Source organism: Brachyhypopomus gauderio, unplaced genomic scaffold (assembly GCF_052324685.1).
Source record: "Brachyhypopomus gauderio isolate BG-103 unplaced genomic scaffold, BGAUD_0.2 sc72, whole genome shotgun sequence".
Lineage (NCBI taxonomy): Eukaryota > Metazoa > Chordata > Actinopteri > Gymnotiformes > Hypopomidae > Brachyhypopomus > Brachyhypopomus gauderio.
In genome coordinates, this window is record NW_027506893.1 from 864,891 (window position 1) to 1,009,069 (window position 144,179).

Below are 144,179 nucleotides of genomic sequence, written 5' to 3' on the forward strand. Positions count from 1 at the left end.
AAGAAGAAAGATCCTCTGGTCTGACGATACAGTTGAACTATTTAGCCACAATTCCCAGATCTGGAAGTATCCTGCTAAGAAAACACAGGAGTGGCCTTGGGAAAACTATAAAAACTGACAAAAAACAGTCTTGGACTGGCCCAGCCAGAGCTCAGCCCTGAACCCAACAGAGCACCTGTAGAGAGGCACTTTCCATCCCAAACGTGAACATTTCCCAAAGGTGATACTTATGAAGGGTCTAAATACTTATGCAAACAGAATATTAACATTTTTTTAACAAAAACCTGTTGTTTTTTCCACTAAGATATTGTTTGTAGATTTATGAAAAAATACGCGTTGAATCCATTTTAATATGAATCTAAAATACAAAAGGTCTGATAACCTGTATGTCCTGCATCTCTAGTAGTGATTTGATGAACTTTTATACTGCAATCTTGGTCTGCATATTTTTTTACATATATTTACATACATATTTATATATATTTTATAATTTTTAATTGTTCCGCCAGACACCAGAAATAAAAGTTTCTCCCGTTAACGTTTCAGTTAAACTAGTTCAGAAATTGTAACGTGTCTCTTATTTCAGGAACATGAAATCAGGTCAGCTGCTTCAAACCATACAGCTCGCTGAGACTGTGACCACGGCAACCTGTCTGAAGGGATATTCCTATAGGGTAGGGATGAAATAAATAAATACATCAAATACACTGTACCAACCCTGCAACTCTTTACTCTAGTATGCTAGTAATGTCCTAACGTGTGTGGTGTTTTTAAACGTGTGTGGTGTATTTAAATGTGTGTGGTGTATTTAAATGTGTGTGGTGTATTTGTTGTATGCCACCCCTAGGGGGCGCTGTGTGTGCTGTTTCAGAGTGCCAGTGTGTGCCGTAAGGGGATTGGATCTGCTTCCTTCACTCTTATAGCCACAAATCCAATCACGGGCAAGGCCCTCCCACTGTACTCCATCGGCAGCCCAGCTCCTCCCACAGCGAGGTGAGAGACACGCCCCCTGCAGTCACTCACATGACAGCTTCTTGGGTGACTGCAGTAATGTGACAGAGCCATATTACTCATTTTAAGCACCGGGCCGTGTGATAGGATACTTGGCTGGCCAGTAATATATGGGGTTGTATTGTGATTGGGGGAGTCAGAAGGAATAAATTAATATTTTAAAAGAATAATAAGTAGATACAACCAAGCAAAATGTAAACAATGGGGAAAATGTATCTCTCTCTCTCTCTCTCTCTCTCTCTCTCTCTCCATCTCAAGGTTAGTAGATGGTGACGTTTGTCAGTCAAACCTTGTGGGAGTTTTCCAGTCAGGCCATTTGGCCATCTGGGATCTCAGAAGAGGCGTGGCCAGTGTCTTTGAAGGTGGAGTAACAGAGCTGTGTCGACTGGCACGGTGGGCGGGGCCTGACACTCTCCTCACGGGAGATCTACGTGGAGACATTAGTCTCTATCAGTATAAACCAACAGAAGCCACAGCCAGGTGTCATTAATGAATCTTAACATTCTCAGTTCAGTATATTTATTATTTAATTAACTTGTTAGTATTAATGTTTAAGTAAAATATACAGTTAAAACCCAAACCACAGTATGTTATTGTTGGTTACTGTGAAGAGGCTAACTCATAAATTTAAACACTCTTCAACAAAAATAAATTTATGCAAGAGTTCATATGTCCTTCAAAAAAAGGAAACTGTTAAGATTTTTGTGTTCTGTATTTGATGCAGTTTGACTGCAATAAGTTCGGTTTTATTTGCAAATTAAAATATACATTTTAATAGTCACAAACGTGAAGATGTGTTCTTGAGGGGTGAGCTCGGGTTAAAGTGTACATGCGTAAGCGTTGTGGAGTGAAACATGGGGGTGTGCATCCTTGCTTGAACACAACACTCACTTTATTTTTTTCTGAGCAACTTCACTGCAATGGGCAACAAATTATTATTATTTTAATAATAGTATTTGAAGTACATTTAATCAATAAGACATCAGGGATGTTGAAGGTACTTTCATAAAATGTATTCAGGTGTGGAAATGTGGTGTTTAGGGGTTTTAGGCGCATATGTTGACCTGTATGGCAGGGTGTTCTTGCCAAACTGAAGTACTGTGAGGGGAAACGTGAAATGTGGCACACGTGACATTACCTGTCAACAGCAAATGCACAGAATAGGTATCAGAATGACGAGGCCGACCCCTGTTGTATTGTCATCATGTCGGTCTCGGTGGAATGTGAACTGATTGCCTTTTTCCGCTGTTGTGATTTCTCTTCGGGATGTCCAGGTTTTCTCTGTAGACGTGCCCATACCTAAATGCCGTTTGAATCATTCCTGTGGATTACCAGAAATAGTTTTTGTGGCTCAGTCTGGATTAGGATCGTCCTGTGTTATTAACTACACAGTTAATGATTCATAAAGACACCTTAGTCCTGGGTTTGGTTAATCTGTGAGGAAAGAAAGCAGAAAAACTGATTAACATGAGCTGTCATCGCCCGGCAAAGTCAACCGCAAAGATCCCAGAGTTACAACGCTGTGCACTCAAATGCTTAGATCACAGCTATGCTAAATTAATAAGATGAGGACTGTATATGAACACAGCGCCATCTAGTGGAGCAGACCCGCGCTGGGCATGTTCAGAATCCTGCGGTTTGAGCTGCTCGTCTCATTTGCACATTTTCCCAGTGCTTCCATTACAGTTTTGTTTCACTGAATTTATTTAATTTCCATAATCTATTTACAGAGATGTTGATGTGAATGTTTGATGTGCAAAATGCATCTTATGTCTGTATCCTTAAGACTTTAAAATGTACTTTAAAATATTTGAAAATGCGTTTTTCATAAAATTATTGAAGGATCTTTGAGTGTCAAAAGATCAGTAATAGTGTCCTGAAACTGCTGTCAGCAAAACGTGGGATTCAGCTGTCCCAGTGAAGTATGAAGTATGTTTTGAAGTATGAAGTATGGTTTGTGTAAACATTAACCCTCCCTGGACTCTTCACTGTGAGCCACTGAACACACTGGCACAGACCCAGCGTGAAGAGAGCATGTTTGAGTGTGCTGCAGGTTCTAAGTAATGCGGATTATCTGAAAATATGTAAATCGGTTATAAAATGTCGGGCTTGTTTAGTCTCTGTGAGTTTAGTCTTAAATGTGTGAAATGGAGCTGTGGTAGACTGGTAGGTGTGGTGAAGGTTCGTGGAAGTTCCCTGTTTCCTCTTATGGATGCAAGCGGGAAGTCTGTGCAGTGTTTCCTTTTGAGGTGCCGTAAAATGATCCCCCTCTGTGTTTGTGTGACATTGGACATCCACGCGCTCTGCTCTCGCTGTGAAGATGAGAGGCTTAGGAGAGACGCCCCAAGCATTTCACGTGTGTGTGTGTGTGTGTGTGTGTGTGAGAGAGAGAGAGAGATAGAGAGAGAGTGTGTGTGTGTGTATGTGAGAGAGAGAGAATGTGTGTGTGTGAGAGAGAGAGAAAGAGAGTGTGAGAGAGAGAGAGTGTGGGTGTGTGTTTGGGTGTGTGTGTGTGTGTGTGTGTGTGTGTGAGAGAGAGAAAGAGAGTGTGTGTGTGTGAGAGAGTGTGTGTGTGAGAGAGAGAGAGTGTGTGTGTGTGTGTCTATGAGAGAGAGAGAGAGAGAGAGAGTGTGTGTGTGTGAGAGAGTGAGTGTGTGTGTGTGTGTGTGAGAGAGAAAGTGTGTGTGTATGTGTGTGTGTGAGAGAGAGAGAGTGTGTGAGAGAGTGTGTGTGTGTGAGAGAGAGAGAGAGAGAGAGTGTGTGTGTGGGTGGGTGGGTGTTGGTGGGTACATGTGGGGGCTGTTTAACATGCATTATTTAAATTCTAGGTATGTCATTTTAGACTATAGTGTTGGTTGTACTAAACTTATTTGTACAGGGACTCAAATGTGTGGAATGGCCTGTAGTTTGTGTGCAGGCACATCCGGTGATTATAGATCGAATACGGTGCATTTTCTAAAAATACGTATCCAAGGCAACTTACAGTATGCTGTTATGGTGGGAGAATATCAGAATTCAGGTATCCGTGACAACTGGAAGTAAATCTATACAAACAAGTGGTCTGTGGTGCAAAATGTTTCTTCCAAAATATCTGACCACTCTAAATCTTCGCCACGTCTTTTCCACACACGTGGCTTCCTCTAGATTACTCTAGTAACACAGTTTAGGTCGGTTAAGAAGGGAAATTGATGGAAAACATATCAGTGACTAATTTTAATTACAGAAAACCCAGTTCACTTTCCAACATGACCTGTCTGTCATGTGTGGTATGAATTTAAGTTAATGTGACTTTTAAACATTGCATTGAGCGCAAAATAAACTTAGATGCTCTCTAGGATATAATGTCAAAATATTAGGATACCTTAGTTTAGCAGTTCCAATTGATCTTTTGTATTCATCACCAGGGCCGGAGTGGGACACTTTTTCAGCCCGGGAGTTTCATGCCCAAATCCGGCCCAAAATTATTTCCCCCCCCCAATCGGCCCAAACTAGAGACTGACATGAGCCGGCCCATCGGGAATCCTCCCGAATCTCCCGATTAGCCACTCCGGCTCTGTTCATCACTGCTAGTACTTTTTGGTCTAATTCAGATTCATAGTTATATTAATGAGAGGTTAAAGTTGAATGCACGGTTGTTAAATACATTATTTATAAATGTTGTATAAATACATAAGTTATTTTAGTAAACAGTGCCTTAACTTTTAACTCAGGATTTAAAATCAGGGATTAGTGGTGTCAAAATCTCTTCAGGTGTTCTGGCTGTGAATGATGAGACCTGTGTGTGTTGCAAAGCATTTCATGAATATTTGATGTTTCACGAGCAATGCGAATCTTTGACTTACCTATTGTTTGCACATAAACATACCGCATTTTAACCGTTAATCTCGCCTCTCTCTCGTTCGCCGTTAACCGTATCCGGCCTCAAGCTCCGGCTGCGAGCCCCTGAAGTGATGCGCTAATTGCAGGCAGATGGTTGCGCACTTTCCCCCCCGCGCAGCGCAACTCCGGCCTGGCGCGCGCACACGCACCACGCACACGTGCGTTTCATTTAGCGGACTTGCGCTACGCGTCCGCGGCGTTTCCGCTGGTGAGAGGCAGAGGCGCAGACACAGCTGTACGTGTACATATCTTACTGCCGATAGAGAGCCTGGACTTGGCGTGTCACAAACGATTAATCGGAGCTGTTGTTGGAGGCGACAGCAGCTTTCAGGGAGGTAAACATTTATTTATGGAAGTGACTCAGTGGACGCGTTTCTCACTGGAATGTTCCGTGTCACAAAATGCGTCTTTTCGCCTATTGTTTCCTGTTTATTTTCATAACAGGTAAGTAAAATGAGTTTATAGATTGTAATATATATATATATATATATATATGCATAAAACCCTGTTAAAATATATTAAGATTATACTGTGACAAGCACAGTTCGTCCAGTTAAACCCATGAGAAATACGAGTAGATTATTCTTCACTCTTTTTCACTGCGTCTATACTTATATTCAACTCTAGATAATATAGGGTGCTGAAACGTACTTAAAGCACGACAGATCTGTCGTTAAATGTTGTGTTTTTGTATAGGTAATGGGCTCTCAGAAGTGAACAGAGAGTGTGGCAGAAAAATAGACGTTGTTCGAGAGAGGAGCGGCTCTATTCGCTACTCCTTCCCCACCACTGTACCGACAAACAACGCTACACACAAGATAGTGGACAACGGTGTTGAAAACCCGCTGGACGTTACTTGCGCTTGGACCGTCGACGCACGAGTGAACCAGACCGTGTGGATAGACGTCGTACACGTAGACGAGCACGCGCAGCTCAGGATCACGTTTGGAGACCACACGGCTGTGAGGAGGCGCGCGAGCGGCGCGCGAGGGCTGTATTCGGGCACCGGGAGGACCACGGTGGAGTGGAGCTTGAGAAACGTCCAAGCACCGAGCAAATTAAACCTGAGTAAGTCTGATGCACAAATAATTAATACAGTCTTTTAATGTCTCCAAATTTAGATGTAGATCTAGTAATATATCGGCCCAGCAATATGGATATAGAATATAAAAAAAAAAATTATATATATATATATATATATATATATATATATATATATATATATATAGCAGTTCATGTGAATATCGCCTTAATGTATGGAGCTTGTGTGCCTGTCTGTGAGCATTTGAATCAGAGCATTTCCTTCAGCTGGAATTTGTTTGCAGTGAACATTCAAGGAATTTCTGGTTCCGTTAATGCGTGTGTGTGTGTGTGTGTGTGTGTGTGTGTGTGTGTGCGTGTCTCAGGATGGAACACGTCAGAAGACAGTAACGATCTAGCTCAGATCTCTTACACACACTCTGACAGCGACCCCGTGTCTCCCTCTCCGGACCCTCCGAACGGGGTGACCCGAACCTCAGACATACTCGGGTTCGCGAGTGTGTCGCCTCGTACACACACGCGCTGGGGTGCGGGTGTACAACAGGGCGGAGTGTCTGGGCCTAACGATAAGAGCCGTCCCCCCTTTCCACAGGAAAACACACACAATGAGCAGGAAAGGTCTGGAGCCCTGATCCCTAACCTTACAAACACTGTCACACTGGCGCTTGCTGGCACACAAACTCATTCCTTGGACTCTTATTCGTATACAAACGCACAAACTAGCCCTGCTTCGGTGCTCTCTAGGGCTGAACAAGTCTCCCGACACACATTGGCCCGACGTCAAGATGTCGCCACAGTGAGAGGCGCGTATTTAAATACAGACGGTGACAATGCAGCGCACCAAATGACACACACAAGCGAGCTCGCACGAACGTCTGGCATGCGTATAGCTACAAAAATACACTCTCAAATGCACAATAGTTCAGGAAACGCTCCATTGAGTTCCACAGGTCCAGTGGCTAGCTCTCACACAGACAGCTCAGTTCACTCGGGCACAGACCAAGAGGCCTCGGACGCTGTCTCCAGTGTTCAGGGTGTTCACACTGTCACCTACAGAAGCGGCATCAAAATGACAGTGTCCACAGACGGTCGTGTCTTCAACGTAGCAGCCAATGGTGGCAAGAATCAGCCTCAGACAATTTTTACAGTCACACCTGGCAACAAAGCTTCAGGAGTTGAGACAGGCAGAACGAATCGCTACCCTAGATCAACTCACACGAACAAAAACACTTCTGATCAAATATATCCATCGGTGTTTCACGATTCAGGCACTATTAGTGGCGCTTCTGTTGCGATTTCACATAACCAGGCCAACAGATCTATGTTTAGTGATCAAGACAGCACTGCTCAGTCACAAACTGAAAGTCCAGTCACTGCAAATAGCAAAGCCACAGAAAGATTACATTCAGTAGAACCTCACACACACAATTTATACGACACACACTCACCAAACACACACGCGCCACATAGCATCCATGCCACCCGAAAAGTGGACTCTCAGGACACCGCTAACACACACATCTCACACACCATCCAGAGTGAGCGCAGTACGACTGCTCTACAAACTAGTTCAACATTGCATCCCAAAACTACAAACCAATTAGGCCTGACAAAGACACTCAACCTTACCACTCACCATCGCTCTAACCCCTCTAGTGCCCCCAGGCCCCTCGTGGTTGCTACACCATCAGATTCGCCCGCAATTCTTGTTACGTCGCTGGAGGAGGAACCCGAGGACCATAAACCGTTCAGCTTCACTTCTTCCCCACGATCACCAAACTCACAAAGCCAAGGTGGAGCGACAGAGGGTACGAATTCAGCCATGTTTCCATCTACCACCACCATTTCCTCAGTCCACACCAGCCGCCGAATTGATCCCACTCCGATTCCCGAACTTTCATCCCAAGGCGCAGTTGCGACGGGAGTCTGGCGTGACGGCGCTAACGAAGAGCTCGGCGAGTCATACACACGCAAACGCCAGCAGGACCTGCCACGCACAATCGGCCCTCGCCGCTCGTCTACAGTAGCGCGCGGCGCTGAGATCAACACCACCGCGCCTCAGACCAGCCGTTTCTCTCCGACAGAGCACAGCGGTAGTGGTAACCATAGTAACTCCTTCCAGAGCGACGTTTCACTGGGTCCCACGACTCCCCGTAGCTTCTCTCTGCCTGACAGTAGTGGGACAACATCAATGGCGGTAACCCACAGTGTTGCGCGGACTCCTAGCAATGACCCCATGATGCCGACAGTTGCTAGCAATGTAGTTACTGTTAGCTCTGTGGGCAGCACAGCTGGAGAGGCTGTGAACACCTACAGACCTTTGAACGGGGACACAAACCAGAAACAGGTAACACGCTGCCCTGTAACAACTACGCCCAAACCCACCCCAACACGGGACCCTGTAACAACTACCCTCAAACCCACCCCAACACGGCACCCAATAACTACCCCCAAACACACCCCAACACAGGACCCTGTAACAACTACCCCCAAACCCACCCCAACACAGGACCCTGTAACAACTACCCCCAAACCCACCACTACATGGGACCCTGTAACGACTACCCCCAAACCCACCCCAACACAGCACCCTGTATCAACTACCCCCAAACCCACCCCAACACAGCACCCTGTATCAACTACCCCCAAACCCACCCCAGCACAGCACCCTGTATCGACTACCCCCAAACCCACCCCAACACGGCACTCTTTTCCGAGCAGACATACTCCAGCCGTCCAAACACACGGTCCAATAGAGCAGCCAGGCACACACACCACAACACAGCAGGTGAATACAGATTCCTCTGAGACTGGCGCACACACACCTTCCACAGCTGCCACGCCCAGGCTCCGCCCCTTCACTGTCAATCATGACAAAGACTGGTCACATAAAGGGCGGGTCTTCATTGTGGAGGACCAACCGGCAATCATCAAAGGTGAGGTTTTCATTCTAAGGTCTATATCTGGGAGATTCTTCAAAGTGTAATAATATAAAGTAGCTGAATACGTTTTCTCTGTATATTCTGTGTTTTTTAGTGGAAACATTCCAAGTGCTTTTACAGGTGATCCTGGAACGAAACTCTTCCTCCTTCATAGGGCTGACAGAGGTGATGAAAACTGTCATTTTTGCACCATGTCTGAACCTTAGACATAATATGCATAGACTAAGCCTGGAGTTCAGATTTATGCAGTTGCAATAAGCTTGAATAGTAAAGCTAAGAAACACTTTCAATTTGCCATGGATGCTCCATAAGCAGTAATAGCTCCATAAATTAATACACACACATCCATGAAATGGCTCATGCATTATCACTGCTTCTTTCATCAATAAGCTCAGCTGCCACTTGTCAGTATGAACAGCAGAGCATTAATCTTTTCATGGACTTCCACGCCTTTATACTTCTTGGAGGGATGTTCTCTGATATGGTGAAGTCTAACATAGACTTTAGTGGAATCTGCACATAGTGTGCAATGCTGCATACTAACATTTTGTTGTTTACCCTCCTGGGTGCAGGTTGAACCATTTCTACACAGAGTAGCAGGGTACCAGAACCAGCATCTCACCTGGCACAGGTAACTCTATTATATACAGGTGTGGTCAAAATTATTAGCACCCCTTATAAAACTGGAAAAACAAAAAGTCATCTCCGTGTTTCCGATGGTCAACTTCAGTCAGTCAAGGTCTTGCTTGGACAGAGCTCTCTGTGGATTGGCCAATGACCATTAATCCCACCATGATGAAGAACCATCACAGCAGTCTGTCTTCAGACGCTAAGAAGACCAAAAGATGCCAGTTTAGCAACATCTGGGCTTCACAGAGATCTGGGCTTGTTGATAAATCTGATGATTTTCTTCACCAGTGTTTTTCAATCTTGTACTTGTCTTTCATATCATGCCCAGGTTTGTTTCTAACAGTCTCCTTGTACTTTGAGATAACGTTGTTTTGGATGCTTTGAAAGGCATTGAAATGGTAAAATGTTTTGCTACATTTATTGAAGGATTCCTTTGGGAACTAATAATTTTGACCACCTCAACATTCAATGTTTTACAGCAGTTTTGAAGATTGTTTTAAAAATACAAAATGTACTAAATAGGGGCCTTTATATTGATAAATATTTTACAGATTTCAGAGTTTAATGAATGACATTCACATTAGACAGAAATTCAGGAAAATGTCACATCACTTTGAGGGCTAGTTTTGCCTTTAAGAGACGAGACAAAGTAGCTGTTCTCTTGTCTGTTGGACTCATTAAAACTGCACTTAACTTATTAGATAAATACTTTTTAATTCCACTAGTTCCTTGACTGCTGATCTGATTACCAGACAAATATTAGTGGTTATGCAGTTTTGAAGTTTGCTTCATTGACTGGTGTGTTGATGTTCAGCGGTGCAGTGATTCAGACAGTGGTCACGTTCCAGACCGGGGAGGCACGCTTCTGGCTGGGGAGGGCGGAGTCTCTTCTGTCCCAGGCAGGACTCAGTCCGCTCCCCAGGGAGGGGCTATTCGTAGGTGGTGTAAGGGTGAAAAACATCACTGTGGGAGGTGAGTTATCAGTATAGAGTACACCACAGCTTATTGACAGCTTATTGATGTGTATTGTTATGTCCTATTGTCAAATACATCTTATTTGTTATCTTTTATTCAGCAAATATGACATGAATATTGACAAACTTTCAAGTGTAGGATCAGGCTTATTTCTCTCTCTCTCTCTCTCCATCACACACACACACACACACACACACTTTTTTTCTCTCAGGCCTGCACTCTGACGTTTGCTCCTGGCTCTTCGAGTGCCCACTGGGTTTCCAGTGTGTGTCCTCCGTGGACAACGCCAGCTGCAGCTCGGTTTGCCGCTCCGAATACTGCAGGCACCACGGGATCTGCGTCCATCGGCCCGGCGAGCAGCCCGTCTGCCAGTGAGCCCCGCCCATCACGCTCGCATCACGCTCGCATTGGCTCACATCGGCTCACACCCCAGTGCTTAGCAGATCTGATGTGTGTGTTTCTTCAGGTGTCCCGTCGGGGAGGATTTCTGGTTCATGGGCCAGCGCTGTGACCTCCGCATGACCCGGCAGCGGTTGGTGGGCATGTGTGTTGGAGTTCTGGCTGTGGTGGCGGGCCTGATGGCGCTCTGCTCTTACCTGGCTGTACGTCGCTTTAAGAGCGTGGTGATTCAAGCCAAAGTGGACCAAACGCGAAGCAGGTACCACACACATGCACACACTTTCTATGTTTGTCTCTCACGCTGAGAAAATTAACTTTAGTTTGTTTAAACACACCTACACATTCCTGCAAAAGGTATTTTCCTGATTTTGTTATTGGAAAGCCTTGGCAGGAAATCGTGAGCCAGTTAAAACAAACCTTGCGTTTTGAGGACAGAGCAGAGGGAGGGGCTGATGAAATAACACACACACCCAAGGTCAAGGTCATCAGCGTAATTCTCAACCTTTTTTTAGAAATAAATCTGATGACTGTGATCGTCACACAGGAAGGTGATTGCTGCAGTGACAGAGAGACGTCTGTTTGGTCTGGTGGTGTGAGCAAATTTGCAACCCGACACACCTGAGTTGTGGTTCCTGACAGATCTGGGCTGAGACTGGGTTTGGGTGCTGCCAGATCTGGGCTGAGACTGGGTTTGGGTGCTGCCAGATCTGGGCTGAGACTGGGTTTGGATGCTGCCCTCAGCCTTACACCTACAAATGGTGTCAGAAATGGGATGACATCACGAGGCCGTCAGAATCAGAATCAATATTTTTATTGATCCCCAAGGGATCATTTTAAAATGATTTTTAAATGACACATGAAGTGAGGAGTGGTAGAGTTTGATGTCCACATGTAGGAATGACCTCCTCCCTTTGGGGTGGAATGAGTCTTTGGCTAACCCTGCATCTGTGTCTTGTACAGCGGGTGGGAGACACTGTCCATAATGGACTTCAGCTTAGACTGCGTCCTCCTCTGAGACACTGTGGTCAGGACAGTGCCCATGATCAAAGGCCTAATTTCTGCTTAGTTTCATATAATCTGTGGTCTATATCTTTCTTGGTATTGTCAAAAGAACACACACCATTTAGCTAGAATCGACATTGAACCAAGCAGAGGTAAACAGCACAGAGGTCTGGCCACATTTCAGTTTGGTTGCACTCTGTGCATATGTGTGCACGTGTGTGTGTGCGTGTGCACGTGTGTGTTTGCTCGGGCGCGTTTGCGTGAAAGTTATCGCAGGTTTAACCACTTTGATGAGTTGTCGGCTCGTTTCTGGGGAAGGTCGTGGCCCGGGTCGGAGGACTCGCTAGATAACCCCACCTTCACCCGCTCTGACGAATTACTGCACATGAGGGCCCTGGATCGCACATGCTGTTACCATGACGACACACTCTCCATCGTCTCCACCTACCAGGGCAGCACAACACACCTCAGTACCGTATATCCTCACAGGTATCTATGACCTCCAGTTAAATAGCTGCTATACCATGTTCAGTTTGTGTGCTATGCTCTATGTAATATATAACCATGTATATCATATCCATACTTCAACACTTTCCAGTTGTTAAACCTGATAGTGTTTGTGTACATGTGTGAATGGGGGTGTGTTTTGTTTAGTTCTCAGTATCACTGGAACCTGAGCAACTACAGCTTAGCGGATTGTGTGATAGACTCGGGAAAGGCCAGTGATCTGTCTGTATGCAGCTGGCCAATCGAGCCAATTCAGTGGACACCGTTCCCCCTATTACAGCAGCTGAACAGAAACACTAATTCAGTAAGTCACGTTTGCCCACATATAGACAGACAATACACATACACACACACACAAAATTCCTGCCCTGTTTTAAATGTAAATTACGTAAGTCTCACAGACTCCCACAAAAAACACACTTCCATCCAAATCCCTTCCTTGTTGTAAGTGTTCAAGGTTTTCTTTGGCTCTCAGGTGAAGGTTTCACGTCCTCGTTCGTATTGTGAGGGCATGGAGCTGGTGGACCTGGAGAAGAGCTGGACCGCATGAAGAGGAAACAAACAAACAAACAAACAAACAACCAACCAGCTAACCATCTCACCCGTAAACCAACCAATCAACCAACTATATGACTCACCAACCAACCATCCTATCCACAAACCAACCAACAAATCCACCAACCTACCCACAAACCAACTACCCCACCAACACCAAGATGGCCAAGACCAATCAAGGACTCCATGGCAGGTTTCGATGAGTCTTACACCATGACAAGTATTTCAAGTAGCATTTTTTCTTGAATATTTTATTAAATTAGTAATGGGGTTTGTGTTTTTTGAAATACTTTCATTAAATATAACTTGTGCAAATGCATGTATAACTTCACAGGGCAGGATTCCTTCAAGGTGTCTCCATGTGTCTCATTGAAAATATTTAGCTGATTACAACTCCAGTCAAAATACTTACCTGTGGGTAACCAAGCTAAGAGGTTATAACACTGTAAGAAAACAAACCTGTTTTCAGGCTATTGTAGTAAATACCATATTTGGTACTAAGGTCTCTTATAGGCCAGACAGTTTATGTTCAGTTAATTAATAATGAAAAAACAAACTGGACCTTTATGTACAGAACAGTGTAGAATTTTGATCAATTAAAATGTGTGTGGCTTTGTCCATTTTTAATAAAGCTATGCAACACGGCTCTGAGAATCCCAGTCCCCTTGAGGGCTTGAGAAACACAACAATGGCCTATAGCTATACATTACCACTGGACCAGAGGGACGAGGACATATATTACAGCTATACTTGTCTACTGGACCAGAGGGACGAGGACATATATTACAGCTATACATGTCTACTGGACCAGAGGGACAAGGACATATATTACAGCTATACGTGTCTACTGGACCAGAGGGACAAGGACATATATTACAGCTATACGTGTCTACTGGACCAGAGGGACGAGGACATATATTACAGCTATACGTGTCTACTGGACCAGAGAGACAAGGACATATATTACAGCTATACGTGTCTACTGGACCAGAGAGACGAGGACATATATTATAGCTATACGTGCCTACTGGACCAGAGGGACGAGGACATATATTATAGCTATACGTGTCTACTGGACCAGAGAGACGAGGACATATATTACAGCTATACGTGTCTACTGGACCAGAGGGACAAGGACATATATTACAGCTATACGTGTCTACTGGACCAGAGGGACGAGGACATATATTACAGCTATACGTGTCTACTGGACCAGAGAGACAAGGACATATATTATAGCTATACGTGTCTACTGGACCAGAGAGACGAGGACATATATTATAGCTATACGTGTCTACTGGACCAGAGGGACGAGGACATATATTATAGCTATACGTGTCTACTGGACCAGAGGGACGAGGACATATATTACAGCTATACGTGTCTACTGGACCAGAGGGACGAGGACATATATTACAGCTATACGTGTCTACTGGACCAGAGAGACGAGGACATATATTACAGCTATACGTGTCTACTGGACCAGAGGGACGAGGACATATATTATAGCTATACGTGTCTACTGGACCAGAGGGCCGAGGACATATATTACAGCTATAGACTACTGGACCAGAGGGACGAGGACATATATTATAACTATACATGTCTACTGGACCAGAGGGACGAGGACATATATTATAGCTATACATGTCTACTGGACCAGAGGGACGAGGACATATATTACAGCTATACATGCCTACTGGACCAGAGGGACGAGGACATATATTATAGCACCACTCAAACTGGACATTTTCAGGAATTAATCTTCCATTTGATTTGTATTTACAACTTGTATTTACTTGTCAAACATCCACAGAGTATATACTCTCTCTCACACTTCATTTTTTATTTTTCTTTTCAAATAAAACAGAAGGAGAGGAGTAAAAATGTTATGTGCTTACAGGTAATGAACAGGTTTCACGTTATTCATATTATACGGGTCTTCATAATCGCTCCCATTAGGACACAGCACACACCCCAGATTGGCTGTGATAAGAACTGGAGTTCATATCTTCCAATAACATGCAGAATAGATGTAGCCCATTTGATGTTTCAGTAATGTCCATTACAAAATACCCATAAAAACATACGACAGCAGTTCAAAAGGAGAACAATAATAACGATGATGTTTCCATAATGTAGCGGGTGGGTAGATATATTTGGCTTCAAATTTGAAACTAGGAGATCTGCAAATGTAGAAACCAATAAGCAGGGGTTTCTTAGCTTTTTTGAACTTGGCTTGGTTTTTAACTAACTGAGTTTTGGCTGCTATAATTATTCTTGTTTTTTCTCCTTGGGTGGGTATAATTACAACACAACATACATCACATTGACATGGGTAGCCCTTACTAAAAATCACTGGTAAATTCACTGATAAAACAAACAGACCCAACATTACGAACATTTGTCTTGTATTTGGGGTAATGGAATATAATTTGAAGTAGATCTGAGGACGGGATTATTTCAGGAGACTTTGGCTTTTTTTTAAAAACCTTTTGCGCCCCCCTTTGTCCATTTTGTGCATTGCACCAGAAAAAAGCCTCATGTACCTGGAGACCTTCAGTTCTCTACTTTAGCAGCGCTTAACCACCAAGTTGTCTTCTGAGATACACTACAGACAACAATATTATAAAAAAATAAATGTCAGATTTGTAGAGAAGGTTCCAAAACAAAAAGACCACTCTACAGCGCCCCTAGAGGACGTTCAGTGTTACCCAGGAAAGTTCTCTATAAATCTGTTACACAAACATGAAATATTTTTCCAGAAATAATTGACGTCAATAATTGACGAAAGGAAGCAATCCTTTCACCCTTTCATGTCCCAGCAGGTGCGTTACTGGTATGACAGCCCTTTCTTACTGGTGTGGTGTCCTGTACTCATATTCCATATAATGAGCCCAGCTTGGCTAGAATGATCGGGACCATGTGGAGATCTGTCCATTTTTCCATAGTCTTTGGTCTTGTCCAGGGCCGGAGTGGGACACATTTTCAGCCCGGGAGTTTCATGTCCAAATCCGGCCCAAAATTATTTTTCCCTCCCAATCGGCCCAAACTAGAGACCAGGGCCGGAGTGGGACACTTTTTCAGCCCGGGAGTTTCATGCCCAAATCCGGCCCAAAATTATTTTTCCCTCCCAATCGGCCCAAACTAGAGACTGACATGAGCCGGCCCATCGGGAATCCTCCCGAATCTCCCGATTAGCCACTCCTGTCTAAACAGTTTGTGTCGGGTCGTATATCCGTGTTGCATAGAAAACATTTGTCAAATAATTCTCAGCGTGGAGGATCAACAGTTGCTTCAATATCTGTGTCATTAAGTATATGCTACATGAATTCGTTTACCCTGTAAACCCTTGTTCTTTTAAACAGGTGTGGTTCTTCTAGTGATGCCGCTCAGAGGTGATAACCCGTGTCTCTTCACCGGGCTGGCCACCGAGGTGTGCCGACTAACCACTGGACCGCTGTCCACATTTAAAGCCGTTTTCACGTGTGCGTCCAAGAAGCCGAAAGCTTTTGCGTCTGCGGAGATTCGGTTCGGGAGGAACCCGTTATCTGACCCGACTGCGTCTTGCCGCACCCTCGTGTGTGCGTCACTAGTGTTGACCGCGTTGCGAAAGTGCGCAGAGGCGGCGCGAGCCCCGCTGGAGTCGCGCGCGAAGAGCGGCGGCGCGTAATCTCGTCCCAGTGGACACGTCGCAAGGTCGTTGCCGTGGAGACTCGGGGACGGGGACCGCGCGCGAGGGCGCGGCGAGCTCGAGCTCGGCGCACGGCCGCAGCGCTGCAGCGAACGGTGCACGTGCACCCGCAGCGCGCGGTGCGTCTCGATGAAGAGGTGCACGGTGAGGACACCCACCGTCTCCGCCAGGACGAAGGACAGCGCGCCGCAGTAGAAGCTCCACCCATACCAGTGACTCCGCTTGGACTCGCCCTGGTTCGGGTCGCCGGCACTGGCGGAGATATACACGATGATGCCGATAATGTTGCTGAGACCTATAAGATCGATGCGCACACACACACACACACACACACACACACACACACACACACACACACACACACACACACACAGAGAGAGAGAGAGAGAGAGAGAGAGAGAGAGAGAGAGAGAGAGTGAGAGAGAGAGTTAGAGTATGTTAATGGGTAAAATAAATCCATTCGTGATTCTAGGTAAAGTAATAAGCTTCTCACATGCATTATGACAAAATTGTAAGTCCATAATATAACCGATACTCACGTATACTGACAAGATCGTAAAAGCAATCGTCTCATGTGAACTCTGGACTGGTCGTCGGGTGCTTTTCTCAGACTTACCAGCGGAGACGAAAAAAATCCCAGCGCTCAGAATGACATTGTGGCGGTGCTTATAGAACTCGCTTGCGGCCACACACACTCCGCCAACGAAGAGCAGGCCAACGCTCATGATGGGGAACAGACTGTACGCACGCACTGCGCCTGTAATGCACGCAGTTTTTGCGCAAAATCATAGCTTGGATTCAACAGAGCTAACATAACGTTTCCTGCCCTAATCTGCCTTGATTTATAATTTATGTCATAGGCAGAGAGTCCTGAAAACGGTTCTAAACATATAAGAAGCAGAAAATTCAGAGCTTGCCATTTGACATTAAAGATGGCAGGAAACTTGAGCACGTGCAGAATTACAGAGATGCATGGTGTAGGTGCATATAGCATAACCCAACTCAAATGATGAAGTACAGTATCTTCCACAGCACATTTTCAGTTGTACGTATATATATCTACACTGCACTACTTAGCCATCTTCTTATGGAGTTTCATTTCTCCTTTTCTTCTTGTAGTCATGCAGCTACACAGAATGATCTGGGTGTCATTGCTTCTCTTCAGCGTGATTGTCGAGTATATAAGTGCTGGTCATAAAGTGCTGTTTAGTGTGTGGCACCAGGTGTCTTTAATATTGAACCTTTTCACAATATTATAATTTTCTGAGATACAGAATTTAGGTTGTCAGTTATAATAATCAAAAGAAATACACATTTAAAATCAGTCTGTGTGTATCGAATGAGTATAATATACAAGTTTCACGTTTTGAATGAAATTACTGAAATAAATCAACTTTTTCATGATATTCCAATTTTATGATCAGCACCTGTAGTTTTGAGGACTGAGAGAGAACTCTAGCACCCCCTAGCGCCCGCTCTGCTTTACTGTAGCAAACCATCTTGGGGAGGAATTACAAAAATAACACCCCAAGCAACAATAGCAAGCATCAATTTAAGAACCCACTTTTAAGTGATTAAGACAACTTTTTAAATAATCAGATTATTTAAACAGCAACCAAATACACTCAATTTTCACTTTTATGTTAAAATGCTGTTTAAAAAGCAGATGTATGATTTGTTTTCGGTAGGGACCACACATTTGACTACATTTTCACCATATGGAGTACTTAGGCCTTAATAATCTAATCAAGCTCATAGTTATTGACTGTGTAGCTCCATCTTGGTTTCAGACGTGTGTGTGTGGACTCACGGAGGAGATATTCTGCTGCGTCTCGCTCATACTCCGCATCTTCTGGGAAGTGGTCGATGTTTTTACAAACACCAGTAAGCATGCCTTTGATACACACACACACACACACACACACACACACACACACACACACACACACACACACACACACACACACACACACACACACACAGAGAGAGAGAGAGAGAGTCTGTTAATGGGTCAAATAAATCCATTCGTGATTCTACCTAAAGTAATAAGCTTCTCACATGCATTATGACAAAATATAATCTTTCACATATCAGTTAAATAACACAGAACCAATTAGTCTAGATTAATCTTAGATTAGGCCACGGAACGATATCTAGGTAATTTTACAACGTTTGTATGTTTGGAGTATTTGTCTTTCTATCTTGTTGTTTTATATAAGAAGTTTGTTCTCGTTGCGTTGCGTCCGGGCTTGTAGAGCGCGCATGCGCAGCGCCCGTGTGTCTTTACCGAAAGGATTGGACAGATAACTTTGTTCAGTGGTGTTTCTCATCTCCATCTTAAAGTTGTGTGTGTCAATGCATCAAAAGTGAGTTCAATACTGTTGGTACTAATGTAGGAGATGCTGCAACGAGTGTGATATATGTACTAGGTCGACGCGAGCCGTTAATATTTCGACCTGTGTCATAATGTTCGTTTGGCTAGCTATCTAATTAGCGTACATGTGCGGGAGAAATTCAGTAGCTTTTGTTAGCTCGTTACAAGCGATTGAGTAATTTACATGTGTTCTGTTATATCATTCAGTTTATCTACACATGATCGGCGATCTGTTAGATGTAACAGTTTCATTCATTGGATTAATCTCTGTCACTGTACTAATTTGGAGGATTCAATGATTCAAGGAGGTTTATTTGTCAATTACACTGTATGTCCATGACATATAATATAATCGAGATGCTGTTTCTCTCTCACCTAACACTTAACACGTAACACACACACACATAATTTTTTTAAAGAATAAGTAAAGTAAGTAGTGTTCATAAATAAAGATGATAATAGTAACAGTAATAGTAGTGCTGAGGTACTACAGTGTTCACTGTGCAAAGTGGCAGTGCAAATATTATTATACGGGATGGGAATAGTGGTAGTGCAATTTAGTCAGTAGCAGCGTGATTGAGGTAGGGTTCTGGTGTGCAAAAATGTTCTTATGTGGATATGTGTAGAGCCAGTCTGTTTATTGCATTAAAGTTCAGAGTATGAGATAGATGGTGGATAGAGTTCATTTTCCTGACAGCCTGATGGACGAAGCTGTTCAGCAGTCTTGTGGTGCGAGCCCGAGGGCTCTGGTACCTTTTCCCTGAGGGCAAAGGACTGAAGGATGAGTGCAAGGGGTGGAAGGGGTGGGAGGGGTCTCCAGCGATGCTGATGGCTCTACAGGTGAGGCGGGAGTGGTAGATGTCTCTGAGGGAGGGCTGAGGGGTACTGATGATCTTACTGGCAGTATTTACAATGCTTTGTAGTGTTTTCCGGCAGGACGCACTGCAGCCTCCAAACCAAGTAGAGATGCAGCCAGTAAGTACGCTCTCAATTGTACCCCTGTAGAATGAGGACATGATGGGGGGCGGGACTTGTGCACTCCTCAGTTTGCGTAGGAAGTACAGGTGTGTTTGTGGATGTGGATGTGATTGTTTGCTTAGCCTTGTAGTAATTGATTGAATGTACTATTTGAGTAATTCACATGTTTTCCCTGTAATTACAGCCACAAACATACAACCATCTACACATACCCTTTCAGACATCTATACAAATTCATGTCTGCATCATCCATCTCCATGGGCGTGGATGTTGGGGGGGGAGTGGACCTGACTACCCAGGGCCCGAGTAGGGAGAGGGGCCCATTTTGCTCATGTGCCTCATTTACTGGCATTTATAGGGGCCCACTGACATTGAGAGTGTACAGCTGCAACGATCCTGTCCATCTCTCATCCAATCCTTGTGATATTCCATGTTCAATAAACAAAAGTGGATCTCTCTGAGCCCTGCTCTCTGACCGAAGCTTCCAACGTTCACCAGATCGGCACACACTAGAGCCAAAGACTCTTTCAGGTATAGAACTAAGATACTTCATTAGGTATGCACTTTACTGAGATATTTTATTTCATGTACCCAGGGCGTCTTCACATTAGGGGCCGGTGGGGCCCAACTACACCAAATGTGGAGCAGTGAACGACATGATCAATAATTCAACATAACAAATAATATACATACAATTTCTTCAAAAGTAATGTTACGTTGTGTGGTGAGCACGGGGCCCGTCAACGTTCATCTAACTAGTTGAAAACGAGCGTATGATCCACGCAGGTCCTAATGAGCTGTGGGGCAGTCATGGTGGCCTCAAGCTGATAACAGTACAAATAACAGACTTACACAGGTCTACAACACCTTTAGTAAACATTGTTTACGCTAATGGTGTTGCTAACCACGTAGCCATAGCTACTACTTGCAAGGATTCCCAAGAATTGTCTAGGACAATTTAATTAATACTCAATTTAATGCCTTGTCATGTGAGCAATACACGTTTGGGACTACAACAACCAGAGGACAAAAGCTGCTCCTTCAATCTAAACTGGTTCAAAACGGAAACATGGCTAAGTGGCTGATCAAATCAAATCAAAATGCTCTTTAGTGGGGACACCACGTGGACTACAAGAGGATTCAATGAATTTTAAACGTCTTTCGGGACAACCAGAAAAAAACGTGAATGTTAAAAACGTTAGATATCTAAATATCTCAAACTGATGCCACGCACAGACGCGCTACAGAGCTCCAACATCAGCCAACGGAACATGTTCTTGGTAGAATAAAATACGTTTGTGTTTGGATTCGCACTAACAGGTTTGTGTGGAGGTTTACCAACGAGTCGGATACTGCCCAGAGTTTATTGTGCCCCACCTGACGCCACCACATGTCCCCTAAAGTACGGTGACGGTTATTTGCATGTGTACGTTTTCCTCTCTGGTTCTCTCATTTTCACACAACACTGGAGAACTATTCCTATATGTCAATTCAATTCAATTTATTTATAAAGCACATTTAAAACCGCAGCGGACCAAAGTGCTGTACAGCAGATTAGCAGATAAAATACAAGCAAAATACAATACAGATTAAACAAGTTAAAAGAGATTGAATAGTAAAAAGAATAGAAAAATAAAACATTATTAGGTTAGTTAACATTATAGGCCAAAGAAAAAAGGTAGGTTTTAAGGTGGGCTTTGAATTCGCTTATTCCTGTTATACTCCTAATATCCAGGGGTAACAAATTCCACAGTCTGGGAGCAGCAACAGAAAAGGCCCGGTCCCCTTTCTGTCTCAGACGAGACTGTGGAACATTCAATAATGATTTACCAGTAGACCGAAGTGACCTTTGGGGCTGGTAAGGGAGCAACGCGTCGCTTAAATACACCGGTGCCATGCCATGGAGGGCTTTAAAAACAAAGAGCAAAACTTTAAAATGTACCCTATATTTAATGGGAAGCCAATGTAGCGAGGCCAGGACAGGTGTAATATGTTCCCGTTTTTTTGTACCTGTGAGTAATCTGGCAGCAGCATTTTGGACAAGCTGCAAACGGGCCAAAGAAGACTGACAGACTCCCATATATAGAGTTACAATAATCGAGGCGTGAAGTGATGAAAGCATGTATGACTATCTCAAGGTCCTTAAATGATAAAATAGATTTCAGCTTTGCGATGTGTCTTAACTGATAAAAGCTGCTCTTTACTACTGAGTTTATTTGTTTATCAAATTTTAGAGCATGGTCAAAGATAAAACCTAAATTTTTCGCATCATACGATGTGTTGGGAAAAAGATGCTTCAAATCTTCACTAATAGTTTGGGAGCTTGAAATCGGACCAAATATGACCGCCTCGGACTTTCCTTCATTAAGCTGAAGGAAGTTATTAGTAAACCACTGTGTATTGTGTATTGTAATGTCCTGGCCCCGACCCGTGTAGATGTACAGAATCGACACGCTCGTCTGTGTTCATGATGGGGGCATGTTTTAGCTTATCAGAAGAAAGACTGATGGATAAAAAGAAAGTACGAGATGGGGCGGCGAGTTTGCACTCCGTGCTAGTAAAATTATGTAACTCATGGTTTGCTTTGTTTCATTTTAAAATCATCTCTTTGGCTTCATGCATCTGTATTCTGTCTGGTTCAAACTCAAAGACAGCCATTCTGACATTGTTGGGCGAGCATTTCCATATTGACCTTTTCCCTAACAGCCCGAACACTTCATTACACTTTCCATTAAAATAATTGATCCTGGATCGGTAGGCCTGTAGGTCACAGAATGGGGGAGTCGGGGAGAGTTTATTCGGAGGCACTCGTGTATGTGAATATGAACTTTTATGATCTTTAAATGCACAACGCGTACTGTATACCACACGAGTCCAAAGTTGAGTGAAACAAGACGACTGCACTTCTGCGACGTTTCCTACTACTAGGGGGAGAAGTAAAGTTACCTTCCATACAACACTGCCGCCAAAGCCCCGAATGAGTCAGCACCTCCTCGTTCTTTGAGTTTGTGTCGTTGTCGCCGGTACTGGCTCGACAAACCCCAGGCGAGTACAGCCAGTAGTCCGTTCCCACGGCGATGGTCATGAGGCTGAAGGCCACGAAAGCCCCCGCCGTCGTGAGGAGCATCTGCGCTGCACGGCCACCCACCTTCATGGTTCTGGAGGACTTTCAGACACACCACACGCACTGTGGACGGCGTGGAGCGGACAAGCTGCTTTGCTGACTTACACGTACAATTTAGTCGTGTATTCCAGTTCCCGTGGTCTCATTTTTAAGCCGTTACCGCCAAGAAAAGGACAAGCTTGAAACTTTTCGAGGGGAAGGTGAAAAGAATCTTCGATTTCCTCACATCAAAGGACATCACCTCACACTTCACATGAAGACACGATCTGTCCACATAACTGTCCTTTCACACTGTCCACCAAATACGGATTATTCACTTGCCATCCCATTTAACAGTCCATTCATTTTGCAGAATATGACAGTAGACTTATAACATCCATAAAGTTGGTCAGCACTTTGGATAACTTACATTTGTACCTGAAAAAGCAAACATGTAGAAGGTTCATCATACTGCTGTAAAAGGATAAAATGAATCCCAAGACACTTTTTTCGTATGCAGTCTCTCTGGTGCAGTTGCAGGACTATTTGCTTGTGCAGCCTGGACCATTCCATCTGCACAATGACCGCCCTGCTTTACTGGTTCAATATAATGACTTAACTGCCTCTGCGATGTCAATAGTCTTGTTCAGCCTGTGCATAAGTCCCTCAATGTGAAAGAGTGTACACATGTACACTTAAACATTTCCAGCATAGCAGAATAGATACATGTTCACTTTAATAGAACTCTTTGATATATTCGGATTATCAGGATGAGGTTGTAATAATAATACATTAGCTATATATATATATATATATATATATATATATATATATATATAAAACGTTACTCTCTAAAACAACGTTATTATTAAAATAATCATTGCACAGCTCATCGTCAATCGGAAAACTAATATGAAGAACATGGGGGAAAAAAACGTGAATTTTGGAGGACCTGGTCAAACAATAAAGAATTGTGTCAACACACATAGCTTTAGGCATCAATAAGAAGTAAAGACGACCCAATTAGACTGTGTGGAGAATCTAAATTATATTCATTTGAGACCTGAATCCTTGTTTCATGAATTTATTGCAATAGAACTAAGGAAAAGAGTCCAAAAAAAGGGACTCAACATAAATTAAGGAGAAAATTGGACACAGTTAAAAATATACTGTGTACATTACAATACAATGATGAACAAATCAGTAGTAATCAAGTACCTTCTGTTGACTATAAGCTTCCTGTTTGAAGAGGTTGCATAAATAAGCAAGACCTCTAGGAGCAAGAAAGGGGCATTTTGAATACATTAAGAATTGGAAAATGTTGGAAATACACGTGGACAGTAGAAGTTACTGACAAAGATGTAGCCAATATACTGTATATCATATATGGAAAGCTATGCTGTAAATATAGACAAACATATGTATATGTAACTAAAAATAACTGTCCCCAGTGTGTCACGAATAAATTAGTAAAATGAGTATTCCATAATTGGGAAAATACTTTTGGATACAAATTAAATGATTCTACCTTTACAAACCTCCCTGTTTTGGCATCACATCACATGACATACCGTGCACTCAGCCATACGCACGCTCACACAAACGGATGAACACGTGCAGCTTTGGAAACGTCACCTTTAATTTGTCCTACATACGTACAGATGAAGGAACATGCAAAACATCACTGCCATCACCAGAGACTCCTCCTCCATCTCAGGCTGTAGACATGGCTCTCGTCTGAATGTAGTTTAGACTTGGTAGCTAGGTTGTTGACATGCATCTGTCTTGCATAGTAATAGTGTTTGACGGGGGGGGGGGGGGGGGGGTGTTGGTTGGTATAGGAAGCCCTTTGAAGCCTTCATTTATTACTAACACTCCAACATTAAACCCTTGCTGCGTTTAATCACGTTTCAAACTGATGTGTGTGCCCTTGGCACACATGCAGAAAAGAAAGATAAAAAAATGTCTGTCCAGGCAGCTCATGAACCACCATCTCACTATGCTAATCCATGCTAGCAGATGGAGAATGCTTCCTGTCATGATAACCACTAACTTGATTACAAGTTCCTGTAATCCAAACTTTTTCCCCTTAAACATTTTCCTATTGCTGTATTTTATCTATTCATATTATCCTCCTTTCTCTGGTTCATTGCTCAAAGACAGTAGAAAACTCATCACTGATTACAGGACCACAATGATGTTTTTCCATATGGAAGACTAGAATGCATTATATATATATACACATTGTTTTAAATGCTGCATATCTATATACAAAGTTAAACAAAAAACATAGAAATAACTCTTTTGTTTTAACCCTTAAGGACCTAGGCTACAACAGATCCAATCACCATACTGACACATTTGGCAAATAGATAAACAGTTAAAAGAGCAATTGCTCTACCAGGCATGCATAGGGTGGCTGGAACTCCTTCAGGAGTCCTCTAGACACATGGCACATAGTGAGGTCCCCAAAACACTGCATACAACCTAAACACGTGTAATGTTACTAATGTCCCCAAAACACTGCTTACATCCAAAATGTGTGATGTGCAATTTTTTCCAACTAAGGATTTGGTCATTTGATCTGTATTGAATGCAAATTTAAAACACACACGAACAAAGAGGAAAAAACACAAGTTTGGGTGAAGTGTTACATTTGAAACTTGTGTAAATGGCTTGAACCACAGTAGAACACACATCTGTTCTTTTCACTGTAAAGCTTGTCAACTAGACTCCAACTCAAACTTTATTAATAATGATTCTCACCACTGGTATATCAGATGCTTGAACCATGTGTTAGATTTTATGTCATGAAATAAAAAAAAAACCAGTTATTTTATAACGTAAGCACCTCAAATGACCTAAAACCAGCTCTCAGTTTATAGAGCAGTCTACATCTATAACAGACCATTACAGTCCTGTTTTAACAAGAAGTTCTCTGGCCGCATTTACATAATTTAAGAACGTTTTTTTGCTCACATCAGTAATATACAGCAGTGGTGTTTCTTATTAATCATTTGACAGAGTGCATCACATGGAATTGTTCTAGAGGAAAATGTAAGGTAAAAATTTATAGAAAGTGCATGATATTTTTAATTAGAGCCTGTTACAATCACACGCTCTCACCAGCCACAGTAGTAACACCTACTGTAGGTGGCCCATGTGGGTGTAGAGTTAAGAATCAATAGCCCATCGAATGCCATGTACGGCTGATTGCCATGTACGGTTGATTAGAAATAATCGAGCCTTCAATCAGTGGTCGACGTCTCACCACAGGACTGCGGCTGGACGGGTGTTGGGTTAGCAGTGCTCCTGTAGAATGAGACCAGCCTGCAATGACTGGCCAGAGGACTGCGTGCCGAGGTCTACAATGGCAGAAGATACACTGCAGTGTGCAGACACACGCGTTTAAAACTTCACAGGCCTATGCTACATAATGCGGACAAAGATCATAGACACTCACAAGACTAGCATGGGTACCATGTAACTGGTGAATATTAGTTGTGATGTGTAAAATGCTTCAAAACGAAAGCACGTTACAGTATACAAAGACAAAATGTACAAGGAGTAAAAAAAGCAAGAAAATAGATTTTTTACCAAAAAAAAAGAAAAAAGAAAGCAAAACCACAAACGGCTACATGTGAATCTGCACAAGAGCCAACTGTGTTGATTCGGTTAGAATGACTCAGTGGTTAGTGTGATTCAATAGTTCCACCATGGTCTCCTATGGCTGTATGCCATCCAAATTACTTGCTGTTTTCTGGGTCTGCAAATGAGCAAACCAGTATAAGAAGAAACAGTGGAAAGCCAGAAGCTCATACTTTTGTTCCACTATGTGGGTGAAGGAATCGTTCAGAGCAGGTAAAAACACTTAAAATGCTCCATATGCCAACACCAACCGTTAACAATTTTAGATGCTAAGTGACGTACAAAGAGATATAAAGATAAATCAAAGATATTGTCCAAATACTTTTACAGTATTAAATGGTTCTCTTATGAAAACAAATGTATTGTCTGAATCTTAATTACCATACTGCGCAATCAAGTTGCTTAAATTCTGATTATGGTTCATGGTCATGTGATATGTATGGAACAAATCAAAAACAAGTAAGGAGGAAAATCAAACATTTGCATATGTAGAGTTCATGTTCTTACTGCACTAATATTCTTTTATAAACAGCAAAGCACTGCGCTGTGATCAGCAGCAGACGGGTAAGACAAATACTTAAGATCTTTTGTGACACTGCTCTTGCAGAGGCATGCCGGTGCTAGTCACCCTCTCACTTCACTGCTGCGAAGTGAGCAGTGGTGGTAATGAAATGTAAGACTGCACTTGTGTTACTTTGAACTATAATCACAAATGACGTGTACGGGATGATTCCACTTTTACATTTTGCCTTCACGTCTGGCACTGCTGCTTACCATTTTCCCTCCATTTCGTGTAATGGAGGATTCTCATAATGTCCAAGCAAAATTATATTCAGTCATTATAGCAATAGCAAGTTAATAGCTACATGTTAATGTTAAGATTGCCTTTCTCAACTGATATGAATGTCGGTTCAATTTCCAATCAAGTACTATGGGCAAACTGGATGATTAGCAGAACATTAGCTTTTGGCATTTCTAAATGGCGCAAGCCCAGTGGCACACATTGTAAGACCTTAAGAGCTTTGATGTCATTTCTTAAGGTTTTAAGTGATGCTTGAACATTCTTTGAAAAAGAAATACGATCAATCCTGACTTTGGTTCCATGCAACCTGACCTGGTCACACCAAACTGAACCTGTGGCATGGCTAATGTATTAGCATACTAGAACGACTGAGTGGCAAACAAGACAAAGAAATTCTCATGGAGATGACGAGACATTCTCATGGAGACGAACACCGTTGCCACTGCTCTGTCCTCCTGGTCCAATGTTGGAGACTCTGCTGAGACCGGTTGGGCTTAGAGCAAGTGCTGCAACAGGGAAGCTAGAACGTTGTAGAACTCCTCAAACCAGCCTCTCCCTGTCCCAGCTGATGGGGGAACCACCGTGCAGCCGGAGAGGAGACGCCAGCTACGACTGGCGTTAAACCTGAATGATGAACTCTGGATTGGTGTAGGAGAAGCCTTGGAACTCGTTCTGGTCCAGATTCATAATGAAGAGTTTATCCGTTGGGGTGAGATCGACTGCCATTTTGGTAAACTCCTTATCGAAGTTCCCAGCATCACGTCGGTTTTTCTACAAGACAGATTTCGAAGAGCAGAGTGAGAGAAAAGAAAACGGCTATTTGACACGTATTAAAAACGGACTACATTAGGTCTAGTCATAATTTGTTATAGCACTACAAAAAGCATTAGGATTTCTCTTTAACCACAGACGTAGGCTTATATGTATTCACAGCACAGTCCAAATGTCCAAAAGAGTTCACTGGAGTTTTGTTGTAGCTTTGCACTGGGGCAGTTTTTCAACCCCTAGGATACGAGTTTAGTAGTTCTTCTCTGAATTTGATACAAACAACAAGTAACAAAGAAAATGCAAATTGGGGCAATCTCAGGCATTCGTTAAGGAGATGCCAACTGTGTAAGAAATGTCTGGGGCTATTTGTTAATATAAGCAAAGTTTATACGAATTCAACAAATAGTGTGCACACGGTTTTTGAGAAAGTTCTCACAGCTATGAAAAAGTGTTAATGCATAATAATCAGTATCACCTGTTAAAAGTTAATATAAAAATATGAAATATATTAAAAGAAAACTTGTGATATTCAAATGTTGAAATGTTGGGTTCAGACATTTGGACACTCACTGCGTTTACATATATAACTACTGCTTACAAGATGGTACAATTGTCTTAAGGTAATTTTCGCACATATAGCTGTAATATAATTCATAATAATTCCAGACATATTGTCAGCAATGTGCCAACAACATGCAAACACACACTAATAAATGCAAATATTCTTTTGAGAAGAGCTTGCTAGTTGAGAGGTTGAGAGAGAGAGAAGAGAGAGAGAGAGGAGAGAGAGGAGAGAGAGAGAGAGAGGGAGAGAGAGAGAGGAGAGAGAGGAGAGAGAGAGAGAGAGAGAGAGAGAGAGAGAGAGAGAGAGAGAGAGAGAGAGAGAGAGAGAGAGACTATTGATTTGACCTACTTGGGCAAGTACAGGAAAATGAATAAAAACACACACAAATTCTCTCATCATATAGTTCTTCACCATATTTATGGTGTGCCCTGTGCTGAGACATTACTGGTTTAAATGATTCAAACTAAATCTAGCACACAATGGTATATCCAGCCTATTCTATCAGTGAGTGATTATTCCTGAAGTAGATCCACACAACACCCTCAGAGAGTGGAATACACCACTATTTCATGCGCACGTCTCAGGACTAAACAGGGAGAGTCAGTTTTGACGTAGTAGTCGTCAGGTTTTCTGGGTAAGGACGACATCGATGCATGCGCCCACACACATGCACACCAACAGATACCATCACAACTACTTCACCACACTCAGCATGAGGTTTGAGAGGGAAACACAGAGCTAGAAAGATCACAGAAGTAAGCTCTTCCTTTCTGACATGGAAGAGAGCACCACAGAAGATCAATGACACTGTGAACAAACAGAATAGTAACAGGCCGACATGGCAGCACTGAGCATCAGCTGACAGGAGACCGACAGTTAGCAGCTAAGAGACACGGAGGCCATTTAACTGAATGGGGTCAGAAAACAAGAGTGAAGCAGCTAAAATAGGGAAAGTTGGAGGGTTAAGACCGTCAGAGGGGCAGAACACGCCGACAATCGAAAGAGAAGAGTCACAAAAAAGGACAGGCTATAACAGTTAACGGACCACAGTCAGACTCACATCAGACCCACTCCCCTTCACCGGGGCCACACACAAGAGCGTGTAGAGCACACAAGCAGGGCAGATAGCCCTGCTGAATTTAGCAGACAATCGACGAGACAGGTCATGTTCTAGAAAGCATGAAATAGCAGGAGCAGCAGGACGGCAACGGTCACGGATGGCCCATTCTTTCCTACCTTCTCGCCGGGGCCCAGAGGAGTTCCCTCACCATGCATCCCAGCATGGGAGTGAAGGTCCTTGGGGAGGGGAGCCACTTGAGTGCCTGGTCCTGTAGGCCTACAGAGCAGCTGTACCATGGGCTTCTCTACAGGATCAGCACTAAAGGGGGTATCTCTTGCTTGCTTACATATACACACACATGCACACTCGCGCACGCACATACACTCGCGCACGCACACACACTCACGCAGGCTCTCCAATGCCCTTTTCCAGTAGTCAACAATGTTTTTTTGTGAGCAATGCCCTAGGGCCTGTTTTGCCAAGTTAAAGTGTGTGTGAAGTGTGTGTGTGTGTAGGCACAGATGTATTGTAAATGTGTGGTCATTGGACAGCTTATATGGCTTGAAAATGCAGTTGTGCTTTGATTATGGTTTTATAATTTGATGCTGTTGACACCGCCCAAATTCTGCATCAGTTCGTTAAACGTTTGAAAATTCCTAGAATGTGCTGGTCACATTGCCCAAAATTTACATCAAATCATGAAACTTGCAAAACTATTCTGTATTATTATTTAATACGTTTCCAATGCAATTCTGATGACATCAGATGTGTAAATTGTTAAAATCTGTAAAATCTGACACAAAATGAAACATGTGAAAGGAATAATCCATAGAAATATTAAGATGGAAAAATGGTCTAAAAATAACAAATCTTTTCATGAGACATGAAACATATTTAACCATTAATCTTCAGACCTTCATGAGTTTCTAGGACTGGACACATCATGGAGATGCTAGGCTAGTCATCTATTGAGATCAATCCCAAATCACGTGTGTGAACAAACCTAGCTTAATGTATCCATGTCTTTATTTGTGCTCCAGGTGAACTGGCTAAATCAAGACAAACCCTAAATAATAAATACCTGTATGAAAAAAAGTTGCATGACCACAGTATTCATCATGACCAATTTGTTTCCAGTTTATGGTAATTATTTGTGCTTTTGTACGCTTGAACAAAAAGGTAAAACATACAGATTATTAATATATTCTAAATATATACTGAAATGTCTTTGTATAGAAACAGTCCACCATTAAATACACAATTCTCTTCCAAATACCAGAGGGCACTGAAATTTGGTAAAACAAATTCACACACACACACCATAGATTTGGAAGAATGATCACAAAAAGATATATTCTCTTTTTCATAATAATGTCAATGTCAATGATAATACCACTTTGGGAACTGAAATAAGTTGCAAAGTCCAACATAACCAAACAAGCTTTCTCAGGATCACGTGTGTTCATGCATAATGTCTAATGTTCCCACCACATGGCATGACAAAGCAACTCCTTCAAAATGTGCCAAAATCTAAACGTTCACCTCTGATCTCCAACTTGGCACAGATGTGTGTAGCAACAGCATAGCTTGGTATCTACACCCTGCTGAACACACACCCAAAAGGCAAGAGAACAGACTGACCTAGTGAACATTCGGATCAATAACATTACACAGCTCAGCGCATCCAGCATGGCACTTTTAGAAGTGGTCATGAAAGGGCAAGATGTACATCATGTAAGCTACAAAATGCATCAATCGGACAAAGATTTGGCATTTGCTGTTGGAACTGTACCAGCTGCTGTTTTATTTTGCCTATCATTCGTTTTTTTTTTTTATAGAGTTTCTGGATTATGTGATCATAGTACAATAAAAGAATGTAAAAATAGACAAATTATATGTAAACATGGTATTCATAAGATCAAATACAAATGACTAGAAAGTACTTACTAGGTTGTCAAGACATTGCATCAATGTCAACGGTGTTGAGAAATATGAGATAACAGCGCATGAAATACCACTGTTAAATGGTTGGATTTGAAAAGCCAAACCACGGTCATATGCTCTAGAATTCATTCACTTCATAAGCTCAATTCTACTCAAAAGTGGATGATCGGTGTCTACGCATTACAATTTCGTTTGAACTTCCACTGATTAACCAGGATGAATTATATGAAATAAATGGGAGAGTGAATGTAGGTTCAAACTAGGTCCACTGACACTCTGACTTAATTTGACCCTGTTCTTGCTGTTGTGCTTGGTTCATTCATTCATGGTCGTTTCAAACTCTGCAACCTGATTGGTCCCCTTTTGTAAGTGCCATGACGACACTGGCTACTTGTATTCCTGAGCTGAGAAGTCTGCATTAATGTACGAGAAACCCTGGAACTCGTCCTGGTCCAGGTTAACAATCACTTCCTGGTCGGGAGGGGTCAGGACTGGAGGATGACGGGTGAAAAAACGGTCAAAGTTCTCTGCTTCTCGACCACACTGTGGAGAGGACGAGAGAAGAGAGGGATGGGAGGATGGAGATCCAAATAATAAACAAAAAAATTATGACAAAAAGTGATAAACATGGGAAAAGCAACATCGAGAGCCTTATATAGGAAGCGTAGAGAAAACAACTGAAACGGATTAAAACATTGAGATATTGCTGTAAAATACCCCATTGACAATAAGATCCAACACTTTCCAGTCAGGATTAACAAGATTTTGGATTAGCAAGATTAATTGAATATGAATACTAACTTCTAATGTTTTAATCCCATATATTTGTCCAATATAATACTGAAAACAAAAACTTAAATTCAACAAATGTTGAGGAAACATTTGTTTAATTAGGAGGTGGAAGATGTCTAGTTTCATTAGCGAAATCGATGGAGCGAGTGTGTGAGTGACATGCAGTGTTAGTGAAAAACACTCCACTTCACATCGGGCAGCACAGAGAAAAACCCATATCATGTATCCCTACATGATAACTACCATTATATCCACATACTGTAAAAACCATATAACTACTGTTATATCCCTACACGATAACTACCATTATATCCACATACTGTAAAAACCATATAACTACTGTTATATCCCTACACAATAACTACCATTATATCCACATACTGTAAAACCCATATGACTACTGTTATATCCCTACACAATAACTACCATTATATCCATATACTGTAAAACCCATATGACTCATACTGCTATATCCCTACACAATAACTACCATTATATCCACATACTGTAAAACCCATATGACTACTGTTATATCCCTACACAATAACTACCAATATATCCACATACCGTAAAACCCATATGACTACCGTTATATCCATGCACAATAACTACCATCATATCCACGTACTGTAACCACCACTAAAATTAAGTTCTGAAGTTCCTTCAAGATAAAGCAGTAGCAAACAGTTCTCTTAAAAAAAATAAATCAGGTTTTTACATAACATAGGCACTACAGAGCAGCTCTGGAGGTATAGTCTAAAACAACTTACCTTCACACCAGTGGTGTCTGATATGATATACATTCTGTGATGTATGAGATCTGGCAGGAATGCCTTAACAGCCCAGAACAGATAAAGTTTCACACCCGTATTACAGGTGAACACAGAACCACTGTGCTTTGAGGACTCAATTTTGGACCTGATTAGATACTATGCAGCTAAGCTACACATAAGATGAATGTTTAAAAAAAAAATAATAATAATAATATCACTGTATTTTAAAAAACAACAAATCCACTAATACATTTAGCTGTATTACCAGTTTTTGTTTTAAACTATAAAATCTTCATAGCAAAAAAAAAAAAAAAAAAAACTCCACCGAAATAATGATCTATATATAGATGTGGTGATTGTCTTGTCTCAGACACCACTGCAGCAAGTTAATGTGCATTTTCTATCAATTTCCACCAGATTTCAAGTTCAACTTCAAGTTCAGCTTTCTTTTTTTTTTTTTGCTAAGCTGCCTGACTGACACCAGCTTTGTGGTTTTAGCGCTGATAGTTTTTTACTCTTAACAGCTGTACCAGGTGAGATACAGGAACGGACATGCAGTACACCACAGAAACCCCCCCAGCACAGGCAGCGATGCGAAGATCAGAACAGACCAGCTATTGCTACATGTTACGTGGGCCGTGGTGGTAAACGCGTGGCCTTCTACGTGCGGAGCGACCCATGCAGAACAGAGAGCGGATGGCGTCTCTCCCCAAGCCTGCCGTCTACCTTCCCTCATCAGCTGCCCCGCTGACATGAGCTGATCACTCGGCGTTGCTCAGAGCACCAGTGGCCATCGCTACACTCAGATTCATCTGTGCAGCAGGTGTTTCTCGGTTTCGACTACTGTGCAGCTGATAATTGCGCGCGGTAAACGGTACAGTGCTTGCTCCATAACCATTTAAACCACTGCAACTGCGTCAACAAAGTAACCCTTTTCAGATTCTGCCAACAAATTTTTGATTACATTTCTGTAAACCAGAGGTCACTAACAGGCGGACCGCAGTCCGGATCTGGACCCGAACGCAGTCCTGTCCGGACCCAATCTCATTCCTGATTAACTCTGCAAATTTCTATTTCCGTGGTCCGCAACCAACGGATCTCGGTCCGGATACGGACCCAAATGCCATCCCATCTGAACCCAGAATAAATTGTTAAAAATATATTTTTTTATTTTGACGGGAGAATTAATTTTAAACCGGAGCATTTATTTCAGGGCTATTGAAGAAACACTCCGTCACGAGTGTTACGCCCCCCTTGACCACAGGTCAGAGTTATCTGCCAAATTTGGCCCGCAGAAAAATATAGTTGATTAGCCCTGCTGTAAACGTTTCTGCAAACGTACCTCAAAATTATTGTGCACAGAACTGTAGTTTAAACACTGACTTTTTTTTTTTTTTTTTTTAAGAAAAGTACTGGTGTTTTCAGTCGCAGGAATCAAATCAAAAATTTGATTGCTACACTGTAGAGAACCTAGAGCTACCCATCACTGAACAAATCTATCCAGACACAAGAATCAGTGTGCCAATCACTCAAATATCTGTTAGCAACAAAAGTAGCAGAAGGGGCATATCACTTACTGCTTTGGGTTTAAATGGAGGTTGAACCTCTTTGTTCTGCAGTTTCTCCCAGTCCATGTAACGGAAGAACGCGTGCTCCTTAATGTCTCTCTCCCCCTCTGGACCACACCCCAAACGCTTGCCTGGATGTTTGGTCATCAGCTGAAACCCACAAACAACAGATCAAGAGGAAGCACGTGTGCAGGGTGTGTGTGTGTGTGTGTGTGTGTGTGTGTGTGTAAAAATTAATCAGAGGTCTTCGTGAACGTTTGATATGTAGGTGTACATGTGTACATGTGTGTAGTGTGTGCGTGCGTGTGTAGGTAATTGTGTGCGAGTGAGTGAATGGATGTGTGTGTGTGTGTGTACACCTACACCCTTGCATATGGCCACTGCCTCTTTAGACATGGATTTAGGGTAGGACACGTGGTGCTCCATGATAGACTGGAAAAGCTCGTCTTCATCTTCGCCATCGAACGGAGGCTGTGGAGAAGAAGGGCTAATTAAAGTCATTATTATTCATTCATCTGCACTGCTTTAGCAAAAAACTATGAAGGCACGGGCTAATTTGGAACACTGGATAATTTCCATACAGTAATTATACGTCTGCAGTTTTTGTACTGATGCGTGTTGAGTTTGGCATTATTGTACCTGTCCTGCTAACATCTCATACAGAAGAACACCATAGGCCCACCAGTCCACTGACTTGCCGTAGGGTTGATAGGCAATTATCTGCAAAGGAGAACATTGAGATAATCTCTTACATCACACATACTCACACACACATTAAAGTGCCTTATCTAACATTAAACACAACTTAAAATGTGTTCATTTACACAGTGCATACACATTAAAAGCCGTTTAAAAATCTAATAAAATACAACATAAGTTTTTGATTTCATGTACATGTGTGGACCAGATGGAGCTTTGAGCTATGCTGTTCCCTTTAAGAACACCCTCATTAGCACTTCGTGAAACCACACAAGCACTGGGACGGCAAGGAAAACACTCACAAAATGTTTTACGACCATGTTCGTCATCTCTACTGGTTTAAAATGTATTTGTAGAACAATTGTTTTGTATTTTGATAAAATACATTTGTTTGCTTTCACTAAATGGCACTTGTGCTGTATTTATCTCGTGACAAAATACAAGCTTAAAATGTTTTTAAACTCGTTCATTAGGAAGAGAATTAATTTTCTTTCATTTATCAGAACAAGCATATGTGTATATGACTTATTGATGAACAAATGAAGCAAAGACAGCTAAGTGGAAACATTGATTTAAAGTTTCACTAATACACCATACCTCCATTAGCACAGTACACAGACCTACCCTATACCTCCATTAGCACAGTACACAGACCTACCCTATACCTCCATTAGCACAGTACACAGACCTACCCTATACCTCCATTAGCACAGTATTCTGTCCTACACCGTACCTCCATTTACACAGTACACCATCTCTCTCTCTCTCTCTCTCTCTCTCTCTCTCTCTCTCTCTCTCTCTCTCTCTCTCTCTCTCTCTCTCTCTCTCTCTCTCTCTCTCTCTCTCTCTCTCTCTCTCTCTCTCTCTCTCTCTCTCTCTCTCTCTCTCTCTCTCTCTCTCTCTCTCTCTCTCTCTCACCTCAGGGGCAATGTAATCTGGAGTTCCACAGAATGTTTTCGTGTTCGTGCCGTCAAACATGTTCTCTTTGCACATCCCAAAATCGGCGATCTTAATGTGGCCCTCCGAATCCAACATCACATTATCCAACTTCAGGTCTCTACAGAGGAACAGAAGAGAGATGATAGAACCGCAAGTCATGACTACTGTTCCCAACACAATCACCAATTAAAAGTACTTTAAGGAATTATTTACAGCAGTCTTGGTATGAAGGCAATAGTATATCCTACTATTTAAATGTTGAAGGTATTTAAAAATGGTGGCATGCCAGACAGAAAAAAAACACACACACAGAGAGAGAGAGAGAGAGAGAGAGAGAGAGAGAGAGAGAGAGAGAGAGAGAGAGAGAGAGAGAGAGAGAGAGAGAGAGAGAGAGAGAGAGAGAGAGAGAGAGAGAGAGAGAGAGATTTGTACTGATACTGTAATTTGGCAGTATTCTGTATTTGTTCCAAATGAAGCGAGAGCCAGCCAACCTTGATGAACCAATATTTCAGATTTATCACAAAACAGTCACAGCCAAATATTGGAAATACGTGGAACACACATTAGCATCTGAAAATTAAGCCCAATTTACTTGTCTCACAAATGCAGTCAACATCATAAAGCCGCATGTCTGCTTCTGGAAGACTACAACGCCACTGCCCCAACTAAAGTAACAGGTGCTTTTGCCAAATCAACTAGTGGTTAGAAAACTACTAAATTAGTGGTTACAAAATATCTTTTAAAATAAATGGTGTCGTTTCACATGGTCAAAAAACATATATTTGAAAGCTGTGATCCAAACACTTGATTGCCAGCGTGAAGTATCTCATAGGAAATACTTTTAGAAAACAACCATCCCGCATAACAAAGCTCGACAAGATGTACACGTGCTGATGTTCACAACAGATATGTGATCATCAGTGAACACGACACCATAGAGGCATGGCTAAATATTTTAAGCATGGCACAAATTTTGTTTTTTAGTTTGCTGCCTCAGTTTTTTGAAAACCTTTTGTCAGATGTTTATATGACATAATGAAGTACAATTATAAGAATTCCTTTAAAACAACCTTTTTATTGATCAAAACATCCAGTTAAAACAAGGACTTAATATTTACAGTGTTGACTCTTCTTTAAGACTTCTGTTATTCACCTTGACATGCTGGATATCAGCTTCTGAGCAAAACCTTGAGTGATGGCAGCCCACGCTTGCCTAATCAGTGCTTGGAATTGATCAGAGTTTCTGGGTTTTTGTTTGTCCACCTTCTTTTTGAGGATTGACAACAGGTTCTCAGTGGGATTGCGATCTGGGGAGTTTTTTGGCTATGGACCCAAAATCTCAATGTTTTGTTCCCTGAGCCTCTTGGTCATCACTTTTGCCTTGCAACATGGTGCTCCATCATGCTGGAAACACCATTGTTCATGTCCAAACTCCTTTTGGATCGCTGGGAGAACGGTCCTGATGCTTGCTTATACAGTGCAGTTTTTGCATATGCCTGTACACAAATATTTTTTATAAGACTGCAATTTTTTTTGATTTGCACATTGCTTACTGGTGTAACTAAATAAATGTATATAATCACTTAAGAAGTAAACAGTCGGATTTTAAACAGACGATAGCATTGGGGCTCTGACCAGGCAATAATGCAGCCTTTTCTTGAACAGGTGCAAGCAATCCCACACGTATGTTTTACAAGTCAGTCAGTGCTACATTAAAATCTGTTGCAATCATGAACATTTGACTTGAGAAAATGAAGTTTCAGCTCTTCTATATATATGTGTAAGCTGTACAGTGATGATATATTGACGATGTCAGGCGAACAAACACAATAAAAGCTGGGATTCTGCTCAGATAGCAAACATGGGCCTAATCTGGGCCACTTTTGGTACTTACGGCTCAGTTACGGCCCAAGTATCATATGGGCCCGATATGGGCCAAATATCATGAGTCGGGCTAGACATGTGCTGTGGCAAATGTCATATGGGCTGTACAGAACTGTACAGAAGCGTATTGCTACCAAGAATGTAAAAAAATATATTTCTTCAGCATGTTGTCATTACGAGAACTTATGTCGTTAAATCGACATAACTACACCGAGGTAAAGTTGGTTTCACGTTCCCATATTCAGAATTCTTTCTACTTTAAGACGGTATCAGCAAAAGTACCAAAATAAACCAGAACAAACACCTACAACTTTGTTTACTTCAGGAATGTATTTTAAATCGCATTGACAACGTGTTATTTTGAATGTACTAAAGTCACCGCGACAACGCCAAAGGCACCGTCTACAAACAGTGACAGTCACAGAGTCCACAGATAACTGCGCACCATAAGACACCAAAGGAAGCAAGTTGTATTAAAATTCATGATGTACAGCAGCTTATAAATGGGTATTTATACCTTGCACCAATTTGTAGTGGTCAGTTTTTGTCTAAAAATTTCAATAGCTTTTATGATGGAGAGGTCCATCATAAGAGCATGAAACAAGTTGTATTACATTAAGTGCATCCTAAACAATTTAGACCACTACAAATTACAATGCTCTGTGGAGTCTGTGACCGCCACTTGCATCCTCATTAAAGTAATTTGTAGACGGTGCCTTTGACGTTGTCATGGTGACTTTTGTACATTCACAATAACATGTCAACGATTTAAAACACGTGTAGCCTATTCCTGAAGTAAAGTTGTAGGTGCGGATTGGTACAAGACGAGAACTCCATACAGTGCGGTCGTGAACGCTTCTTGACCGATCAAATATCGCGGGAACTACATAGTCGGAGATATAAATAAATAAAGCGAGAGAACTACCGAGGACTACATAAGGGAAGTAAACTTAGCATATTATGATGCAGAAAAACAATCGGCAGTCTAATTATGTTTACTACAAGTCTGACAGAGAATAAAGAAAGCATGCAGACTTGATGAAGTCCATACGAGCCCCGTTACGGTTTTTTGAAAACTGCCACCGTTATTAGCCAACATTAAGCTAACGTAGTTGTGTACAACTGGTCATGGAATCAAGCCACTTTATATCTGCTGTAATAAAATCTATAGTCTAAAATTTCAGACGATTATTATCTCTAAACTTTGAAAAGAAACATTAAACATTTTAAAATGGCTAGTTAGCATAAAACCGCTAGCCCTTGGGGCAGTCATGGTCCTGTGGAAGGGAACTGGTCTTGTGACCAGAGGGTCGTGGGTTCGATTCCCAGACCTGAGGCCATGACTGAGGTGCCCTTGAGCAAGGCACCTAACCCCAACTGCTCCTCGGGCGCCGGGCTAGGGCTGCCCACCGCTCTGGGCATGTGTGATCCACAGCCCCCTAGTAATCACTAGTGTGTGTGTGCGTGTGTGTGTTCTAACTGCACAGATGAGTTAAAAGCGGAGGACAAATTTCGATTGCGGTGTAAAAATCACAATTGACAAAATATGGCACGCACATTTTTTTTTGGATAATGCTAGCTATAGGCTAATGATAGCCATGTGCGTGTGAACACGGTCAAATGCGTGTGTCTCACGCTCAATGCGTGAGAGTTGGCAACCCTGCTTACAGAATGTTGCTAAATTAGTGTCCCTTTCTTGGCCATTGATATCGTGGTGGTTACGAATCTGACTACACCTCTTGTGCCGCAGCACGCGACTAAATCTTGGCAAGAGGGAGAGATGGTTACAGTGGGCACAGGATTGAAACCAGACACGCATTTCTCCACAGCGGTGGAAGAGTGAGAAAAGGAAGACGAACACTACACCCTGCACGAACAAGCAGCCGACGGCAGCAGACTGGAGATGACCGCAGAGAAGCATCAGAGGTTTCTGCTTATTGTCGTGAGTCTGTAACCCATGGAGACGACGACTCGCTGATATGGTGAAAAGTTAATTAAACGCACTTTATCAAAGATGTTAACCAGAACGTACTCTCGCACTTGTGCCCACTGTCCAAGCAGTTGTTCAGCAAAGCATTCAATATTCTTGTCCCCGTGTGTAACTTGTTCAAGCCTGACAGTTTTCCCGAATGAAAAACCTTGAAAAACCCTTGAAAAACCTACCACAGCGTTTCCTCATCAAACTGTTCTGTGTTCACGCCACAAACGCTCATGGTTTGGCTTGTTAAATCCTGCATGTTTTCGTGTAGACATTTTTCAGCGAGAGAATAAACCCATCAAAACGAATGGCTAAATAGCATAAGCCCCCTTGGTAATACCGTATACCAAGTATCATGGCATGGTAAGGGAAATATTGCCCAACCACTATATTTCCAGCAAACCCTTTCACCAAAATATGTCTCACTCTCTCCTGACACAATTCACTACTGGTAAAAATAACGTTCGGTATATACACACACACACACACACACACCCATCTGCGGCAGCACTGAACTCAATACATTCACCTGAATTACTCTTCCTTGGCCCATTTAAGGGATGTTCTGGTTCTAGAAGTTAGAAAGTTGACACATATGCAACAGTATTTGGTCCATCAGTACCTCTTCTTCCCTATAGTTAGGATTGGTCTTCCATGCCAAATTTTACCAATGGTCAAAATGGCACTTGGAAGGTTTGGCTAGAAATCACTTCAACATGACCCAAAGGTAATTATCCATCTCTGCAAACAGAGACAAGGTCACTCACCTGTAGATAATGCCTTTTGAATGAAGGAAGAATAGACCAATAGCAATCTCTGCAGCATAAAACCTACACTCGCACGCACGCACGCACGCACGCACACACACACACACACACACACACACACACACACACACACACACACACACACACACACACACACACACACACACACACACACACACACACACACACAAAAAACACCAGATAAACATGATTGAATTGATGTACTACCCTCTTTTTTATAAAGCAGGGGGATTGAGGCTCGCAGTGAGGTATTAGACTTGGGCAGGGCCGGCCCTTCCATTAGGCGACATAGGCAAATGCTAGAGGCGCCGTCTGTCCAGGGGGGCGCTCGCGTGAATGCGTTTTTTTTTTTTTTTTTTTTTACAAATGAACAATTAATAAATGTGAAAACAAGCAAAGTCCATATAATCATAATTTAATGGTTTAATACTGTCATTATACCGCTCAGTCCTAGTAGGTGCTATGATTAGCTTAGCTCAGCAAGTTTTAAAATAAATATATATTAAAACACACATATGCTCCTCTGTTCATTTCAGAGGCACTTTTGAAATAATAATATTGCAGTAGGCAAATTGCCCTGATTTGCACTGGTGGTTTTTATTTATTTATTATTAATATTTAAAAGTTGTTCTCTGCACTACCTTATGTAAAATAATTGTAAAATATTATTTGTGCAACACCTTTATATTTATTTATTGTCATATGGTAATATTTATAACTCATTTTCTTTTTATTTGTTTTTTTAATACTGAAACAATGAACCCGATGATTGATGATGCAGGGGGCACCAAACTAAATCTCACCTAGGGGACCACATTGGTCAGGGCCGGCTCTGGACTTGGGTTTGGACTGAGGTTAAAGTCTGCATCATATACATTCTTTAAGTGTCGTACATGTTAAAAATATAACAGCCCACTATTCATTTGAAGTGTCAAAATGAGTGAAATCACTTACACTGCATGGGGTTCCTTAAATTTACCCACTTGCTGTATTTGGTACATCAGATCTCCACCATTAATGTACTCCATCACAAAATAGAGACGGTCCTACACAAACACACATACCAACACACACACACACACACACACACACACACACACACACACACACACACACATTAATGTACTCCATCACAAAATAGAAACGGTCCTACACAAACACACATACCAACACACACACACACACACACACACACACACACACACACACACACACACATTAATGTACTCCATCTCAAAATAGAGATGGTCCTACACAAACACACACACACATTAATGTACTCCATCACAAAATAGAGATGGTCCTACACAAACACACACACACACACACACACACACACACACACACACACACACACACACACACACACACACACACCTGTGAAAAACTGAAGAAAAAACAAAAGGAATATCAGAATAAAGGTGCATTTGCAAGATGCCAGTGTGACCTGAAAGAAAAGGCAGTGTGTGTGTTTGTGTGTGTGTGTGTGTGTGGTGTGTGAGAGAATGTATGTGGTGTGTGTGTGTGTGACAGAGAATGTGGTGTGTGGTGTGAGAGAGAGAATGTGGTGTGTGTGTGTGTGTGTGTGTGTGTGTGAGTTGTACCATAGTCTGAAAGCAGGAGTGCAGCTGTGTGAGGAAAGGAGGTTTTCCTGAGAGCGCGAGCACTCTCTTCTCCACCATGGTGCACTCCACATCATCATCCTGGATCACCACGTCCTTCTTCAGGATCTTCACCGCGTACAGCTCGTCTGTTCCCTTCCTCTCCGCCAGCATCACCTACACACAGCGCCGCCGCACACCCAGAAACGTCGACTGGTCCGTAACCCAAGGGACCAAATAACTAGTGCGGTGTTCTGGAAGCCTGTGTGTGTGTGTGTGTGTGTGTGTTACCTTGCCAAAGCTGCCTTTACCCAGCACCATGACGAAGTTGAAATCGGAGAGTTTAACACGATCCTGGTTGCCATTGGCATCATATTTGGAGATATCATTGGAAGAGGAGCTGTCTGTATTCTTATTGCCTGGACCAATCCGAGCTCTCTGAAAGAAGCAACAGAGAAGAAAATCAAACGTTATGCAAATACTAGGGCAGAGGAGTGAAAGAAACAGCATCAACAACACGATGGCGCATGAAGCTTCTTCAGAAGAAGTTACAATGCATCTGCAACAGAAAGGTGTGCTTCATTTATACAACCGTAAGGAAATGTCAGCAATTTCTCAGCCTCATATTATACCAGCCAATTAAAAACGGACTCAACGAAAATGCGAGAAATGAGAGAGTATGAAAAAAACCAAGCAGTGACACCGAGCGGTAACCTCAAACTTCTGTCGTAGTTCGTCATTGCCTTCCTCGCTATCTGGGTGGACTGGAACATTGAAGTATTCTCCTTCTTCTTGGCCCAACAACTTATACCTATCGTACAAACACACATACACTCCAATTTGTCTTCTATACGTAAAATAGGCTTCTGTGCCTTAAGCAAGATGATCTGCAAACTCTATAATAGTTTTATGGTGTCCCTGACCAGCCACTGACTCCTTGTTTCTGAAGCTCAGAGATGCCGAAGGAGAGAGCTCCCATGAAGTCATTCCTACTGGTCAGATCCCAGTCCCACACCTCTACGGACAAACGCCGGTCTTTGTCGGCCTCCCGCAGGTTGCTAAACACATGCGCGCACACACACACACACACACACACACACACACACACACACACAGTAAAATCACTGCACATAATACACAAACATGACCATAAACAATTTTCACGTTTTTTTTTTTTTCATTTTTTGTGACGTACAAGGTGAAGCTTTCATTCCAGGTGGGGTTGAGGGAGCACTTGATTGTTTTGGTCTTCTGCTTGCTCTCATTCTTGGGGTCAGGAATAAGTTTGAGCTTCACATATGGATCTGACAAGCCATTAGGGTCCATGGGCACCAGGTTGCGAGCTTCCTTAACTGGTCCAAGAAAGAAAATATAGAAAGAAAACAAACTGCAAACTCAATTTATTATTTTTTTTAACATAGAACTCACGCCTCTGAATCTATGGGCAATCACATATAGGCCATGCATGAATATTCTAGTTATTGTCTATGAGGTTAAGTTTGTCATGAATATTCCAGAGACATTAAATCAGCATTAGATAAAGCTGTTTAGCAACTGCAGGTGTTGCTAACGTAAATAGTTAATTTCACCTCCTGACAGAGGTAAATAGTTCACATTAGGGCGGTGTTCACGTTACAGGCTTCACGGCCTGAAGTCTTACGCTTGTGTGGCTGTACACGTTGATGGTCATCACCAAAATACCACCAGAGTGTCTTGGAAAGTAAATTTTCCCCAAGAGTATTCATAAAATACTTTCAACAAGCTCCAGTTTTTTCAGTAAGTCAGGAAACTAGGAGGCAGTCCAAACCATATGTCAGGAATGAATTACAGAAAGATGTATACAAAGCACCAAGTGTGCAGGACTTTGGGTAAGGAGCTTTAAGTTATAAGAGGAAGGAGTGAACGTCAGGGTCCAACTGTCTGGGGGAGGGGTTTAGGTTTTTATAGGTGGTAGTGGACTTCAGGAGTTCAACTATTTGTACAACTTGGCAAATCAGCAGCTTTTCAGGGTGAATTCTCTCTCTCCACCCTTTTCTTGAGACCTATAGAGCTTCCTAGAATTTTTTTGAGCTATCTGGAATTTGTTGAATTAAATTGTGAAACTAATGTGACAAAAAGTACTTCAACTTTTTAAACCGTGACTAACTCCTAGACAAAACATTAGAGTCCAAGTAACTGAAATTCTTGTGAAACTAGGACTTTAATGCTCTGTACTTACAGACTCTGAATCAGCAGCAAAGTTGTTGCTATCTTGTCGAGTACAGATAACGGCGTATGCTGCAGTACTAATTGTACAGGGAAAGGCTGTCGGTGGCATCACGCCCAGTTTGACTTCTGCTTAATAATCTGCCCCTCGGCAAAGCAAGAACACTGAGCCACGATAACGTCTTGCGCTTTGATCACAGCAAACGGGCACATCTGCCTAATAGGAATCGAGTTTAACTTGTCGTGGCGCTCAGTTTGAGGTCAGTAATTTCCCCACCCATGAGGTATCGTCTTTTGGATTTAAGCCCATCTGTTTGATGTATGGTTCGAGTTAACGCTGCAGGTTTAGCCACAGTTTTGGAAGAAAGTCGAGTGTGTGTGAACATGTAAACACTTGCCTGCCACTCTGCATGGACGTTACCAACTGAATGTAACGTAAGCAGAGCCGGAGTGGCTAATCGGGAGATTCGGGAGGATTCCCGATGGGCCGGCTCATGTCAATCTCTAGTTTGGGCCGATTGGGAGGGAAAAATAAGTCTGGGCCGGATTTGGGCATGAAACTCCCGGGCTGAAAAAGTGGCCCACTCCGGCCCTGAACGTATGTAATGTAATAATCCTTATGTCTGAAACTGTCTAGAGTTTGCATTTAGTTTGGAAGTATTATGGCAAAGTTAGCACAGTCTTCTCATTGTTCCACTGGTTTAACTTCAGTTTAGCTGCAGTCGAGAGGGGTTTGACGGTAGATCCGTTTCTAGCGAGTATGTATGAAGGAACTGCTCCAGCATACGCTGGCTTAACTTCTAAATGAGCAGCCGATGGCATGGTGGGTGTGTGAGTGGGCAGGGAGTGTGTGGGTAGGAGAGAGGGAGGGAAGACAAGAAAAGAAAGAAGGATGTGGGCCAAACATTGGGTAATTGATTTTCGTGATTTTATTTATTTTCGAGAAGACCGTTTTTGCATCGGGGCCTGTGATGTGCACTCCCTTATACATACACGTCATTCACATTCATCAGTTTCTCCATTTAAACGTCTGAATGTGTTTTTAATTAGGCATTATATGCTTTAATACTTTAAAATGGATTGCAATTTTCTCTAAAATGCCAAACAAATGTTTCTGTGTTCAGGACAATAACGCATGTTATATGTTAAAATTATTTCCTCCCATCATAGGCTATAAAACGTCTGCTCACACATGCATCAGAACATTGCGTTAGGAAATCTGATTAGATTTCAGCTACTGTTCATATAAGATATATATTGTATTGGTATGTACTGGTGTATTGGTATGTGCTGGTATATTTGTAAAGCCAAAATAGAGACTTTTACTAAAAATGGTAAGCAAGGGCACCATTTATCTTTAACATGTAAAGATCAGCGAGGTACATAACCAGTCTGATTGTGCATCATTTGTATGCAAATTTACATTTTAAACAGATTGCGTGGGCAAAGGTTGCTGGTGGCAAAGGGTTTGGGTTTCATCAGGAAAACGCTTCCGAGCTGAAGCGTTCCTCGTCTGACCTCAGAGCAACGACTGGGGCGAACGATCTAATCTACGTGGTGGGCTTCCTGTGTCAGCCCGTAACCTTGGCTACTGTTATTAAGTGCTGCTGTAGAGCAAAGTGTTTAATCCCCGAGTCGTCAGACAGCTTCCCACTACAGCTAAGTGTGTTCTCAACATCCCTCCAGCTCCGGGTGTCTTAGGAAGATAAAAAGAAAAGAAGGATGGAACATACCAAACACAAATGAAAAGTGGGGGAAAAAACCCAACAAATTTCGTAGTACTAAAACATTCAAGGACAGGAGGTTGTGGGGTTTGAGAAGAAGTCGCGAAGTCCCGAGTCACTAGAATGTGAGGGGTCGGAGAAATGCTCGAGAACCAGAATTGGCGACCGCTGTTCAAGATTCATACCCTTCCCATGAGCTTTGAACCCCTTTTGGGGCCATCAGGCAGACACAGGACTAGGTTATCCCAGTCACCACTGAGGTCATGACTCTCCATCATCAGTGGCACTTGGCAACACACTATTAGATTACTGACATCGCCATCAATCATATAATCATATAAACAATCATATATGCCACCTCTTTACCTAACGCTAGTGCAAACCAGTCAACAGTAGAGAAATGCCAGAAATCCCACTGTGCGCTGCTATTGGGTGACTCCCGCCTGTCTGTCAGACACAGAGGGCGGGGTCTCAGTGCCGTAGCAACGTGTGATGGGGCGGATCCACTGGCTCCGCTTTGGAAGAGAGAGACTACTAATCTGAGCTTAAGGATTTACTACAAATTCAGAGGTCTAATGCAAACCATTAATCAGAAAATAATATCACAAACAAGTGTGTGTGTGTGTGTGTGTGTGTGTGTGTGTGTGTGTGTGTGTAATGAGGGTCACTCACTGGTTACTGCAAGTGTGCTGTCTTTTATGTCAGCGCAGATATGCAGACGTCCTCTTCTTTCCGTATGATCCGTCCCACAGAGGCTTGGAACATTGGTCACGCACCGCTTATGAATATTCATCATGCAGTCTGCATAAACACATGCACATTAAAATCCATAGCATTACACACACACCTACATTCTAGCTGCAGCAATGTGTTAGCTACACAGCTAACACAGCAAAACAGTTTTCAAATACAAAATTATGAAGGTATAAATTTGTGCTAAATATCAGTCATCCTGAAGTTTAATCCATGAAGTATGTGGATTTCAGTAAAAGTGAAATATGAGCCACAGTCCCCTACTGGAAATATGAAATCAGCCACTAGAGAGCACTGCATACAGATGCAACTGGGATGTGTGTTTCTGTCTATGTATTTAGATGTGTGTATGTGTGTGTGTGTGTGTGTGTGTGTGTGTGTATTCACTCACTGTCACATTTCATCCCTTGATGTATGAGTCCATAAAGCAGAGATCCACAGTGGTCACAGAATGTTGGACTGGAGTATGTGTGCACCTTAAATTTGTGTTTACTACGGGGATCCTGTAACATACCCATGCATGTGCATGCACGCACACGCGCACGCACACACACACACACACACACACACACATTTGTGAATTAGTGCACACATGCCCATCCACAAAGGCACCAACACCAAGTGCAACCTCTTACACACATGAATGATCATATGGACTCGGGTCTGCAGTTCAGACATCCAGTAAACTCACTCAGTAACTCCATTAACCCCATTAACGGGGCCCCTTTTGCCTTTGAACCCACCGGTTCAGGCCAGACTTCAAGTCGCACCATCAGAAACCTTAACAGCGCCTCGACGGCGTTCGCACTGGCATGTAAAGGAGCGCACCACGGAAACCATCTGCAGTCCGACAGCCAATCAGAATCTCCACAGCTTCCCTCGTACCACACAGGAAATGAAAGGCTGCAGCTGGTAGTAAGAGAGGTGCCTCTGGGTGGCGAGGACACGCGAAGCAGCGTGCTCGTGTCGTGCATGTGCACACGCTCGAAAGGCCGGCCGTCTGGTGCAGACACAGCCGTGTTCAGGAAGTGTTTCTTTTTTTGTTTTTTTTTAATCCGTGCGAGTGTGTGTGCGCGCACACACCCACACTTTCATGTCGAGAGGAAACAGTTATAAATAGACATTAGAGAAAAGAAAGATCTCCCTCCCATGTGTGAGAGAGTGTGGGTGTGTATGTTGAGCGTGTGTGTGAGTATCTGTTACAAGGACATATACAAAATAAACAATAATATACACTTTATAATAAGAACTTCCACAGAAAATCTATTAGAATGAATCTTTAATCAGCACTTAATCAGCAGATAGAAGAACTATTTAAACTGCTTACTGAGCCAATTCCTTGTATTTTTGTATGCTATGCATGTAACTCGAGTTGTCTCCTTGTGGAGAACATTTTTATTTGAGAAAATCTGGGTCAACTGGGTCATAATTCCCTGTTTAGCTCTGAGAATGCTTAGCTAAAGTAAGGATGTGAAACGCCAGTGAAGTTCTAAAAGAAGGGGCTGCAGAGTGTGTTGTGTTGGTCAGGAGGAGATGACTTTTATATCTGCAGAGGAAGTGTGTGTTTGAGGAAGAAGGGAGAGAGAAACATGGGGGTGGACGAAGACTTACATCTGAAGCAGGTCCCTTGTCAGCTCCGGGACAGGAGAACGTGACAAACTCATGGCAGCGTTTGTGTACCACAAAGCAGCAGACTACAGAGAGAGAGAGAGAGAGAGAGAGAGAGAGAGAGAGAGAGAGAGAGAGAGAGAGAGAGAGAGAGAGGGGAGAGAGAGAGAGAGACCATAAACAAATATTCACAGTAGTCTCTCATGTCATTTGTGTACTTCAGACTCTGTATCCACCAATTACACGCTGTGCATCCACAACTGTTCTAATCTTAGCGGGTGGAGATAAGCGTGGACGGACAGTGACGCGTTGCCAATCCACAGAAGCTTTGCACGCAACAAACCTCAAATTTCCAGACAAATTCTGTCAGATGCTGTGGGTGGGTAACCAAACACTGATTAGCTTGTATTAGACTTATTGTAGAGCTTGTATTATTTACTTTCTGTCTGACCCTGATGTGCAATGTAATTACTGCCTGTTTGCAGTTCCATCTAAAACATGGAATATTAATATTACAGGCTCTAGGAAAAAGTAATCAAAAACAAATAAAACCTTCTGATGAGAATAGCTCAAATCGTTCGACGTGATCCTCCAAACACTATGTTCAAGGACAAGGGTGTTGTTATACGTGCTCATGCAGGCATAATCAGACAATTTTTCTGTATTTTTTCCAGAAGGACATGAAGGCCATCTAAGGCGGGACCTTTGAGAGGTCCTTTCAGGACCAGCTCAGTGGAAGGTCCAATAGGAAACGCTGTTCAGCGCATATCATTAAAAGGCTGCAGCAGATACGCCGCCTTCTTGGCGGGGCCCTCGACGAGGGGATTGTGAAATGAGCAGGAAGCGGCTTGTATCTCGTAAAGACAGGAGGATGAATGATTGCATCGTGGAGGTACTTTCTCAAGAAGCGTTATGAATGACTGGCATGACGCTGCAGTGTTCTATGAAGAAAAAAGGTCCCTTTTTGATGAGATTGCAAACACACTCTGTGTGTGTGTGTGTGTGTGTGTGTGTGTGTGTGGGTGGGTTGTAAGTGTGTGCACACCGTGAACTAGCGGCGTGTCTGGAGCAGGGATCACCCGGCTCCGAGTCAGGGTACCGCAGCTCTAAGGAATCTAGCTCGGCGCACGCCCCGACACGCTGCATCCGGAATGTTCTGGTCGAGGAGGGGAAGACTGCAGTCACAGCTGGCTCGCTCCCATCTCCTGGAGTAACCCCCCCCCCCCTCCTCCGTACACACTCCCAGGCACGACATACACGACCAGACACGAAAACAGGGCCTCCTGCCAGATGTTCAGTGACTACTGGTGTTCAAATCGCAGGGAATCTCCTGTATTAATTATTCATCGACTGATTAAACATGCATCGCTCGGGCAAATTATTAATGGCTTCGACACCTCCGCAGCAAATGAGCAAATCAGTGACTGTATAGGGACGTGTGTTTTGTGTGAACTCCGACACACGCGTGTACAAACAAGTGCTCCACTAAAGACCTTGCAGAACCTGAGAGACCAGTAAGACGCAAGAAGCCACACTTGTGCGCATATTCAGTCCCCCATATCGAAACAAACCGGCCAATTGAGTTGAGTGGACTATTAGAAACATGGGCGCGTGGCCCTTTTTGCGTACGGGTGTCTCCCTCCCTACGTCCCACAGAACCGCTCCAGAAGGGTCCCACTGCAGTCCGTCAGCTGTTGCCTAGCAACACAACCTAAGGGTTAAATAGGCTGTAACCACCCACTCCTCTAAACGAGAACGATAACATCCAGGCTCACGCGCACATATGCGCAGGCACGACGCGGCAAGCGAGTCACGGAGTTCGAGACGGGCATCTGAGGAGGCTCGTCACCGCATGAAGACGGGAGGAATTCATCGGTAATCCTCACACCACAATCTGAAGCAGGCCGGCTTAGATCTGTCTGTCAACACTTAGAATTATGCATTATTTATAATCCCATGCTCTTTTGTACAACCCCCCCACCCCACCCCACATGCACACCCACACATACACACACAAACAACAACAAATAGATGTAGAGGCCTATGTATACACACACACACACAGACACACACACAGATATTTTGTAATGTTACAATATTAATAATCCTGATATGTATTAAGACATTTCTGACAATCACATTAAAGGATTTTTGTTTATTAAAGGAATTTGTTTATTGACCATTGTTCGTCACAAGCGTTGAGTCTAGTGTGGACCTCACTCCTGCCTGGACTGGTATTTTTGTCTGGTTTGGATCCATTGTCCTACCAATTAAGCACAATGTTACTGGTTATTTCTCTCTTTCTGTTCATAATCACTCTGACTTCAGGTACCCTGTCTGGCCATTCCACCCAGACCCACATTTTGGCCACCTGCACCTCTGAAACAGAGCTCTGTCTAATGAGCACCACAACCCTAATTAAAAAGCTCTCTGTCGCTGTTGGATTTTGATTACAGTTGTGAGATGTCTCACGCTGGGAGCGAGGAAGTCCCAGCAGAGGGAAGTCCCAGACAGACCTGCCCCCGTCCCCAGACAGACCTGCCCCTGTTCCTCATGGACACATCTGCCTCAGAGGACACAGTCTCCCAGGTTCAGACGAGCCCAGAGTACCAGCCTCTGGAGGTCTGGTCTTTCTCTAGTCCAGAACACCAAACCCCGCGAGACCCACAGAGGCAGAAAGCTCCCATTGCCTAAAGGTTTTACAAAATTACCGAGAAGAAAGATGTCGTCAATGTACAAGTGGCTCTGAAGAAGAGGAGCAAATCAGCTCGGACTCAATTTCCAACATTCAGCCACCATATGTTAAATAAACGCACAAACGCATTTGGTTTCCTCATAGATACAGGAACACTAGAAGCGACCCTTACGTTTAAACCTTCCCCACTGTACAAGTTCACCAGTGTCCTTATAAAATATTTTACCTTTCATAATCACACATTTATCCAGTGTTATATGCCTTTATTGCGAAACTTTCATCTAGTAATCACACTAATGACTAACAACATCAAAACAAAAACAAAATAATTGACCATACTAGCATACAAATTCCCAACGTGCAAGTATTATTCAGCTGTATAAGGCATTTGCAAAAGAGGGAGGGCTGTATTGGCTAACACCTACAGTAATGCTAATAATCAGACAAATATGCTAATGACGACTGTATGCTAGGACACATATTGCAGTGGTCTCATGCCAGTGTGGCACATATGATGCTGTAGTTTATCCGTCGTACTGATAATGATGAATAATCACACAGGCCATCCGTGTCAGCACTGCCTAGTCAAAGTCTGAAAATAAACACACCACAGAGACGATTGTTCCAAATACTACAGATGATGCAACACGTTATGTCGAAGAGCCACTGAGAGGAAGCTCGAAATAAAGCATCAGCTGACCACGCGGTACGCGACGTGCAGCACACAGACGTGCCTGTCCACACTTCTTCACAATAATGACGCCGCTATCACGATTATGCCGCACGGTCACTACGGTTTCTTCCATAACCAGATTCGCCGCTGTGACCGGTGAGCTGTCGAGTTGTGCTACTTTGTTGAAAAATGCTTCCAGTTGTGCGTTTCCCAAAAATTGTAGCCTAACTCAGTATTATGACGCATTGTAATTATAAAATCAAGTACGTGCACTTTATGTATGGACAAGAGAAGCATGGATTTAAATCCATTATAGCTTCCTTATTAATATTTTACATGGGTAGCATATCTCGATAGGCTGATATCATACATCAAATAATGCTTCCCTTATCACATCATGCTTCCAGAACAGACCCATGCACGTGTTTGCTGACAAAAACCTAATAAAAAAGATAAGAAATTACTCACCTGAACGCAAACTCAACAGAAAGGGAGCATAGATTTATGAGCGTGGAAACTAATGACAAGCCTGTGGGTCTGTGCATGCGCAAAACTGCAAACTAGCACAACTCGATGCGAAGCGCAACTCGACAGAACACCGGAGTTGCCAAACACAGCTCTGGTCCGCCAGCTCTGCAGGCCGACCTGGGCGGTGGTCACGCTCACAACACCAAGGGTGTCATCTCCGAGAAAACGGCGTCCTATGGACGTCAGCCCATCTCACAGTCCTTTGGCGAGCTCCCGCCATTCTAAAATACCAAAATAATATTTGGCTTATGTTGTAAATCTGTCTTTGCTGAGAGGATGTCCATGTTCAAGGTGACCATTTTAGACCATTTTCTGTGACCAAAATGTATCTGCTTTAAAAGGATTAATCTGCCCATCCCTGATTTTCTGAAGTCCGCATCAGTCTAATCACTTACATTCTTTGTTCCATAATACTGCAGCCACTCCAACATCAGTATTAAAATACTGTGCAGACACCACAGTTAAGCAGTAATGTTACTGTGAGCATTAAATCAGCAGTTCAAGTACAAAATCATTAGAAGTTTAATGTCTAATTAAAAACCTTTCACTTCCTGCTATGAACAAAGTAATGTAGAGTAGAAGACATTACAGATTTTTGTAACCGCAGTAAAATGGAAGACTGTGATATAACTGACTACAAATGTGTGACCGAGAGCTAAATCACAGTCTCACTCTTCAGTGGTTTGTAGGGTCATAAGTGCAGCTTTTCATGCACAAACCTGGTTAGAATGACTGGAATTCCTCCGTTCCCCAGTGAAGCTACAGGTGGTCATGCAATCAGGAATCTGGAACATGTGCCAAGTATTTGAAAATAACACACTCAATAGGATTCACTGGATACGCTCTCTCCTGCCGATAGGGGAAGGAAAGAAAAACAAACAAACAACCCCCCCCCCCCCCCCCCCCCCACAACCTCTACAACAACTGCAAAAACTCCTTAGAGGCAGTACTGTGCCCGAAAGGCAAAAGTACTTGTGTAAACAGACAGTGCTGATTCAAAATGATTCAGATCATCTGTATATTACTGAAAACTAAGATGCAATAAAACAAAACCTGAGCCTTCAGCTGAAGAATAAGCTTATGAAGTGTCAGACCCACAGGACTGCAGAGGCACAAGGCGCACGTGTGCGTGTGTACGGGTTCACGTGTTGTTTATGGGTTTTACGTGCACACCCATCCGTGATGCATTCCTGCCGAAGACCCTGCACTAGCATTTCCCTTTTCCCTCCAAAACTCACACCACCCCCCCCCCCCCCCCCCCCCCCCCCCGCTCCTCCTCGTGTCGGGGCCTGCGCTATCGTGCTCTAGGCACATTTCCTGGTAAAACCGTGGGATGAACAGGATTTTATCAGCTGCTGGTGTCACTGGTGGTCATGCAGTACATCGGTTTCCTTTCGGAATTCAATGGCAGACATTTTAATTACCCATCAGTATTAATGCAGATACCCCAAGATGTGGATTTTTAAGATATTTTATCCAAAATATTCCATTCTGCACTATGACAAGATAACCTTTTCGGCCACTCAGAATTACATTTTTAAGCGGCGAGTTAATAGTGCGCATGAGTTTTGGCAGTGTTCACACTTGTACTGCTTCAGGTATTATGTTGGAACAGAGCAAAGAGAGAAAAAACCTGGCTAGCTGCCCAGTGATGCGGCTGAATCCTGAGCAGGCCTGACACAGACATTTGCCAGTTAAATGAAATGGTTAAAAAAAAAAAAAAAAAAAAAACGGTCACATACGAGCACGCTAACTAATCTCGGTGAGGCAAGAGTAGCCCCAACATCGCACCGCTCCATACCCACCGAGCTGCTGCAACACAGCTACGGAGGACGGCAGTTAAGCCTCTGCATACACACACACACACGTGCTTGCACGAGTCTCCAGAAATTAGTCAATGATCAACCTTGTGTTATGTGTTGACACAGTGTCCTGAGAGCAGTTCTGCTAATGCAGCACACTTGAGATTTAAGGCTTCTGCACCGAAACAGGATGCAGGACTGTGTCCTTAAGACTGGACAAGCACTAACAATGCACACATATCTGGACGGTTTTCAGAGGCCTATACGTAGGTAGCAATGCCGTTTCAGCCAGTTTACAAAGTTCATTTTTAGTACATTTTTGTTTGTTTTTTGTAATCTCCTTACTTGATGTAATATTTCTTTTTCTATCTGCCACACCAAGAGGTAACTGGCAAACATCGCAGCTGAGACGTTCAGCCATGTTTCATGCACAAAACAGAAGTGCGGTTTATACTGTACAATCTAGACATTTGAGACACTGAAGATGATGGCATCTGTGAATATTGCTTTGAAGTCTCCGGTCTGGCGGTTTACAGACCAGAGCAGCATGTTGGGCATGAAGACCCGTTTGTGAGGAAAGGCTGAAGAAAAAGGACTCCCTGCAGTTAACTGGGTTTATTTATTCTGTATTCTAGCTGGGGAACCACCATGTGCAAATTAAGTGAATTTATCTCAATTGATTTAAACTGAACAGAGGTCAACATGGGGCATTTTTAAATTCAGTAATTCCTTATTTAGACTTTAACACTACAATCACATGACTGGTTTGTGCAACACATTTACACTAAACCCTAGACAACGGATTCTGCAATAGAGTTAAACAAATTCAAGTTAATTCTAAAATGCAAATAAATTGTCAGCTGTGTGGCTAATATTATGGTAATTTAAACTGCTAAAGTAAAAACGGAAGTTTAAAGAAGGGGATAAACAAGAAATCTTGTGGCCATGTTCGCACTGAGAGTGTTTTAAATGAACAGGCTTCTAGATTTCCAAGTACACGACTACACGAGTGCGTGATCATTGATTCAAGCGCTGCAGCTTTTACGAGCAGATACAGGATGAGGGAGGTTTTTTTTTAGATTGTGAATTTGAATGTGTGCATGTACTCTCTGTCTCCGAGTTTTAGCTCAGCAGCAAAACGACCCCGTCAACCACCATTTTTTTTCCAGTAAACATAACCAGAAACCCCGCAGCCCCCCCCTCCGCCTGTACGCGTCTGGGGGGAGAGGGACACTTCACACTGCGGAACTGTCCTCAGAGACAACCAGGGCGAGGACAGACGACCACAATACGACCACACCAGGACATGGAGACTTCTCTCGTCCCTCCCACATACAGTCATACATTTATTTGATCATCTATGCGCCGTGTCGTGATTGTGTATCGGACACGAAGTCTTACCTTGGCACTGGAAGCCTTGCTTGCCGAAACCCCTGCAAAAGAGGCGAGACGTAGTGCGTGATTTCGTGGACAAAACAGGGACAGAAGACACACAAGACGAGACACATTCCTCCACACTGGTCCTTCCGGCCACATACAGGCGCAAGCCATGTTTTTGTCAAGTCTGTGCGTAAGATCGCAGCAAAAAGCCCACATTGACCCTGTGTACAGGTCGTCCAGAACTAGGGGTTCTGTGCAGTGAGTGGACACGGTCCTACAATAAGCGTGTCCAACGTTAAGCGCACACATCTCGGCACCTTCGACGTCGTCCGTCATTTGACCGTTAAGATTCATTTCGTTGTACTGTCGTAGACCGCAATGCACTCGGTCACACGGACTACAGACGGGATGCGCGTCAGTTTCTTCACGATTTCACGTACGTGTGCAGGATTTGGAAGAGTATTGAAGACGTGACATCGTGCATCCGTGTGTGTGTGTGTGTTGGTGCAGTTGACTGCGAGGTTTTTACAATCAAGAGCATCAAGTATGTCACCTGTGCATACAGCAAGAACGTAGACGAGCCTATGCCTGCATACCAGGTACCAAACCACCAGCCCGCCCACAATCCAACACACACACACACACACACACACACACACACACACACACACACACACACACACACACAAAACTCTGTGTGACGGGCTCACCAAATGAAGTCGGTGCAGTGGCTGCAGAATGTTGGCTGCTTGAAGAAGCGCGCGATGAACTTGTGGTCCTTCACCTCGTGGACGTTCTTCTGTCTCAGCGCGCCCTGCCTGGCGAAGCCGCGCGCGCCCCCCGCGCCCTCTGAGTCGGTGGGCGCCGCCGGGTCAGCCATGTCGGGGGCCGGAGTGTTAAATCTGCACGACGGGTTGATGTAGCTGGTTAAATCTCCGTATTTCGTCGTTCTAACGCGCAGCTCCTACTTCTCGATTTGCGCTTCGCTTCCCGGTTGGTCCGCGCGCACGCACACGGCCGCCGCCTCCTCCTCCTCCTCCCTCAGCTGCCCGTGCTGTGGTGCGCAGAGAACTGTGCTCGCGGAAAAAAAGTGAAACCCCGCCCCCTTCAACACGGCTGTTGTGCAAACACTTCTACACTAATGTTGTGTAAACCAGTCCTTCTGCACTAGTGCAGGGGTGGCTATTGTGATCCTTTAAGACACAACGTCAAAACACTTGTGTCGTCGTTACAGGCATCCCAGACTTGGTGGTGGTAGCGTATAATTAATCTCTGTCTGTCTGTCTCTCTCTCTGTACCTCTTTCTCTCTCCCTCTCTCTCTCTGTACCTCTGTCTGTCTGTCTGTCTCTCTCTGTACCTCTCTCTCTCTCTCTCTCTCTCTCTCTCTCTCCCTCTCTCTCTGTACCTGTCTGTCTGTCTCTCTCTCTACCTCTCTGTCTCTCTCTCTCTCTCGCTCTCTCTGCCTCTCTCTCTCTATGTATCTTTCTCATCTCTCTCGCTCGCGCGCTGTGATTCACTCTCGCACAAAGCAACAAATGTTTTTGCTGCCTCAACATATAAGACCTAACCCCTTAACAAAACAGATGGTGAAGTTGATCGACACTTGTTAAGAAACGGTGGAAAACGTTTTAAAACGATTACACACCAGCCAAAGTTGATTTGACAGGGAACTAGATGACCTGCATAAATACCATGATGAAATTTGGGAAAAGGTTTTTGTAAGTCTGTTTTGATGTCAAATTTTCAAATAATATCAGAAACAAGATAAATAATTTAGCCTTGCTCATTAATAAAAAAATTTAATAATTCAATTTAGTTGCACACTGAATCATACTAGAAGTAGGTTGTAGAACAAATATTGTATACAATGTAAAAAAACAAAAATACAGACTTCATCTGTTTTTTATGTGCAGAACATGTAATGCTTTTAAAATAATTGGCACCCTAAGTAAAGCTGGAAAAATATGTGTTCTTATAACCATTCAGCTAATTGCTTTGAAACTTTTGCATTATTTTTTTATAATTCTTTTTATAGCAGCTGAACACAAATATGAATTCATTCAAGCAGAGAACTTTGTCCACCAAATCCAGCACATTTGATTATATAACAAAACTATAGGCCCATATTTAATCAAGCAAATCTTGATTGCTAGTGTGCTCATTGAACAGTCCCTCATTTGAAAAATACAAATCCATACAGATATAATCATGGTAGAGATAACCAAAAAACAAGTGCACAAGACCACATTCTCTCTCTCTCTCTCTCTCTCTCGCTCTCTCTCTCTCTCTCTCTCTCTCACACACACACACATTTGTAGATTTATATCAGTGAGTGAATGTAACCTGCACTAACGTACTAAAATCTGATATTCAGTGGAAACACCAATCTGAATCACTCAGCAAATTAAATTTTCTGATCACAAATTGTGTCTTGCAGTTCCATGGTGAGAGAGGACATATTCAACATCGTTACTGTGTGTTTGTATATGAGTGCTTCTGAGTGTTTGTGTGTAGACACAGAGAGAGAGAGAGAGACAGAGAGAGAGAGCTGGACTTTATTCTTTTCTGGAGTTGCCCAGGGTGAAAGGCGGAGGGCTGGAGTGGGCTTACTCTTAGCTCCCCGGCTCGCTGCCTGTGTGTTGGTGTTTTCCACGGTAGACAAGAGGGTTGCTTCCCTACGCCTTTGGGTTGGGGAACGGGCTCTGTCTGTTCTGACTGTTAAAAAATGGCAGTTCAGAGTACCCAGACTTCTTGGAGTCCTTGGAGGGGATACTGGAATGTGCCCCTTCTGGGGATCCTATTGTTCTGCTGGGGTACTTCAATGCTCATGTGGGCAATGACAGTAAGACCTGGAAAGGTGTGATTGGGAGGAATGGCCTCTCCAATCTGAACCCAAATGGTGTTTTGTTATTGAACTTCTGTGCTAGTCACAGTCTGTCCATAACGAACACCATATTCGAGCACAGAGGTGTCCATAAGTGCACATGGCACCAGGACACCTTAGGTCGCAGCTCGATGATCGATTTTGTAACTGTGTCGTCAGACTTGCGACCGTGTGTCTTGGACATTTGGGTGAAGAGAGGAGCTGAGCTGTCAACCAATCACCACCTAGTGGTGAGTTGGATCAGATGGCGGGCAAGGATGCCGGACAGACCTGGTAAACCCAAACGTATCGTGATGGTTTGCTGGGAACGTCTGGCAGAGGAACCTGTCAGAAGGGTCTTTAACTCCCACATCTGGCAAATCTTGGACCGCATCCCGAGGGAGGCTAGAGACATTGAGTCCGAATGGGCCTTGTTCCGCACCTCCACTGTCAATGCGGCGGACCAGAGCTGTGGCCACAAGGTTGTCGGTGCCTATCGTGGCGGCAATCCTCGAACCCGATGGTGGACACCTCAGGTAAGGGAGGCTGTCATGCTGAAGAAAGAGTCCTATCGGGTCTGGTTGACTTATGGGACTCCAGATGCAGCAGACGGGTACAGGAGGGCCAAGTGGCTCGTGGCATTGACCGTCGCAGAGGCAAAAACTCAGGTGTGGGAAGAGTTTGGTGAGACCATTTAAAGTGACTTTCGATTGGCTCAGAGATTCTGGCAAACTGTCAGGAAACTCAGGAGGGGAAAGTGGTTCCCAACCAACACTGTATACAGTGGGGCTGGGGATCTGCTGACCTTGATTGGGGATGTCATTAGGCGGTGGAAGGAATACTTCAAGGATCTTCTCAATCCCACAATCACGTCTTCCATAGAGGAAGCAGAGCTGGGGGACTCGGATGGGGGTTTGCCCATCACTCGTGCTGAGGTGACCAGTGTAGTTGTGAAACTCCTTGGCGGCAAGGCTCCGGGGGTGGAACTGTCCTTGTTGACACGTCTTTGCAACATCGAGTGTACATCGGGGGCAATGCCCCTGGACTGGCAAACCGGGGTGGTGGTTCCCCTTTTTTTAAGAAAGGGGACTGGAGGGTGTGTTGCATCTATCGGGGGATCACACTCCTCAGCCTCCCTGGTAATGTCTTTGCAGGGGTACTGGAGAAGAGAGTCTGGTTGATAGATGAATCTCGTTCGTCGTCGTTATGAGAGGAACAATGTGGGTTCTGTCCCGGTCGTGGAACACTGGACCAGCTTTTCACCCTTGCGAGGGTCCTAGAGGGTGCATGGGAGTTTGCTCAACCAGTCCACAGATGTTTTGTGGATTTGGAAAAGGCATTCGACCGTATCCCTCAGGGATTCCTCTGGGGGGTGCTCCAGGAGTATCAAAATCTGTAAATGTTATACTTTTCATATCAAGTACATCTTAAGCACGCAGGAGATCAGATTAACAATGTGCAAAATGTACAACATGTAAAAGTAAAAACACAGATGTGCTACTTCTGGCATATCTTACAATCCAAATATACGAAATAGGAAAGCTGCTTTCAGCATTCACTCGATCAGTGAGTGACTGTTTTTGAAATAATTAATTGCACTTGAGTACATATTTTCAGTAACTTACGTCACTGATACGGTCACACAAACTTAAGTCGGGGCAATGAAACCACTGTAGATGTAATGTGTAGTATAATATTATTTTCCCTAGAAAAGTGTCTTTTTTTACTATTTATTTATGTACAATATGTAAAATTATAATATAATTCATTCATAATATTATCCGCACCTACAAAGTTAAAAAAAAATGGAAAATGTTTTATAAGCTGCACCGGGCTAAAAGCCACATATATCTACTGAACTGAACACATTTAACTGAACTGGGGTGAGTTTCCCAAAACGTTCTTAGCGCTAAGTACTTCGTAACCTCGTATGAAATGTATGAGGTTACGAAGTAGCCTACTTAGCGCTAAGAACGTTTTGGGAAACTCACCCCTGATCAGTTTCTGAACGGTGCCTGTAGCATTTCACATGCGACACTTTTTGCTTTCAGCCGGTGTTGTGGGGCATTCCGACAACCCTCGTTTATCCGCATAAAGGCGCTACAGATTATATTGTCGATTTATGTTTCTATACATAAATAAGAGCTAGGTTTTAATTATCCATCACAGCAAACGGCATTATCTATGTCCAAAGCCACACTGGCTCAAGGGTGTTAATTATTTTAAATAAAATACACACTGGCTATACGAAGTTCAACTCTGACCACAACATCGCAGTATTACAGCAGTACTGTAACTCCCGAATATCATCTGTAGCGTCTTTATGCGTGTGCAAACGAGGGGACTCGGAATTCGGCACAACACGTTCGTTTGAAAAAATTTCTCCGTCGTGCCTGCTGCTTGCATGTGCAATGAAATTGAGCACTGAGTATTATTACAAAACGCAACAGGCTCTCAACAAGATGTGCGATGCGGTGACATGTCAGTCATCTGGGGGGGCACTTGGGGTGGCCAATCAGAATTCAGGGGGGTCCAGTGCCACCCCGGCCCCTGCTTTGGCTCCCCCTATGGTTCCCGGAGGGAGTTGGACTCCACCAGGGCTGCCCTTTGTTACCGATTCTGTTCATAACTTTTACGTATGGCGTAGACAAGTGGCGAAGGGGGTTCGGTTTGGTTGCCTCAGGATACCATGTCTCCTTTTTGTGGATGATGTGATCCTGTTGGCATCATCAGGCCAGGACCTACAACTTTCACTGGATCAGTTTGCAGTCGAGTTCGAGGCAGCCGAGATGAGAATCAGCACCTTTCGTACAAGGGTGGAGTGCCCTCTCTGGGTTGGGAATGAGTCCTTGCCTTAAGTGGAGGAGTTGAAGTATCTAGGGTTCTTGTTCACAAGTGAGGGAAGGATGGAACGAGAGATTGACAGGTGGATCAGTGCTGCGGCTGCAGTATTGCGGACACTGTACTGGACCTTTGTGGTGAAGAGAGAGCTGAGCCAAAAGGCAAAGCTCTCGATTTACTGGTCAATCTACGTTCCGACTCTTACCTATGGTCATGAGCTCTGGGTAATGACAGAAAGAATGAGATTGCGAATACAAGCAGCCAAAATGAGTTTTTTCCGCAGGGTATACAGGCTCTCCCTTAGAGCTAAGGTACGGAGCACAGTCATCCAGGAGGGGCTCGGAGTAGAGTTGCTGCTCCTCCATATAGAGAGGAGCCAGTTGAGGTGGTTTGGGCATCCGGTCCAGATATGCTCCAAGCATGTCCAACTGGGAGGAGGCCCCGGGGAAGACCCAGGACACGCTGGAGAGATTATATATCTCTGATGTCCTGGGAATGCCTCGGTATCCTCCCAAAGGAGCTAGAAGAGGTGGTTGGGGAGATGGAAACCTGGGCCTCTTTGATTAGGCTACTGCCCCCGCTACCTGAACCTGGATAAGCGGATGACAATGGATGGATGGATGGAATATGTATTTAAGTATTGAAGCAAAATTAATAGGACTTGGAAGAATTTATGTTGATTCACCTGTGTTTAATTGTGATATGACTGGTATTAAGTAGAGTATGAAAAGTGCAATGTTTATTTAGAGAGGTTCGATCACAGAGAAAACACAGAGAGGTGTCTTGCTCTAATCAGTTAAGTTGGCACATGAAAGATGCTGATCTATGTTTACTGAACTTACCTGCTTATTAAAAACACAATTTGCATTTGGAAGTTTTGAATGCTTCTGTATGGATGATTCTAAGTTTGGGGGTTTTTTTTTTTTGCAGATTTAACATTTTCAGCTCAGTGTACATACTGAGATCCTTCTGCCCAACCACATCAATGTCATTAAATGACAGATCAAGGCCGAGAACATTGGTGTGGACTACAGGGACTTGTGTGAATTTTTTAGAAGCACAATTGCAGGAATGATTCTGGTCACATTCATAACAGTTTAGTCTTGGGGAGGTCAAAATAAAATAAATAAAATAAAATAAATATGCACAGCAACGTCTTCATCCTGCCAGAACGAAAACGGTACATTCTGTTTCAGAAATTGTTTCAGTAAATTCAGTATATATAGTTCATATTAAAAGTGGACTTGACTGGACTGAATCAATCTCTCCTCCTACAATCCTGTGTAAAACAGGAGACTTGTCTTTAAGTCACCTTATTCACTGTATTGCCAAAAGTATTCTCTCACTTTCCTTGACTCACATATGAGCTTAAGTGACATCACATTCCTAATCCATTGTGTTCAAAGGACATTGGTCCACCCTTGGCAGTTAGAACAGCCTGGCTCTCAGTCTCCGCTCTAATTCATCCCAAGGGTGCTCTATTGCATTGTCAGAACTCTGTGCAGGCCAGTCAAGTTCAGCCACACCAGACTCTGCCATCCATGTCTTTATGGACCTTGCTTTGTGCACTGGTGCACAGTCATGTTGGAAAACTCACAAAGTTGGGAGCATGAAATTGTCCAAAATGTCTTGGTATGCTGAAGCATTCAGAGTTCCTTTCATTGGAACTAAGGGGCCAAGCCCAGCTGAAAAACAACCCCACACCATAATCCCCCCTCCACCAAACTTTACACTTGGCACAATGGAGTCAGAGTACCATTCTTCTGGCAACCGCCAAACCCAGACTCGTCTATCACATTGCCAGATGGAAAAGCGTGATTAATCACTCCAGAGAACACGCCTCCACTGGGACAATAGAGGATTGGAAAAATGTTGCCTGGTCTGATGAGTCTCGATTTCTACTGCGACAGGTAGGGTCAGAACTTGGCATCAACAACATGAAAGCATGGATCCATCCTGCCTTGTATCAATGGTTCAGGCTGGTGGTAATAATAATAATAATAATAATAACAATAATAATTATCCCTTCTTACTTCCATCATCCTCCATCATGATGTCTTTAGTAGGGATTTGGTGTCTCAGGGTAGTGAACATGAAATTGAACTAAACTAAATTGCAACCTTTTACATTCCATACTCTTATCACAGCCTCACGAAAGAGTTGAAAGGGACTCAAAATTTCATGAAAATAGATTTGCAAAGCACATGTAATCTAGTTCGGATCCAAAAGGGAGATGCGTGGAGGACTGCCTTTGTGACAGCTAAGGGACACTACGAGTATTTAGACATGCCTTATGGGTTGGCCAATAGTCCCTCCATGTTTCAAGCTTTTATGGATAAGATATTTTGGGACATGATGGACCAATTTGTGCTCCTTTAAATCGATGCCATCTTGATTTTCTCTCCTAATGTGACAGCTGTGCTAGAACAATTACGTCAACACCAAAGCAGAGAAGTGTGAGTTTCACAAAACCTTTACCACCTTCTTAGGATGGACCTTGTGTCTGGGACAGATGTCTATTGATAAAGTATCAGCAGTGACAACTTGGACAATACCTCAAACTATAAGTTAATACAACGTTTCCTGGGAATTGCCAAAATCACAGATTCATCAATTTTGGAATTATGGCAGCCCCTTTACATCTTTCTTACAGGGGAAAAAAGGAAAGAATTTGGAAGCTGATCATGCATTCAGCCAGATGTTTTGGAAGTAGGCTTTGGGGCAGTGTTATCTCAATGGCAAGGTAAACCCCCAAAACTGTACCCCCCTGCCTTCTTTGCTCAGAATGCAATTACGATGTGGGGAATTGAGAGCAATCATGACATCCGTTTGTAGTATACACAAGAATCTGGAATATCTTAAAACGGCTAAAAGACTGAATCCTGGGCAAGCTAGGTGGACTCTTTTTTTCTCCCATTTTCATTTTGTTGTCAACCAGGCTCCAAAAACCTGAAAGCAGACGCTGTGTCTCACCTCTATCAAAAAGAAAGAACTGCCCACATTCCTGAGATTATTCTGCCTGATATCTTGTTTATCTCCAGTAAGGTGGGAGTGAACAAGCAACTCAACATTCTCGTTCTCATTCCCCTGAATATTAGAGAACACCTCTTTCAGTCCCACTCAACCACCCTCACCCTAGCTATGATGTCTCGGAGCTCTCTCCCTGTTCATCTGTGCTTTCTCTTCAGACCCAGCCTTCAACTGACCCTTAAGATTGATGGTGGATATTCACCCCGGATCTGATCTCTGCACGGATGTACAGATGAATGCATACTGTGATGGACAGATTAAGGAAACAGGTGAGGTAGACGGTGTCTCAAACTCTTTAACGTCCATAGTACTGACAAAGAGTGACAACACATGAGTAGCATGTAGGTTCTGTACTGAAAGTCAAAGGTGCGGAAGGCACGCAAACAGTAATGACACTTAAATACGACGGCGCAGAATAAAGGCGCGTAGCGAAACGTCCTTCCTCCTGTAGGCTCAGATGACTGAGTGAATGACTGAGCTAAGACCTGTGGGCTTCAGAAGGGCACAATGATGAGGGTGAAATGAACAACAGCTGGTAAAGGAGTGTCAATAGGGGGATGACTGAGAAAGAGGGAGTGGATTGGAATGAGTGGGCGTGTGCATGAGTGTGTGTGTGTGTGTATGTGTGTGTGTGTGTGTGTGTGTGTGTGTGTGTGTGTGCGCATGGGCTGGGCCCCTCACGGGCTGGGACCAACCCACCGTGACACTCTCAAGTTTCACCTGGGATGCAAACCTATTTGCATCAGAGTACTTTAGTGGTTACCATGTAACCACAAAAAAAAGTTACGTAATTTGCTACTGGATTCTTTGGTGTGTCCTGAGTTTTCAAATGTTACAGCAACTTGTTTCAAGCAGGTTTCAGGTAGGGAATTTAGCATTGCCCAAGGACTTACTGGTATAGCACAAAGCCCTGACTGGCTTTAACCACAGTCCACACAAGAGAGGCAGTGTTGTTCCCAATGACAGGGAGTCATTCGATTTGACTTATTTATGGAGGGCCAAGAGAGTGAGCAACCGTACTGGCAATCAGATCCAAGACACTATTATAAAACTATTATACATTTATTTTCTTTATTCTTTATTTTTCTTATTATAAATAATAAATTATGCTAACTTTTTATTCTATTTATTTGATGTATTTATTTTTTTATTATACAAAACATAATAAAATCATTTTCTGACCCCCTGTTAGTAGGGAAAGATATAGGTACTATGTAATGTGAGTTCAAACAGGGTGATCAAACTACTATTCAATATGGCCTGCAGTTTTGGACCCTAGCCAGATAACTACTTTCTACCATGAACAAGAGTCTTAATTCAGGACTTACAAGCTGAGGTAGGAGGTGATTTGCTTTCTCTTTAATCCATTTACTCAGAATTTAACCGCCTCAGACCAGTTGCGGGTGGAGTGAGGTATCTACAAACTCTGATCAGTTGTGGGTGGAGTGAGGTATCTACAAACTCTGATCAGTTGTGGGTGGAGTGAGGTATCTACAAACACTGACCAGTTGTGGGTGGAGTGAGGTATCTACAAACTCTGACCAGTTGTGGGTGGAGTGAGGTATCTACAAACTCTGACCAGTTGTGGATGGAGTGAGGTATCTACAAACTCTGACCAGTTGTGGGTGGAGTGAGGTATCTACAAACTGTAACCAGTTGTGGGTGGAGTGAGGTATCTACAAACTCTAACCAGTTGTGGGTGGAGTGAGGTATCTACAAACTCTAACCAGTTGTGGGTGGAGTGAGGTATCTACAAACTCTGACCAGTTGTGGGTGGAGTGAGGTATCTACAAACTCTAACCAGTTGTGGGTGGAGTGAGCTATCTACAAACTCTGACCAGTTGTGGGTGGAGTTAGCTATCTACAAACTCTGACCAGTTGTGGGTGGAGTGAGGTATCTACAAACTCTGACCAGTTGTGGGTGGAGTGAGGTATCTACAAACTCTGACCAGTTGTGGGTGGAGTGAGGTATCTACAAACTCTGACCAGTTGTGGGTGGAGTGAGGTATCTACAAACTCTGACCAGTTGTGGGTGGAGTGAGGTATCTACAAACTCTGACCAGTTGTGGGTGGAGTGAGGTATCTACAAACTCTGACCAGTTGTGGGTGGAGTGAGGTATCTACAAACTCTGACCAGTTGTGGGTGGAGTGAGGTATCTACAAACTCTGACCAGTTGTGGGTGGAGTGAGGTATCTACAAACTCTAACCAGTTGTGGGTGGAGTGAGGTATCTACAAACTCTAACCAGTTGTGGGTGGAGTGAGGTATCTACAAACTCTGACCAGTTGTGGGTGGAGTGAGGTATCTACAAACTCTAACCAGTTGTGGGTGGAGTGAGGTATCTACAAACTCTGACCAGTTGTGGGTGGAGTGAGCTATCTACAAACTCTGACCAGTTGTGGGTGGAGTGAGGTATCTACAAACTCTGACCAGTTGTGGGTGGAGTGAGGTATCTACAAACTCTGACCAGTTGTGGGTGGAGTGAGGTATCTACAAACTCTGACCAGTTGTGGGTGGAGTGAGGTATCTACAAACTCTGACCAGTTGTGGGTGGAGTGAGGTATCTACAAACTCTAACCAGTTGTGGGTGGAGTGAGGTATCTACAAACTCTGACCAGTTGTGGGTGGAGTGAGGTATCTACAAACTCTGACCAGTTGTGGGTGGAGTGAGGTATCTACAAACTCTGACCAGTTGTGGGTGGAGTGAGGTATCTACAAACTCTGACCAGTTGTGGGTGGAGTGAGGTATCTACAAACTCTAACAAGTTGTGGGTGGAGTGAGGTATCTACAAACTCTGACCAGTTGTGGGTGGAGTGAGGTATCTACAAAGCCCTGTTCCCATTCTGCTTTCTGCTCCCGTGCTCTGGTGAACCTGATCTGATTCGAATCCCTTGTGCTGACACTCAGATGTGGCCTGTGCATCTATAAAAAAAAACCAAAAGCCTCCTCATGACCCATTGACCTTCCCTCAACAGAGTTTAATTTAGTGCATGATAATGTTTTATCAAGTCACTGTTTTGACTCAAGTAAATAAAGGGGAAAACTCAAGACTGTGTTTTCCATGTGCTCATTAAGGGAAAGAGAATCATTACACTGGCACGGAAGCCCTCTTGAAAAAGCACAGCTAGTATTACAGGTGGCATTCACAGCATCGGTAACCCAACACTCAGTACTTTATCATGAGTTAAAGCACCATTACTTCCTTAATCCTTTGTGTTCCTGCTTAACCCTTAATATTCTTGGGCTACATTTGCTGTTTTTGAATATGATCTTTATATACCACCTTAAATAATATTTATTACACCAATGATTGGTTTCTCTTTGCAGCAATACAAAAATGTAAAAATTCACAAACAAACCAGACTTTTCATTTCCTATTAGGCAGGAACCTGCTCTCCTTTCCTGTATAAGTCACAGTCTAATGCCAGATTTACTTTATCCTTGCCAGTCCAGGGCGGAGGCCAGGCAGCACAAAGAGGCTAAACCAACTGTCTGCTGATAGCTACAAGACACCCACCCAGTTTACACCATATCTGCACTGTGGCTGGTCCTTGAGCTAAGCAGAAATATAGAAACCATGAAAATGTCCTAGTAACCCTATTAGTATTAAAGTAAATTACACACAGACGACTACTGGCACTTTTGGTCCAAAGCTACGATTACTAAACAGTAGATTTCTAATATCTAAAGTGGTCAAGATAAATTAAATCAACACTGATCAGAGATTTTATGTATTCTAACAGAAACTTTGCTCAGGCCAAATGAGTACATAGTTGTAGATGAAGTCCTGACTACAGATATGTACACCGCACTCGTATAACAATGCAGTTGTTTAGTGCCACATTAAATGAAAACCAGGAAGCTGGTTATGATTTTAAATCCATTGAAATTATTTTTATTAATGTAAATAATGTAAGTAGCAATAATAAACCCACTCACCCCTTTGAACTAATTGAAATCTACAGAAATCTACTGAAAACAACAAACATAACCCTAGATTTTTACAGCGAATTGCACAGCTACAGTAAATAGGAATGAAAGTGACACCAAAGCTCAGTTTAACTGGCATAGTAGTAATGAATTCACAAATTCATAAATTGAAAACATTGAGCGTATTAATGTGGCATCAAGACAGGTACATCAAAACAAAAACATTAATACTTGTAAAGGCACTAGAATTATCTACTCCAGTACAAGAGTCTGAACTAGCACCTCTGATCCCTCTGAAGTAATCGATCCTTAACTAAATTTATTAATCTTAAATATTATTTTTTTAAAATTATAAATTTAATAATAATTCAAATTAGCAGAAGTACACAAACTATACAGAAATGCTATCCTCAACCCATATTAGTTGTCAAACTACAGGCAGATATTGAAGTTTTCCTTTATTTACAAATATCAGCTTAATATTATTGAGAAATATGTAAAGGATATCAGACATTGAATGTGGAGAAACCTTCAGTTAATTTTTACAAAACAGAAGTGTTTCAGTTAGGCCCACAGACAGCTAGGGGTACGGTCTTTAATTATATAATAAAGAACCACGATCTCCCAATCACACCCTTTTTTAATAGTCAAGGATTGTTTGAAGCTCCTGTAAGTAATATTTTAGGACAGCCTTTTTCCACCTCAGGCACATTGCACTAGTCTACTAACATACTAACTTCAGAGGACACAGAAAAGAGAGTCCATGCGTTTATCACTTCCTGATTGGACTACTGCGACGTCTTACTGTCTGGTTGTACTAACTAGCTCTAGCTCTAGTTAGTTCAAAAAACAGCAGTTCTTACTGCTAGTTATTAGTAGAACTAGAAAGTTTGATCATACTATTCCTATCTTAGCTACAGTACATTGGCTCACAGTTAAATTTCAGATTATAAAATACTTCTAATGACCTACAAAGCACTGAATGGTGTTTCCTCACAGTACCTAAGCAAACTCATAGGGCACTGTGACTCATCACATCGGTTTAGAAGATGGAGGCTCTTGTTAGTACCACAAATAAGGAAATCTACAGAAGGGGGTGGAGCCTCTTCCTAAAACGCTCTCACAATTAAATAAGACTGTTTCAGAATCAGAACTTATTTAATAGTTACATTTGTATATTTTATAGTCATATCTGACATTTTTATTAAATACTTCCCTTCTTAGTTAAAGGTGTAGGTCTGGTGGTTCAAGGGAAGAAGACGTTTTAATTCTTACATCCTTGAAGAAGAAAAAAAAAACTTTCTATACAAAATTACATGTCTATACAATTTAAACATGTACGTTTCTGTGTTCAGGACAATAATGTATGTTATATATTAAAATCATTTTGTAAATTATAAAATTGTAAAACGTCTGCTCACAGACTCACATTACAGAACACTCAAAATCTGGATAAGAAAATTTGCTTACATTTCAGCTACTGTTCATTTAAGACATGTACTGGTATATGCTGGTGTATTTATGTACTGGTGTATTGGTATTTCATCTGCAAAAGCCAAAAATTAAAAGCCAAAATGGAGACTTTTACCTCAAATGGTAAGCAAGGGCACCATTTAACTCCACGTTTAACATGTAAAGATCTGCGAGGTACATAAACGTTCTGATGATGCATAATTTTTGTATGTAAATGTACATTTTAAACAGATCATGGGGCTGAAGGGTTTGGGTTTCATCAGGAAAACGCTTCCGAGCTGAAGCGTTCCTCGTCTGACCTCAGAGCAGCGACTCGGGCGAACGATCTAATCTACGTGGTGGGCTTCCTGTGTCAGCCCCTAACCTTGGCTACTGTTGTTAAGTGCTGCTGTAGAGCAAAGCGCTTAATCCCCGAGTCGTCAGACAGCTTCCCACTACAGCTAAGTGTGTTCTCAACATCCCTCCAGCTCCGGGTGCCTTAGGAAAAAAAGTCTGGAACCGTTCAAGGACGGGAGGCTGTGAGGTTCGACAGGAAGTCGCGAAGTCCCGCGGCACTAGAATGCAGCAGATCAGAGAGATGTGGTGGAACCGTCATCTATGGAGGGCGGGGTCTCAGTGCCGTAGCAACGTGTGATGGGGGCGGGTCCACTGGCTCCGCTTTGGAAGAGAGAGACTACTAATCTGAGCTTTTACTATAAATTCAGAGGTTTGAGGTGAACCATTACTGAGCAAAACACAGTGTGTGTGTGTGTGTGTGTGTGTGTGTGTGTGTGTGTGTGTGTGTGTGTGTGTGTGTGTTATGTGGGTCAACCACTGGTTACTATAAGTGTGCTGTCGTTTATGTCAGCGCCGATATTCAGTTGTCCTCTCCTTTCACTTCGATCCGTCCCACAGAGGCTTGGAACACGGGTCACACACCGCTTATGAATATTCATTGTGCAATCTGCATAAACGCAAACATATATTCAAATCCATAGTATCACACACACACACAATTTCTCTCAGGAATGTACTAGCTGCAGCAATGTGCTACAAAATTATGAAGATATAAATTTGTGCTAAATATCCATCATCCTGAAGTTTAATCCATGAAGTCTGTGGATTTCAGTAAAAGTGAAATATGAGCCACAGTCCTGTACTGGAAATATGAAATCAGCCACTAGAGAGCACTGCATACAGATGCAACTGGGATGTGTGTTTCTGTCTATGTATTTATATGTGTGTGTGTGTGTGTGTGTGTGTGTGTATGTGTGTGTGTGTGTGTGTGTATTCACTCACTGTCACATTTCATCCCTTGGTGTATGAGTCCATAAAGCAGAGATCCACAGTGGTCACAGAATTTCGGTCTGGTGTATGTGTGCACCTTAAACTTGTGTTTACTATGGGTATCCTGTAACACACACACACACACACACACACACACACACACACACACACACACACACACACACACACACACACACGCACGCACACACACACGCACACACACACACATCGTTTGGCCTTCGGGTTTGACAGATTTTGCTGTTCAACTCATTTTTTGAAGCTCAGTGTATTAGTGCACATCCACAAAGGTAAGAACACCAAGTCCAACCTTTTACATCCTGTAAACTCACTCAGTAACTTTATTAACCCCATTAATGAGGCCCATTGTGCCTTTGAACCCACAAGTTCAGGCCAGAGTTGAAGTGCCATTATCAGTCAAAGACTGGAGACAGTAGGGAGACTTACATCTGAATCGGGCCTCTTATCAGCTCCGGGACAGGAGAAAGAGACAAACTCATGGCAGCGTTTGTGTACCACAAAGTTGCAGACTACAGAGAGTGAGAGAGTGAGAGAGAGAGAGAGAGAGAGAGAGAGAGAGAGAGAGAGAGAGAGAGAGCACTCAGTCAGACCACAAACAAATATTCACAGTATTTGCCAAGCTCTGCTCCTCTGTGTAACTGCGCCTGGCTGTCTTCATGAGGCACTGGCACATGTTATGATTGATTGTGCTGGTTGTGCTTTCGCCCGAAGATGTTGGTGCATGAGCATAGTTTATTTTAGCAGACTTCTATGGTTTGACTGATTAAGATGTTGAGTTTCTAAAACTTGAATGAATGATTTTATTTAATATACAGTAGTATTAGCCAATATAAATATTAAATATGACCATTTAAAGAACAAATCATACTAATGGATTAACAGTTAATAAATAAATACAGTTGTTAAGAGAAAATATTTATTCTTTAACATATATACATTTCCTAGATTAAAAATGGTTGTAAAGCTTTCTGTGTGTCTTGTAAAGATAAGAATATTCATGGATGGACAGATAAGCACCACCAATCCACATTTCCTAGATTAAAAATGGTTGTAAAGCTTTCTGTGTGTCTTGTAAAGATAAGAATATTCATGGATGGACAGATAAGCACCACCAATCTACAGAATCTTCATACTTAACAAACCACAAATGTAAAGAAGGTGATAAACCAGAAATCTTATGTTTGCTCTGAGAGTCCTTTAAGTGAACATACAGCAAAACGACCCCATCAAGCGAGGGTCCCTCAGAAAAAATCGGGGGAGGAAAGAGTTTAACGGCATAATACGACCTCACACTGGCTGGGGTTAGGAGGAGGCTGCTGGCTTGATAGACCACCATGAGCTTGGCCGATCAACGCAGGACCAGAACGTGAGAGACTGTTGTTTGAGTGCAGGGTCTGGATCTGATGCGCCTGTCCCTCGGACTGTGAGCCTGGGGGTGAGCACAGCCGTGAAGAGTTGTGTCGGGAGCCCCGCCTTTGACAGGATCCGCTGTGCTCGTGTTTGCTGTTGATGTCGTTCTTGCTGTTGACACACCTTCTTCTCAGCCTGCCTCCTGTTTCGCCTCTCGTTTTCTCTTCATTAAAGTTTGTATTTAAAACTTTGTTGTTGAATAATGTTTTGCCCACCACTGTTGGTATTAGTGTTTTTTTTCACTGTGTCTAATAAATGTTAAATGTTAGCACAACTCTCCCTCCCTGGCACTGTGACAGATACATTATTTGATCATCTATGCGCCGTGTCGTGATTGTGTATCGGACACAAAGTCTTACTTTGGCACTGGTATCCTTGCTTGCCGAAACCCCTGCAAAAGAGGCGAGACGTAGTGTGTGATTTCGTGGACAAACAGGGACAGAAGACACACAAGACGAGACACATTCCTCCACACTGGTCTTTCCACCCGCACACAGGCGCAAGCCATGTTTTTGTCAAGTCTGTGCGTAAGCACAAAGCACAAAGTACACATTCACACTGGCTACAGGTCGTCCTAAACTAGAGATTCAGTGCAGTGAGAGAAGACTGTCCTACAATAAACATGTCCAACATTTAAAATGTTAAGCTCCAGCTCTGTTAGATCTCATTTCAGCGTCGCCCGTTATTTGACCGCAATTTTTTTTTTGTAGTGGTGTAAAGCGCAGGACGAACTACAGAATGGAAGTGTGTCAGTTTCTCCTATATTACGAATGTGTGCAGACACACACACACACACACACACACACACACGCACACACACACAACTCTGTGTGACGGGCTCACCAAATGAAGTCGGTGCAGTGGCTGCAGAATGTTGGCTGCTTGAGGAAGCGAGCCACGAACTTGTGGTCCTTCACCTCGTGGACGTTCTTCTGTCTGGCGAGGCCGCGCGTGTCCTCTGAACTGGTGGGCGCTACTGGGGCAGGCATCTCGGAGGCTGAAGTGTTCAATCTGCACGACGGTTTGATGTAGCTGCTAAAATCTCAGTATTTCGTCTTTCTAACGCACAACCTACGTCTCGATTTGCGCTTGGCTGCCCGGTTGGTGCGCGCACACGTATTCGGCTGCCTCCTCCTCCTCCTCCTCTTCCTCCTCCTCTTTCTCCTCCTCCTCCCTGAACTATGCTCGCAGAAAAAAGTGAAACTACGGGTTGTTTTTCCTCACTATGCCGTTGACTTCAGTTAAACATCCACCTCCCCTTCTCGCTTATCTGGTTGTTCGTCCTCCGGGGCCCCGGGGTGCATTAATTGTCTTTAGGACAGAAACGGAGTAGATCGTACCAAGAAGAAAACACCGTTTATTGAGAAAACATGGCAGTAGTCTACACATATAAACATGAAATGTGCCGTGTCAGAGGGAAGGGCTGTGCGTGCGAAGGTGGATAATCACGTGATATATGGCAATAAACGGCGGATAGTCCGTTATAAGCAGTCCAAAAACAAACACAGAAATGATTTATGCTGTTATCCTGTAACTATATTTGTTATCCTGTCTATGTTATCTAGCATAGCGACTCTCTCTCACAGACTTCAGAAACAACACAAATGTTTTTGCTACCTCAACGTATAAGAACATCTGACCCACTGAAAAAAACTAAATTCATTTAGTCATGAATTAAGTTTTTTGGATTGAGTCAATGAAAAAAAATTCGTGTGATTGATTAATTCAATTTTATTACATTGAGCCAATGCATTATTTTTTTCAGTGTGGTGAAGTTGGTCTGGATTATTCTAGAAGTATGGTATGAAATAAATTTTGCCTACAATGTGAAAAACAAATAGTACAGTAATACAGTAAGACTAAATCTGTGTTTCTTAATGTGCTTGAAATAATTATCAGCACCCTAAGTAAATATGGAACATGTGTTCTTAGAACTATTAATCTAATTTCATTATTATAATTTGAAAATTGCATTATTATTTTAATAGGTATTTTATAGCTGTTTTAGAACAGCTGAACACAAATATGAATTCAAATCAAGCATTTCAATCAACCATTGTCCACCAAAACTGGCATTGCGACGCGGGGGGGCATGACAGACGCATGCAGACTAAACAAACAAAAAAGCCAAACACAGATCCGCAAAACAGTCCAATGGTCAAATCCGCGCAGCTAAAATAAACAAGACGAGATCAGCCCCAGATCAAACAGCACAGATCAGAATCGATAATACACAGGCAAATGTGCAAAGAAGCTAATCCGAGAGAAAAATGTATACGAAAACCTTAAACAACAATGTGAGAAATCGGTACACTGGCAATACATCGCGATGGCTGATAGCGTCCTGAATGTAGGGAGTGTGGTGTAATAGCAGGTGTAGTTCAGTAATCAGAGGACGATGGGTGTGTGGTGTAATAGCAGGTGTAGTTCAGTAATCAGAGGACGATGGGTGTGTGGTGTAATAGCAGGTGTAGTTCAGTAATCAGAGGACGATGGGTGTGTGGTGTAATAGCAGGTGTAGTTCAGTAATCAGAGGACGATGGGTGTGTGGTGTAATAGCAGGTGTAGTTCAGTAATCAGAGGATGATGGGAGTTGGTGTAATAGCAGGTGTAGTTCAGTAATCAGAGGATGATGGGAGTTGGTGTAATAGCAGGTGTAGTTCAGTAATCAGAGGACGATGGGTGTGTGGTGTAATAGCAGGTGTAGTTCAGTAATCAGAGGACGATGGGTGTGTGGTGTAATAGCAGGTGTAGTTCAGTAATCAGAGGACGATGGGTGTGTGGTGTAATAGCAGGTGTAGTTCAGTAATCAGAGGACGATGGGTGTGTGGTGTAATAGCAGGTGTAGTTCAGTAATCAGAGGACGATGGGTGTGTGGTGTAATAGCAGGTGTAGTTCAGTAATCAGAGGATGATGGGAGTTGGTGTAATAGCAGGTGTAGTTCAGTAATCAGAGGACGATGGGTGTGTGGTGTAATAGCAGGTGTAGTTCAGTAATCAGAGGATGATGGGAGTTGGTGTAATAGCAGGTGTAGTTCAGTAATCAGAGGACGATGGGTGTGTGGTGTAATAGCAGGTGTAGTTCAGTAATCAGAGGACGATGGGTGTGTGGTGTAATAGCAGGTGTAGTTCAGTAATCAGAGGACGATGGGTGTGTGGTGTAATAGCAGGTGTAGTTCAGTAATCAGAGGACGATGGGTGTGTGGTGTAATAGCAGGTGTAGTTCAGTAATCAGAGGACGATGGGTGTGTGGTGTAATAGCAGGTGTAGTTCAGTAATCAGAGGACGATGGGTGTGTGGTGTAATAGCAGGTGTAGTTCAGTAATCAGAGGAGGATGGGTGTGTGGTGTAATAGCAGGTGTAGTTCAGTAATCAGAGGACGATGGGTGTGTGGTGTAATAGCAGGTGTAGTTCAGTAATCAGAGGATGATGGGTGTGTGGTGTAATAGCAGGTGTAGTTCAGTAATCAGAGGAGGACGATGGGAGTTGGTGTCGCCGGGAAATCTGGGTGTTGGTGTTCACCAAGCATGACAAGTATATTTGGTAATAGCCTACAACTATAGGCCCATATTTAATCAAGCAAATCTTAATAGTTCTAGTGCGCTCATAGAACAGTCTCACATTAGCCTATTTGAAAACGACACATCCATACAGATCTAGTCATAGTAGAGTTTATTTCTTACAGACAAAATAACAAAGATAACCAAAATACAACCGCACAAGACCACATTCTCTCTCTCTCTCTCCTTCTCTCTCTCTCACACACACACACACACATTTGTAGATTTATATCAGTCAGCTCACTCAGCAAATTCAATTCATATCACAAATCGGTCTTGCAGTTCAATAGTGAGAGAGGACGTATTCAAGTGTTATTATGTGCTTCTGAGTGTTTGTGTGTATAAGAGAAAGACAGAGAGAAAAAAGAGACAGGAAGAAAAGGCAGCATGAAAGAGAGTGATATTATTAGTAATATTAGTAACATTTTTCATTATGATTTTTCATGAGATCAAAGAAACAAAACTGACGGAAAACAGAAATTTGACTGAAAGACTTACGGTCAGAGTGACATTCTAAACATTCAGTAAGTGGAGAAAAGAAAAAAAAAGGCATCAGTACTCCTCCCTCAGTACAGCTCTCAGATTATTCCAGAATTCCTCCCTCCTTTCGTCTTCCTGAGGCCATTCAAGGTACGTCCTGGAGTTCATAATTTTCCGCAGTTTGCAGAAGCGCTTGGGTATCGTCTCCTTGGCGATAGGCTCCAGCAGGATCAGGATAGCTGAATCATTTTGCTCGTCGATGATGCGGAAGTGTGAAAAGTCCAGCTCGTACCGGCACCACTCACTCCTAACAAAGTTCTCTGACAGAATGAACAGCGTGCGATGGCTCTTCTCAATGGACTCGATGATATTGTCCACAATCGAACGGCCAGGCAGGAAGTCTCGTTTGTGTAGACAGAGAGAAAGTGGAGTCTGGGAACTCTCTAGCTCCGGAACAAGGATGTCCTCAACCCACTCAGCATCTCGCTGGCTATATGACACAAAAGCATCATAGCACATGTTTGCCCCTGCCCTGTGTATAGCTGGTTTTCGTTTCGCCTGTACCCATGCTATGGTCATTTGTAGATACCAAATAATATGAAGCTTGTGACAAGATACGGCAGCCAGGACAAGGGCGAGTACAATTAAAGTGCAGAGGGTAGAGATCGCAGGGATCATGTGACATTCAAAGACTGACAAATGGACACTGTTGACAGTTTGACCCCTTAAGGTGAACGGAGAGTCACACATATAGCTATGGTGACCGTCCCTTAGAGTGACTAAGTGGTCAATTTCACTCCTAAAGAATTCGACAAACTCACAGGTGCATATGAAATTATTTTGACCAGCTTCCAAATACTGTAGGTTTTGGAAGCCCGTTACGTCACTCCTGTTGAATATGTTCAAGCTGTTTCTCTGTATGAGCAATATCTCCAGGCTAGGAAACCTTCTCCCTTCAGGGAATCGAACACATTTGTTGTCTGAAAGTTGTAGATACCTGAGATTGGGAAGGTCATGGTGGAAAACTGACAAGTCGTTTTTACTGAGATCAAGAATCGTAAGGCTGAGAGGTAGGCATGGTGTTACCCTTTGAAGCTTTGAGGCAGACAGATTTAGAAATCTTAGACTTGCAGGCCAAGAGCATTTCTGTGGCATCGTAATGAAGTTATTGTGACTGAGGTCCAGAAACGTCAGTCTCTCCAGACGCAACACCAGCTGGGACATGAGCTCCAGAGATTTTAATGAGTTCTGGCTCACGTTCAGTGTGATAAGATTATGCATCACACCTTGACCTTTACATAAACTTTCCTGCACAGTGAGATCTGATAAAAGATTTTGGCTCAAGTCCAAGTACTCTATCTTTTTCAGAAGAGCAGAGGTAGGACATGGGATTACAAAAACGGTGCTGTTGATCACAGACACTTCGGAGGGAAACTTCAGAAGAAACCCTAAATCCAACATGCTTTTAAAACTGAAGAAGCCCTGGATTTGAGCATTACGAATAAGGATCGTGTGCAGACTTTCATAATGTGTCCAGCTAGCATTTGCCCACCAGCCTATACCTGTAAGTTTTATGTTCTCAAGTCCAACATATGACACCGGAGAACCATCCATAATTTCCAAGAAGCAGGTGACTGACTTATCTGTTATAATTATATTATTCATAGTTAATCTTGTGGTGCCCCCTTTTCTGACCTCTTTAAAAGGTTGCAGAGAATAATTTCTAGTCAGGTTAACATCTCTGATAGTAAGTGATGTCTGAGGGTGGGAAATGTCTTGAAGGATCTTTGAGACGAGGGCAGATTCCTTCTCAAACAGATACTGCAGACTTAGCGAAACTCTTCTGATGGGTTGGGCTATCTTGAAGCTGCCTGACTCATAAAATGTCAGGTTTGTAGCAACAAACATCATCTCGTCCAGTTGTGTAAGGTCACTGAAGACATTCTTTTTCACTTCCTTCAGTGAAGGGTTGCCAAATGTTAGTGATACCAGGTTTCCTGCAGCCCGGAAGAGGGGAACGGATCCTATCGTTGTATATAGATTTCCCAAAAGGTTCAGGTGTTTCAGAGATTTAAGATGATGAAACCAGGATGAAGAAATATTTACCAGCTTATTGAACGAGAGATCAAGCATTTCAAGGTTGTGCTGTGAATCAAATGCTTCTGTATGGATGATCCTAAGTTTGTTTTTTTGCAGATTTAACATTTTCAGCTCTGTGTACGTGCTGAAATCATTCTGTTCAACCAACTCAATGTCATTAAATGACAGATCAAGGCCGAGAACATTGGTGGGGACTACAGGGACTCGTGTAAGTTTTTTAGAAGCACAGTTGCAGGAATGATTCTGGTCACATTCATAACAGTTTGGTCTTGGGGAGGTCAAAATGTGAACCCACGTGACATTAAAATAAATAAATATGCACAGCAATGTCTTCATCCTGCCAGAAAGATAACGGTACATTCTGTTTCAGAAATTGTTTCATTATAAATATTTTGTATTGAAACTGGACTCGACTGGACTGAATCAATCTCTCCTCCTACACTCTTTAATTTCTCTTTAATGGGGAAGTTACAGAAGAGGAAAGTCCCTCATACTCATTATCCATTTATGTCCTGCAATTGTGACAAACCACTCATTGACTAAGACAAGCTTAATCAATTTCAGATCACAGGCTGATTTCCCACTGCAACACACTGTAACACGTCAACAATGTTCATCGATTCAAAAAGATGTTGTCTGGAAATTTCATTTATTTAATGTTGTTACCAAGATCTGCAGATCTGCACTAATGGACCACAGCAGTATAGTATTTACTATAATGAATTCAGACAACAAACTGCATACATCAGACAAGTAGTTAATCAAATCAATGTTCATCAGAAATTGAAACATGATTTCCTTGACCATATTCTTATCACTAGCATGCCAAGATCATGTCAATAGTTAAGAAGAATAAGAATAAACTTTTCTTAATCACCTGATAATTTGTTAGCTACTATTTCATCACTTTTATGTAGCACTGTCCCTAATTTCAAAATATAACCTCTTGTAGTCCACCTACACCTATACTGCTCTTATTAATATTATTATTTAAAAAATTATTATTATTATTATTATTGTCCTCATCATCATCATCATCATCATCATCAAAGATTTAAGCCAGTTACCTGATTGCTGATGTTGTTCTTGTAAATAAGCTGCAGTTTGGCAGAAGTTGAAGATATAAGATTACATCACAGGAAATACCCAAAACCAAACAACAACCCGTTCGTCTTCACCTCCATGGACTCTGTGATCAAACTGCCGCATCACATTTGTCTGTACATTGTAGCCTCATTGCTCAGCATCATAAATATCTGTAAATATGGGAAACTTTCAATTTAATTGACAACACATTGTCAGTGAACAATATTTTACATATCTAAAGTTATTCTTTACTGTAAATGAGATTTCCTTGTTTTGAAAGTATGAAAAGTGCTTTTATCTCGGTATGTTTTGCTCCAGTGGTCTAAGCCTCAAATTAGAGGATTTGAAAAAGGGAAGCCAGTCATCTACAAACCTTGGTAGCTGGGTAGTAAAATAAATAGAGATTTCTACAGTTATTCTAATCAACAAGTGGTAATGACTGAACGTTTAAAACACAACACAGTATTTCAAAATTCATTCTGAAAATTCTTTATACCAGCTGAAAGTGTTTTTAGTATCATTATTTGTTTAGAGCTTCAGTCAAACCTCTTTTGTCAGGCACCAAACGCATTTGGACAGACAACTGCTATTTTCATTAAGGAACTCAACGTTGCATAACTTTTGCATATACTCGTATTCAAGGTTTCTGATGCGTAGAACAGATGCGTGATCACTGCCAAGATCATCTTCAAGTTCCCGGGCTAGAGCTTCAATTTAGTGCCTGTTAGCTCTAGTGGGAGGCTAGGACCCACTATTGAGATTCATCTGAATCACTTGGACTTTGTCACACTCATTAAAGATGTTTGTGTAGGTGTACACCAACGAAGTAGGAAGAAAAAAGGAGGAAAAATAGTCAGGTGAACACCTGCTCACTGAGAGCCTATGGAAGAAATCTGAACCAGAGTTAAAGAGTTTTAGTGTTCTTTTGAACATTGAAGCTATGGACTGGCCCGCTCGTTCCCCAGACCTGAATCCGATTGAGCACATCTGGGACATCATGTCTCGCTCCATCCACCAACGTCACGTTGCACCACAGACTGTCCAGGAGTTGGCGGATGCTTTAGTCCAGGTCTGGGAGGAGATCCCTCAGGAGACCATCCGCCACCTCATCAGGAGAATGCCTAGGCGTTGTAGGGAGGTCATACAGGCACGTGGAGGCCACACACAATACTGAGCCTCATTTTGACTAGTTTTAAGGACATTACATCAAAGTTGGATCAGCCTGTAGTGTGTTTTTCCACTTTAATTTTGTGTGTGGCTCCAAATCCAGGCCTCCATTGGTTAATAAATTTGATTTCCATTGATGATTTTTGTGTGATTTTGTTGTCAGCACATTCAACTTTGTACAGAACAAAGTATTCAATGAGAATATTTCATTCATTCAGATCTAGGATGTGTTATTTGAGTGTTCCTTTATTTTTTTGAGCAGTGTGTATATATATTTCCTTAATATAACTCAGTATTCACAGAGGTTTAGCTCATGGTTTACACATGAAGAGTCAGGGAGGCTCAAGTATTTCTGAGTTCCTATGAAGTTCAAACATTCATACAAAAAAATTAACCAGAAGAGAAAGTCCTGCATGAAAAGAGTACGAGATGACATCTTGGTCAGGATTTAGTGATAAATATGCATTTTGGAGTTAACCTGCACTTTGATGAACAATGACACACACAATGTGTCATAGTGTTGACTTCATGACATTTCATATTAGGTTACCTCTCCTGTTTACTGTAAACCACTGGGGATGTTTGCACACACTGGGACTGGACTGTTGATGATCAGGGGAAAAAGGGGAAAAGTTGTTGATTGATGAATCCAGCTGCTGGACCAAAGATTAAAAATGTGGCATAAACAACGAGGTTATGGACCCCTTGTTCATAACTCCAACAGTATAGGGCCCCATTTACCAGAAATAATCATAGTGTTAATATAATTTTAACTGGGAGAAAGAGAGTGTTCAGTGTAATTCTCACTCTACCAGTTAAAGGTAACTTTCATTTTTCAAAACCTTTGGAGCACCAGTCCAGGTTAGTATAAGCTTACTTGGTTCTCTTAAATCAAACAAGCATTACTGCATGTCAACATCATGTCAGCTTAACTCCACAACGCTGTAATGCATTCATCCAGTCTTCATCAACATATTGCCCAAGGGGACGGGGTTTTTCTGGCAATGCTATGTCTAATGGCAAGACAGAGCTGGGAGTGGTTTGATGAACATTCAGGTGAAATTTCTTGTAATTACCTGTCAGTTCCACTGAATATATATTGTCTCCAGACACATACTCAACATATTTTCTCTTATAACACACGTGCAATGCAATACAGACTGTAGCATCAAAGGAAAACATTTGTGCAACGATACAGGCAAAATGCGATACGTTGTAAAAACTAGATTTGAAAAGAGGAAGTCTGTGCCCAGTCAGTGTCTGTGGTCATATAGTTGGCCTACAAACACACACAGACCTGTGTTTCACTGCTTCACTGACACTTTTTCCATGCCAGCACATGACTCAAAACTTCCCTGTCTGTCCAAACATGTGACTGTCCCACAGAACAATTAATCTCTTTTAACTTGATCGTTTTAACTCTATCGATCAACCAATACGTGTGATGCACTGTTTCTTCTTTTATTTCTTTCCCCGATATAAAATGCTCCTTGGACATTTCACAGGCCCGATCATTACACTGAAAATCGTACTTTCAAATTTAAAATAAGTTGCAAACAAAACTCAGCAAATAAGAATGACAATTTACATTATATCACTCTTGAGTGTCACTGTCACGGTACAGGCGTCCACTACTGGTCGCCCCCGTCCACAGCGGCAGTATTTCATGTTGTCTTGTTGTTGCTTTGTGTTCGTCTGTCAGGTGGGTGGGGACTCATAATCCCCCAGCACCTGAGGGTCATTTGTCTGTCTATATATGTCTTGTCTTTGTACCAGTTGACCGCTGGTTATTATGTCCTTAATTCGGATCAGTTCACGGGTTTTCAGTTGGTGCACGTTATCCCTTAAATCCTCTTTTCCCCCTGAAACTGGCGTGATCACTTCCTTTTTAGTTTGCACTCCTCACCCGTCACAGTAACGATTGCATTACCTGTTATAATAATAATAGTAGCATGAAGGTTCAGACACATGTTCACAATGCACTCAAATCACAGCAGATACTGTAGTTACATTCGTGCCATTTGGTACCACACACCAATCAAACACTTCTAGCAAGGAACGATTAACCATCATCCTGGTTGAACACTCAGGCTGTGTTCGAAATAGTCTATTACATACTACTGGCATACTGATCGAGCCCCAAATCAGTATGCCGTACGCAGTATGTGACCAAAATGAAAATTTCCAGTACGCGAAACATACCCGGATGACCTACTACTTCCGAAAAATATTCCAGTACGCAAACAGAGCTATCTTCGTGGTGTACTGCATCCCATCATGCAACACTACGTTCACGTGACCCCGTAGTATGCTTTGCTTTTGTCGCATACTGGAAACTGTACTGCATACTACTACGAGGACCAGTATGCAGTATCCAGTATATACTGAGTCCAGTATGCAGTATCCAGTATATAGTAATCTATTTCGAACACAGCCTCATATTCCATCACTATCTCTACTCGGAGACACACCAGTTATCAATTAGTCGAATGGAAATATTAGATCAATTTATACAGCAATCAAACTATCCTCATAAAATGGAACTGAAAAGAGCTGATATTGCTTTGCTTAGATTTGTCCAACAAACAAATGAACAAACAGACAAATAGATAACATACGTGTTATGATTGATTAATGATATGCAATGATGCTTAGACATTAAAATACAGTATTTACAGTTATTTATTTACAGTTAATTATTAAATTACAGTATTGTAAAATATGGACATATAATGTAGTATGTAATATACACATTTCCATTATGTTCCACATCTTTTTTTATTGAAAATAATTTATTGTTGTTATTGGTACATAGTATATTTCACCATAATTAACGGTATAGGTTCACTATAAAAGTACTGTTACCAGTAATGTTACCAGTATGCTAGAATGCATGCATGCTATAAATTGAACAAATTTTTGTTTATCCAAACAAAAACCCAAATGAGCATAGAATATTTTGCAACACATCCCTGACAGTCACTGTGACGTATGGTCTGTTTGTGTTGTCTGTGTGGGGGTTAGTAGACGAGTAAATGAGTCAACCAAACACAGCTACAGGCGTCATTGTGTGGGGGTTAGTAGACGAGTAAATGAGTCAACCAAACACAGCTACAGGCGTCATTGCGCTAATCTTCACCATATGATTTCCATACAAGGTAGTGAAAGCATGTGGTCTGAAATGATAAGGACTAAGGGCGCCTCCTACAGGTGGGTGGAAAATTACAGGGGGGGGAATGTGTGAAGGTAAATATGCTGGAAATGCTTTAGCAGTTTCTGAAATGAAAAAAATAGGCTTTTAAGATCCAACGCAATACGCTGGCATCTCAGCATACATACAACACAGTTTTTACATGATAGGTTATACACATCACGTTTCTGTAAGGTGAATGGTCCACAACAGTTCAATCTCTATTACTAATGCAAATTTTAGTCTGGTGGTCTGGTGATCTGGTGTCATTATTCATATGCTCTGTAATAAAGATCCTCTATAGTAAATGTGATCTAAAGTAAAGATGCTTTACAGTAAACATGCTCTATAGTAAAGATGCTCTGTAGTAAATATGCTCTGTAGTAAAGATGTTCCATAGTAAATACTATATGTTCTATAGTAAAGATGCTCTATAGTAAAGCTGCTCTGTAGTAAAAATGCTCTGTAGTATAGATGTTCCATAGTAAATACTGTAAGTTCTACAGTAAAGATGCTCTGTAGTAAAGACGCTCTATAGCAAATACTGTATGTTCTGTGCTTTACAGTAAAGATGCTCTATAGTAAATATGCTCTGTAGTAAATATGCTCTGTAGTAAAGATGTTCCAAAGTAAATATTGTATGTTCTATAGTAAAGATGCTTTGTAGTAAAGATGCTCTGTTGTAAAGATGTTCCATAGTAAATACTGTATGTTCTATAGTAAACATGCTCTGTAGTAAAGATGCTCTATAGTAAATATGTTCTATAGTAAACCTGCTCTGGAGTAAAGATGCTCCATAGTAAATATTGTATGTTCTATAGTAAAGATGCTCTTGCACTTGCGGTTTGCTCCTCTTTATTAAGTATTACCAAGTGTCAGGAACAACACCTGACATCTAACAAGCATCACCTGTTCATCCCTACCACACCCAGTTTCCCAGCGTACTTCTACGTGGGTGCTACTGTTTTCACAACACTCGACCTGAGAAGTGCTTATTACTTAATTTGCATACGTGAGGGTGACGAGTGGAAGATGGCATTCGTGACAGCCAGAGCCGGAGTGGCTAATCGGGAGATTCGGGAGGATTCCCGATGGGCCGGCTCATGTCAATCTCTAGTTTGGGCCGATTGGGAGGGAAAAATAATGTTGGGCCGGATTTGGGCACGAAACTCCCGGGCTGAAAAAAGGGCTCACTCAGGCCCTGGTGACAGCCCATGGCCACTATGAGTACCTGGTTATGCTGTATGGTTTATCGAATAGTCTGTCCATGTTTCAGGCTTTTATGGATGAGATCTTCCGAGACATGATTGATCAGTTTGGTTTAGTCTATATCGATGACATCCTGATTTATTCCCCGTTTGTCACGAATCACATTCAGCACGTCGCCGCAGTTTTACAGCGTTTGAGGGAGAATAATCTGTTTGTGAAAGCTGAGAAATGCGAGTTCCACGTCTCCACGATCTCCTTCCTCGGCTGCACCCTGTCCCCGGGTCATATTAGCATGGATAGTGGAAAAGTGGAAGCCGTGACGAGCTGGCCTGTACCCCGTTCAGTGAAGGAACTACAACATTTCTTAGGATTTGCAAACTTTTGCCGTAGGTTCATTAGGGGGTTCGGTTCAGTGACGGCTCCTCTTACCAACCTCCAGAAAGGGGGGGAAAATGCCACTTCAGTTGGACCTCCAAGGAGGAGCAAGCATTTAACACCTTAAAGACTGCGTTTACCAGTGCCCCCATATTACACCTTCCAGATCCCAAGCTCCCTTTCATAGTAGAGGTTGATGCGTCTGAAGTAGGCATAGGTGCTGTACTCTCTCAAAGACAGACAAAGAAAGTTTCCCTGTGCTTATTACTCAAGGAAGCTCAGGGCAGCGGAGATCACGAACTCGTAGCCATGAAATTCACGCTGGAACAATGGCGTCACTGGCAAGAGGGCGTGGAGCAGCCCTTCATCGTATACACCAATCACAAGAACCTGGAGTATATAAAATCTGCCAGTTGATTAAATCCACGGCAGGCAAGGTGGGCGTTATTCTTGTCTCATTTCCGGTTTTCAGTATGTTTACCGACCTGGTTCCAGGAATACCAAGGCGGATGCTTTATCGCGGATCTACGAGAAAGTGTCTAGTAAGGGAATACCCAAACGTATCTTGAAAGACTCTTGCTTCCTAGATCTTATCCCATGGGATGTACAAGATGACCTTGAGCAAGCTCTATGTAACGATACAGGTCTTGAGGACTGTCCCGAAGGTAAAACAATACATCCCTGTGTCTATAAGGAGGCGTATCCATCAACTCGCCCATGACACAGCAGGGACAGGTCATCCTGGCATTATACGTACTAACCATCTCATTTCACAGAAGTACTGGTGGCCGTTATGAGAGGAGGTAATCCGCGATTACATGCTTGCATGCGAAGTGTGTGCTCGATCCCGCACATCGTGAACACTTCCTACGGGTAAGCTTTTCCCTTTACCTGTAACTCCATTGTCCACTCCTCGACTAAACTCACTTTCAATGTGTGTATGATTATCAGCCCCCGTTCTTCCCGTGGGTTAGACCCCTTCTGATGTCCCTGCCATGGACGACTGGCTGAAGCATAGTGCCCCTACCTGGGAGCCCCTCCCAGCCGTCGGATGAATGCTGATCGCCATCGTCTCCCAGCTTTAATATATCATCCGGGCCAATGTGTGTGGCTTTCTACCAAGAACCTCAATCTGTGCTCACCCTGCTGCAAGCTCAGCCCTCGATACATCGGACCGTTCAAAGTTATCAAAAGAGTTAATGCTGTAACCTATAGACTCCTATTGCCCCCATAGTACCGTATCAATCCTACTTTTCATGTCTCTCTCATTAAACCCGTCCATTTTAGTACCATGTCAGGCCCCTCTGTGCAGAACCATCCCCCAGAGCCACTGGACATCGTGTGGGAGTTACTGGAGTCCCGACGCCGATGTGGTGGTCTCCAATACCTCTTCGATTGGGATGGCTTTGGGCTAGAGGAGAGAGCCTGGGTAGCGGCAGGAGACGTCCTCTGTTCCTCTCTCATAGCGGACTTCCACGATGCGCATCCACATTTCCCAGCTCCCCGTGGGCGTGGCTGACCACCCTCGCATCGTGGAGCGTCAAGAGACGCTCCACTGAGGGGGAGTACTGTCAGGAATAACACCTGACATCTAACAAATATCACCTGTTCTCCCTACCACGCCCAGTTTCCCAGCAGTACTTATACACCTGCGCTTCACTTCCTCGTTGCGAGGTATTGCCAACTGTGTTGTGTACCGAGCGTTATCCCTGCCTGTTGCTCCTCCTGTGTACTGACCTCTGCTTGTTCTCTAGACCAGGGGTTCTCAACTGGTCTCAGCCCGGGACCCACTTTTTCTCATTGTCATTAAGTCGCGACCCATTAAAGAAAAAAAAGTTGTAGGTTGCCATACACTTTATGTAATACAACTTGTTTGGTGGTCTTATGAAGGACCTTTTAAAAGCTATTGAAATTATTTTTAAAAACAGAGTATGTAGTGTTCTGGGGCCTTCACGACCGCCCCTTGCGTCCGTGTTAAGGTAATTTGTAGACGGTGCCTTAGACGTTGCAGTGGTGAAAGTTGCACATTTAAAATAACATGTTGTCTGCTATTTAAAATACGTCTATTCCTGACGTAAACAAAGTTGTAGATGTTTGTCTTAGTTGCCAGAAATAAGAATTTTCATATTCTGGCACTTTTGCTAATACTGTCAAAGTTATTGAAGAAAGAATTAAGAATATGTGAACGTGAAACAAACTTTACTAGTATGCATACGAGTAACTTTTGATCCCATTAAAATTACCTTAAAACTATGTATAGGTATAAAGATGTGTGTCCTCTTTGGGTCCGACACAGAAATACGGTCTCTGGTCCGACAGAGATGTAGACTGTGAAAAAATGCGATATTTTTCGCTTGGCCATTTTCAACGCTTAGCGATTAGCGCTCCGCTGCTTTGCGAGTCACGCTGGTGATCAGATTCCCGCATTTGTTGATGGGGAGTGAAATAATTGTATTACTCACAAATTTAAATTTATGGTCGCGATTGCGACGATTTTAGTCGCAATCTGGAGCCCTGGCATGTCTGACGGGTGCCTCTCTGTCTTTTTTCAGGATAAAAGGTGAGTACAAAATTAGAAGAGTAGCATATTAATTTTTTTACAAACTGTCCGCGACCCACCCAGAACGTGTCCACGACCCACTTTTGGGTCGCGACCCACCAGTTGAGAATCACTGCTCTAGACCACGTCTCCTGCTTAGCCCTCTTGTACCTCGCGGATTCTGCCATTACATTACGACCTCAGACCGGATTGACTACTCCGATATAGCTACACGAGCTAACCCTTGTTCTTCCAACACCAGCTCGTACATTGCTGTTGTACCGATCTTTCGTAATAAAAGTATTGTGCTTCTACACAAGGATCCCTCTACGCTTCCTTATTTCGTTACACCAATTTAACATATTCCTTAGTTACCAGTGCTGGATTATTTATATTATTGTTTGTGCATTATTAATGATATCAATATAAACTTTTTAAGCAAAAAAATTGAATTGATTAGGTGGTCTCTCAATGCATTTTCCCATGAGGAGTCATGGTGCGGGAGAACCCACATGTCTGGACGGTACGTTCTCATCTGGATACGTGATTGGCACATGGGGGACATGGCGTAGTTTGTGTCTTGCGCCTCTCTCCCTGGAAGATGTGTGAGGATGTGTTCTTATTTGGAATTGATCACAGGGCGTTGCCCTTGTGTATCGCGAAATTAAAAGAGTGGGGTCAGTTATCGAACGCCCATGGAAATTGCCCAACATGATTGATGCGATACGATGGGTAAAGCTGTCAGAATGCAGACTGTGACTGTTAGTAAAAGCTTGGATGGGTCTCCCTGCTCCACGTGAAGTTATATCTGTTGGGAGACTGATGGCTGACTTAAGAGGAGTTTCATGTACTCAAAGATGGGCTCCTTGCTAAATTCTGCATTCTCGTTTATCTACATTGGCACCCAAACAAAATTCTCCCAGAAGGTTATTGTCTTGGTTATCTGCTCCTTCCCCCACACAGAGACTGTCAGAGATGGCTCTTGCCTTCTACCGTGAAAATTGTGTGCCAAGTCTCTGGTTCCCCCTCCCCTGTCTACTGTAGATGAACTCTTAGAAAGTAAGTCACTTGGAATGCCAATGAACTGGAAGAAATGACTAGGAAAATATGGTATGTTGTGTTAACATGCCAATAATGTCTTATCTTAAATCTACATAACATTTTAAAGGACATTTAAAAATATGCATCTTTCTGTGACGGGCAGGGAGTGCGAACGAAAAAGGAAGCGATCACGCCACGTCTCAGGGAAAAAGGAGGATTTAATGATAACGTGCACAACTAAAGACCCATGACATGATCCAAATTAAGGATACAATAACCAGCAGTCAACGGGTACAAAGACAAGACATATATAGACAGACATCAGGTGAAGGGGATCATAGGCCCCACCCACCAGAGGGATGCGTACAACATAATAATAACAGGAAAACTGCCGCTGTGGATGGCACTTTTGTGCATATATTATTGCCTATAAGGAAAGTAATATAAGCATTGCATTATTAAAACAGGAAGGATATGTGATTAAATTATGGAAGGATTTATGATGTATAGGCTCCAGGCAATGTTGCTTATAAATGTAAATAAGGAAGTTGATTTGCATAATTTCTTTATTATGCCTTCAGGCACCCTAGTTTTGGAGAATGGTGTGTTTACGTGTTTCTATGGGGTGTTTCTATGGTTGCGTTCCTGAGGGCAGTGTTTGGGAACTACCTTTGTACTTAGTACTTAGATATGAGTGTTTGTTAATGATATTAGTGTTTGCTAGTGATATGAGTGTTTGCTAATGATATTAGTGTTTGCTAGTGATATGAGTGTTTGCTAATAATTACTGTTACTACTACTTCTTCTTCTTCTTCTTCTCCTTTCTCTGTTTTTGACCTCTAATTGGCACCGCAAATTTACCAACAAGGGACCAACGGCCTAGCAAGACCACAGCAACCACGTAGCAACCACTTTGGATTCCATAGCAATTACATTGCAACCCCATTGCAACCTCTTGGTAACACTCTAGCAACCATCTGGGACTCCATAGCAACCTCATAGAAAGACCACATCAACCACCTAGCAACTGACTTAAGCTGCATAATCATTCTACATTTTTTCCACAGGAAATGCATAACTTTGGTTAATGTAATGTTGTGGAATGCTGCGTAGAATTGGCTTTACATTTGAATGTGGAATATTTTATATTTTATACGGGCAGCACACACTTTAAGGGCTTTAAGGTGAACTGCAGTGATTTGTCCCGCAGTCTTTAAAACAGAGATGTGTGTTTGTCCTGTTACAGCACGCTGAGGAAGTCTTGATGTGCAAAACAGAAACACCTCTGTACTGCATAACACAAAGCTCTCCCTGCGCTTACACCCAGTTAAACCTGCCAAAGGACTTGGGGTAACTAGCTCATGGGGTAACTAGCTCGTGGGGTAACTAGCTCGTGAGCTAATCCATGTGAGCAGGACTAACATTGTGCAGTATAGGACCAACCTAGGACAACATCATGCTACAGCGTAATTTGGTGTTACTTGGCAAACACTTTGCAGATCCTTGTACAATGTAAAAAATGAGATGAAAGAAGCATCAATTATTCATCTTGCTTTAAGTAACTGGATGGAATAAGTGTTGATAACGGTGATTATGGTTTTACAAGGGATCTTGACTACTGGAAACCTGATGGCCATTCTGACGTTTTCATTGGCTAACGTGCTGTCATGTCACGCTGCCTCCTGGCTCTGCAGCTGTAGATGTCATTTGCCATATCAGCCCCTGCCCCCAAAGGTGGAGACCCCACCATCTGTCTCCACCAATCAGCTACCACTACCTAGTTCTTCATGTTCGGATACCTGAATGTTTCCTCTTGTTGTGACCTTTTCCATACACCATTATGCTTACACTACTATTCATATAGCCCTGTGGAATAGGCAGGCTTGGCCCTAAGAATATGAAAAGAGGAAAAAATATATATGTATATGTATATTTATACACAACATGATAAATATGTAACATATATCTATACACAACAATATATCTATCCTCAATATGACTTTCTCATAGTACATTACATGCCTACATACCTGAACTAATCACCAGCGATCATTTAATGTAACCTGGGTATAAATCATAATCAGCTATGCCACTTTGACATTCTTAGGCATTACTGGTGTGCAGTCATTCAAGAGATGACAACATGCCCTTTCAATTGTTACACAGGTGGTACAGAAGATTTTTTGAAAAATATTTATTTATTTGTTGTTTTGACAGAGCTTGTTCAATTCTGAGCATGGTAAAATATTTGCTGACAAAAGTTGAACTTCAAGCTGTCTCACACCGTGTGGTCCTTCTATAGTCTGAAGCTACGAAATATAGCTGAAAAAATCTAGACATTTATTTATATGTTTGTTAACTGTTTGTTTGCAGGAGGAGGCTCTGTGTGCATTGCTGAGTGTGGGATGTAGTCCTGCTACAGTACACAGGTGTCAAGATGGACACCACTAGGTAAACAAGGTTTTCCTGCCCTAATGCACCATATCTGATCCTCGATGTGATTTTCTGTCTCTTTGTGACTCTGCAGGTGCTGCGATGCCAAGACATCACAGGTGTGTCAGAACGAGTGTTACGCAAGAGTCCATTGTCAAAAATAGCCTGGCTTGCTGAAGCCTTGCAGTGGTAGACAAGGCTAAAATAAGGCTGCGAAATCCAGGTCAGATACAACGGCAAACAGGTATATTCAAGGTCAGGAAGGTACAGCAAAAACAGGCCAGTCATACAGAGAATGTTAGAAATCACTTTTCAGGAAAAAACAAGTAGGAAGAGTGGTCATGGAACGGATGAAAACTGTAAGTAGAATAGGTGTTTAAGGAAAGTATAAAGGAGGAGGTGATGAGTTGTTTTTGAGATGCTAACACACAAACAAATAAAAAATAGTATTCAGATGAAAAATGTTTCATGACATAACTCGTGGTTGATGGTAATGATATTTCCTACAATAAAAACAGGTCCCACAAAACGAGTCTCACAAGTCCCACCAAACGAGTCCCACTGCCATATGAGATGGGTGGCACTTTTAAAATAGGCCTCATTTCTATTTTTACACAGTTTTACAAATTACACATACATTTTTTTTACATAGCTTACTTCTATTTTGATATTAGATGTGTATTTCTTGTATTTATCTCTGCACTGCACATTATCTTCTAATGTTGTATTTGGCATTCTTAACGAGGGGGCAAAGAAAGAATTTAATTGTACTTGGAAACTTGTTATCCCTATTGTGCACATGACGATAAAGTCTTGACATCTCAAATCTTGCTGTAATAGAAACATAACAACCCACCGTGTCTGACAGTTCTGTGTGTGAGTGTGTGTGTCTTTCTGTGTGTGTGTTTCTTTTCTGGAATGTTCTAGAAAGAGTTAAGTTGGATGTGTGGCTCATTGTTTTGGTTCCAAGTGAACTCTCACCCTCTCCCTCTCTCTCTCTCCACAGGGCTACCGCAGCTGCCTGTAGAAGTCATAAGAAATGTCAGGCAACGTACATCTTAAACTCATCCTTTAAAAAGCCACTGTATGTTTGATAAGTAAATTGTAGTCAATTATTAAGGATTTCTTATGTAGTAGCGAGAGTAGTTTTTGTGGCGATGACACACATGGCAACATTGTCCTACATTTACATTAATCGTCATAGAAACATGTGTCTGTTTTCATGCTGATCACAAGAGATTTGCAGGTGTCACAGCAGTTACATAAGAGCCATTAGATCTAAAATGTGATTGGTACACTGACAGAATTCTAAACCGAATCAGATTCTACATCTCATACCACAGCAAAACAACGTTAAGAATCGAGGTCCATGGAGTATTCATGTTGCACCAGCAGAGGGCGGTGCAGTTTACCATTTCAAGAACAACAGTTCTTTGCTCGCTTTAGTTTGAACAAGCAGGTTTGAAAAAAGCACTTGATATGACAATACATAGGCTATAAAAAAGTAAATGTAATTGAACCTCTAAGTGAGCCATACAAAAGCAGAACCCAAGGGGAAAAACTATTAAAACATATGAAAACATATTATATAATGAAAATCATTAATGGCATGCAATTCAGTATATTGAGCTATTTAAATAAGACTGGACCATGGTTAAAAATGAAATGTTTCAGTTTCAACATTAGCATTAGACAAAGACGGCGAACGAATACCGCATTGTTCTGTACACTCGTATGGGGTGAGTGACTAAGTTGTGATGCAGATTCACAGGTGGCTACTGTGGCTTTCGGTGTTGAACTCGTCGCAGTACAGATTTACCCCGAGTTTGGCGACCTCAGGCCGACACGTCTGAAAATGACTGCGGCAAATTTCGCGACCAATGTCAACAAAACGGCGCAGCATGTTAGCAACTGGGCAGATTTTGTCATCTGTAACGTCTCCTTTTTTTCTTCCTGGTTTCATGATACTTTGTAAATGATACATCATTTTGAAAGTGAAGCTAGGCAACTTTACATTGATGAGATTCCATCATTACAAAGGAATGTGGAAGTGTAGAAACTTCTTTTTTCCTAGTAAATGGTAAAAGATAATGAAACGCGTTTAAAACTATCCAGTTATTTCTCACACTTATAAAACACGGTGAGTTCCTAGAGTTCCTAAAGTTGTTAATGTCGTCTACCAAACATAAAAAAAGGTTGGAGTTGTGAACAGGGATGACACTGTAGGCTCTGTGTCCGATGGTAGCGCACAGAACCACAAACAACTCTCGTTTCTCCGTTTGTTTTGTTCACTAAAGGGAGAAGCCAGCCCTGTGACCACAGACCGTAGACTCTGCAACAAAGCCACGTCGCCTCAGGGCTCGGGTCTGACCTAAACCAATCAAAACACACTTTCGTTTTTTGGCCAGGCTCATAATTAGACGTTATTACACACATTTTGCTTGCCAAATAGTCACAGCGTCAAATTGTAGTGGAGCACAATCTACACTAGATTTTCACTAGATCTCTAATTCACACGGATCAGCGGGTCTACTGATGACTGACTTTTATGACGAGGTTGTTTTTTTTTAACACCATGTGCTCAAAAGTAAAAGTATATAGAGTTTACCTTTGTATATCTTTGAAAATAAAAGGTAGAACATTTTGCTTAAATAATAAAGCGAATCAGTTTCTTCATTACACAAGGTTGAAAACAAGTTTGCCAGATGATAGTGTATATGTTGCTGAAAACAAAGGAAACCTGAACAGGGTGTGTGTCTGTATTCTCATATTCACCCAGAATGTGATGTTCTTGGCGTTCTTCTGCTGGTTGTTGTATACCCACAGTGTTGCACAGTGTAATGATAGTAAGAGAATAGGTTATTATTCATCAATTATATCATTAATTCATAGCACTTGAAACATACTCACATTTGACATCAAAGTAAAAAAAGACACCTGACTTTTTGCTTTTAAAAGATTTAACAATGGCATGACAGTTAGCTTGTCACATTTTCTCCATCAGTTCTCTGATCAAAACTCTGTGCTTGCAGCTGAAAATGTAGCATGTGGTTCGCTTCAGAGATAAAACCTCACTACGTTGTTCAGCTGATTCATAAGCAAAGTTCAATTTTGTAGCAAATGTCCTGTTTACACAGCTGACAAATTAAACAAAGAGACAGCACAGTCACACCGGGCTTTGATGCCCCCTGGATCAGCAATGGCAGCTCTAATCATGGCAGCACCAGACCAAGATCCATAGAGTCTGGGATGTACCACATCAGCAATGGCAGCTCTAATCATGGCAGCACCAGACCAAGATCCATAGAGTCTGGGATGTACCACATCAGCAAGGACTCCAGATCCAGGCTGTGCAAAGATGACCCTGAAGAGCAGAAGAGGCCTGCAGTGATAGATGTAGTGATAGATGTAGTGATAGATGTAGTGATAGATAGCAACATCGGGAACAATGAACACAAAAACTTGAGAAACACCAAGGGCTGAGAGAAGAACTAGAAAAAACATGGAAGAAGACAAGAGTGGTTCTCACAATATCTGAAGCACTAAGGGTCTAAGCCCCAAACTGATAGATTGGCTCCCTCTGAGATCTGAGAACATCTTAGATCACTAACCAAAAGATTGCAGTAAGATACTCCACAGAACGCTCAAGCACCATGGTAACAGTAGCCTCTGGGGAACATAGAACATACATTCATATTTTTATTTAGGGCTGATAAAAATGGTAAATGGCTACAAAACTGAAGAGCTTATGACATAAAAGTACAAAAGAAAATATAGGTGTGATGCTGGTCGCGAGGCGAAGGACGAGACACAGAATCCTTGCATATGACGGACGTCACTTTTATTCTACTGAACATATAGCGCATAAAGCGCACATTTAACGTGAAACAAGCACAGACACGTGTAAACTGTAGACAATGACGAGCACAGGACACTGAGCGAGCGCACATTAAATAGACGAACCACATAATCCCCATGTGATTACGATACAAGCCACAGGTGAGACAGATTATCACAAGACACAACCACAACCACGGAGTTCCACAGACGCAGACGATGCACGTGGACAACGTAAACACATGCCCAAAAGGGAGGGGCCGGGGTCCTCAACGTGACAATAGGCTGTATTTGAGGTTATCTTTCTATCTTCCCTCCCTCTACACTGACTGGTTGGTTGATGTATAGTATAGTGGGTAATAATGCTTCCTGCCCTATCAGGGACTGGGTTTATAACCTCAGCTTGGTAAGTGCTCTGTATTAAGACCATTCCTTGGGCAAGACTCCCAACACTGCATCCCCATACCTCTGTAATATGGCTGAAATTATAAGTAGCCCTGGACAAGAGCATCTGTCAAATGTGTAAATGATTATAACATCTAGGTGATGCCACTGTATGTTATGTCTTTCAACATCAAAAACATGATACACTGTTCCTGTCCCCCATTCGCTGTTGTAATCCACTGGTAACCTGACACTCTCCTGCATAGATGCTTTGATAGAAACAGGTAGTTCTTCTGGCTCCTATGTGTCATTTGTATTTGTCATAGTTTGAGTGACTCAGTCAGACGCCCATGAGTTTATTATGGCATGTTGCCAACTTGCTAATAACTTCCAGCTTAAGGTTTTGGCTGAAATTTATGTTTCCCTTTATGTCCATTTTATGTTCATCAACCATTCGCGCGGTGTCCTGTGCTCGTCATTGTCTAAATGTTACACGTTCGTTGCAAACGTGTGTTTTGTGTATGCGCTATCCGTGCTTCGTTATATTTGTGAAAATAAACGTGACGTTCGTCAGTCGCAAGAACTCGTGCCTCGTCCTTCAGCCAGACACAGACGTCACAGAACGACGAGCCGACCAAAGAATGCCAGGCTACACCACCCGTGCAAAGAAGGGGAAGAGACCCAGCAGGCACCACCATGGCTCTTCCCCTGCACAGCACCGCAATGCCTCCATACCCCTCGAGCTGATGGAGGAGGACCCTTTCTGTAAGCTCATGCTGCGTCAGGCTCGAGAGGCAGCCAATGCCGAGTTGGCGGAATGCTTCCGCGAAGCCGCGGAACGGAGGTGGAGGGAACAACACCCCTCTCCTTCCCGAGACCCCTCGCCCCTGAGGGTAGGCTCCCTCGAACTCTGCTCCACGGAGAAGACCCCCGAGAGCGAGTTTGAGGGGGAGGACTCAGAGGGCGAGGAAGAGGAGGACGAGGACTATTCCCCCTCCGTGGGCTCCGCCCCCACCGTAGACTACGGTGAGGGTGAGGAGGAAGAAGAGGAGGAGGAGGAGGAAGACCAGGCTCCCTCGGTTTGTTCCGCCCCCACCGTAGACTACGGTGAGGGTGAAGGGGGAGAAGAGGACTATTCCCCCTCCGTATGCTCCGCCCCCACCGAATACTACGGTGAGGGCGAGGAGGAAGAACACCGTCCACCTTCCGTGTGCTCGGTTTTCACCGACTACTCTGACAGCGAGCTACTAACGGAGGAAGAGGACGAGGGGAGCTCGCTCTACTCGGGGTGCTCGTCCAAGACCGTGAGGGGGAGGAGGAAGCCCGAGGAGGGCGTGTCCCCCGAGCACACAGAGGGAAGCGCCATGGACTACTCCAGGGGTGGCAGCCCGGAGGAGCCCATAAGCTGGAGCCTGGACAGCGAGGAAGAAGAGGAGATGGAGGTCACTACCGCTGTCGGGTCCAGCGAAGAAGAGCGAGGAAGAGAGGGATTCCCCCGAGGTGGTACCCCTGAGAGAGAGAGGGCAGGTGTAAGAGGGCAGGAGAGAGTAAGTGGAGTGCAGGTGTAATATGATCTTTCTTTCTCCTGTGGGTCAGAACCCTTGCAGCAGCGTTCTGAACTCACTGTAGGTGAGAAATGGAGCTCTTTGGAAGAGCAGATAGAACAGCGTTACAATAATCTTGATGTGATAAATGCATGGACAAGTTTTTCACTGTCAGCAGGAGAGAGCATATCTCAGACCTTAGCGATGTTTTGAAGGTGAAAATAAGTTGTCTTGCATGTAGTCATGATGTGTGATTTGAACCTGAGCTCATTATCAAAAGTGATGCCCAGTGATGCCAAACGCATTGTTTGGCCTTCAGATTAATCTGATTTAAATAAGACTGGACATCAGTCCTTTGTGAATCACTATCAAGAACAAGAACCTCTGTCTTCTCTTTATTTAATTGCAGAAAATCATGACCAGTTAGATACAATCTAAACCAGTCTAAGACTACGCCACTAAGGCCTACCCAGCTCTGCCCAGCTCTGTAGTCGTTCCTCGGGGTCCACATTTCTGCGGATCTCACCTGGTCACTGAACACATCCCACATCATCAGGAAAGCACAGCAAAGGCTCCACTTCCTCCGACGGCTGAAGAGAATCAACCTGCCACAACAGCTTCTCTGCATCTTCTACAGGTCCACAGTGGAGAGCATTCTGAGCAGTTGTATCACGGTCTGGTACGGCAGTGCTACTGCTGCTGAACACAAGGCCCTGCAGAGAGTGGTGAAAACTGCCCAGCGCATCACCTCGGCTGCCCTCCCACCCATGGAGAATCTTTACAACAAGAGATGTTTGAGGAAGGCCCTCTGCATCTCCTCCGACCCCACACACCCCAGCCACCGGCTGTTCCAGCCTCTGCCATCAGGAAGGAGGTACAGGAACATCAAAGCCAGAACCACAAGACTCAGGAACAGTTTTTTTCCCCGTGCTGTCAAACTGGTATCACCAGCCACTTTAACTCAACTGGACATATATAGACTTACCCCCCCTGACTATATCTCATATTTGCCACCAGTCCAGAGACCAGTCCACCAGCCCATTTGCACCATGCACTTTATCCCTGTCCTATTCCCCATTTACCTGCTATGTTCCTACCTCAGCCACTGTTGCACCTCTGCTATTCACACACACTGTGCATACCATACTTATATTTTTTTTTCATACACTATAACGTTATCTATTTTACATAAAAAAAATAATAAAAAATGTAAATGTGCCATATTTTTGTCAATTGTGATTTTACCCCAATCGAAATTTGTCCTCCGCTTTTAACCCATCTGTGCAGTCAGAACACACACACACACACACACACACTAGTGATTACTAGGAGGCTGTGGACCACACGTGCCCAGAGCGGTGGGCAGCCCTAGCCCTGCCCCTGGGGAGCAGTTGGTTTGGTGCCTTGCTCAAGGGCACCTCAGTCATGGCCTCAGGTCTGGGACTCGAACCCACGACCCACGACATTCTTACCTTGCATATTTAATGTCTGTTGCCTGGCTTGCTCCATGACCGTCTTGCACTATGTTGTATGTAATTGCTGCTGCGATTTTGTAGTATGTAATTGCACTGAGGCCTAGCCTAAAAGTGTTTTGTTGTGCTGTACAACCCTGTTTCATCCAGCATAATGACAATAAAGTTGAATTGAATTGAAGAAGTATTTCATGATCAAGAGGGTCAAAAGCGGCACTTAAATCTAGCAGAAAAAAGACTGAGAGTCTCAGGTCATTTACTACCTTAACTAGTAGGGGTGGGAATCGTTTACTATCTCACGATTCGATTCGATTCCGATTTTGGGGGCCACAATTAAATTCAAAAATCGATTTTCGATTCAAAACGATTTTCGATTCAAAAAACGATTTGATTTATAAAAATGTGTGCTTCAGTCTATAAAATCTGCATGATCTACTACAGTCTGCTTTGCAAGACAGAACGGCAAATACAGAAAATCTAGTGTGTCTTTCACATTTAATTAACAAAAATTAAGTGCTTTGGTAAAATAAAATGGTTTTTGTTGTTACCAAAATTCTTGAGCTTCATTTTGCGAGCTGTCAGGGCTGGCTCGGATGCAGTTCCCCCAGCTGTCGCTAGGGGCACCATAGTCAGTCCCAGACTAAACCGACGTAACCGTACGTTCTCAGCCAGTCTCTGCTTTCTCTGTGATTGCTTATCGTTTAATGGTGTCTCACCACCTCTCTCTGTTATGCTTTCTCTTTACTTATTCGAGTATCTCATGCGTCGCTTCCTGACCCATCTCAAGTTTTCCCAATCCTGTATGTCTTCCTATCCGTTTTGCCTTTATTTTTGGGAAGGGTTTTATTTTGCTGCAGCGTTTTTTGCCAGTTAATTCTGCTGGTGTCCTTGGTTTCGTTTTCGCGTTGCATTTATCCGTGCTGTTTTTTAGTTACTGTTGTTTTGTTTCTTCCTCCCGTCTCACTACGGTTGAGTGTTATTTTTCACGCGTTGTATTTTCCGCATTGGTTTTTTGTTTCTATTTACTCCGTGCCCTCACGGTTTTGCTTTCTATTATCTTGCGCGTTGAGTCTTCCGTGTTGTTTTGTTTGTTCGTTCTGGGTCGCTGTGCGCGTTTCCCTCTCGCTAATACATTTGACGAGTGTCAAACGTCTTGCTCTTGCGAGCCGGCACTTGGGTCCATCCTTCTCTATATTATTTCTCACCCTTCTCTATATTAACGCTCCCGTGCTCACCGCGTTACACAAGCCTTGCACACGAGCTACATTGTGTCCAGTTTGGTCTTCCCCGGCATTCGGTAAAAACCAAAATGAACCCATATTTTTGCCTTAAATGAAGACCGGACAGGTTGAATATCTCTTTCCTCCATGTGTTTTGAACCTTTTCCGCGCATGAGTGTGTCTCAGAACATGCTGAGTAAAGTCTCGCGTAATTTTGTAATTACGTAACGCGAGACTTCACCACGACTTAGAATCGATTTTGGGACATTTAAAATCGATTCTGAATCGTAGTAAATGAGAATCGATTTTTGATATATGAATCGATTTTTTGGCACACCTCTATTAACTAGTGCTGTTTCAATGCTGTGCATAGCTCTGAAACAAGACTGAAAAGTAATTTATTTGATTTACTTTAACATAATCATTCAATTGGATTGACACAACTTTTTCAATGATTTTGCAAAGAAAGTGAAAGGTAGATATAGGTCGATAACTATTGAGAATTGTGGGATCTTTAATAGTGGTTTAACCACTGCAGTTTTAAGAATATTCGGAAATTCTCCCAGTTGCAGAGACTGATTAACAATCCTTAGAACTTCATTAACGAATGAGCTCAGAAAAAAAGCATTTTGGTACAGGGTCCAGTTCACATGTAAATAGGCTATGATGTATATACACATACTATTACAGCCCTTCTAGCCAATGATGTCACAATTGGTCTAGTTGTGTTCAAGAGATTTTGAATGAATCTGGTACGATATACACATGTAGTTTGCACTGTGAATTTAACTGAACAGCATGCATGTCTCTCAGAGGCTTCTTTGTTCCCGGATGATCTGAGCGTGTTTGGCATATTAGTTTGATTTTAATTTACTTATTCATTCGTTTGTTTGTTTTTCAATATATTTTAGTGTGCAATGCATGCAAAATAGTTTAAACCAGTGGTATTAGGATTTTAACCTCTGAATCTGAATCCAAGAGCACTCTTGTTAACAGAGAGAGAGAGAGCATATAAGAGGACTTATTTAGTCCAGATAGTATGCTTTGCTTACTTTAATAACATGACTGACACCATCCATTGGCACAGCTCAGCATCCAAGACCAGCACAACTCTCCTAATACACTTTCATTTTTCTTCATGTTTTATCTCCACCTCGTCTTCCGTTCCCCTCACCCCAAGAACAACTGGAGCGTGATCAAACTTGAGAAGTGAGAATGGCCAGGCTGCAGCTGCAATCTGCACCGAGCGAAAAAAAAAAAAAACAGATTTATGAACGTTTGCAAAAAAAGTAGCATACTTACAGGGTTAGAAAGACGCATGTTTCATGTTCAGAGTTTTCAGAGTGTAAAGTGCCTCTTTATGGACAACAGAGAGACAGCAGAGAGGTCCTGTGACATACTTTCAAACACTTAATCTTTTAACAGCAAAAGCAAAAACACCATAAAACAGTAATGTCCACACGCCTAGCAGCATCAGACATGCCCACACGTCTAGCAGCATCAGACATGTCCACACGTCTGGCAGCATCAGACATGTCCACATGTCTGGCAGCATCAGACAGGACATGTGGATCAGACACTAGGTGTTGATTATGGAATTCCTCCACACTTCTTGTCCCTCCTTCTCACAGATTGTGGACTGTGCAGCGTGTCCTTTCACAGGGGGGTGGCCATACCCCAGGCTGTCCCCCGCGCACCTGTCCCGGGCCTCGTCAAACTTTAACTGACTCCTCACCTATTCTATAATAGAACTTGAACTATGATTTTGGCTCACTGTAGTTCTGAGAGAAACAGGAAAGTTTTGTTATCTCCTCACTGATTTCCTAATGTGGATCGGAGGGCTTGATGCCTTTGGCTTATATGTCAGGGTCTGTCTACCTCTAACGCCGAGAGTGTTATGGAGCAATTGCAAGGTGGACAAATGTGCTGAGAAGAGCAAGATTTATTTTGAAAATCCATCCTCAGGGTCCTTAACACAGTCCAGGTTCATATTTTCAGAGCAGTCTGAAACAAACAAACAAAAACTAGAACAGAGAGTAGGGATAAACAACGCTAAACATGGGGCTACGTACAATAACCAGAAAATGACAAGTGAAACATACAGGGTTTAAATACACAGAACTAAATTAAACACACATGAGACCAATAATGAAGGGAAGAGTTACGAACAACGAGGTGTGACAATAATAATAATAAAAGTACATGGAACACGAAAACAAGGGCTTGACTGACAGCGGGGGATGGGGCCAGACGTAACAGTCCAGAATGAACAAAGGTGCATAAGACATAGTAACAAACAGGACCCAGAGGAAACGGGCATAACAACACAAGCAAAAATGAAACCAGAGACCACGGAGGGCAAAAACAAAGAACCATAGAAAGACAAAAAAGGCCCACAATAAACAGAAGGGCTACCAGGCAATACCAAGAAGGGCCAGACAGGGGGGGTAACACTGAGTGGCAGAACTAGGAGGCACAGTGGTGATGTCCAGCGGTGGGTCCATGGGATCCAGAGGATCTGGGTGTGCTGTAAGCACGGTGGCGGTGTCCAGGGCAGATGGGATGGCTGATGGGACAGCCACTTCCACAAGAGCCTACGAGACCCTGGAAGAACACATACAGACACATTCCCCTCTCAGGGGTTTTTCTGCATGATCATTCTGTCTTAACACATTTTGCGCTACAGGCTGCTCCACCCTGTAGCGTTGGTCAACACAGGCACACTCTTGGTTCTTAGCTGTGGTCTCATTCCACAAAGTGACCAAAACGAAGAGATGTGGACGACGAGACACTGGTGCACCCACACAGTCAGGGGATCTGCTGTCTCTGGCCTTATGCTGCTGGAACAGGGACAAATCTGATGGCGAATCAGCTGGAGGTCTGTCCCAGTGGACAAACTGTCCAGTGTCTCACTCTCTCACTGTGTCCTTCCATTACTGATTATTCTCTACCGCCCAGTAGACGCCGGGTCTATGTACAATAATCAGTACCGCCCAGTAGACGCCGGGTCTATGTACAATAATCAGTACCGCCCAGTAGACGCCGGGTCTATGTACAATAATCAGTACCGCCCAGTAGACGCCGGGGCTATGTACAATAATCAGTACCGCCCAGTAGACGCCGGGGCTATGTACAATAATCAGTACCACCCAGTAGACGCCGGGTCTATGTACAATAATCAGTACCGCCCAGTAGACGCCGGGTCTATGTACAATAATCAGTACCGCCCAGTAGACGCCGGGTCTATGTACAATAATCAGTACCGCCCAGTAGACGCCGGGGCTATGTACAATCATCTGTACCGCCCAGTAAACGCCGGGGCTATGTACAATAATCAGTACCGCCCAGTAGACGCCGGGTCTATGTACAATAATCAGTACCGCCCAGTAAACGCCGGGGCTATGTACAATAATCAGTACCGCCCAGTAGACGCCGGGTCTATGTACAATAATCAGTACCGCCCAGTAGACGCCGGGGCTATGTACAATAATCAGTACCGCCCAGTAGACGCCGGGGCTATGTACAATAATCAGTACCGCCCAGTAGACGCCGGGTCTATGTACAATAATCAGTACCGCCCAGTAGACGCCGGGGCTATGTACAATCATCTGTACCGCCCAGTAAACGCCGGGGCTATGTACAATAATCAGTACCGCCCAGTAGACGCCGGGGCTATGTACAATAATCAGTACCGCCCAGTAGACGCCGGGTCTATGTACAATAATCAGTACCGCCCAGTAGACGCCGGGGCTATGTACAATCATCTGTACCGCCCAGTAAACGCCGGGGCTATGTACAATAATCAGTACCGCCCAGTAGACGCCGGGGCTATGTACAATAATCAGTACCGCCCAGTAGACGCCGGGGCTATGTACAATAATCAGTACCGCCCAGTAGACGCCGGGGCTATGTACAATAATCAGTACCGCCCAGTAGACGCTGGGGCTATGTACAATAATCTGTACCGCCCAGTAGACGCCGGGGCTATGTACAATAATCAGTACCGCCCAGTAGACGCTGGGGCTATGTACAATAATCTGTACCGCCCAGTAGACGCTGGGGCTATGTACAATAATCAGCAAATGAAAAGTGAAACATTTAGATAACCAAGGAACTAAACTAGACACACACGAGATCAATAATGAAGGGTGGAGTAACAAACAACAAAGTCTGACAACTGAAACAAAAAAGCGCACAGATAATGAAAACAAGGACATGACTGACAGGTCACGGTGAGGTCTGACATGACACAATCTATATATATACTTACAACGTTAATTCACTTGACATGCATTTGAGGGTTTTTTATGCTATATTGTACAGCAGCCTGTAAGGAAATGCCCTTCTTCATTTCTGCGAAATTTGTTATTTTACGAAGTTTTCCATGCACAAAAAACCGAACCCCTGCCCCCTTGTTTGATAGACAGAGCGCGGGACAGATAGCAGAGGTCTTGGAGTGGAGGCGGGTGAAGTGAGCATAAACTTTAACATTGTCATGAGATTAACCGCTAGCTGATGATCACGTGATTTAGAGTAACTGGCGGATGAGTTAAAGTAAAAGAGTTGTGCGCGCTCGCGCGTGCTCGCATTTCGGAGAGGATTGAGAAGATCCGTATATTTGACGCATGCCAAATTAAAAAGGTTTTCCCTGTTTGACAGGGGTTTATAGGTGTGTTCATAGTCATGATACATTCAGCTTACAAGACATGACCTCCCACAGAGCAGAGAAACAGCTTTATCGTCTTAAAACTTGGATCGCTTTTTGTGCGAACTTCCAATGGCAAGACATTGGCTTTGTAAAATGAGCGGTATGGTTTTCATACGTTTATTAGCATAACTTAAAGCTATAAGTTGAATTCCACATTAGAACGTTCAAGGAATTATCGAACTATTACAATTATTATTATTACGTGACTATAAAATTTAAGCCCGCAAGCACTGCATAAAATATAGTTGAGTCAAGATGAAATTTTGTTAAGATATACTGAATTAGGTCTGTCATTCGAGACCTTAATTCACTGTGGTCAACATATTACTGATGGCAAAACATAACTTGAAAACAAAACGATTTTTTTGCAGATTCATGAAGTATAACTATAGGTCAACGAAGCGATCCAGAATTCCTTATAAGCGATTCAATTCAGTTACTTTCACTTTCATTTTCTCAGATCGCCGTGTTCTCGTCAGAGTTGTAATAACGCAGAGAGAATTCTTATATTCAATTGACATCATGATCGTGAAAAGTGGATTCCATTCGGGAAACGACAGGAAAGGCGCTTAACCAACGAGCCAACGACACCAACGAGCGTTGCGCTAATTCTGCAGGACTCGCTCTGAAACGGATCGTCTCGGATTTGAGACGCTTATGTGACTCCGTTGATGTTCACAGCAAACCGAGTATTTGAATTGTGTTTACACCGAATTCTTTTAAAGCAGCAATCGACTGGCAGTGTGCACCTGGGTAAGTTCTTCAACGTTTATATTTTTTATTGCTTTAAAATGGTTTTCTTATAATCTGTGAAAATGACAGCACTAACTACCTTCTGAATAACTGCCAGCTGTCCAGTGACTGTTTTTGCATGTTTTAATATGTGATTTTTTTTTTCTTTTGAGCGAGGAAAAAAAACCCACATTTGTTGCTTTTACATATGATCAGATGTGTTCAGAATTGAGGAAACACCTCCTCCCCACTCCTCTGAGTTAAATGGCTTTGTGTTTTCTGTCTTCACTTAAGTGCGCTGACCGCTGTGCCTACATGAGCTGGAGTCATGGCAACCCTGCACTAGAATGGTGCATCACAATGACCCGGACCACGCCGCCGTACCTCAGGACCCCCTGAACCCCACCGACGTCCCGGCCGCCCAGCCCTCTCCCCCGACCCACTTTCGTCCCTTCCGCCGCGAGCAGGAGTGCGTGGTGGTGGCCCGCACCATGCGGTACCTGGAGCACAGCGGCTTCTACTCCGGAGCGATGGACGTGGACGAGGCGCACGCCCGCCTGTCCGCCCTCCCCTCGGGCACCTTCCTCATCCGCGACAGCACGCAGATCGACGTCTTCTTCACGCTGAGCTACCAGTCTGCGGAGGGTCCCACCAGCGTGCGCGTGCTGCTGGGCGACGAGGGGTTCGCGCTGGACGGCAGCAGACACGTCTTCCCCTGCCTCTTCGCCCTGCTGGCCTTCTACATCTCCTCGTCCAAGAGGAGCCTCCGCAGACCTTACCGGGGGAACTCTCCCCAGACCCTCCAGGAGCTGTCACGCAGGGCCGTGGTGCGCACGTATGGACGAGACAGCCTGGAAACCCTGCCCGTCAGCACCAACGTCAGGGACTATTTGCAGCTGTATCCTTTCAGTATATGAGAGGGTGGATGGAGGAAGGTGACCGATCCTCACATGCATCCATGTAAGCACATGCCGGTACAGAAAGCACTACCACGGGATGATATCTGCCTGCCATGCAGACATCGTGTTTCATTTCAGTCAGTCATCAGTTTTAAAAAACGACTAAATCAAATGGGCTTTTTTTCTGGACTTTAGGAAATGCAGTTTGTGCCACATTTGTTTAGTCTGTAGAATGTAATAGTTTGAATTGAGAACAGTACTGTAAAACGATTTAAAATGCTGTATTGTTGATGCTTCTCTCAAGACTTTGTACTAATTTATATGTAAATGAACATTGGGCTGACTTGAATAAACCACCTGAAAATAAGTAATTAATGACATAAGTCAACAGTTTCTTTGAATTTAGCAATTTCAGTAAAGCAGTGCAGTAATATTAGATGTTGGTCAAATGCATATTCATTTTGCATTTTAATATTTTTGCGTACATAATAATAAGCATTATTTGTTAGTAGTGTTTTGTTTTTACTGTAAGATGTCTTATTATTAAAGGAACTCTGAAAGTCCAAGTTGCTCTTCTGATTATTACCATTCCTCTCATAAACGCATCAGCAGATAATCTGGTCGCTCCATTTAGGAGAAATAGAAAGAGAAAGTACTTCTGTATTAGCTCATCTGATACGTAATTTAAGATGGATTATCATCCTGTTTTTTTTTTTTTATCAAACAAGGCCTTCAGATTATTTGCATTATAGTGAGCTCGGACTCACTTTATTCAACTTCTCTCAACACATTTCATTAGATATGTTTGGGGGGGGGGGGGGGGGGGGGTCACCAGACTCAGCTGGAGTCCAGTTCTCCCTGGTTTGAGATTCCACTAGAAGTTTCCATCTGCAGAGGAAGGCTTTCTAACCTGTCACGAATTAAAATGTTGGCGCATGTTCTCTGAATGAAAGTTCAATAGCCCCATCTAGCGGACAAAGCAGTCACAATTATGGTTAGAAAATGGCTAAAGGACGAACGTGCCAAAATTCGGTAATATATTTCAATGGCAGTCGCTTTGCAACAAAACACACGGGAAAACCATCTATGTAAAGGTAAAGTAAAGAATGACCTGCAATAGTTGTGCAATCGTGTGAATACCGTGATTTCATAAACACCTACACAAATCTAAAAATAACTGAACGTGTCAGAATACTATGTGAGGACACTTAATATAAAGAAGTATATAATAAGCTTGCATGTATACTGGAAGTTGTATATTTGGAACGTCAGTACTGATATTGCACAGTTCTGGAATGCACTGAAGTGTATAGGAATCATTCTAGAATAGAAAGGGATCAAAGCATTTGGGTCAAGGTCAATAATAAAAGGAAGCCGTGTCACTGTTGCCATGCTGACGTCACTGAGACACGTCCTCACTTCACCTTATGCCTGCCATTCAACATGTTACGTCATCTTTATTTCTACAGCACATTTAAGTGACATCAAGTGCCGACCAAAGTGCTGAACGATAGATATAATAACACACACCTAAAATACCTAAACATATAAAAAATTAAACTAGGCATAACAAGATATTGAGAAAAATCCCTAAAAACACTAGCAATATAACACAGAGATAGAGAACATGATGACAAAGGCCAAAACAACTAATGGCAAAGAAATCACTCAGGACTCAAAGGCCTGTGAGAATAAGTAGATTTTAAATTAGATTTAATATATCTAGATTTAATATATCTACTGTGGCTGATTCCTTATTAAACAGAAGATTATTCCAAAATCTTGGAGTCACTACAGAAAAAGCCCAGTCAACTTTGACCTTTAACCAATCTAAACACCACTGGTTAGAGGAGCGTCTAAACGTGAAAGTGAAGATTTGTGATGTAACTCGTAGCCAAGCCATGAAGGGCTTTAAAAACAATAACCCTGAATTTTACTGGGAGCCAGTGCAATGATGCCAGTACAGGGATGATACTGTCCCTTTTATACGGGTCAGGAGACGTGCAGCTGCATTTTGGACCAGCTGGAGACGTGATAGGCTCGACTGAGAGATACCAGGTAAAGTGAATTGCAGTAAACAAGTCAGGAAATAAAAGCGTGGATAAGCGCTTTTCATGTCTTTAAAACAAGATGCTTTTAAGCTTAGCTATGTTTCTAAACTAATAAAAAAAACTTCCTCTAACCATTGTGCTGATTTGTTTCTGGATGTTTAGGTTAGAGTCAAAGTTGAAACCAAGAGTTTTTACATGATCATGCACATTTTTTTCAAAGCTTCCAAGTCATTGGCTAACACACTAACAGTCAGGATTTCTAAAAATCATAATGTACGTTTTTCTTGGTTTAACATGAGGAAGTTCTTAGACATCCAGCACTCAATGTCCCTCAAACAATCCAACGTGAGCTGTAAAGAGCAGTTTTTGTGTGGGTTTAGTGGAAGCTATATCTGTGTCATCTGCATAGCAATGGTAAAAGATATTATATTTTCGAAAGATAGACCCAAGAGGGAGCATATATAAAGAAAAAAGGACAGGTCCCAGAATAGATCCCTGTGGTACACCACAAGCAACAGGTGCTGAAGAGGAGGCGGATTCACCCAACTTAACCGAGAAGGTTCAATTCTCTAAATAAGAGGCAAACCACTTTAGTGCTACTCCTTCTATACAGACACCATACTTCAGGCGATCTAGCAGAATGGCATGGTCGATGCTGTCAAAGGCTGCACTTGGGTCTAAAAGAATTTAAATTGCACTAAAATTTCACTAAGAAATAAAATGACTAAAAAGTAATTTAGAACCTTAAGAAGAGCTGACTCAGTTGCTATGGTGAGCCCTAAAACCTGCCTGATACCTGTCCAGAATGTTATGTTGCTTTACAAAAGAATCAAGTTGATGAAGTTGTCTCTAAAACCTTTGCCAAAAAGAAATTGGTCAAAAATTCTCTAAAACTGCGGTATTTAAGCCAGGTTTAAGCTTCAGAAGATGCTGCACTACTGCATGTTTAAAAAAAGGGACTCCACTATTAAGACTGCTATTTATTGTTATCTGAAAACTAGGGACAATAGATGACAGAACACCTTTGTGGAGTGATGTAGGAAGCACATCCAGGCAGTTTCATGCGCAGCATTAGCTCAGTCAGATCAAACAGTGATAAAGGCACAAACTGACATAAATAGGTAGGGGGTCAAGTGAAGGGGTCATGGGCCAAATAACCTGTTAGTGAACGCAGACTATCAATTTTAGAAGTAAAACACCTCACAAAATTATTACGTTTCAGCAGTAGCTTCGAAGGTGGGAGGTATAGTGGAGTGTAATACTGTATTTATCGTATTGAACGGGACTTTTGGACTGTGAGAGTGACTAGCAATGATGCTAGAAAAGTAGCTTGCTCTAACTTCTTTGAGGCCATGTTGATAATTCTTTAGACATTCTTTACGAATTTATATGAAATTTGAAGTCGATCTTTCTTCCATTTCCATTCTGCACTACTATGAGTGTACAAACTTGTGCTGTTTAGCCATAAGGTTGTGACTTCACTTTGACACTTCTAGATTTTAACAGAGGGGGACATTCCAGGTTCAGAAAGTAGATCTCTCCCACATGTTGCTCAGGCTTCCTGGATTGTGTAGCCAGAGGTTTAGAAGGACAGCATACAGGGATGTTAAACTCACAGAGAAGCAGGACTTTATCGGAGCTAGACAACGTGTCTGATAGAAAAGAGAGTTCCTGAATGAAGTCCTTGTTATATTTAGGAGGTCTATACGCTAGGGCACAGAATACAGGACATGATCAGCTCGAGTGACTGTACCTCCAGCAGATGATAAACAGTATTTTAAATGATTTGTAAAGACTCACGAGACCTCCACCTCGTGCGGTAGATCTAGGAGTGTTAAACATGCAGTCACTTGGAGACAGTTCAGTAAGGGGGCTAGGGTCGCCAGTAGACAGCCTTGTTTCTGTTTTAATTATTTATGTTACGTTAGAGTAAATAGTGCGAACAAGATGCCGAAACTAAGAGCCCAGTTAAATAAGGCTAGCTTTATGTGAAGTGATAGCGCTAGTAGCAAAACATCGTGACACCAACGACATAACGACTGACAAAAGACACCGGCAACACGCACACTTAAATACAAACACAAGACACAAGTTCAACATATGACGTTAGCAAGGCGAGAGAATAACACACACACACACACACACACACACACACAAGCGCACGTGGACGCAGGCTAACATAAACACGCACGCGCCCGAGAGAGAGGAGTCAGGGGCTGCACATATAGGCCAATTATTTTATATTTCATAAATGTGTGATGGCGGTTTCACCGTGACATTCCGAGAAACATATAAATACGCAGCTCATTAAGGATGTTAGCTAGGCTACGTGTAATAAAGGTACTCACTGCAGTGCTATGGTCCTCCATGCATTATATCTTCTACATTTATAGGGTCGGTGTGTTCTAGACATCTTCGTGTTCATGAATCTAGACATTGCGGTCTGGAAACAAATATTCCATATGTAAGATAAATCTAATCAAGAGGGCAGTTTAGTGTGTGCCACATGTCCAAACTCTCTCGCCAGGTCGGTTGTGTGAATCTACAACTAGAGACAGCGTCACATCAACCAGTTTTAGACACGTTTTCGTTTGACCTGTAGGTGGTGCTATTGTTCTTAGGTCCACAGAAGCGAAAAAAGATTATTCTGGTGTGTTTATTGGTTGAAGGACAAGGACCAGTTACGTGCATTACTTACAGTAGTAATGGTCGGATAGATTTATGGACATGAGGGCTGGGGAGCTTTAAAAGTGGAAAGTGAGTTTAGCGAGAAGAGAACACACCAGCACATTGACTGTCTTTCCTCCTGGTTTCCCTCGTGTCACCCACCACCTTTCACTGATTGGTTTGCGGAATGTGAGTGGCAGGCTGCTGGTCGGCCCACATTGGTCGAATCAGATGGAAGAAGATGGGCGGAGCTTCTGGGGGTTGGAGGCTAAGAAGTTAAAGGTCACCTTCAAAAAGTCCTCCTGACTTCGATGCACGATACTAATTGTCTCTATTTCCTGGTTATTAAATACAAAACAAAACTAAGGGCTTAAGCTGTTGGCCATTCGAAGTTGCTCCTGCATTTATATGCAAATGGAATCCAGGAGCATATGCAAATGAATCCTCAATACATATGCAAATTGATGTGCATGTTTTTCTCAGTCTGATTATTGATTGTGTGTGTGTGTGTGTGTGTGTGTGTGTGTGTGTGTGTGTGTGTGTGTGTGTGTGTGTAGAGTCGTGACAATAGTGGCAGAGATTAAATGGCTGTCAAAGCTGTCTCCAGACACGCCTACCCCTCCCACATACATACATATGTGGACATATGCACACATGCATGGGCTGATAACACGTAAGCAACAGACACACCTAAATGCAAATCAGAAGATTCCTGAATGTCACATGTTGCCTCGTGCTCTGGCAGTGCTGGGTATCTCGTCCAGGCCACTAATCTCCATGGAAACTGAAGCCCCGCCCACCACAGCATCCCAGTACCTGGGACAGCAGACCATCATTCAATGGGTACAATGCATGCACGTTCACACACACACACACACACACACACACACACACACACACACACACACACACACACACACACACACACACATTAAAACAGACATGTTAGAGTTTACATTGTGCTTTAAATGTATTTTGTACATTTGTTGTAATTTCTCTCTGGCTGATATCGTATTCAGAAAACTGTAAAGGAAGAGAGATGTGGCAGCTTTGTGTGTTTGTGTGTTTTTGAGGACCTCAAAGAAATTCAGGAGACGTGTGTATTGCCTAACTAGGATCATATCTCTTTTGCATCTGTCTTATCTTGAATAAATGCAACCCTGATATCATGTTTGTAGTCATGTCATGCACACACAAATAAGTCTACGTGAATAATTCGAACCACAGTCTTGATTATTGCTCACGTGTGGATATTTGAGCTATTGCACGGTTTATAGCTTTTATAGACATCACACGAACAAAATTCAGGGACATCAGCTGAGTGAACTAAGTGAGCTGAACTACATGCTTTGTCAGTATTTTGCGAGATCGAGGCTGAATGAGGTGTTGTTATTCTGCTAAAATTCCACTAGATGTCACCGTTTGATTAAAGACGTGACAGACGTCTCCGCAGAAAAAAAGCTGGATTCAGAAAGTTCTTGTTTCAGTAATGTCCATTTATTCTTCACTTTCTTAACTATAATAATTCGCTTTGAGTCTTCTTCTTTACGTGATAAATTATTGAAAAGGAAAAAGGTGCATCATTATTATGTTTATCCATACGTAGGTGACGCGGACTATATCAACTAGCTTGGGTAGCCAAAACCTACTTTATAGTAACGTAACTGAAGTATATCAGGATTTTGGCCACTGGAGGGCTGGGGGTCTGGAGTGTGTACTCTGGAATGTAGTTTTTGTCATACATGCAGATTTGTAAATTCAGTTGAACATTTAATTGAACATTTATTCTTTTACTTCAATAACTGCAAGGGAATTTCACAGCAAGACATAGCCTACACATTTGAGTAAAAAAACCAGCCGTGTAAGCTACATGCTCGAGACTTTAAAACCACCGACGAACAGAAAACCTTCAATACAACAATCTCATCAGGGCGCACCACTGAGTCTTTGACTGAGGACAGAATTTAGTGTCAGCTTGTGTAAGCTACGGTGGTTCCAGCACTGCTATGGTGAGTAGGAGGGGTGTATCTGGCTCTCTCTCTTTCACACACACACACACACACACACACACACACACACACACACACACACACACACACACACACACACACACACACACACACACACACACAGTGGATTCTCTGAGGAGCCGTGTAGCTCGTGCAGCTCTGATTCTGATGCGTTCTGGATTCTGTGATGAGAGTCTACCGAGTCCATAGTCTGTGTGCTTCGAGTAGTCTCAGAGAGCATTCAGCGTGTGTGTGGGTGAAATGGATGGTGTGTTTTTGTAATGAATCGTTTCCCAACAATGTAAACACCTTGTTGTTGGCCAAAATATTACTATCTTGTAGCCTACAATTTATTCTCAATGTATTATTATTATTATTTTTACATTGTTGTTACAATACAGCCCTTTCAATACCTGTGTCCCAGGTCAAACTCAAAATGTAGTAAACATATAGGCCTAGACTATTTCGTACTGCCCATAATCTTGAATCAGTTTCGTTATGTTACTAATTTTTGAAGATCTACCGAATAATGGATGGGCCTAAATTCATCATAATGTCATCGACACAAGCCAAGTCAAGTGCTACGAAGTCATATGTGATCCAATGAAACAGGATATGATCTCTGCCCAGGTGGCTGTTGTATGTTTTCGTACCCACCCTGCAGGTGTTCGCTCTGTTCAATCACACTCATCTTACGAGCTCACACGCGCCTTTGAAATGTTAAACCAGCGACTGTCCAAATTCATGCAGTAGCGGATAAGCTGTTTTCACGCAAGTCCTTACATGTGCGTGTACCTGTATCACATGCGCGTGTACCTGTATCGCATGCGCGTGTACCTGTATCGCATGCGCGTGTACATGCGCGTGTACCTGTACCGCATGCGCGTGTACCTGTATCGCATGCGCGTGTACCTGTATTACAGATGCAGGTTATGGTGCGGCTGGCTGGCGAGGGACAAGAACTCAAAAGAACAGACCGAAAGATCATCACGTTACAGGTGGAGGGAAAATCCACAAAATGAGCAACATGGATAATTTTTGACTATGATTATGATTCATGTTTAAATGGTTTCTCGTTATTTGGTCAGATGACCCAGGGGCGTCTGTATCTGTGGGAATATGTGAAAAATATCCCGGTCAAAAGCCGGAATACAAAAAAACTTCGGACTGCTGTCTCCCACTCATCTCTCTCTCTCTCTCTCTCTCTCTCTCTCTCTCTCTCTCTCTCTCTCTCTCTCTCTCTCTCTCTCTCTCTCTCTCCTCTCTCTCTCTCTCTCTCTCTCTCTCTCTCTCTCTCTCTCTCTCTCTCCCCGCTGTCCCCTCCATCGCTGTTTGTGTCGGATTTCAGTGATCTTGCCAGAAGGAGAGTTAGAGCTCTTCAGTTTCACACAGTAATCTTTAACAATATCTCCAATCAATTTTTATTAAATCGTAGACCATGCCCTTTAAACATTTACAGTTTATGTCACCATCTGATAACTTTTATTCCCCCGTTTTATGTATTTAGGCGAATAAAAGCCGCTGACAGGTCATTTGTCATGAGAGATTCCGTGCTGGAAAAGCCGACACCAGTCAGGACGTCATCAGGAGAAAAAGCACAGCGGAACTCTACTGCCCTCTAGCGACTCCTCTAACCCCCACCAGGTGTAATACTAGTACTGCCGAGACAATTTGACCTATTGTTTGGTGTAATATTCATGTAAGGCAAGACGCAGGTTCTCATAGAAAAAATAAATTAGGAAACGAGATAAATAGTATACTTCTAGTATCCACTCCACCCACACACCCACACTCAAGTACTCCACTGAGTTAGATAATAAGAATTCAGTTTGGATAGGCTACATTATAAAGTGGAAGGAGATAATGCTTGCAATGAATGTGACCAGTGACTGATTTATTTATGTGTTACATTACTATTATTTTAGTTATTTATTTAGATTTTATTTGTATTATGCATTTGTTTCTATTCCAAATGCCTGTGTCAGAGAGTCAACAAGTCACTAATAGCTCAAAATTACAGATAACGATCATGTGATCGATATGTGTGCAAATACTGCCATTCTTTTTAACTCTGTGTGTGTGTGTGTGTGTGTGTTTGTGTGTAGGTGTGTGTGTAGGTGTGTGTGTGTGTGTGCAGGTGTGTTTTAACAGGAATGACATGAGTGTGTGTAGCAGTAGGCCTCAGTGAGATTTAGGACGTGGGTCTTTACATCACGAGCACGTTTGTCTATAATCTCACTTGATCGCTGTGTGCATGTTCACGCACTAAGACTGAAGGGTAACTAGCATCAGAGTGACTGCCAAGAGTCAACCCTCCACATCCACCTCTCTGATTCACCCCTCCATCACCCCTCCACATCCACCTCTCTGATTCACCCCTCCATCACCCCTCCACCTCCACCTCTCTGATTCACCCCTCCATCACCCCTCCACCTCCACCTCTCTGATTCACCCCTTCATCATCCCACCACCTCCACCTCTCTGATTCACCCCTCCATCACCCCTCCACCTCTATGATTCACCCCTCCATCACACCTCCACCTCTCTGATTCACCCCTTCATCACCCCTCCACCTCCACCTCTATGATTCACCCCTTCTTCATCACCCCTCCACCTCCACCTCTATGATTCACCCCTTCATCACCCCTCCACCTCCACCTCTATGATTCACCTCTCCACCACCCCTTCACCTCCAACTCTCTGATTCACCCCTTCATCACCCCTCCAACTCCACCTCTCTTTCACCCCTCTATCACCCCTCTACCTCTATGATGGACCCCACCATCACTCCTCATCCTCTCTCATTCACCCCTCCTTCAGCTCTGTGAGTGTTCGCTACACCCCCCATGTAATGTTCACAGGCCTCGGAGCACAGTGGAGTTGGTGCAGCAGGAGGAGGGGGTGTGTAGGTGGAGGGTGTGTGGGTGGAGGGGTGTGTGGGTGGAGGGGTGTGTGGGTGGAGGGGGTGTGTGGGTGGAGGGAGTGTGTGGGTGGAGGGGGTGTGTGTGTAGGTGGAGGAGTGTGTAGGTGGAGGGTGTGTGGGTATAGGGGTGTGTAGGTGGAGGTGTGTGTGGGTGGAGGGGGTGTGTAGGTGGAGGGGTGTACGGGTGGAGGGGGTGTGCGGGTGGAGGGGTGTGTAGGTGGAGAGGGTGTGTGGGTGGAGGGGGTGTGCGGGTGGAGGGGGTGTGTAGGTGGAGGGTGTGTGGGTGGAGGGGTGTGTAGGTGGAGGGGTGTGTAGGTGGAGGGTGTGTAGGTGGAGGGTGTGTGGGTGGAGGGGTGTGTAGGTGGAGAATGTGTGTGGGTGGAGGGGGTGTGTGTAGGGGGAGGGTGTGTGGGTGGAGGGTGTGTGGGTGGAGGTGGTGTGTGGGTGGAGGGGTGTGTAGGTGGAGGGGTGTGTGGGTGGAGGGGTGTGTAGGTGGAGGGGGTGTAGGTGGAGGGTGTGTGGGTGGAGGTGGTGTGTGGGTGGAGGGTGTGTAGGTGGAGGGGTGTGTGGGTGGAGGGTGTGTGGGTGGAGGGTGTGTAGGTGGAGGGTGTGTGGGTGGAGGGGGTGTGTGTAGGGGGAGGGTGTGTGGGTATAGGGGTGTGTAGGTGGAGAGGGTGTGTGGGTGGAGGGTGTGTGTGTAGGGGGAGGGTGTGTGGGTGGAGAGGGTGTGTGGGTGGAGGGTGTGTGTGGGTGGAGGGGGTGTGTAGGTGGAGGAGGTGTGTAGGTGGAGGGTGTGCGGGTGGAGGGTGTGTGGGTGGAGGGTGTACGGGTGGAGGGGGTGTGTGGGTGGAGGGGTGTGTAGGTGGAGGGTGTGTGGGTGGAGGGGGTGTGCGGGTGGAGGGGTGTGCGGGTGGAGGAGGTGTGTAGGTGGAGGGTGTGTGGGTGGAGGGGGTGTGCGGGTGGAGGGGTGTGCGGGTGGAGGGTGTGCGGGTGGAGGAGGTGTGTAGGTGGAGGGTGTGTGGGTGGAGGGGGTGTGTAGGTGGAGGAGGTGTGTAGGTGGAGGGGTGTGTGGGTGGAGTTGTGTGTGGGTGGAGGGGTGTGTAGGTGGAGGGGTGTGTGGGTGGAGTTGTGTGTAGGTGGAGGGGGTGTGTGGGTGGAGCTGGGGGGCCACGGGAGTTTGTCACTCACCACTCATGTTCTACTCAATCCAAGAACAAACAGCCAAAGCTCTCTGGGCTGTGTGTGTGTTTGTGTGTGTGTGTGTGTGTGTGTGTGTGCATGTGTGCGTGTGTGCGTGTGTGCGCGTGTGCGCGTTGTGCGCGTGTGTGCGTGTGTGCGTGTGTGCGTGTGCGTGTGTGCGTGTGTGTGTATGTGTGTGTGTGTGTGTGTGCGTGTGTGCGTGTGTGCGTGTGTGTGTGTGTGTGTGTGTGTGTGTGTGTGTGTGTGTGTGTGTGTGTGTGTGTGTGTGTGTGCTGCTGGTGGTCAAGCACGTTCCTGCTTGTCTTCGTCACTCAGACGTTGAGAAAAGCGCGAGACGGAGAAAGGGCCGTCGCTCAGCTGGAGTCAGCACTCCAGGAGCAGTGTGTGTGTGTGTGTGTGTTTGTGTGTAGGTGTGTGTGTAGGTGTGTGTGTGTGTGTGCAGGTGTGTTTTAACAGGAATGACATGAGTGTGTGTAGCAGTAGGCCTCAGTGAGATTTAGGACGTGGGTCTTTACATCACGAGCACGTTTGTCTATAATCTCACTTGATCGCTGTGTGCATGTTCACGCACTAAGCCTGAAGGGTAACTAGCATCAGAGTGACTGCCAAGAGTCAACCCTCCACATCCACCTCTCTGATTCACCCCTCCATCACCCCTCCACATCCACCTCTCTGATTCACCCCTCCATCACCCCTCCACCTCCACCTTTCTGATTCACCCCTCCATCACCCCTCCACCTCCACCTTTCTGATTCACCCCTCCATCACCCCTCCACCTCCACCTCTCTGATTCACCCCTTCATCACCCCTCCACCTCCACCTCTCTGATTCACCCCTTCATCACCCCTCCACCTCCACCTCTCTGATTCACCCCTCCATCACCCCTCCACCTCCACCTCTCTGATTCATCCCTTCATCACCCCTTCACCTCCACCTCTCTGATTCACCCCTCCATCACCCCTCCACCTCCACCTCTCTGATTCACCCCTCCACCTCCTCCTCTCTGATTCACCCCTCCACCTCCACCTCTCTGATTCACCCCTCCACCTCCACCTCTCTGATTCACCCCTCCATCACCCCTCCACCTCCACCTCTCTGATTCATCCCTCCATCACCCTCCACCTCCACCTCTATGATTCACACCTCCATCACCCCTCCACCTCCACCTCTATGATTCACCCCTTCATCACCCCTCCACCTCCACCTCTATGATTCACCTCTCCACCACCCCTTCACCTCCAACTCTCTGATTCACCCCTTCATCACCCCTCCAACTCCACCTCTCTTTCACCCCTCTATCACCCCTCTACCTCTATGATGGACCCCACCATCACTCCTCATCCTCTCTCATTCACCCCTCCTTCAGCTCTGTGAGTGTTCGCTACACCCCCCATGTAATGTTCACAGGCCTCGGAGCACAGTGGAGTTGGTGCAGCAGGAGGAGGGGGTGTGTAGGTGGAGGGTGTGTGGGTGGAGGGGTGTGTGGGTGGAGGGTGTGTGGGTGGAGGGGGTGTAGGTGGAGGGGTGTGTGGGTGGAGGGTGTGTAGGTGGAGGGTGTGTGTGTAGGTGGAGGGGTGTGTAGGTGGAGGGTGTGTGGGTGGAGGGGTGTGTAGGTGGAGGGTGTGTGGGTGGAGGGGTGTGTAGGTGGAGGAGGTGTGTAGGTGGAGGGGTGTGTAGGTGGAGGTGGTGTGTGGGTGGAGGGGTGTGTGGGTGGAGGGGTGTGTGGGTGGAGGGGTGTGCGGGTGGAGGTGGTGTGCGGGTGGAGGGGGTGTAGGTGGAGGAGGTGTGTGGGTGGAGGGAGTGTGGGTGGAGGGGGTGTGTAGGTGGAGGAGGTGTGTAGGTGGAGGGGTGTGTGGGTGGAGGGTGTGTGGGTGGAGGGTGTGTGCGTGTGTGTGTGTGTGTATGTGTATTTGTATATATTGTGGGGATGTGTTTCATTTCTGTGTACATGCAACATGTGTAAGCACCTGCATGTGTGTGTGCGTGTGTGTGTGTGTGTGTGTGTGTGTGTGTGTGTGTGTGTGTGTGTGTGTGTGCTGCTGGTGGTCAAGCACGTTCCTGCTTGTCTTCGTCACTCAGACGTCGAGAAAAGCGCGAGACGGAGAAAGGGCCATCGCTCAGCTGGAGTCAGCACTCCAGGAGCAGTGTGTGTGTGTGTGTGTGTGTGTGTGTGTGTGTGTGTGTGTGTGTGTGTGTGTGTGTATGTGTGTGTGTGTGTGTGTGTGTGTGTGTGAGTGTGTGTGTTTGCGTATGTGTGTGCGTGTGTGTGTGTGTGTGGGAGTGTGTGTGTGTGTGTGTGTGTGTGTGTGTGTGGGAGTGAGTGTGTGTGTCTGTGTGTGTGTGTGTGTGTGTGTGTGTGTGTGTGTGTGTGTGTGTGTGTGTGTTTGAGCCAAGAGACACACAAAACACTGGGTAGAGTGCTCACATTCACTGCCCATATGTGCAGTGGTACTCACTTAGCTGTGTGGTTGTATCTTTGTGTGTGTGTGTGTGTGTGTGTGTGTGTGTGTGTGTGTGTGTGTGTGTGTGTGAGTTTTGCCCTACCACTGCCCTTTACCACTGAGCCTGATCTGAATTCTGACAGCTGTAAATGTAAAGCCATATCCTTGGAAACATGAATACTGATTTTAAGATTTAAAAGGTTTAAAAAGCACATTTTCAACTGAGCACCAGCGAGCACAAATGTGCACACACGTGGACCTGAAATAGCTGTGTGATTGTAAAGCATTTCATATGTGTTGATTTGTTTGTGTTTTTGTGCATGCGTATATATTATTTTTGTCTACCACTATGATGTGTATCCACAATGCAGTGTGTGTGTGTGTGTGTGTGTGTGTGTGTGTGTGTGTGTGTGTGTGTGTGAGTGTGTGTGTGTGTGTGTGTGTGTGTGTGTGTGTGTGTGTGTGTGTGTGTATTGCGTCACCATGTGTGCGAGGCCCACGCAGGAGCTCAGAGACAGAGCTCACGCATTCTACCCAGACCAGTAGCGCTGTGAAGACATGCTGTGTAGCCGTGCTGTGTAGACCTGCTGTGTACACCTGCTGTGTAGACCTGCTGTGTATCTCTGCAGTGTAGACCTGCTGTGTAGACCTGCTGTGTATCCCTGCAGTGTAGACCTGCTATGTAGACCTGCTGTGTCCACATATCTCTGGCCATGGTGCCCACCATGCTTTGCTTAGCCTACACAGTCATGGTGCATGCAGTCCACTTGTTTGCATGTTTGCATGCTTGCCATACAAGTCCCCGCCCGTGCCACACACACACACACACACACACACACACACACACACACACACACACACACACACACCCTCTAATAAATCAGGGACCGACAGGACGGTGTCTGGGCTGGTCTTAATGAAGGGGCTGACTGGGACAAATGCCCCAGCCCAAACCCCCTTTCGCGGGGAATTTTGGAGGCTGTAAATCACTCAGGTTGGTGTTCCCTCCACCTCAGCGCGCCGGAGCGATTTAACGAGCCTTTCCGCCGCCATCGCGAGCATCGCGAGCAGCCCAGAGCTGTCAGATAGCGTCTTCCCGTATTCACCTGTGCAGTGGAGTGGCGGAAGTGCGCCTGGTGAACTTGAGGCTTCTGTCAGGTCCGTCGGTGGACGTTGGGTCGCGAGTGCTGTTGGCGCGTCTCCAGCGCATCACGCCGCATCACAGACGCTCGCGACACTCTCGCCACACTCGCACGCTCGCGCCGGTTCTGTCTGGCCCGCTGTGGTCTCGCGGCACTGCGCAGTGTGAACCGTTTTCCCCCCTGACTGCTCCATCTGACAAGTGTCTTTCATGCCTTGTCATGGAGTCCCACGGCGGCGTGAGCTCAAAGACACCGTTTGATTAATCCCGCGTGTCCCTTTGACATTTTCTTTCCTGTTCATCTACATTGACCTTTGTACTTTGGACTTGGAGATCCTTTGCTATTCGAGATAGCCGTGAGCACCTCTCTTTACGGGCCCACGGAGCGCTCTGCTCGTTTCTCAAGGCTCGTGGTGTTTTTGACGCCGAGCAGTTTCGCCCACATCTGTTGGCTGCGCTACTGAGATGAAGAATTACACAGTTGAGATTCATTACGCCCTGCTGAATGCTCTAAATCATTATTAAATAGTATTTGCTATGATACGGGCTTTGCCAACTGTGTTAGCTTGCTGTCCGATATTAGTCTGATCAATTGTAGAATAAATCAGCAGGTAATGATTTGTAAATGAGTTTTGCGTGTGACTAGAATTTTCATGGTTCACAGAAAATAAAGGTCAGAGTGGTGAGGTGAGACAGTTTTAGAGTTTCAGCGGTGACCAATGACACATCTGCAGGAAATTAGAAAAACCTGACCCAGTTTATTCATATGAAAATTAGAAAAGAAATACGGACTTTCAAATGATAAGCTTTCTTAAGATGATAAATCTGAGGTCTTCTGCTTGACCATGAGTTACCACTGGAGTGTCATGTTGAAACTAGATGATATTTTTACCCATGTTTGTACATCCACTGGCAGAGACGTTTGGTGAACCTCAGTCAGTCTTTGAGCCTGTGTGTGTGTGTGTGTGTGTGTGTGTGTGTGTGTGTGTGTGTGTGTGAGCACATGAGTTCACACATGGCCATAGCGATGTGTCCACCCGTTTGTGTATTCCAGGGTTTGTTATGGGGGGACGGTGATAAGCGTTGAAGCGCTTTATGTAATGCACCAGGGCCTGTTTGATAACAAAAGTGGTGACACTCTGAAAAGTGGGTTTCCATGGAGACAGAAATTTCCAACATCATTTTTTGTTGGAATACTGAGGCAAGCTTCACTGTCTTTCGTTCATCCATTCATTCATCAATTCATCCATTCATTCATCAATTCATCCATTCATTCACCCTTCTCCTGTTCATCCATATGAATTCATCCTTCACCTGTTCATCAATTTATCCATTTATTCACTCCTCATCTGTTCATCCATCCATTCATTCATCAATCCATCCATTCATCCATTCATTCATCCTTCAACTTTTCATTCATCCATGCATCTTTCATTCATTCATTCATTGTTCATTTTTTCACTTTTGCTTGACATATTGAAAACTTCACTTAAGAAGTTTTAAAATTATATTTAATGTGTGTCTAAATAGTTGTATACTATCAAATATTTAGTATGAGTGGATTGTGTGTGTGTGTGTGTGTGTGTGTTTGTGTATGATTTTGTGTGTGCAAGCACTTTGTGAGATTACACCTGGGTAATAATAGGGGCTGGTCTGGGAGTCAGAGATTGTGTGCTTGAGCATACGGACAAGAGCTGTCGCGTGTGTATGGGTGTGTGTGGTGTGTGTGTGTGTGTGTGTGTGTGTGTGTGTGTAGAGGTGTGTGTGTGTGTGTGTGTGTGTGCATGAGTGCATTGCCCTCTTTTTAAAAAGAGTAATTAAAATTCATTTTCTTGTTTTTCGATCTCAGCAGTCTTGCGTAATAGGCCTTTTGCTGGTTTGTTACATAACACGAGTCCTCCGAGTCACCCGGGTGAGGTCAGTGAGATGCGCCCGGGTCAGCTTCTGGGTCAGCTTCTGCTTCTGCACGTGGTCTGGCCAGAGCGAGCCAGGGCAGGGTCGTGCACCATGTGGGCTTGACCCCAGGAAGGACAACACGGGCCCATATGGAAGGCACATGTTCAGGCTATGCACTAGCTATTTTTAAATGAGTGTTAGGGTATACACGGTGTTCGCACACAATAGTGAAACTAGTAGTGCAGGTAGTGTGCAGTGTTATTGGCACCAAAGACAGGGGTTTGACTCCCAGGGAGTTTATATACTGTCATACTGAAGGGTCTAAATAGCTCTGTGTAGGAGTTTCTGCACCATTATGGAAAAAATCATATAAAAATGCTTGGAATTTTGGACCACACATGACTTACAGTTATATCCCCCCCCCATCCCTCGCACACACACACACACACACACACACACACACACACACACACACACACACACACACACACAAGCGCTCGCGTGCACACAAATAGTTCACTGACAACGATGAGTTAAATGAAAAAAATGACACAGCTCCAAACCTCTCCAAATTCATGTTATATTGGCAGGTCACGTTCAAAACTCGAAATCCCAATAATACTTTGTGAACTACCATGATCCTATGAGCTGTAATAAAGTAGCTTCAGTACCTGCTATACACATTACTGATTGAAAAAAAATAAAAGTTATATTTTGGGTAAAGGTCTGAAAAGATTAACTGCAGCTCTTGGTAAAAGGTCACGTTTTTAAATGGAGTTTACTACAATTGGGTCGACTGGGATAATGTAATATATCTCATATCTGCAGTGTGGGTAATCTAGTCATCTTCAACAAAACCTCCTTCCTTTAATCAGTTCTGGCTACAGAAATCCCCACGCTGCTTCCTCTTCAAAGCCTGTTCGGCTTGGTTTGGTTGGTACATGCCGTTGTTCTCAAGGTAGGTGTATCACTAGGGGCGTAACCCTGGAGAAGAGAGATGGTGTATCACTAGGGGCGTAACCCTGGAGAAGGGAGGTGGTGTATCACTAGGGGCGTAACCCTGGAGAAGGGAGGTGGTGTATCACTAGGGGCGTAACCCTGGAGAAGGGAGGTGGTGTATCACTAGGGGCGTAACCCTGGAGAAGGGAGGTGGTGTATCACTAGGGGCGTAACCCTGGAGAAGAGAAGTGGTGTATCACTAGGGGCGTAACCCTGGAGAAGGGAGGTGGTGTATCACTAGGGGCGTAACCCTGGAGAAGAGAAGTGCTGTATCACTAGGGGCGTAACCCTGGTGAAGGGAGGTGGTGTATCACTAGGGGCGTAACCCTGGAGAAGGGAGGTGCTGTATCACTAGGGGCGTAACCCTGGTGAAGGGAGGTGGTGTATCACTAGGGGCGTAATCCTGGAGAAGGGAGGTGGTGTATCACTAGGGGAGTAACCCTGGAGAAGGGAGGTGGTGTATCACTAGGGGCGTAACCCTGGAGAAGGGAAGTGCTGTATCACTAGGGGCGTAACCCTGGTGAAGGGAGGTGGTGTATCACTAGGGGCGTAACCCTGGAGAAGGGAGGTGGTGTATCACTAGGGGCGTAACCCTGGAGAAGGGAGGTGGTGTATCACTAGGGGCGTAACCCTGGTGAAGGGAGGTGATGTATCACTAGGGGCGTAACCCTGGAGAAGAGAAGTGGTGTATCACTAGGGGCGTAACCCTGGTGAAGGGAGGTGATGTATCACTAGGGGCGTAACCCTGGAGAAGGGAGGTGGTGAACATGAACAGGTAACACAGGGCCATGTAACAACACGCTGTGGGACGGCCAGTTCATTTTCTGGATTTGTTCTGTTTTTTTTTTGTTTGTTCTGGATTTCTTGAAAAGCCGAACAGCTGAGGGACAACAGAGATGCGTCTCATATATGTAGAAAGAGCTCTGTGACTTATTTCTTTGCCAACAGAACCAGAACAATCACATGGGATTATGTAGAAATGCATTAGTGTGAATGGACAGTTTTACAGGCGTGCATAACCTGTCAAACTACCCATTCACACTAATTCCTACATAATAGAGATTTGGCAATACATGTAACAAACAAACATCCTCATCTGGGAGGAGAAACACAGGTTGCTGTGTGTATTGGTGGGTTAACAGAAATTAATACAGCTATGTCATATTGTTAGCAGTGGGGTTTAAACACAAAAGGTATGAATGAAGCACGTTTTTAGTAGCACACACGTCTGAATCCATCATCTGTTCACTGTGCTGTCAGCGGTATCGAGTATCACTGCCTGTGCATCCGTGACCTTTCCATCAAATCTATGTTTTTGCACAGTCTGCCGTAAGGACAGGTAGAAATGTACTAACCGCCATTAATCACAGTCAGTCATTTTTGAGATAAACGCAGTGATCTTCACCCACATCCTGCAGCTGTAAGACAGACGTGTTATGAAGTGTTTGCATCTCTGTGTTATGAACAGCCCCGGTTCTGGACTGCTTTGCTTGGGGGGGCAGTAAAACATAATGAGGGGGCATGTTGATAGTCATGTTTATGAAGCCAGAAATATATTCAAGGCTTGAATGATGACTATTGATACTGGCTTAAAGTGATGTATTAGGTAAAGAAATAAAAATGCACATTTTCGAACTTAAAACACAATGATTAAAAAATACATGTTGATTATGTAAATGGAGAACAAAGATTATCTAATTGTATTTCATTTCAATACTGCCATTACTAATAGAACAACTCTATTTCTTGAAAGGCTGACAAATGTACCTATACACAGACTGAGAATATTCAAACATGGAAATAGGAATGAGTGAGAATATTTATATTACTGGGAAATTAAAATATAAAGAAAACAAAAGAATACAAATTCTGTTATAAAAGGGAGTATTCGTCACATTTCTATTTTGAAAAAGAAAAAAATATGAAAGTACATAAAATAAGAAATCTATCTACTGCACTTTAATGGTAAAAAATCTGGTAAAGTATTGAAGTTTTTATTGATGTTATGAAACTTACTGGTACAATGCGGTATTTATGCACAGTATAACAATACTGGCTGTGATGGCGAGGAATCGTTTAAACCAGGGATGTCAGTCAAAAACACAGAGGGCCAAAAAAACAAATTTGCTACAAGCCGAGGGCCGGACTGGTTCAATGTTTATTAAAACATATTGAAATGATTGCACATAGCCTATTGAACCAAGACCTAACACAGTGTATATTATTTAATGTTTAAATGAATAAAGCACTATTTTCTTATGGATCTGTCAGTAATTTCAAGTGAAAACATTTTTCAACAGGCAAACTTCCTTCAAAGAAAAATCACATGAAGACACACAGGTTTACCTTTTACCTCCGTGAACATGTACTCTGCCTCCCACCTGGCTTGAAACCCGTTCTCAGTGTCCACCTTACGTTTAGTCATTTTTGAGAAGGGGGATAGCTGAACGTTGATGTCTGCTCTGCCTGCTGATTTAGGTTTATACTTTCGCGAGTGACCATAGTGCGCGACTCCGAATTTTAATGTTGCTTTGTGTTGCAGGTTTGAAAAGTGCTGCAATTTAGGCTAAAGTACTTGAAAATGTTTTAAATTGTAACTACTTCGTTTCACAACAAATATCTGTCTGACTGAATAGTTCTCTTGTATTACGTTAACAAATACGAGCCTCTTGTAATTCCAGGACGAAACATGAGAGAACGTGAAGACGTTAAGATTGGGGAAAATAAACAACCATTAAATAATGTGAATAAAAAGCGAATTATTTCGAATCATTTCGAGTATATGTATAAATATTTAACATATTTAAGTTTAACGTGCTGGAAAATATTGAAATGGACCTTTAAAGTGACGTACAAGTGCTTGAATTCCACCTTATAAAGGTGTATGAACCCTGCAAACATGACTTTGTTCATTGCGCTGGCGGAGCCACTGCGATTACGTCATTTTCGCCGCGCGGACCCTCGCGACGCTTCGCGCTGCAGTGACTTCGCGGGCTACCGTTGCATTGTGGGGAATGTAGTGTTTGTGCGTACAAAACACCATCGGGCGGCTGTGGCCTGCGGGCCGGTTCTAATAGTAATTCAATATCATCCAGGGGGCCATAGATAATCAATTCGCGGGCCGGATCTGGCTCGCGGGCCTTGACTTTGACATATGTGGTTTAAACCATGAGCCGCGACGGCTTGCACGGGGGAAAGAGCAGCCTCGCGCGCTGTCGTGCACCTCTCGAATTTTGTAACTTCGCGCGCGCCGCGCCTCAGCGCAATGAACAATGTCATGTTTGCCGGGTTCATACACCTATACAAGGTGGAATTAAAGCACTTGTACATCACTTTAAGGGTCCAGTTCAATATTTCTCAGCACGTTAAACTTAATTAAGTTAAATATTTATACATATACTCAAAATAATTCGCTTTTTAAATCACACTTTCAAAACGCCCAATCTTAACGTATTCACGTTCTCTCATGTTTCGTCCTGGAATTACAAGAGGCTCGTATTTGTTAACGTAATACAAGAGAACTGTCTTTGTTGTGAAACGAAGTAGTTACAATTTCAACATTTTCAAGTACTTTAGCCTAAATTCCAGCACTTTTGAAATCTGAAAAAGCAACATTAAAATTCGTCAGGTAAATGTTCGTTCTCCTGTTTTTTATTACCACATATCGTTTCGGACAACACTGCGCGGCAAGTATTTAAACGCTTCCGCCGTTCGCGCAGGTTTAGGAGAACCAAGTTAGCCTAACCGCTAACGGCTAATAAAATAATTTAAGCAACACCTGTGTAAGAGGTGAGTAACATTAAAGCAACGAAAAACCACAGTTAAGCAAATATTACCATGTGGAAGTCAGTTTAAACTCAGAAGAGTGTTTACCAGTATACCTGTCTTTCACTCACACTAACAGAACATATACTGCCGAACTGAACCGTTTGGGGCGGTCTGCCGATTTTTATATGACTCAAAGAGCCAATCAGGAATAAGCAAGGAAATATCTTCACGCTGTAAAGCAAAATGCATTTTTGTGATTGGTTTAGAGATAATTAAAAAAAGCCGTTGCTTGCATTGTGCTTGGGGGGGCAAAGACACAATTTGGGGGGGCAATGCCCCCCTCTGCCCCCCCCTAGCGCCGGCCCTGGTTATGAAGTGTTTGGATCTCTGTGTTATGAAGTGTTTAGATCTCTGTGTTATGAAGTGTTTGGATCTCTGTGTTATGAAGTGTTTGGATCTCTGTGTTATGAATGTTTAGATCTCTGTGTTATGAAGTGTTTAGATCTCTGTGTTATGAAGTGTTTGGATCTCTGTGTTATGAAGTGTTTATATCTCTGTGTTATGAAGTGTTTGGATCTCTGTGTTATGAAGTGTTTAGATCTCTGTGTTATGAAGTGTTTGGATCTCTGTGTTATGAAGTGTTTAGATCTCTGTGTTATGAAGTGTTTGGATCTCTGTGTTATGAAGTGTTTGGATCTCTGTGTTATGAAGAGTTTGGATCTCTGTGTTATGAAGTGTTTGGATCTCTGTGTTATGAAGTGTTTAGATCTCTGGAGCATTTTTCTTCAACCAGACTCTTCTGTTGTTTGCAGGTATTCTTGACTGTTTTGAAGGTACACAGCAGGATTTTGGAGTCATTCGATAATGCCTTGTCACTACTGGATGACAGTCAGGAGCCTGGTAAGATTATTTTTAACCACTAATAATTTTAGTTACACCACTATTGGAAACAAAAGCTATAAAGAAATTTTAATATTATTGTGTGATAAAAAATGTTTATGAGAATGATACATCTACCATACATTTATGCTTAGTTTGGAGGGAAGTTAAGTTATCTTAAAACAAACAAACAAACAAACAAACAAAAACTTCAATGGTTTATGGGGTGTAGAGGTTACCCAGTGGGACTGGGAAATGTACGTTCATGTTCGAAAGTTTTCAGTTCGGCAGTTTGGCAACGTGGGTTCTAAAATTTTCATGTGGCCTTTATTTCAGCAGGGGTCTATGCTGCCTGGCAGACAGTGAGACAATAGTGGATCCTGGAGAAGAGGTGAATGGTTCAGACTAGCGAATCAGGCGATCACGGAGACACGAATATGTGGTGGACGTGCCACAGCAGGTCCAGATGTCACTGCGTCCCTCCAGTAGGCCGGGTCAATAGAGTCCGCCTTCAGCACCAGTACTGCCCATGCTTTGGGTTTGGATCAAGGTGCCGCTCCTGCAATACACTTTTTTTTTTTTTTTTTAAGTTTTACGATTTTACATTTTACACATTTTACGATTTTACATTTTTAGTCCTGACCCCTGTCCTCTAACCATTTCTGAGGTGTAGCTCTTCAAACAAAAGAGTTGTGGCGTTTCTGTTGGTGGTTTAGCCAGCGTGATCCCCGTCATTCACCAGCACAAGTGTGGCTAATATTCCAAATGTTCACGTTTGTTCAGTATGCCAATGGTCACACTGGGCATTAATCAGGGGCAATCAGGCGCTTGCTACATCATCATTAGATGAAGTTGTGTTTCCTGTGGTGCTCTCCTGCCACGGACTCTACTTCTTTGGTTAGAGTAATCTAACTCTCAGTTTGAATCCAATTTGAGGAGCCACGGCTTCATGTTCATGTTGTTCGGTTTTAACCTTTTCTGTGTTTTTTCTCTTTGCTGTTCCAGTATTATAAGTACTGCATATAAGTATAACCTATTGCAATATATACTTAATGCATTTCCCCGTTAGCTATTAAAGACTGAAGTGAACACATAGAATACCACAAAATGACTTTGCTGCGTCCATTCAGTGCAGACAAAAGATTTTTAAACACAGGTTTGCGTTGTTCTGTGTGCCTAGGTGCAAGTCCTGATATGCACCTGTAATTTGACCTTGATAAATCATACAAGTAGGTTACGTTGGCGACGCCCCCAGAACTTCTGTAAATAAAAATAAAAGATTTGCCCGCAAATTATTCGTTTTGCCCCTGAAGTGCTGATTGATCTCATTAAACCATTGCAAATTGAAAGTGGTTTAATTGTATGATTTCAGGGAATCATTCAGATTTTGAGACTGGCACTACACAGTTGGCACAGTCTGACTCATATCAGTCAACCACCAATTATCAACGCAAACATAGTTGGCAAAACGCGCTTTGATCTGTGAGACAGGCGCGACGCGCTTGATGGGAGTATCGTGGGTTGAGCTATTTCGCTCCCTGCCAAGGGTTATGGCTTTTGCTCCTTCTGTTGATGTCTTGCGAGGGTTAAAGCTTAAAACATCGAGCGGGAAAATCATTTAGAGCAGCGTCATCCGGGTATGGTTTACTATGGCTGTGACGCGCGTCGCCTTTACGTCCCCATACTTTCCACAGTTTTGACACGGTTATCGAGTGAACGGAATGGTTATGGTTTTCGCCATTATTTCAGGCTATAATGCACTGTGCGGGGGTAGAGAGAGAGAGAGAGAGAGAGAGAGAGAGAGAGAGAGAGAGAGAGAGAGAGAGAGAGAGAGAGAGAGAGAGAGAGAGAGTCTATATCTAACATTTACTTGAATTACACCGACAATGTGCATCTGAGATCTTAATGGGCAAGAAAGTTGACGCCGTTACGATTCTGCACACATTATTTAATGTACAATGGGGGCATCTGAGAATTTTCAAAATTATTTAATCCAGTTTATGAATGACTTAACCTTCTCACACAGACACACACAAACATCCCTCTTCCTTCAAGGTGTCGTGTTCATATGCAACGAAGAAGGAGTTCATTTAGGAGAATTACGGCGGATGTAGCGCGGAGCGCGTGGGAGGCACCGGCGGTTCCGTCTCGGTTCTGCACGGAGATGTTGGGGACTAACGCGCTCCAGACACTTTGACTGCACTGCTGTGTCCAGTCGACGGCGTGGCGCGGGTTCGGACCAGAACGGGTCTCATCATCGGTACCGACGTGTAAGTTCTCTGCGTCGTCTCCTAAAGGCGCAAGGGTGAATTGGCCGTGCGTGTGTTTTTCCCTCGAAAGGATGTGATATTGACCTGTTCCTCCAGCTCCACTGCGGAACGCACTTGAACATCTCTTAAAACATCTCCGACCCACTCCATTTACTTTCCCAAACCCAAAATCACCCAACGATTCTCCCCCCTTGAAATCCGATTAGAAATGATCGTGGTAAACACAAGGACACTCGTGGATTTACGCCGCTGTAAGCGATGAACTTGACGGATTTAATCCAGAAGACACAGGAAACAATGTAATTTCTGACTAGAATGTTGGAAATATTTAAAGAAGACATTGGGTAAGTTATGCTCTTTTAATATTAATACATCTCTTGTAGAATGGATGTTTGCCCTTGCGTGTTTTCACTGACAATTTAATTGTACGCGACTGGAGAAGACTTGTAAACTTCTCATAAATGAAACTGTTCGGCTTATTTTGAAAGAAAGAGAATAATAATTTATATTTCTCGAGCCTTGATGCGCAACACCTGCTGCGCGAGCGCCCTACATACAGACAGAGAGCCGCGCGTGAGGGGAATACCACACACACACACACACACACACACACACACACACCGGCGGTCATTTTAAATCACCCAGCCTTCCACTGGCTACCTATTCATCCTTCACATTTCATTTGTTTTTAAAAAACGTTTTGATTGTCTGTGGCCATTATTAAGACGCTGCCGATGAGTGGAGATATGAGTTGTGTTTAGTTAATGACAGGCAGCACTGGTGAGGTGTTTGGTTATGTGAGGGGGCACACACACACACACACACACACACACACACACACACACACACACACACACACACACACACACACACACACACACACACACACAGACTCAGAGTGAGCCTTCCAAACCTCTAACGAAGACGTTGGAAGATCTGCTCACAGATTTAACTGTTGCCCAAGACGCAAGAACACGAGAACCGTCGTTTTGTTTTTCAAACAACATTTAACACAGTGTAAGGGTTTTGTTTACTTCTTTTCAGACCAACTTCAAACAGTTACACTCTTGGCAAGGTGCTTTGAGAAGATCCGAAAATGCGCCGAGGAAAGCGTCTTTTTTGTCCGGAAATATTTGTGGAAGAAATTAATAAATTATTACATATTTTTCAAAATGGCACATTTAAAGGACGGAGAGTTTTCTTCACTGACACCTCGTGACACGCAAGGTAGGCTCCGCGTTAAATGTTTAAAGTAGGATGATGAAGGAGATGTTGGCGAGGTCCGACAGGGGGAGCCGTTGGCTCGCAGGTTCCGCCATAATCGGTATAGGGGACTTGCCGTTTTTGGGTGCAGTCACGTTGGCCAAACACATTTTCTGATATTTTCCTCTACCGTATATGGCTAAGTGTGAAATAAGTCTTTCCTGTATTGGAATATGGAGGCATACAAAGATACTCTGGTGCTCAGATACACACGCTGATGAATCATTATATTCACACTGATAAGTCACTATATTTTTAGGGTAGAATTACAGAGAGAATTCTTTAGGAGGTAGCAAGTAATAGCTAGATGAATAAGCTAAATGTTTATTTTGATCCCTCTCTCTCTCTCTCTCTCTCTCTCTCTCTCTCTCTCGCTCTCTCTAGAGGAAGGTTTTGGATAGGTGACCCCGCACCCTTGTACACAGTTAAATTCAATAGTCCGCCCACAACCTCCTCATTTGCTGTGAGACGGTCAAGCTCCGTGGTGATGTTCAGCAAACTGAACACAGTATCTTTAAGCCATGATTCTGAATTATGAAATCCAGAGGGTGAAAGGTCATCATAGCTGTTCTGGACACTTCTAGGCATATGTGAAGTTAGAAGATCTCCCACACAAGCACTCACACAAACATTTACTCATGTTGGCAAAAAAAAGCAACTTCACTGTACATTGTTGAAATTTTGATGCCGAAAAAGTGGTGTGAGTGATGTGTGTGTGTGTGTGTGTGTGTGTGTGTGTGTGTGTGTGTGTGTGTGTGTGTGTGTGTGTGAGGAACAGGCTTAACAATCATGCTTGATTTCTCAAGGACGGACATATGCCCATCCAGGGAACTCAAGGCTAGTTCTAATCACAGTGAGGCTGAAGGCAAATTAAGGTTTTGGCAATCAAATACAGTTGAATCACCTCCACCACCACCATCAACACCACCACCATCAGTACCACCAACCACCCCCAACACCACCACCATCAACACCACCACCATCAACACCACTAACCATCCACCCCCCACCACCAATACCAACACCACCACCCCCCCACTACCACCATCAACACCACCACCATCAATACCACTAACCATCCACCCCCACTACCACCATCAACACCACCACCCCCCCCCCCCACCACCACCATCAACACTACCATCATCAACACCACCAACCAACCCCCCACTACCACCCCCAAAACTACCACCATCAACACCACCAACCACCCCCAACACCACCACCCCCCCACTACCACCATCAACACCACCACCATCAGTACCACCAACCATCCACCACCAACACCACCATCAACACCACCACTACCACCATCAACACCATCACTACCACCATCAACACCACCAACCAACCACCACCACCAACACCACCACCAACACCACCAACCACCCCCACCATCACCATCAACACCACCAACTACCCCCACTACCACCACCAACACCACCAACCACCCCACTACCACCACCAATACCACCAACCAACCCCCACCACTACCACCATCAACACCACCACTACCACCATCAACACCACCACCAATACCACCAAACATCCACCCCCACCACCACCATCAACACCACCAACCACCCCCACCACCATCAACACCACCACCAACACCACCACCACCATCAACACCACCACTACAACCATCAACACCACCACTATCAATACCACCAACCACCCCCACCACTACCACCATCAACACCACCACTACCACCATCAACACCACCACCAATACCACCAACCATCCACCCCCACCACCACCATCAACACCACCAACCACCCCCACCACCATCAACACCACCACCAACACCATCAACACCACCACCAATACCACCAACCATCCACCCCCACCACCACCATCAACACCACCACCCACCCCCACCATTACTATCATCAACACCACCACCCACCCCCACCATTACTATCATCAACACCACCAACCACCCCCACCATTACTATCATCAACACCACCAACCACCCCCACCATTACTATCATCAACACCACCAACCACCCCCACCATTACTATCATCAACACCACCACCCACCCCCACCATTACTATCATCAACACCACCAACCACCCCCTCCCTCCCTGCAGCGCTGAAACAGAGTTGGAGAGTTCCATGTTGGGTGTCTCGATGTGAAGTGAAGGGTGTTTACGTCAGATTACTCTCTGACTACGCTAATTACAGATGTTAGTGAACGTAGGAAATGAGAAAGTTGCAGGGGCAGTGGAGCTGTGTGCCAGTCTGTGAGTTCCCGCTGTGTTCAGTGAAGCATGCAGGTTCTTACACCCCGTAAACAAACATCGCACCATCAAACGAAAAATAATTAAGCAATTACTTTGACGTTAATGAGCCTACTTTAGATTAGGCCTGATTTTTGTTTCTTCGAAGGTACTGTTTACTAGTAAGTCTAAATAAACAAACACCTAACAATCTGACAGATGCATAATCATATGGAATTTATCTCGAGTTTAAGGGCAAAGTGAAGAAATTTTGGATTTGTTTTATGGCGACGTTGTGGTTGCTGAACTCAGGTTTGTTGCTGTTATTATTAGGTGCCATGAAGTGAGAAGAATGCATTGATATAAAGCAGGGTGTTTTCAAGGAGCGTAAAGCTAAAAATAGCCCAGACCTGATATCTAAACGGGGAACTGCTTTGTAAAAGGTTTGCGAATACATCACCCCGTAGCCCAGGATATTAACTCCCATCTACTGAGTAGTTACACTTTTCCCTTACAGTGAATGTTCTATTCATAGTGGTCATGACTGAAGACTGAACATGCTGAGATCCCATCACATGAACACAAGGGAGATGTGTTCACGCATTATTGTTACCTAACAGAATTAGTTCGGTTATCTAACAGCACTCAAATGCGATGTATTTCTAGAACTGTAGTATCTGAAATATCAATCCCCGGCCCAGACTACAGTAATATAGTTGAAATGCATGTCAGATTTTAGTAACCAAGTTTCCATTAGCTTCTATTAAGGACAAAAGTCTTTCATGCCAATCCAAAAATTGTATTTGAAAATTACAAGTCTAAAGCGTGGCTATGGTCAGCACTATGAGGAAACGACAATCTTAATATGCCATTCATCATAGTATCATTCATAGTGGTATTTTGTGAATTGCAACTTTCCTAAAGACCAACAGTGGTACTTCTCTAGAATATTTAGTGTGGAGGCTGAATCTGGAGCCAGATACTCTATGGAGAACATCTCCACCGCTCACCACGGCCTTTGGCTCCATAGAGAACGTCTCCACCTCTCACCACGGCCTTTGGCTCCATGGAGAACGTCTCCACCGCTCACCACGGCCTTTGGCTCCATGGAGAACGTCTCCACCTCTCACCATGGCCTTTGACTCCATGGAGGACGTCTCCACCTCTCACCACGGCCTTCAGCTGGTTCTCAGCGGGCTTTAGGTCCTGAGGCTGTGGTGGCTGTCACAAAATTTTGTTTTCACCGGCGATAAAAACATTTACCCACGTCTAAAGACACCGCAGACATATGTCACCAACAAGCTACATTTTAATCACAGAGCCGTGTGGAGCAGGCAGGCTTTCAGTGCTGTTTGGTGAGCTCCTGCTGTTTACCTGTATAGGTGAGGCCAAAGGCCGTCTGCCAACAGCTGTTTAAACAGTGCTGTCTTACCATAGTGCTTACGTCCCAACATGCAGCCGACACCTGCTGCCGTCCAGGCGAACCTGTGTGCCGATTTCTGTACATCTTTGTACATTTTTACACTTCTCTCTGTATGTGGCCAAAAAAATTCTAGTTGTTCGCTATTACTCTGAGACTGGATAGTGGCGTTTCAGGTGTGTTGTCATTTTTAGAGTCAATGTCTGGAATCATGACATATAGTCACCGTTTGTCTAATATCGTTGGTGTATCTTTCAGAATACTGATGGAGAAGTAGTGTGAGTTTGGCATCTTTGTCATCTCTAATGTCCCTCCCCGATATATAACCGTTCAATGTACTTGCTGTCAGTAAAGAATAGATGGTCGCCTGGGAGTTTCTAAAGACGTAAATGCACGATAAAGAAATAAAATATGAACCAGAAGTAAAATACAGAAAAGTAGTTTATAGGCTAATCAGAACCGGGCAGATTTTGTTCATTCACACTTTCCAGGAGTGTCAGCAGATATGATGCACATTTATTTCTTGAAGGTTTTTTTCTCCTCATGGCTGTTTCTTCGCTTTATCTTCAACGAGGGTGTCAATCTCTGGTGAGCTGGTCTGTCAGACGGGCCGATCCCGCGGGGCTGGGGGCAGGACCGCGTACACCGTCCTCTGCTCGCCGCGCTGTAACGCTACGGTTATTACGCCGTCCCATTAATAATTACTGCGCTTTAAGACACGGCCACGGTGGACATCTGGAATCAGCAAGCCATCAAATTCAGCCGTATACCGTATTAACAATTTAATACACTCATCAGTAAGCTATTTAAATACACTCACACTGTCCAGAAATAACTTGGTGATTAACAGTAAATGAACCATTGGCGCATTGAATATTTTAAGGTAATTAAAATACAGGCTTTTTTTATTGATGGGAAGAGGCAGGTACTGTTGTGCATGTAAAGAAGCTCTTCTTCTATGTGTAAAGAAGCTCTTCTTCTATGTGTAAAGAAGCTCTTCTTCTGTGTGTAAAGAAGCTCTTCTTCTATGTGTAAAGAAGCTCTTCTTCTGTGTGTAAAGAAGCTCTTCTTCTATGTGTAAAGAAGCTCTTCTTCTATGTGTAAAGAAGCTCTTCTTCTATGTGCAAAGAAGCTCTTCTTCTATGTGTAAAGAAGCTCTTCTTCTATGTGTAAAGAAGCTCTTCTTCTGTGTGTAAAGAAGCTCTTCTTCTATATGTAAACCTTCTCCTCCTTTTTCTTGGAGCAGAGCTACACACATAGCACGTATGGTGTCTCCTATGTGTGTGCGGTCTGGTCCACTCTGATTTGTCGGAGATTTTATCAGATGTCTAAGAAAGCAGACAGTTGATTTTAAAATAACGTAAAACATTCATCCATTATAAACCCCCTGCCGTCTCTCTGTCTTTGCAGGGGCTGAAGCCGAGAACCATGGCACTTGTAGTCCGTTCGCTGCTGATCCTCTGGGCTTTGCTTGGTTGGTCCGAAGCGGCGGAGAAGCCCCCCACCCTGAGCGTGGCGGTGATCCTGGGCCAGACGCGCGGCGTGGCCGATTCAGCCCTGCGGCCGGGCCGGGGTGTGGGCGCGCCCCTGGACATGAGCGTGCTGAGCGTGCAGGTGAACCAGACGGACCCGGGCAGCATGCTGACGCACCTGTGTGAGCTCATGTCTCGGCAACGGCTCCACGGGCTGGCGTACGGCGACGGCACCGACCAGGAGGCCATCGCACAAATGCTGGACTTCGTCTCCTCGCAGACCTCCATGCCCATCCTGGGCATCCACGGGGGCTCCGCCATGACTATGGCCGAGAAGGTAAGACCGCTGGGCCCCGCGGGGCCGTATGATCTCGTCTGGCGCTGACTGTCACCTAAACTGCGTGGTGACTATGATGGGGACGTGTATAAAGGCACAATGGTCACTTCCTTTATAAACAGGACAGAGGAGGCTTATTCCATACACCTCTGGTACAGGTTGTGAGATGTAATATATGTTATGTTACTTTTCTGTATTATTTATTAACACAATTAGATCTGTGACAATTAATAATAGGTGTAGATAGCAGCAATATGGCTGTGTTTTGACATCATGAAGGATAAAATGTTTGATTCCCTTTTCAAACGATAATACAGCTTGTTTATGGGCTTAACCCGACTCCATGGATGAAAAGGTAGAGGAGAAAACTCCGCTGCCCGCTCAGTTTAGTTCTAGACTGGATTAGCGTCTGGATTTCTGGGTACCAGATGGCTCAAATTCTGCAAGGACGTCAGGTCATCAGAAACTTTTGCTGCACAATTCTGTATCTGAGGAGCTGAAGAATCTTGCATTGGTCCCCTAGCACATCTTTCATCAGACGTTCCGGCGTAACCTCTGTCACTGTTTCCCAAACATGCGTGGACCCCTGCTCACACCCCTGCCCTGTTTTCCCATCATGCCTCACGTGGCTTCACTGAAGAAAAATGTTCAGAAATCCTCGAGACGAAAGGCTCATTCCTTAGCCATGGATCTATTAATCCAGGCAATTTTGCGTCCTCTGGAAATTGAGGCTAGCGTCTGGAAAAATGACCCAGAAAGCTTTGGGAATGGGGTGTGGGGGCTTTCTCAGAGGCTGGGGGCACGCACCATGCCAGCGTCTGTCTGGCCTACTTCTGTAAGTTTATAGGCACCCAATTTCAAATATTTCCTCACACCTGACACAAATCGGATATTTTTTTCACCAGTGTGTAAACAGAAGAAAAAGATTGTACCGGATATTTTCAACCATGTTAGTTCAGATGCCTGACAGATAGCCTGTATCAATTATGCCATCTGCACCAAATACATGTTGTCAGTTTGCCAGTGCCCCTGCCTGTCACTGGGCCGTCTGTTTATTACTCCATTTGTTTCCAGCTAGGCCGGCAACAAGTTTTCCCAGTAAATTCAATTGTTCTGTGCGGATATGACAGAGGTCCTGTATAAAAAATTGATCATTTTAGCTGCAGACATGTCAGTCGAATGGCGGACCCAAGAATGTGGTCACCCTGTGGGTAAAGGAATGTTCTTATTAGAAATACTGGCATGCAATCCACACCTTATCATTACACCTTACACACAGCACTACTCCCATTCAGTAACCAGAATCTCACTGTCAGTGTACCATAGCGTTACACAGTCCGTGTCCCTCTCAGGCTTCCATGTCACCTCGTTGCATCATCTGTTTCAGCTAACTTCAAACGACCCTCCCGTGCACTCATCTGATCATTTTAGATTATTTTATTCTCCTAAACGCTGATGAAATAACCTCAAAGCGAATCAAACTCTTGAAGACTTTGCCCTGTGCTTTTGAACTGCTGTCACATAGACACACGCCTCGGCAAACTCTGAATATGCCGGACGTAGATCCGTTGTCATGCTTTACGTACTCACTTTTGAGATTACTAATCTGTCCCCTTTTAAGGGATGCTGGGCGTGACTTTCTCAGTGGTCATACTGCAGTTTTGTAAGGGATGCTTGGCGAAAAAGTGTGAGAGAGTCGTGAGAAAATTTGTGAGAAATGTTTTTGTAATTTATGAGACACCCCCTCTTCCTAAAACTACACCCTCCGTCTTGCTGGAGGCCCATCTGGCCCTCTGTGGGTGCGGAGGAAATGCGAGCGTGATAATCGGACAAAGCGATGCCCCGAGACACGTCTGTGCTGCGGCTCAGCTCAGAGAGCTCGAGCGTGTGGGCAAAGCACAATCACCCCACCTCTGCCCGCCTCTGACCCCCTCCACCCCTGTCCCCCCGCAACCGCCCCCCACCCCTGCCCCCAAACCCGTCCAATGTCCCCCTGACTCATCCCTGATTTCCCCTGTGACCAGACATGCTACCCTTCTGAAGCCAAGACACTTTAGGCACATAATCGACACCTGAGCACACAAAGCTCCATTTGAGCCATTTTTGTTTGTAAGTGAACATGCAGGCATTAAGTAAAGAGTCTTTAGGACCGGAAAGAAAAGCGTGTAGCTCTTTTTGCCTCCAAAATGTGAAGTCCACATTAACGTTTAGCTTTAGCTCCAATGTAAGAACACTTAGCATGCCAACCCCTTTCCTGTGAACACAGGCCACGCTGGAATGGTAATGTGTTTTGTTGCTCACCTGTTTTTGACAGGTCAGTAGTTATCTAATCTTTCCCCTGTTAAATACTGCAAAGGCAGGCACACGGTCTGAAATTCCATTTAATTTCCCGTTGCCCGATTTCATTAATAAAATCTTGCCTCACAAACCAGAACTTCTTTTATAAAAGACCCAAATCTCCTCCAGTGACAGTGGCGGTGCAGTGATTGTAACAAATGGTAGCTGATAAAGTGTAATTAGCACTGGGTAGTGTGGCTACGGCACGTACAGGCGAGCGAGCGTGGACACACACATTCTCGTTTTGCACGAACGCAACACCCGCTCTGCCCATATCTAGTGAACATTTCGCTTCTTCGACATTAATGGGAAACATCCACACATACAGATGAGAGAATTATCCAATTAAATAACAATGAACTGGCTTTAAACCACGTCCTGTTTTAGCCAACATTCAAACTGCAGCCACAGAGCCCAACATGGCCATCAGCTATGACAACCCAGTGATATCAGAAGCCATAACACAACGGCATTAGTGCCGAAAGCGCACTTGTACCCGGAAACGTGTGTTGGTACCCTGGGAACACAAAAGGTAACATGGATTTAACGGCATGGCCCAGCCCACTGATGGAGAGCTGGTAATTATCGTAATCGCTTATAACGCCTTCCGTATCTCATGCACGTGGTTTAATTGTGGCAAGTATGAATGTGCTGTCTTTAAACGGCTCATTCTATTGGCTTATCGCATAACCTAAAGAGCAGAGCTAAATCTTCCAGGCACATATGTCAAGCATTACTGTTCTTTATGGCCATCATAGTGCTGAGTGCTCCTTTAACTTAATGTAGTGATTTAGTACCATCTTATATGTCTTTAACTTGGCAGAGGATCCTACATGTTAAAAATCAAATGACAGATTCACTGTTGGCAGTGGGTAATGCTGGTGGCTGCAGTGAACACGGCCGTGCAGTGATGTGCGCTCCAAACACCTTTGTGAAATACCATCCTTGTGCCCTGCCCACACAATGGAACTAAGCCAGTTGTTCACATTTTATAAGCCATGTTGTGAAATTTTGATGAGCGGCCTTGTAGAACTCAGTTTAACCATTTGAAAATGGCCTCCCTGGCTCTCGCAGGCGGTTTCCCTCCCTCCCTGTGCGTGCCGACCGTTTGCCCTGTCTTTTCCTGGGGTTTTTTCTTTGCTCCACCCCAAGTCCCTTTGCTCAGTGCACAGGGAGTGTGAGGTTGCGTGCGCTGTGAGCACACCAGCGTCCTGGAGGACACGTCCGTGCTACTGTAAGCTCTGAAAACCTTTCTCACGTTATGAAAAATAAAGGGGCAGAGACCCTCCCTTATCATGTTTGCCACCGCCGTGTGGGAGCAGACGCCCGAGCAGACAGCCCGCGTACGTACACACAGGACTAAATATTCTATTATGTAGAGCTGGGCAATATATACGGTCTGGTGGAGGTACAGAGATTGTGTGTGTGTGTGTGTGTGTGTGTGTGTGTCACAGAGCTAAAGATACGAAGACAGACAGTTTGAGAAGGTAGAAGAAAGAGATGATGAGAGAGAAGGAGAGGGAGTGCAGTAATAAAGCTCTTTTCTGCCCTGTTGAATCGGCTTCTCTCCCATCTGTGTTACTGAAGTGCATTATGGGAGAACAAAGCAAAATGAAAGCACTGACAAGAATTAAATATTTAACACTGTCACATTTGCACTACGCACACACGTCCCTCCTCCTGCCTTCTTGTCTTTATTACTGGTCGATGTACATTTCCAATTTCAGATTTTCATGTCAAAACAGCACTGTTAGAAAAGTTAGAAAACATCACATTTCATCTTCTCACTGGCAGTTTAAAAGAATAAGTTTGGAATTTTCAGCCCTTGTACATTCAAGCACAGTGACCATTTCAACCTTCAGAAACCCTGATCTTCATGCGCATTCATAATTACCGTAGGGTGGACAAGTTGGGGACTGATTCCAGTTGCCACAATGCGTCCAGGCCATTTGTGAATCCCTGTACAAATAAAGGCAGTAAATGCGTGTGGTTGGCAGTGGCTGTTCTTCTGGTGAAACATGTAAACACTTGCCTGACTATACTATGATTGTCACGTTTTCGTAAGGGAGATTTATCAGGGTTTTTTGAAGGCTTATACGATGTTTAAACCTATGGAAAAGGTGCAGAGAGCAGTGGGTTTTCCAGTACTAGAACTATGAATGAAATTGTGCTGTGGATGTGATTATAAATGACAGGAAACATTATGAATAAGAATCAAAGGTCTTTAGATGTTTTGAGGTATTTGCTTTTTTTTTTGCTATGGAATTTAGATGTTTAATTACTTTTATTATTATTATTTACAAATTTGAGGTTCAGATCATTGCTGTATCATGCCACAGTGTTATTACATTTTCTGAGTCAACACAAGTGCTATTTGTATCATATTATGCTTTGGTCCCGACACAGTGTGCACGCACGTGTGCCCAGACAATATGCCGCGTACCTTATAGTGCCGTACTAGAAACACAGAGCGAAAGCTTCCGCAGTCTTCCACCGGAGCGGCGCTGTGGTGCAGGGGGAGACGCCTGTCTGTTCAGAGCACATGTCACCGCTGTAAGCCCGGTGGGAACGCGGCAGATAGATCAAAAGCCTCCCGGTGCTGCGCGTCCTGCGGGGCGGAGACTCCGGTCCACTCCCGGCTGTGTCGCACGCCTTCGTCACGCTCATGTCCTCGTCTTCATCACGGTGACACATGCCACCACCGGGATGCTTTCAGTGACACGGAGAGAGAGCTCGGTGCGCGGTGCCTTGAAAGGTGCTCCTCTCAGCAGGTTATGTCATTGCTCGTTAGATGCATAACCTTGGAAATACAAAAACAGAAATATTTGCCTAGACATCACGTTGGCCTAAATGCAGCACAACTGAGGGTAAGAGTCTGCAGGTCGTAGACCTGTGGGAAAGGTGGAGGTGTTTAACAAGCATTTAACAAAGGTTTGAATATCAGCCGTGTCATGTGGTGCTAAACGCCCAGGGTGCCTCGAGAATCATAATCAGAATCAATGGTAGCTCATAAAGATAAAGGCTAATAGAGGCTTTCTACACATTGTATGAAATATGTGCAGATTTGCTCCTTCAGGCTGGGTGGTGCGGATGCGAGATACAGGCGAGACATAATGCATGTGGATGTGAGATATAAGCGAGACTTAATGCATACAGAAATTAACTGTGACTAAATTGTGAGATAACAGACCTACAATTAAAAACTCAATGAGTCCATGTTTAGTAAAAATGAGGGGGGGGGATGTGAGTGAGATATGTGGGTTTTGGATAAGAAAATTACATATCGTAATTTCATCTGAAACGCCATCTTAGAATTTTTATAGCTGGTCTTCTTAAGGGGCAGGAAAGTACCTCCGGCTGGATGGAAGTCACTTCAGGTTGTGTATGTGTGTGTGTGTGTTTGTGTGTACGTGTGTGTGTGTGTTTCTGTTTGGAAGCCTAAGTGTCTCTGGATCAGATGGCACTTTGTAGGTCCTTTCCTAGAAGATAAAGCTTTCAGACTGCCCTGTCAGGCTGCAAATCTTCCCCTCTCTCCTCTTAGTCTCCGCAATCTCTCTGTTTGACCTCCTTCCCTCTCCACTACCTCCTTTAGGGTTTATCAGTAAAGTGGGCTTACACAAAGGGCCCTTCTGCCTGCCCAGACCTCCTGCTACTCCCTCACTCCCTTTGGTCCTCATCGTCTGCCCCCTCCCTCCCTCCCTCCCTCCCTCGCTGCTCTGTGCCAGTTGGGAAGGGTGTGGCAGGTGAATGCAGACTTGGTGGCTTCGTCCAAACTTCGTCCCCC

At 43.7% G+C, this 144,179-nt stretch overlaps 8 protein-coding genes and 2 long non-coding RNA genes across 17 annotated transcripts in view; 5 read left to right on the forward strand and 5 right to left on the reverse strand.

The window, feature by feature from the left end:
- Positions 1-1,779, forward strand: part of LOC143491185 (partner and localizer of BRCA2-like) — a 5,274-nt gene extending 3,495 nt beyond the window's left edge. The window contains exons 5-7 of the mRNA XM_076989979.1: positions 587-674; positions 848-993; positions 1,270-1,779. Of these exons, the coding sequence (XP_076846094.1) occupies positions 587-674; positions 848-993; positions 1,270-1,501 (466 nt within the window). The 3' untranslated portion in view covers positions 1,502-1,779. The remainder of the gene's footprint in view (positions 1-586; positions 675-847; positions 994-1,269) is intronic.
- A 3,236-nt stretch (positions 1,780-5,015) lies between these two features.
- Positions 5,016-13,586, forward strand: LOC143491193 (uncharacterized). Its single transcript, XM_076989988.1, has 12 exons — positions 5,016-5,334; positions 5,587-5,958; positions 6,297-7,115; positions 7,623-8,867; positions 8,968-9,038; positions 9,446-9,504; positions 10,318-10,475; positions 10,690-10,849; positions 10,945-11,136; positions 12,147-12,368; positions 12,534-12,690; positions 12,862-13,586. Exons 1-12 carry the CDS (start codon positions 5,292-5,294, stop codon positions 12,934-12,936), a joined length of 3,573 nt encoding a protein of 1,190 aa, XP_076846103.1. The 5' UTR covers positions 5,016-5,291; the 3' UTR covers positions 12,937-13,586.
- Positions 13,587-16,301: 2,715 nt separating this feature from the next.
- Positions 16,302-23,141, reverse strand: cacng3a (calcium channel, voltage-dependent, gamma subunit 3a). The gene is made up of 4 exons (XM_076989989.1): positions 22,934-23,141; positions 18,446-18,529; positions 17,252-17,392; positions 16,302-16,930 (listed from the first exon to the last, which is right to left on the reverse strand). Exons 1-4 carry the CDS (start codon positions 23,139-23,141, stop codon positions 16,302-16,304), a joined length of 1,062 nt encoding a protein of 353 aa, XP_076846104.1.
- Positions 23,142-25,614: 2,473 nt separating this feature from the next.
- On the reverse strand, positions 25,615-57,323 carry LOC143491219 (protein kinase C beta type). Of its 3 annotated transcripts, none has more exons than XM_076990038.1 (17): positions 56,978-57,323; positions 56,289-56,320; positions 49,193-49,275; positions 47,973-48,084; positions 47,501-47,629; positions 44,095-44,251; positions 43,823-43,957; positions 43,614-43,710; positions 43,191-43,337; positions 42,903-43,076; positions 42,253-42,344; positions 41,278-41,340; positions 36,628-36,766; positions 35,650-35,730; positions 35,374-35,481; positions 35,020-35,160; positions 25,615-28,311 (listed from the first exon to the last, which is right to left on the reverse strand). In XM_076990038.1, exons 1-17 carry the CDS (start codon positions 57,145-57,147, stop codon positions 28,159-28,161), a joined length of 2,013 nt encoding a protein of 670 aa, XP_076846153.1. In that variant the 5' UTR covers positions 57,148-57,323; the 3' UTR covers positions 25,615-28,158. The 3 variants fall into 3 exon arrangements, with proteins under 3 accessions (XP_076846153.1, XP_076846152.1, XP_076846154.1); XM_076990037.1 differs by lacking the exon at positions 25,615-28,311 and adding an exon at positions 30,648-32,420 and having other exon boundaries at positions 56,978-57,320; XM_076990039.1 differs by lacking the exons at positions 25,615-28,311; positions 56,289-56,320; positions 56,978-57,323 and adding exons at positions 30,648-32,420; positions 53,805-53,859.
- Positions 57,324-65,086: 7,763 nt separating this feature from the next.
- LOC143491221 (uncharacterized) lies at positions 65,087-94,842 on the forward strand. Of its 2 annotated transcripts, none has more exons than XR_013125138.1 (4): positions 65,087-65,271; positions 92,241-92,318; positions 92,395-92,419; positions 93,307-94,842. It is a non-coding gene; the product is annotated as an uncharacterized LOC143491221 (long non-coding RNA). The 2 variants fall into 2 exon arrangements; XR_013125139.1 differs by lacking the exon at positions 65,087-65,271 and adding an exon at positions 88,710-88,847.
- On the reverse strand, positions 70,073-75,702 carry LOC143491220 (protein kinase C beta type-like). The gene is made up of 5 exons (XM_076990040.1): positions 73,965-75,702; positions 73,481-73,512; positions 72,138-72,220; positions 71,685-71,796; positions 70,073-71,349 (listed from the first exon to the last, which is right to left on the reverse strand). The coding sequence occupies exons 1-5, from the start codon at positions 74,108-74,110 to the stop codon at positions 71,213-71,215; spliced, it is 510 nt and encodes a 169-aa protein (XP_076846155.1). The 5' UTR covers positions 74,111-75,702; the 3' UTR covers positions 70,073-71,212.
- tlr2 (toll-like receptor 2) lies at positions 77,264-80,653 on the reverse strand. Its single transcript, XM_076990071.1, is given in 2 exon segments — positions 77,264-77,397; positions 77,400-80,653. Coding segments are annotated over 2 exon segments (2,355 nt in total). The 5' UTR covers positions 79,621-80,653.
- Positions 94,843-102,683: 7,841 nt separating the features above from the next.
- Positions 102,684-111,695, reverse strand: LOC143491238 (uncharacterized). Of its 2 annotated transcripts, none has more exons than XR_013125143.1 (2): positions 111,496-111,695; positions 102,684-103,361 (listed from the first exon to the last, which is right to left on the reverse strand). It is a non-coding gene; the product is annotated as an uncharacterized LOC143491238 (long non-coding RNA). The 2 variants fall into 2 exon arrangements; XR_013125145.1 differs by lacking the exon at positions 111,496-111,695 and adding an exon at positions 105,028-105,273.
- On the forward strand, positions 105,236-107,629 carry socs1b (suppressor of cytokine signaling 1b). 2 transcript variants are annotated; one of them, XM_076990063.1, is made up of 3 exons: positions 105,236-105,565; positions 105,926-106,218; positions 106,492-107,629. In XM_076990063.1, the coding sequence occupies exon 3, from the start codon at positions 106,545-106,547 to the stop codon at positions 107,112-107,114; it is 570 nt and encodes a 189-aa protein (XP_076846178.1). In that variant the 5' UTR covers positions 105,236-105,565; positions 105,926-106,218; positions 106,492-106,544; the 3' UTR covers positions 107,115-107,629. The 2 variants fall into 2 exon arrangements, with proteins under 2 accessions (XP_076846178.1, XP_076846179.1); XM_076990064.1 differs by having other exon boundaries at positions 105,236-105,426.
- A 19,241-nt stretch (positions 111,696-130,936) lies between the features above and the next one.
- Positions 130,937-144,179, forward strand: part of grin2ab (glutamate receptor, ionotropic, N-methyl D-aspartate 2A, b) — a 79,072-nt gene continuing 65,829 nt past the window's right edge. Inside the window, exons 1-3 of one of the 3 annotated variants that reach the window (XM_076990053.1) lie at positions 130,937-131,684; positions 132,385-132,567; positions 137,660-138,058. In XM_076990053.1, the coding sequence (XP_076846168.1) occupies positions 137,678-138,058 (381 nt within the window). In that variant the 5' untranslated portion in view covers positions 130,937-131,684; positions 132,385-132,567; positions 137,660-137,677. Of the gene's footprint in view, positions 131,685-132,259; positions 132,568-137,659; positions 138,059-144,179 lie in introns of those variants that run through there. The other 2 variants (XM_076990054.1, XM_076990055.1) reach the window with 2 other exon arrangements.

Coding starts and splice junctions, on each gene's coding strand:
- LOC143491220 (XM_076990040.1), bottom strand. CDS start 74,110: ATGCCTGCCCCAGTAGCGCCCACCAGTTCAGAGGACACGCGCGGCCTC. Junction 71,797..72,137: donor ATAAGAGGCCCGATTCAGAT/GTAAGTCTCCCT, acceptor TGTGTGTTACAG/GATACCCATAGTAAACACAA. Junction 71,350..71,684: donor CCAAGGGATGAAATGTGACA/GTGAGTGAATAC, acceptor GCGTTTATGCAG/ATTGCACAATGAATATTCAT.
- LOC143491219 (XM_076990037.1), bottom strand. CDS start 57,147: ATGGCTGACCCGGCGGCGCCCACCGACTCAGAGGGCGCGGGGGGCGCG. Junction 43,077..43,190: donor GTAAAGGCAGCTTTGGCAAG/GTAACACACACA, acceptor CGCTGTGTGTAG/GTGATGCTGGCGGAGAGGAA. Junction 36,767..41,277: donor TCAAAAGGCATTATCTACAG/GTGAGTGACCTT, acceptor GTTCCTCTGTAG/AGACCTGAAGTTGGATAATG.
- cacng3a (XM_076989989.1), bottom strand. CDS start 23,141: ATGAAGGTGGGTGGCCGTGCAGCGCAGATGCTCCTCACGACGGCGGGG. Junction 17,393..18,445: donor CGCAGCAGAATATCTCCTCC/GTGAGTCCACAC, acceptor CGTGCATTACAG/GCGCAGTGCGTGCGTACAGT. Junction 16,931..17,251: donor GATTTTTTTCGTCTCCGCTG/GTAAGTCTGAGA, acceptor TCGATCTTATAG/GTCTCAGCAACATTATCGGC.
- socs1b (XM_076990063.1), top strand. CDS start 106,545: ATGGTGCATCACAATGACCCGGACCACGCCGCCGTACCTCAGGACCCC.
- LOC143491193 (XM_076989988.1), top strand. CDS start 5,292: ATGCGTCTTTTCGCCTATTGTTTCCTGTTTATTTTCATAACAG. Junction 5,959..6,296: donor ACCGAGCAAATTAAACCTGA/GTAAGTCTGATG, acceptor TGCGTGTCTCAG/GATGGAACACGTCAGAAGAC. Junction 11,137..12,146: donor GTGGACCAAACGCGAAGCAG/GTACCACACACA, acceptor TTTGCGTGAAAG/TTATCGCAGGTTTAACCACT.